The 109,979-nt window shown below is 34.5% G+C and overlaps 7 protein-coding genes, 1 long non-coding RNA gene and 1 pseudogene across 10 annotated transcripts; 4 read left to right on the top strand and 5 right to left on the bottom strand.

Annotated features, from left to right (window-relative positions):
- Nucleotides 1-3,859: 3,859 nt before the first annotated feature.
- On the bottom strand, nt 3,860-6,087 carry LOC120178150 (ABSCISIC ACID-INSENSITIVE 5-like protein 7). 3 transcript variants are annotated; one of them, XM_039184090.1, is made up of 5 exons: nt 5,970-6,087; nt 4,632-5,427; nt 4,482-4,553; nt 4,362-4,391; nt 3,860-4,152 (listed from the first exon to the last, which is right to left on the bottom strand). In XM_039184090.1, exons 2-5 carry the CDS (start codon nt 5,406-5,408, stop codon nt 4,078-4,080), a joined length of 954 nt encoding a protein of 317 aa, XP_039040021.1. In that variant the 5' UTR covers nt 5,409-5,427; nt 5,970-6,087; the 3' UTR covers nt 3,860-4,077. The 3 variants fall into 3 exon arrangements, with proteins under 3 accessions (XP_039040021.1, XP_039040022.1, XP_039040023.1); XM_039184091.1 differs by lacking the exon at nt 5,970-6,087 and adding an exon at nt 5,538-5,713; XM_039184092.1 differs by lacking the exon at nt 5,970-6,087 and having other exon boundaries at nt 4,632-5,525.
- A 6,543-nt stretch (nt 6,088-12,630) lies between these two features.
- Nucleotides 12,631-15,297, top strand: LOC120178208 (annotated as a pseudogene).
- Nucleotides 15,298-16,182: 885 nt separating this feature from the next.
- On the top strand, nt 16,183-16,818 carry LOC120178207. Its single transcript, XM_039184139.1, has 2 exons — nt 16,183-16,628; nt 16,724-16,818. Exons 1-2 carry the CDS (start codon nt 16,265-16,267, stop codon nt 16,816-16,818), a joined length of 459 nt encoding a protein of 152 aa, XP_039040070.1. The 5' UTR covers nt 16,183-16,264.
- A 15,606-nt stretch (nt 16,819-32,424) lies between these two features.
- LOC120178099 (ethylene-responsive transcription factor ERF109-like) lies at nt 32,425-33,234 on the top strand. Its single transcript, XM_039184046.1, has one exon. It carries the CDS (start codon nt 32,463-32,465, stop codon nt 33,210-33,212), a length of 750 nt encoding a protein of 249 aa, XP_039039977.1. The 5' UTR covers nt 32,425-32,462; the 3' UTR covers nt 33,213-33,234.
- Nucleotides 33,235-40,635: 7,401 nt separating this feature from the next.
- On the bottom strand, nt 40,636-57,611 carry LOC120178098 (autophagy-related protein 2-like). Its single transcript, XM_039184045.1, is given in 18 exon segments — nt 40,636-41,208; nt 41,313-41,411; nt 41,974-42,170; nt 42,304-42,506; nt 42,591-42,723; nt 42,816-42,923; nt 43,714-43,827; nt 44,171-44,369; nt 45,052-45,164; nt 45,259-46,639; nt 46,641-47,799; nt 47,802-48,420; nt 48,533-48,696; nt 49,055-49,203; nt 49,682-50,180; nt 50,183-50,774; nt 51,453-51,729; nt 57,607-57,611. Coding segments are annotated over 16 exon segments (5,913 nt in total). The 5' UTR covers nt 51,663-51,729; nt 57,607-57,611; the 3' UTR covers nt 40,636-41,208; nt 41,313-41,338.
- Nucleotides 57,612-62,068: 4,457 nt separating this feature from the next.
- Nucleotides 62,069-63,264, bottom strand: LOC120178149 (probable carboxylesterase 12). The gene has a single exon (XM_039184089.1). The coding sequence runs from the start codon at nt 63,180-63,182 to the stop codon at nt 62,232-62,234; it is 951 nt and encodes a 316-aa protein (XP_039040020.1). The 5' UTR covers nt 63,183-63,264; the 3' UTR covers nt 62,069-62,231.
- Nucleotides 63,265-69,769: 6,505 nt separating this feature from the next.
- Nucleotides 69,770-74,015, bottom strand: LOC120178128 (probable carboxylesterase 12). The gene is made up of 2 exons (XM_039184074.1): nt 73,703-74,015; nt 69,770-70,802 (listed from the first exon to the last, which is right to left on the bottom strand). The coding sequence occupies exons 1-2, from the start codon at nt 73,996-73,998 to the stop codon at nt 69,899-69,901; spliced, it is 1,200 nt and encodes a 399-aa protein (XP_039040005.1). The 5' UTR covers nt 73,999-74,015; the 3' UTR covers nt 69,770-69,898.
- Nucleotides 74,016-76,914: 2,899 nt separating this feature from the next.
- On the top strand, nt 76,915-77,451 carry LOC120178130. The gene is made up of 3 exons (XR_005521497.1): nt 76,915-77,087; nt 77,179-77,332; nt 77,366-77,451. It is a non-coding gene; the product is annotated as an uncharacterized LOC120178130 (long non-coding RNA).
- A 3,652-nt stretch (nt 77,452-81,103) lies between these two features.
- LOC120178129 (probable carboxylesterase 12) lies at nt 81,104-82,169 on the bottom strand. Its single transcript, XM_039184076.1, has one exon. It carries the CDS (start codon nt 82,167-82,169, stop codon nt 81,243-81,245), a length of 927 nt encoding a protein of 308 aa, XP_039040007.1. The 3' UTR covers nt 81,104-81,242.
- Nucleotides 82,170-109,979: the final 27,810 nt, after the last annotated feature.

Raw genomic sequence — 109,979 nt, 5'->3', positions numbered from 1 at the left:
ACTTCGAGGTCGTGGGATCGAGTCACATGGAGGGCATTTCATAATTTGGAGGTCTTCTACGGAAGTTGCTCTCAACCTAGTGTTGGGGCAGCCTACTATCTTACATCCCCCTTACCCCATTACATATGGGAACAAGGGACATCCATTTTTTAATCTTATGTACTAAAACGATCAAATGATTTATTTAAACAAAAAGTGTGAAAAGTTAGACTAGATATGTATTTAGTTCAAATTTTTAAAATTTATCGAGTGTTTTTAGTGCGTTATTAATGATTAAAAAAGATTTTGAATAGATATTATTTTATAATTATCTCGTACTATTCGGGGGGGAATCACTTACTAATATAAAATTTTAAAACTTTTTTTTTATCATTATGGGTTTATTATAAGGGATAATACATGTTCGAAAGGCTATGGATCCATTAGGGTGTAATTTTGATGGTTAAAGTCTGAATTCAGATCACTCCACCTCACTTAACATGGAGTTCCTTTTCTCTTAATCTTATAGGTTGGTTAAAATCTAATCTCAATAATTCTGTAGGTATGGTGGAGACCGTATATTACTGGAGGAACTTGTTTGGAATTCTGATTTGGGGACTTTAGAAGCAACGGCGCAATTTTGTTTTCAAGGGCGAGGTCTGGTCCACCACTACCATCATCTAGTCCATTGGCCCAATCCGTTTGGGCTATAACCTCCTCCGTCACCTCCAAAGATAATCGCATGCCCAAGTAACAAATTTGGAGACCTCCCACACCAGGAGTGGTCAAGCTCAGCACGGATGGAGCCGTCAATCAGTCCATGATGGAAGTGGTGGGAAGCGTTATATTAAGGGACGCCGAAGGCGTTTGGTTATCAGGACACTCCTGCAGCATTGGGCGATGCTCTGTCCTTCACGCAGAACTTTGGGTCCTTCTCGTCGGTTTGAACATTACTTGGAATCGAGGTTACAGATAAATCGTTGCAGAGATGGACAACCAGGAAGCAATCAAGATCCTCTCCTCTCCACCGCCGACCTTTGAACGTGCCATAATCCGCAAAAATCGAGGACTTCTCCAACGTCAGTGGAGCATTAGGATCACTCACATAAACTATGAGGCTAACCGTGTGGTTGATGCACTCGCCCGTCTTAGCCAGACAGCACCTGATGTGCTTTTTGAGATGTCATACCGGCCTAATGGAATTCATCGGCTTCTCCAGTTGGACATGGACATTTGGAGAAGAAGTATCACTTGCTGCTTAAGCAGCTCTCTGTTATCTTTAATTCAGAAGTTCGTTCGATCTTTCGTTGTAAGGTAATTATAATATTTTTTATAATTATATATGATTATTTTTTAAAAAATATTATACTAATTGTTTTCAATTAATTTTTTTGGTTGTAAAATTGGAAAGCGGGAGTATACATCGAAATATTTTTGCCGATACGGTAATAATATAAAATTATATTATTTAAATTATTTATGTTTATGCGTAAAAATTTTATTACGTTATATTTTAATTCATATATTATTTATTTAATTAGGCTTGTTTCAGGTTTTTTTTGCAAATATAAGATTGTCTTACTTTCAAACTTTAAGAATAATGCGAATTTTAGCTATTGTTTATTATGATAAAGAAATTCGGGAAGATGAAACCGGCGTTGTTTTCGTATCAAATCATTATGTTAAAATATCCTTCAAGAGAAACATCACTCTTGATGAGCTGATAACGAAAATTTCAATGAAGGTTCATGTTGGAAGTACTAGAAGAATGTCGTCGCTTCAGTACAGATTTCCAACATCATTGTTTTTGTTAACTTATACAGTATTCGAACTATCGAACAATGATGATGTTAAAATGATAGTTGATTCTCAAAATCATTATTCATACGTCGATACGAAGATGTATGCAAAGTTTGTTGAAGTGTGTGTTTTTCGGAGTCTGTCATTAAACTCTCACTATGGGCTGGCTGAACATGTTGATCAAGTTGACAGCCCGACTACAGTAATGTGTAATGATTTTAATGCCATAATGGGAAATCTGCATCATGGTGCCGTCCCATCAACTTCAATGGGGAGACATTCATGAGCAACTCCTTACAATCTGTACCGAGGTGGGTCTACGAACAATCCGTATGTCAACATCGCGTCCAGTTCAAGGGGAAGACATTCATCTGCGAATGTTGATATGCCTTTTAGTTCAATGGGAAGTCATGCAAATAGTAGTTATTCGACCTAAATGTAGAGAGCATGGAGGAACCATCATCTCCACCAGAAGAACCGCTTCGTGAGCCAGGTGCGGATGGTGCTGAGACTGAACTATTCTGGTCACAAACTTAACCTCCGACACACATGTATGAAGCTGACTATGGTGCAATATACGGGTCAGAATTTGCGGATATGCCTAATATCGGTGACTATGGATTTTACTCATCAGTAAATAATGGTGAGTTATCTTTAGGCATGGAGTTTTCAAGCAATGAAGAAGTGATGATGACTATAAAAAAATTACAATATCCGTAATTTTGTTCAATCCAAAGTCGACCGCTCTACTACAGAAAAATATAACTTAAGTTGAGAGGATTTGAGAGAAGTTGAGAGGATTTGGTATGATGAAAATGAGTGAGAATGGAGGTATTTATTGGGTAGGATGGGAGTGTAAACGGTCCGGTGATTGTCGAAATTAAAGCAAAGGCGCGGCTCATGCACCACTACATTCTGATGCGTGTCAGAATGTCAGGAAGGCGCGATCCATGCAGAGCTCCTTACCCTACATGGCAGAAGGAACGACCCATTCCTTACCCAGAGTGGTGCCATGTCAGCATAAGGCGCGGTGCGTGGGTCGCGCCTTATGCCACGTGGCGTCACATCAGGATAAGATGTGGTGCATGGGCCACGCCTTTCTGCAAAAGGTGTGAGATCGGGAAATAAAGTTCAACAGGCGTCTGACAGGGAAATAGAGTTCAACGGGTGTCTGACAGGGAAATAAAGTTTGAAAAGGTGATTTATTGAGAAATTCGCCTTGTTACAGACGATGTACTCGAACTTGATACCTCTAAGAATAAAAAAAGAAGACTAAAATCGCTTGATTCATATAATTTTTTTTAATTATCTTCATTTTCTATTATTAATATGAATTATTAGTTTTCATTAATCTATTTAGAATATAGAGATTAAGAATTCCAAAATTCTGACCATGGAAGAATATTTTTTTTTATCTAATTTCTGAAAATATTTTATAAAAAAAATTAAAAATAAAATTATTCGGTTCACGCTAACTCAGTTTATTCCATTGAAGATCATGTGTACCCTGGCATGAACCGGACATTCTTTTTCTTCTGGGATCTGAAAAAGGCATAATATTCTGATGGAAGAAGACGATGGGAATAAAATAAAAACCGGTTTTTCTCCATTTTTGTATAATCATGTTCGGTTCGATACTTCGATTCGGTTCCACAGGATAAACATGTTAGTCAGAAAAGACTAATAATTTAGAAGCTAACTGCACTATGGGATTACCTGGGTTTCACTTTCACCAAACATCATGTTTCTTTTTCTTTTGCCAGTCATTGTCCTCCAAAGGCCTTTTCGTCCCTTTATGTAAAGAAGCAAAAAGGGCTTAGTAGTTTTATGCTTTTAGGTACCAAATCGAATAAAAATAAGGCCGGGATAAGGATAGATCGAAGGAGCGTTGAAGCGATCATATTTATATTCGTTCTTTTACTAAGGTTGTTTGTGGAGTAGCTCCGACTCGAACTAGCAAAATGTTTGATGCACCTTAGGTTCGAGTCCTGAGCTTATTCTCCGAAATGAGGTTTGGTTCGATTGGACTCAACTCCAAACTTAATCGGACTCAAATAAATGCATGCATCATGCATACATGGAAACAAAAAATTTTGCTTATAGATGAAGGTTGCATACTCTGATAGGCACAAGCCAATTAGAGAAATCCAACATACAGAGTTAAACTATTAGTATGGAGTTTCATAATTTACATCTCAAACACCCTTTGCTTCTTTTATACACACTGATAATCGGTGCACACCATAATCGTCGTATCGTACGACCGAGCAAGGTTATTACCGTCGGCGATTTGAGGTTCTACCAAGGGTTGGTTATTGTTCTTCTCAAGCATTGTCTTTTACTTCCCCAAGGTCGATTCACTTTCTCTCGCATCTGTTTGAATTAGGCCACGGAAGAGTGGAACAATATCAGGGTTACAATACTACCAACCAACTTCAATTAATGTGCAGATGCCGTCATGCTAATGTTTTCGAAAAGTTTGGGGTTTTTTTTCAGGCTTTTCGACAGGAATCGGAGATCGAGTTTGCTGTTTGCCAATGCTAATGTAAATGCAAAGTGGGAATGGAAGAAAGAAGCATTACCCGATTGTTCTGCATTTCCATCATCTCTTCCTGCACCAGCCAAAGTGCAGTTAAGGTATGTCATCGACATCGACCCGACATTTTCGATACAAGGAATGTTATTCGGTCGATAAGACAAACCTGTTTCTCCCGCAATTCTCGGTTCGTTTCTTTTAGTTTAGCAACCTCGGCCTCGAGTTCCAATGTATAGGCCTGTAAGAGATTCGGTATGGTTAACATACAATCTAGTTTTGTACAATTGAATGGTACATGGCACTTGACACAACTCGCCTGCTTTCGAGCTCGTGACCTCGCAGCCGACTCTCGGTTCTTAATCATTCTCCTCTGCCTTCTCTCGACTACTTTCTCCACAGCTGGGCTGCATTTTCTCCCCTGGCCGAATGCGTAAGGAACCGGCGATGGCGGATCGGATTGCAGCATGATGGATTGAACCAGATTACCATTCATACAAGGAGCAATACCAAGTGTTTGTTGCTTGGGGAAAAGCGGTTGTTTCTGTTGTTGCTGCGATGATGACTTGAATCCACTCGTGTTCAATAGTAACCTCGGTCCGTCATCGTTCGAATCCGCCGGTCGAAACGCCAGAGCCGAAGCGGAGTTGTTACAGATGAATCTACCATTATTTGTCGTTCCAATCTGTGCCTTCAACAAGAATTCCTCCAGTGTCATCGCCCCGAGAGTCGGTCCCCTCGCCGGCGAATTCGCTTCTCCATCTTTAGCACTATCGGTTTCTTTCATCAAGTACTTCCATACTTCATCAACCGTCTTTGAACTCAGAGTCCTCGGCAAATTCGAAGGAACCGAAGCCGCCGCAGCGGCGGCGGCCTGATTCTCATCGGCGGTCGAGATATTCCTCAACAGTTCATCCATGTGCATCGATCCAAAGTCCCTCCCGAGTCCACCAAAGTTGCTCTGCAGCTCATCAAAGGTCAATGAGTATATAGATGATTGCCTAGCCAATGGGAAATCGCTGCCTGGCTTCGACCCGTCTCCTTCCATGCTTGGACCACCATCTCCAAAGTTGTTGAAATTCAGGCGAGACCCCATTCTTCTCCACAAATTTGCCCTGCAAATCCATCAACTGAAGCTATCAAACTAGCAAGAGAATCCGACCCATCTATGGGAACCCATAAAGGCTACAACTTTAACAAAATGGTAGAAAATACACAATCATACACAGAAACAAAACGATTTCTCCTGCAAATCCATCCAATTATGCAGCTAATACGCTGGAAGAATACATTTTCGTGTCGTTTTTCTCGAAAAAGAAACACCCAGATCCAAGAAATTCAATCCTGGAGCGGGAAAACCAATCAACACTCAACAAATGTGAAACAGCTATTTCCCATAAAACAACCCAAAATTCCAAAGCTTTAACGGAATCTGTTCATAAAAGCTATCAAGTGACAACAATACAAAAAGAAAAAAAGATATGAAATTTAAATTTCTTTATGAAAAGAAGAAGCTTTCACTACAAAAATATCTCTTTAACCCATTCAAGTAGTTCCCTTCATTAAGCAAAATAAACATAAGAAAACGACGAGAGAGAGACAGCAATGACAATGGGGGGGGGGGGGGAAAGAAAGAGAATGCTGATATTGTTTTTACCTTTTGATTTTATTTTTGCTAAAAAATTTGGGTTTAAAACAAAATAAAGAACTAACGTTGGAAATCGATAGGGAGAGCTTTTATGGGGAGAAACAGCTCTGGGGGGAAATCGTTTAGCTTTGTGGAGAAGACAAGTGTCTACTGCCGCCCCTACGCGGGGTTGATATTTAAGGTGCTTTCCCAGATTTTTGGTGGATTTAGCTGCCGGTCTAATTTCAGTTTCATCCCTTTACTATATGGAAATTAAGAATGTAGTACTTTTATTTTGCTTTGATTCTGGTATCTATCTCGCAAAAGTTGAGAAGTTAGTCCGATTGGATAACACTGTATATTTGGATGAAAAAAATAACTAAAATTGACATATTCTAAGGGTCAGTTTAGTATAGATTTTGAAAAACGACTCTTAAAAATATTGTAGAAACAAACTTTTACAAGTGTTGTACAAAAGTGTAGTTTAAAATTTAATTGTTTGAGAATACTGTTAAAATGTGAGTTTGAAAAGATAAAATATACATTATAGATATTAGGTTATAAATTAAAAATATAACATTTAAATTATATTTACAATTATATACAAATAATATTAATTTAAACTATAATAAATTTAAAACTATATTACTGTAGTTAGATTGCTAACACTAAAATAAATAATTTAGTCATTTACATGTAAGGATTAATTAGTAAAAATCGATAGTTGAAGGACTTACATGCTACAAATTAGCAAAGATGAGATTCCTAGATTTTGCAAGGCACAATATCAGATTCTGATGACGTTTAGTAGATGGATTAATTTACGAGATTTTATAAAATAGAGGGATGAGATTTGAATCATATCTGTAATATAAAATGGACGGATGAGATTGCTTTAGCATTCGGGGTGGCGCAACGTGGACCAATGAAAGTGGGAATCGGATTTTTGACTTGACGTCTACCGAACTCGGAAGAGAAACATGGATACTTTCTAGCCGTCAGATATGCTTTCCTATAAGATGATCGAATGGGTGTGATTGCTTTGAGTGATAGGATTTTTTTTACAAAGACCTAAAAATGAGGAAAATTAAGAAAGACTACCAATGTTACATTACCTCGATTCTTTTATATTATCGGTCACATATTTAAAAATATTTTTTAAGGTAAATTAAAATAATAATAACATAAAATTTTAAATAGAATGAGTATAAATAAAATTTCAGGTAGATATAGTCCGTAAAATAAGTAATTAATCGAAGAAAATTTTGATTTTAACATGGGTACAAAAATTTTAAGGTCGACACTACCAATGAAATAAATAACTAATCGAATAAAATTCATATTTCATGGTAGATAAACGTCTACTCTCACCAAGCCGTAGTTCCACCGCTATTTATTATAGAGTATGTAATTAATAAATTTTTAACATAAAATATTTAAATAAAAAATATTTTTAACAGAGACATATAAGAATAAATTAATCACCGTTACTAAAAAGGTAAATATATATTTTGGCACTCAAAACTCTTTTCTATCCGATTATATAATTGAATTTTTTTATATGACATTGATCGGGTTTTTTTTAAAGACAGTGGTCGGTTTTAGTATTATAAGATGATTATAAAATAATATATGTTTAATTTTTTTAATATATTAACAATGAATATATCTACTTACACATATGATTGTAATTGATAACAACAATCCTTTACCCATTGAGATCAATTGATGAATTCATATAACGTTGATTTTTTTTTATTAAATCTAGAGTTTATACAAGGTAGTATATGTTCAGAAAGTCTAAATCATTTGACAATAAACTCTCGTAATTAGGGGTGTTCAAATCTGGGTAGCCGAGTCCTCAAGTACTTGAGTGGCCCACTCGTGTCCTGACTTAGATGTTGCGGGTAATCGCGTACTCGGTTTTTTTTATAATTTTCAAATTATTAATTTTTTTTAAAAATACATAAGTTTAAATATTCAAATTACTTACTCCAACATCTAAATATATAATTTAAAAGTAGTTTTTTTCCAGTTACAGGTTTTTTATTTTATTAGTTTAATTTAATATATAAATTTATTAATAATTAAACATGTAATATTATTATATATACAAAATAATTGTAAATGAGTATTCAAGTAATCGGGTACCCGAAAAAAAATTAATTTTGTGACTCGGGTCAATCCCAGAAAATGTCAGGCTAGGTATCGACCCGAAAGTTATTTTTTTTATAAAAAGTACCTAGATTTTTTGATCGGGTCGCCAGGTTAAGTCATCCGGATCGTATATTTTTTAGCGCTCTTATTCATACTCTTATATATATATATATTTAATATTCAAACTCGATATCTTAAAAAAATAACAATAATCTTTTAATTATTATTTTTTTTATTCTTATTAATACTGATATTTAAATTAAAATATTTCACTTGAGAGTGCTATACGGTCGCATCATATCATCGCATGACCATGATGCCAATCCTCATATTGGTGTATGATGTCTGTGGAGTAGAGGCAAATATTTGACCCACGATTAAATGTGGTGTTTCAGTCGAACGACGTGGCGCCCACCGCACACCCACACCCTATCATGGTGGGCCCGCACGTTTGTAGTCTTAGTTCACGTCATTGAGTAATTTGTTATCAAACAAACACCCCCCACCCCGACAACAAAACCCCGGTGTCCCATCATTTGTTATCAAAGTTTATTGTTTTCGAAAAATATCTATCAAGATGAATAATTTTTTATAATTATATTTTTATGTTTAGTTTACCAAAAATATTATTATTAAATAATAACTCATTACTAATAATAGTTAGTTTATATTAAAATAATAAGAAAATCAATATCTTTAAATTTTTAGATAATGAATAATTTTCACAATCTTAGACATTAATGTGGGAAATCGGATTATTTCTCACATGAACGTAGTTTTAAAATTGACCTAAAATGTTAATATCAAAACCACCAAAGGTTACACAGCGGATAAACCCGTTAAACTATTGAATATTGAAACACAATGGAAAAATCGAATAAAAAAATAAAGGAGAGAACACACCAAATTTACGAGGTTCAACGAAAATATCGTCTACTCCTCGGGCACCACACCGGATGATAACTTCACTATCAACAAAATATTACAACAAATGAAATTCTTTAGAATTCCCAAAATGAGAGAATGAAGAAAACAAATGGAAGAGAGAACTTGTTTTGGGATGATTTTAATGAAATACTTAGACCTATTTATAGTTGAGTTCTAAGGACTAAACTTATAAATAACCTAATATTTTAAGGACCAAACATGAAAAATAAGTTGGCCACCTACCAAATAATTTTCCAATGAGTTGGCCACCAACCAAGATTAATTTTTCAATAAGTTTGCCACCGACCAAGATGAAGTTTCCAATCTTGCCAAACTTAATTTCAAGTCAAACATAACAATTAATACTTCTGAAATAATAATTTTTTCATATAAATATTTATCAATTCTTATTCTTCGAGTTTTACTCAAAATTATAAACATAATAATAATAATATACAAATGGTTTGATTTAATAAAATATTAATAAATTTGAGCAATTGAAATTATTTTATATTTTTAATATTTAATATATTAATTATTTTATAATTTTATGATGTGAAAATATTATTATTGTAAAAATGTTATTATTTAAAATAATATTTAATTTTAAGTTATTAAAAAATGTATCTTATACATTAAAAATTAATATATTTATCCGCTCCATATCACAATATTATTTTTCATATTATATTATATTTTATATAAATAAATATGATACTTATGAAAATTATTTAAAATTAAAAGTTTGATATATTAATTATATTAAATAAATGTTAAATGTATTTTTTCTTTAAACTTAAATAGTGTAATAATTAACATATTTTTATAAATTTTCATTCAAATATTTATAATCTAATATTAAAGTTTTACTTGTTAAAAAAATATATATCAAAAAAATAATTTGGTAAAATATGCATCCAATTAATCTTATATTCATCAAACAAAATACTGTAATCTTACATTCATGCTAATCAAACCAAACCGGGTAATACAACATTCTCATAGTAATGTTACATTCCGGTAATCTTATTCCCAAATGTAATATTAAATTTCGTAAACCAAACGTACGCTTATAGTAAGAAAATATTGAAAGAGAAAAAATGTTTAGTATATATATATATATATATATATATATATATATATATATATATATATATACAAAGTCGCTAAATTTTAATAAAATCAAAAATATTCATAATTACAATGAAGATTTATAAGTATAGTTGTAAACGTAAAATAAATTATAATTATGGCATTTTTCTATAACAATTGACACAAAAATTAGTCACCTAGATCACTCAATGATCAAAGAAGAAAAAGGTTAAAAAACTAACCAAAATTCTCGAACAAGATAAAGATTCGAATAAATCTTGCTGCATTGGCAAACGAACCACAAAAGAAAATGGAGTTATTGTAAGACCACCGACAAATCACAAATCAGAGTCAAACGACATGAGAAAACTATCCACAAACGCAAAATGTGTATCCAAATTAATCCGAGGATTTAAAGCAGGAAAGACCAACATGATAAAAAAGAAGTGTCTTCTTTATTAGTCGTGGTGATATCAACTCTAACCATGAGAAAAAAAATAAACGAAAATAACGGTCAAACGACCAAAAAATATCAAAATACGTAGATAAAAGTGCACAAAGACAAATGCGTCACAAAAACATACTTATTCTTATTAAAAAATTAAAAAAAGAAAAAATACAGCAAACATCAGACAACCAACATCAAAACGATGTTGTCACAAGTTAAACAAAATCAAAGAAGAAAAATTTGATTTGATCTATAAAAGATGACCCAAATTGTAAAAAAAAGGAGGAGATGAGGGGGAAAGCGACAAAGGTTTAGAGAGTTTTTTTAAATCGTACGATAAAATATTTTAGTAAAAGTTTGTTGAATTTTAAAAGAATAAAGGCTTGAAAATTAAATATATAAATTTTTAAAAAATAATTTTATAAAATCTTGGAAGAGATAAAATTGTTGAATTTTAAAAGAACAAAGGTTTGAAAATTAAATATATAAATTAGTCAAAAATAATAATTTTATATGTATTACGATTATGATAAATGTGTATCTATAAATATATTTAAAATAAAAGAATAAATATTTAGCGTTACGTGAAAATCACTTAGAGAGACGAAACTATGATCAAATATTAAGATTAATGAAGTATCTCATTTTAAAATAATACAAATATATTAGACATTTAATCTAAAATATTACGGGAGACAAAAATCTAAATTTATTTGAGTTTAAATTAATAAGGACCTAAAATGCTATTATACCAAAACATTATGAGAAAGGAATGGGATAAAGCAACAATTAACTCTTGAATTTAGTATTTTTTTAAATTTGGACTCTCTCTCTCTCTCTCTGCACAATCTCACACTGCCGCTTCATCAAAATGACGGAATACGGGAAAGGTGGACTAAAAAGTTCAGGGTTAGTTAAAAAAAGAGAAAATAATTTCATTCACAAAAAATACCTTATAATATACGATTTTAATTAATTTTTTTTGGATTTGCTAAAATGACCAACTAAATCGCAATGCGATTGATAATTCGCAACGCGATCTCCGGTATCGCAAATCAGTTTCCAAATTCGCAACGCGAACTTAGACTATCGCAATGCGAACTTGGACTATCACAATGCGAATATGTAAATCGCAATGCGATAGTCGAAGTTCGCATTGCGATAATCGAAGTTCGCGTTGCGATAGTCAAAGTTCGCATTGCGATAGTCGAAGTTCGTGTTGCGATAGTCGACTATCGTATTGCGATTTACATATTCGCGTTGTGATAGTCGACTATCGCATTACGATTTACATATTCGCATTGCGATAGTCGAAGTTCGCGTTGCGATTTATTCCAAATTCGTTGCGATAGTCTAAAATCGCAACGACTGGTGATATTGCTTTTGTTTCTTAAGAATTTTCTCTAAAAAGATATTATTCGCGCGGACGTGTCGAAGACACGTATTACCATTACCACGACCACGACCACGACCCGACCACGACCACGACCCGAGACGAGAATAAGGACCTAAAATGCTATTATACCAAAACATTATGAGAAAGGAATGGGATAAAACAACAATTAACTCTTGAATTTAGTATTTTTTAAATTTGGACTCTCTCTCTCTCTCTGTGCACAATCTCACACTGCCGCTTCATCAAAATGACCGAATACGGGAAAGGTGGACTAAAAAGTTCAAGGTCTAGTTAAAAAAAGAGAAAATAACCTCATTAATCAAAAATGCCTTATAATATACGATTTTAACCAATTTTTTTTGGATTTGTCAAAATGACCAACTAAATCGTAATGCGATCGATAATTCGCAACGCGATCTCCGGTATCGCAAATCAGTTTCCAGATTCGCAACGCGAACTTAGACTATCGCAATGCGAACTTGGACTATCACAATGCGAATATGTAAATCGCAATGCGATAGTCGAAGTTCGTATTGCGATAGTCGAAGTTCGCGTTGCGATAGTCGAAGTTCGTGTTGCGATAGTCGACTATCGTATTGTGATTTACATATTCGCGTTACGATAGTCGATTATCGTATTGTCGACTATCTCACACTGCACAATCTCACATTATGAGAAAGGAATGGGATAAAACAACAATTAACTCGGATGCATTACGATTTACATCCGACCGCCTATTCAAATCCTGCATCCGAGTGCACGTTGCTAAGCTCTTGCATGCCCTTGTTGTTGTTTCGGGGAAAGCTCAGAGTGTCTTTTTCTCCGGCAAGCTTGTTAATGTTTATGCTTACCTTGGACATGTCTCATTCTCGCGTCGCACTTTCGATCATAGCCCCAACAAGGATGTTTATACATGGAATTCAATGGTTTCAACTTATGTTCGTACCGGTCATTTTTGGGAAGCTGTAGATTGCTTCTATCGGTTTTTCTTGACCTCTGGACTTCGACCTGATTTCTACACTTCTGCTCCTGTGCTAAAAGCTTGTAAGAATCCACTTGATGGAATGAGGATACATTGCTTGGTACTAAAACCTGGATTCGAACGGGATGTGTTTGTCACCGCTTCCTTGGTTCATATGTATACCAGGTTCAGAGCTTTCAGCTATGCTCGTAAATTATTTGATGATATGCCATTGCGAGATATGGGTTGTTGGAATGGAATGATTTCTGGATACTGTCAAAATGGCAATGCTGCCGAGGCATTAGATGTTCTGAATGAGATGAGATTGGAAGGGGTAATAATGGATCCAGTTACTATTGTTAGCATTCTTCCAATTTGTGTACAATCAGATGATATTTTAAATGGAATGTTGATTCATGTATATGCTGTAAAACGTGGGTTGGAGTTCGACTTGTTTGTGTCTAATGCTTTGATTAACATGTACGCCGAGTTCGGTAAGTTGGCAAATGTGCAGAAGGTTCTTGATAACATGGTACTAAGGGATGTGGTCTCTTGGAACTCGATAATTGCTGCCTATGAGCAAAATGATGATCCAGACAGCGCACTAACTATATTCTACAACATGCAGCTTACTGGGATTAGTCCTGATCATCTGACTCTGGTGAGTCTATCGTTGCTCAATTAGGTGATTCTCGGAGTGCTAAGTCCGTCCATGGATTTGTCAAAAGGCGAGGTTGGATTCAGAAAGCTGTCATCTCTGGAAATTCAGTGGTTGACATGTACGGTAAATTGGGTGACATCAACTCTGCACGTGCAGTTTTCGATGCCCGACCTGTTAAGGACGTGGTATCTTGGAACACTTTAATCACCGGTTATGCTCAGAATGGTTTGGCAAGTGAGGCTATCGAAGCATTCAACCTGATGCAAGCGTACAAGGAGGTGGCACCAAATCAAGCAACATGGGTCAGCATCTTACCTGCTTATTCTAGCTTAGGCGCATGTATGGGAAATGTGGAGAACTAGATGACGCTATGTCCTTGTTCTACGAAGTACCCAAAACGAATTCCGTCCCCTGGAATGCCATAATATCTTGTCTCGGAATTCATGGGCTTGCTGAGAAAGCTCTTAGACTATTTAGAGAGATGCGAGAAAAGGGAGTGAAGCCGGACCACATAACTTTTGTATCTCTGCTCTCAGCTTGTAGCCATTCAGGTTTGGTCGAAGGTCAGTGGTTCTTTAACATGATGAAGGAAGAGTGCGGAATTGAGCCTATTTTGAAGCATTATGGTTGCATGGTAGATATGTTTGGTCGAGCTGGGCATCTAGAAATGGCATATAATTTTATAAAAAAAAACATGCTAATAAAGCCCGATGCATCAGTTTGGGGTGCCCTTCTTGGTGCCTGTCGAATTCACGGAAACGTAGATTTGGGTGCCATTGCTTCCGAACGCTTGTTTCAAGTGGATTCTCAGAATGCCGGGTACTATGTTCTGTTGTTCAACATCTATGCAAATATCCAGAAATGGGAAGTAGTGGATAAAGTAAAAACACAAGCCAGAGATATGGGATTGAGGAAGACTCCTGGATGGAGCTCGATCGAGGTGAATAACAAGGTTGATGTCTTTTACACCGGAAATCAAAGCCTTCCAAAATGTGAGGAGATATACAAGGAGTTGAGGAGTTTGAATGCTAAAATGAAAAGTCTAGGCTATGTTCCGGTCTACAGTTTTGTTTTGCAGGATTTCGAAGACGATGAGGAGGAGCATATCCTTAAGAGCCATAGCGAGAGATTGGCGATTGCTTTCGGAATTCTAACACCCCTCCTAAAACTCCAATCCTAATATTCAAGAACCTGAGAGTGTGTGATGATTGCCACAATGCAACCAAATACACATCTAAAATAACTGATCGAGAGATCAACGACCGGGACTCGAACCATTTTCATCATTTCATAGACGAGGTTTGCTCTCGTGGTGACTACTGGTGACGTGAATCAACAATGAATGAGGGATTACACTTTATATGTGTGAGCAGTCGAGCCGGAGCTCGGGTTGATTATCGGTTAACCGTGAATCCGGAACGAGTTGCACTTTCGAATCTGCTAACTGATCTGGCTTAGTCAAAAGTTTCTTTTCCATTTCTGAAGTCCAAGCACTGCTTTGTGCTTTCTTTCTGGGCGATGCCGTTCATATTACATGTCGTGTTCGTGTATAGTTTGCGAAACATTCGTTGTATTCGTGTCGTGTTTGTGCTAGAATTTCAAGTAGAGTCCGGTCGGAGTGATTCGGCCAGGGGGATTGTGCCAGATTGGAAGGAATATCAGGGTGTCCATGTTCTTATCTGGACTATGGTTCAAGCCAACATCGAAACAGAACAAAAGGGGGATCATAAATAGTTGAGTTGATTTTATTAGTCCCAAATCTTCCTAATTTCCAGCTTCGTTCTTTCATCATTATTGTTATCCGTATGAATAATTCAAATAATGGGTTATTGAAAATTAATATTCACGTTGATTTTAAATTCTCTGCATATTTTTTTATTTAAATCTATATTTAAATATGTGAAAATAATTAAAAATAGATTGATATATGTTGTTTAAAATTTAATATCTAAGGGCCTTTTGTTTTGAAGTCTTATCTAAGGGCCATTTAAATACGCTTAAATACATAAATGAAATGAATTTTTTAAATAATTTAATTATTATAACAAAAAACCTCAAATTTATAAATAATTATAAATTAATCATTAATTGACAGCTTTACCCATGTGGCCATAAATGACTAATTGGCCTTTTATAATCTAGAGTGGATCCACATTGGCTTACCAACCCCAACAAATTTGATGATTTTACAAACATAACGCCCCAAAGAAGTAAAATAATATAAAAAGATCCCTCCCCTCCCCTCTAACTCCCAGAACTTTTAGACCATATATGTGATTTAGTCCTTAGCTTATATCATTTTATACTTTGGTACGTAAAATTATTACTCACTTTTGTACTTGGCTATCATTTCATTCCAATTTATTAAAAAATTAATGGCGCCCAAAACGAATGCGCCACATTTCACATTCGTCTTAGATTTTTTTTCTTCTAAAAGAAGGTAAAATAGGGATTAAATTGAGAAAATAGATATAATTCAAAGGCTAACTGGTGTATAAACCCAAAATGTTTATATCAACAATAAACAATATGTGGATATTACCCTATATAGATATGCGTACACTTTGAGACGCCAGGTAACTCTCTAAAAGAAACGTCCCAAAATCTCCTCCCCCTTTGCTCCCACGACACCGAAAAACCTTAGCCGCCGTGAAAACACCGTCCGACGACGGCTCTGAACTCGATGCCGAGACGTTACCGGCCTCCGCAACAATCACGGCCTTTGTACAAGCAACGTTCGTGGTCTCCTGACGTGGAGCGAGACGAAGCGTGGCTGAGGAGGAAGGAAAGCCACGGCAGCAGCCTCCGCCGATCTCAGAGCTTCTCGAACGACGATTTGGAGGAGCTCAAAGGCTGTATCGAGTTAGGTTTCGGTTTCGAAACGGACTCGCCTGAACTGGATCCGAAGCTATCGGATACTCTACCCGCTTTGCTGTTTTACTGTGCCGTTAATCGTCAATATAGCTGTAGATTGCCGCCGACTTCGTCCTCATCTCCGACAGGTTATTGCTGCGAATCTGGCAACACTAGCAACATAATTGATCAATGTAAGTTTTAAGATTAAACTGGTTTTTCTTGTTAAATTCAATTAATTATATCAAAACCGGATTCTTAATTGTTTTATTTGATTTTAAAAAAATAGGCGACGATCCTGAGACGGTTAAGACTAGGTTGCGACAATGGGCGCGGTTGGTGGCTTGTTCGGTACAGCAAATTTCAGGGAGTCCGAACTTATAATTGCGTTTACTTTTTTCCTGTAAAAACCGATAACGGAATTGGACGTAATTAATTTCTGTTTGATTACACTTTTAATTTCTCAACTTCAATTTTGCATTGTTGTAATATAAATTTTGATTGTTGCTTTTTGGTTTCCGATCATTTTTGCCTTGTCATTTCTTTTATATATACACATGCACATAAAAGGATACGAAGTAACTTATCTCGGTGATAAAAAAAATCGTTGTTCTTACTAAAAATTACTGGATTGGATGTTCATTATGAAATGATCGATAATATTTAGAAAATATATCACCTTTGTTTAATAGAAAAAAGATTTAAACAAAGGGTAAATTACAAATTTTCTCACTGAATTTTATTTTTTCTCTTATTTTGCACAATAAACTTTTAAACTTTCAATTTAATCAGTAAACTTTTGGATTGCTCCTTTTTGATCAGTTTTTAAATAGTTAACGACGCTATGACATGACATACAATATAAAAATAATATTCTTCAAAAAATTAATTTTACATCAAAACGATATTAGCTTTTGAACCTATAAATTCATATTTTGTCTTCTTCATTTTTCTTCTTCTCTCTCCATCTCATCTTCTCTCCATCTTTTTTAAAGTTAACCATCATTTGCCGCGTTGGCCACTATTGGTCGTCGTCATTGATACTGACCGATGAGACTAAAAAAATTTCATCAAACTCACATGATGTTTTTAAACAAGAATATGGTGTCCGTTTAACCGAAAAACATCTATATCTTTCTCTATTAAAATGCTGACGTGGTTGTTAATAAAATTGGTATAATTATATGTTTGATATTCATTATTTCTATTTTTATAATTGCTTCAAGGAATTAGAGATTGAATTGCATCTGAAGTGGAGAATTCCGAGAACGATAGTGCGATACGAATGCGATCAGGGATCAAGAGAGGGGACGGGTGCGAGGGATTTTAATCAATCCTTTCAATCAAACTATCATCGTCAAAGGTTCTTACGATTCCAATCTGACTGGTCTAAACTCCAACTCCAACCATACAAGGTCTTTAGGCGATTACTTCATGAGTCCTGGTCTGGACTTATTGTTGCGGCAAATGAGTCGGACAGTTCCGTGTGTTTGGATGATCTCGAGGCTGGTATGGAAGCGAAGGAAATGGCATGTAAACACAAGTTTCACCGCTAGTGTATATTGCCATGGTTCGAGCTTCATAGTTCCTGCCCGGTCTGTAGGCATCAAATGTCTGTCTATGAATCAAAACTCGATTCGGAGAGGCCGAGGGCTAACACCGACCGAACAGAAAACGAAAACAATGTTCACGGTATCAGTGAGGGAGCGAAAGCGATGCTTCATGAGATGCTCTTGCAACCGAATAAAATAAATTAAATAATTAAAATTAATAAAATATCTTCCAATCTGGTAATGACATATGTCACCATTGACTCGAGATTAAATTTATTGAATTAAATTAAAATTATGACTAAATTGAAAGAATGTAGAAATATTAAAGATCAAATGTGTAATTATACCGATTTTATTAGCGTCAAAACTTCATATCTAATGGCAAGTGACTTATTGAATGCATTTAAATAATTGGGTGATTTGATTGATAAAAATTAAAAAATGGTAGTTAAAATAAAAAAATATTATAATTAGAAGGCCAATGATATAGTTTACCCTCATTGTTTTAATTAATAGATAGACCCTAAACTCTGTATTTATTCCTAATCCAATATCCAAATACCCAATGCCCATATAAAATCAAACCCAACCCAACTAAAAGTAAAAATATTAACCCAACCCAGAGATTTAAATATAAACCCAATTGAATTACCCAGAAAATTAATTTAATTTAATATATAATTAATTATCAATCAATTAATCTAATTAAATAATTTCAATACATCAAATTTTAACCTTTAATTTAAAATAAGTTAAGGATCAAATTATAAATTATTATTTTTATTAATGTGACGTGTCACTAATGTAACACGAGTTAACATCTGAGTGATCATTTTATGATAAATCGAGAGCAAGAAAGCTAAAATAGAAGTGACAATTAGTATATAACCTCAATTTATTTATGTTTAGAAAGTTCCAAACTTTTAAGGTTGCGTTTGGTTCACGGAATGTAAGATTACCAGTGGGAATAAAATATTACCAGGGAATAGGATTACTGGGAATGTTGTATTTTGTGTTTGGTTGGTTTAGCAGGAATGTAAGATTACCGTGTTTGGTTAAAAGAATAAAAGATTATTAGAATGTATATTTGACCAAATTGTCCTTATTATATATTTGTATAATATTATAAATTGTAAAATATTTATATATTTTCTTTAAAAAATTAAATTCATAATATTTATATAATTTTTTTACAAACTTAAAAATATAAAAAAGGTTTAATAAAAGGGTAAAAAAAATTAATCTCTGAACTTCATATAAAATTTTAATTATATATATATTTTTAAAATCTAAAATAATTTAAGGATAAATTTGTAATTTAACCTTCATAGAATTTTTATTATTCAATGACAGAAGAATGATATTTTTGAAAAAAAATAAAAATTTAAAGGTATTTTAGTCCAAAAACACCGGTAATGTTACAATACCTAAGGGAAGTGAGGTAATGACATTCCCGGTAATATACCCAAAAAATATACTATTGGTAATAAAATATTACCGAAAATGAGATTCCCGACCAACCAAACATGGAAATGTGGGATTTCCATGAGAATCCAACAAACACCTCTAAGGAGAAAAATAGGTTCCTCCACTATCTGACCTACGTAATAGTCAAAGCTTTAATCAGTGATAACTTTCTGCAACTTATTTTACCTTTTTTTAGTTGGCAGTTGAACTTGAATTTGTCGAAGGGATCAAAGTGAAAATAAAGATGATGTGGGGGGACCTTCTTGCGTAATTAGTCTTGTCGCTTTAGGGTCTTTTGAAGCTCGACTCTTGGAGTTGATCATGTCCAGATTTCTTGCTGTGTCTGTCGAATTTAAATGTTAAAATGGACCAGTTAGCAAAATACCAAAACTCCTATTTTCCGACCAGAAATAATAAAATAATATAAATGTTAATAAATTATTATTTGGTTTATTAATAGTACAATTTGATTGTAATTTTTGAAGATACATTTGAAGGTTAAATTTTTTTTTTTGACAGCTTGAGGGTTTAATTTTAACTCGTGTCGTATAGACCATCAAATTTCATCTGAGATTGAATTAGTATTTTAATTCGCATGTTCAGTAATAAAACGCTGCGTTTTGCGTTTCTTCACCGTCCACCGTTTTACACCGCCCACATACAATAGACTTGTTCTGACTTCTGAGACAGCTGTACCCAGTTTTTAGCTTCCGTTTAACCCATACGCGTAGACCAATGTTTTCCTTTTTTTATATTTTTTATTTTAATTTATTTTGGATGTTTTCGATTCGCGTTATTATATTAAAAACCATGATTAATTATTTTTTTTAGAAATAATCTCCTTGTCAGATTAGTTAGAAAAATAATTCCTAAATTATTCATGTATGATATTTCACGTTCTGCAAAACGTGAGGTCGGACCTCGTTTTTTTATGAAAATCGAGTTTCATGCATTTAATATTGTCTTTATCCAAAATTAAATGATTTTATCTGAAAAATTTGATGAGTCTCACGTCCTATAAAAAACAAAATATATTAAACGCATTTTATAGAACACGACATAATCCTACATAGCCTGTTTGAAGGTTATTTTTTAACTAATCTGACCCGGGTATTTCTCAAAAAAAAATAATTAATAGGATTTTTTAATATAATAACGCCTTTCCAATTTGTAAGGAGCACAAATGCACAAAGTTTGAGCTATGAAATAGTCAAAGCCTTAATCACTAATAGTACTATTACTTTATTTATTTGGAAAAGTTCACAAAACAAGTTCGAATAATTATAATTAAAAAAGCCAAAATATATCTGAATGAAATGTATACATAATAAAATTAAGGGTTAACTACACGATTGATCACATTCGTTTATGTTTTATCAATTTTTCCTCATTGATTTCAAAAAAATATAATCTTTGGCTGTTTTCATTTAACGGATTGATGACATGGCTCGTTAATAAAATGGTTTAATTTTATTTTAACCCCTAAAAATTAGATAAAATACTTATAAGGGATCTTTTTATAAATCTAAAGTAGTTTAGTGATAAATTTTCAATTTACCCTTTTTTAATATGTTTTCTTCCCAAACTTAGCTTCTCCTCCGCATGCTCCGATCAATTCTCCGTCGAAATCTCCAACCATTTCATCCCCTCCACAGTCGAAGTCTCCATTGCCAAAGTCTGCGACTTCTCCTACCTCATCATCGCCGCCTGTCACGCCTCCACCAATTCTATCCCCATCCGCAACTCCCTCAGCTTCTTCGAGTCCAACGGTTCAATCCCCAACGATTGCATCTCTGGTGTTGTCGCCCGTGAGTTCTCTTCTTTTATCGACTACAAGTTCTCTTCCTTCACTGATAGCAAATATGGCAATCGTCAATATACCACATCATCACAACGTTATAGAGATAACGATAGAGTGAGTAAAATGATTCAATTTGTAAAATTCATTGAGCAAATTAAAATAATTAAAAATAAGATAAGTAATATAAAATAGAGTAAAAAATTTAAAAAAATAAATAAAATTAAGTGAATAACTATATAGTTTAGAGAAAATCGCCTCAGTGACCAAAAATGCCTTATAATATACGATTTTAACCAATTTTTTTTGGATTTGCCAAAATGACCAACAAAATCGCAACGCAAAATAAAAATCGCAACGCGATCCCCAGAATCGCAAATCAGTTTCCAAAATCGCAACGCGATTCTTGAAAATCGCAATGCGATAGTACAAATTCGCATTGCGATTTTCCAAAATCGCAACGCGAATATGAAAATCGCAACGCGAACACATAAATCGCAACGCGTATCCGTAAATCGCAACGTGTATCCGTAAATCGCAACGCGTATGGGTAAATCGCAATGCGTATCCGTATATCGCAACGCGTATCCGTAAATCGCAACGATAATACATAAAATCGCAACGCGTATCCGTATATCGCAACGCGATATTTAAAGCGCCATTATAATCGCTACGCGTATTTTATTTTCAAATTACAAAAACGAATATTAAGACAAAATCCCGTAATCGCAACTCATAACCTAAAACCTAAAATCACAACTCAATCCCATCTCCATCTCTCACTCTCTACGGCGAAGAAATCCGTCCCATCTCCGAAGATTTCCGTCCCCATCTCCGGCGAAATCCCTCACAACCATTCACGGTCAGAAATCCCTCACAATATTCAGAAATGGAAAATCAACCTCCGAGGGTTAGTTTTTTTAATTATTTTTATTTTGAAACGTTTGCATTATTGTAGGTTTTTCATATTGAAACTGATGATAAGTTTACTGGTCATTTCAATAATAGATTAACCATTTCACTTAGATTTCATTTCGCGTTACGATTCTGTCGTTGCGATTTTCATTTCGCGTTGCTATTCTCTCGTTGCGATTTTCAAGTTAGTATTTGTCTTGTCTTTGTTCTGTCTTTTGGTTGAAGTAATGCAATCCATTCAAGTTTCAATTTGCAGAAGAGTCGCAACGAGATAAATGAAAATCGCAACAAGAGAATGACTGTCGCAACGCGAAATGACAATCGCAACGAGAGAATCGCAACGCGAAATGAAAATCGCAACGAGAGAATCGCAACGCGAAACCAAAATCGCATTGCGATTTTCATTTCGCGTTGCGATTCTCTCGTTGCGATTTTCATTTCGCGTTGCGATTCTCTCGTTGCGATTGTCATTTCGCGTTGCGACAGTCATTCTCTCGTTGCGATTTTCATTTCAACCAAAAGACAAACAGTGTTGCAAATTTTAGTTTCAAGAATAAACTACTACTTTTTATGTTTATTGTTTTTGGTATATCTTCACAGTGTAGTTTTTGGTATATCTAACTTGGTATGTTATTGTTTTTGTAGAAATTTTTTTCGGCTCAATTGACCTTGAGAAAAAAGTCTGGCCACTACAATTGCTTCAAAGCTTTCACCTGCTCAAAGACAATTGTTTGAGGAAACCTGCTTCGGGCCATGGCTGAGAGTACAGCATCCGGGTGGAGATGCTAATTTGACCCATTTGTGGCTTCAGACCATGACATCAAATCTACCGACAGTATACAACGTGGTGAGGAAGAGATATGGTTTCATTTTCCACCAGCGTATACTTGTTTTGGGCGGAAGGAGTTCTGCTTAATCACTGGTCTACGATTCAGACACGATGATGTAGGCCGGTACACTCGTCATATCGCCCGCCCATCATGGTTATCCCGGGTTTTTCCGGATGAGTCAATGGAGAAGCCGAACCTACATGTCGACGACCTGAAGAAATTGTTTAATAAGAAAGCTGGTTTCACTCGGATGGATGACGTCGATGTTGTCCGAGTATGCCTTCTACTACTTGTGTATGCCGGCTTTTTAGGCAGAGAGGCCAGACAACCTATTCATCGGGAGCTAATAATATTGGTAGAGGACCTGAATGCATGGAATCTGTTTCCGTGGGGTTCGTATATATGGAAAGCTACCTGGACTAAGTTGTCGTCTGCCTTTGATGACCGCAAAAGTTTGCGGGGCGAGGGTCCAAATACACTTTGTCAGGCTTTGTTGGGCCTTTAAGGTAAGAATTTCTATATAATGTTTCTAAAATTATAATTATTATTTAACAATTACTAATTTTGTTATTATATTGTTTGTAGATTTGGATATTCGAGGCTTTCCCCAGCATGCGTACATATGCAATAAAAAACGTCAAATGATATTCCCAGGGCTATTTCCTGGAAGAGGAAAACTCTGTTGGATTGGGAAGACTTAATACCATATGCGACAATAAATAATGTAAGTTAACACAAATACTTTCATATAATATATAAACAAGTTATTAATAGTAGACGTTTAACTTTGTTTGAGTTTTTATATTTTAGGAGGCCAACATTTCATTACAAAGACTGACACCCACGGAGGAAGAGCTTGCCACTGATTGGTGGCAAGCTAGTCAGAGTTTTTTTGATGGCACGGATGATGAGCAGCATCCACTTCCTCCAATTCGAGAGCCATCACCTCACCTAGAGCCATCACCCGATCGACCCGACTATACACCTCTAGAACGAGAGCCATCACCTATCCCGTCACATCATCGAGCCTCTTCTCCACCATCACCTCATGATAGGCGACCGGCAAAGATGCCACGACTCCTATCTCCTGTTCTCCACCTCCACCTCCACGGGATGAGTCAAGGGAGTTACGTGATGAGGTCAATGCCTTGCGTGAGGAGATCGGTACTCTACGCGATAACGATGGTGCATGGCGTGTGGAGGTGTCAACTTTACGTGGTGAGGTTTCCGCTCTACGTGAGATGATAGTATCGTTGCAGAATGAGGTTCATACTCTACGCAACGAGGTAAGTTTAAGATTTTCCATATTTAACTTAATGATAAATTTACTCGTAATTTCACTTAGATTAGCCATTTCACTTAGATTGCTTAGTAAATTATTCGGTTGCTGCCAATTCTGCTAAACTGTGTATTCTTTAACACTGTGAAATAGTATTTGTCTTTGTTTTGTCTTTTGGTTGAAAGTAAATTTGTTCGGTTGCTGCCAATTCTGCTAAACTGTGTATTCTTTAACACTGTGAAATAGTATTTGTCTTTGTTTTGTCTTTTGGTTGAAAGTAAATTTGTTCGGTTGCTGCCAATTCTGCTAAACTGTGTATTCTTTAACACTGTGAAATAGTATTTGTCTTTGTTTTGTCTTTTGGTTGAAGTAATGCAATCCATTCAAGTTTCAATTTGCAGAAGAAGAATAGTTTACTTTCGCAACACGAAACTTAAAATCGCAACGCGAAACCAAAATCGCAACGCGAAATGAAAATCGCAACGACAGAATCGCAACGCGAAACCAAAATCGCAACGACAAGATCGCAACGCGAAACCAAAATCGCATTGCGATTTTCATTTCGCGTTGCGATTCTTTCGTTGCGATTTTCATTTCGCATTGCGATTCTGTCGTTGCGATTTTGGTTTCGCGTTGCGATTTTAAGTTTCGTGTTGCGAAAGTAAACTATTTCTTCTTCTGCAAATTGAAACTTGAATGGATTGCATTACTTCAACCAATAGACAAAACAAAGACAAATACTAACTTCAGGGTATTAGTATGAAACATATTTTCTTTGTTATCTGATGCATTTGTGAACTATGATAGAATAATGACTTGGGTGAATACAATGCAAGTTTGAAACATATTTGTCTTTGTTTTCACTGTTTAAATATCATGTATGTTTATTTACTGATTTTTGTATTAATTATTTAGCGGCCCGATAGAGTGGATGCTTTACGTCGGGTTATGCTTGCACGACGGAGTTCACGCATCAGACAGCGTGCACGTGCTATTAAGTCTCCGTACACCCCAATAGTGCGAAGACACCGCAAGAAGAAGCCCGACTCGCCTGTTATCCCTCAAGAGTCCACTCCTATCGTTGAAGAGGCCCCCCTATCATTCCTCGAGAGTCCCCTCCCACCGTTCAAGAGGCAACTGTCATCATTGAAGAGGTCCCTCCCACCATTCAAGAGCCCGATTCACATGGCGTCATATGTAGGCTTCTTGAGAAACCCTGACGTGCCGGACATGATGGATTCAAGTTGGCTCTCGTATGAGTTACCGGCCAGTACCATACCGGTATCTGAAGAGGAGAGGGAACAACTACCGGACACAATTCTGGATAACACCCTTTGGGCTAAGACCGCTGTTGATTTTTATCTACATGAGCGGAGCCAGGGGTGTTTCACTGACATATGCAAGCTCACCGATGATATCTATTTGTTGCTTGATCGGTCTTGGTGGGGCGTATTATTAGGGGTCGAAGACAATGGCTATTTCGATGGGGGGGTAAGTCTTATATTTTTCTTATATTTCAATTTGATTAATTTTTTTTTAAATTTATGTAAGTCACTAATATATGTCTTTTTTGTAAAACAGCATATCGATGCGTGGGTGACACGTCTTCTAATAATAAGAAAACTTAAGAAAAATAAAAATATACGATATACAATTATGCCGACGTCTTTCACGCCGTTCACTTGAAGAATGCACGAGATGAATCATTGATTTGGGCAATGGACAAGCTAAACTTTATCCTGCATGGGGGGGTCGATAAGGTTAGTATTTATTTTAGATTGAGTTTAAAGGTTTTATGAATAAGTGCGCAAATGAATGAATTATTACTTATGATTGCAGGTGTTTATCCCTGTTTTGGAACGTAAACATTGGATTCTCGTCGAGCTTCAGCTCCCATCCCTTAAGATAATAGTGTATGACAACATGATAAATTACATATCATTGGCTGATTTAAGAGATGTTATTAAGGGATGGAGCTCTCATTTGGCTAAATTCTTGGATGCGATCAATTATTGGACTCGTTCTGGAAACAAGAAGCCAAAGAAGCTCAATATTACAGTTATTAGAGACGAGACCGCGCCACAACAAACGAGCGGAGCCAGAGGAGATTGTGGTCCTCTCGTATGCTTGGCGTTGGAGCGTTTGACGACGGGAAGCATCAAGTATCTACCTCCCACCGATAGAGATAGAGCTGCAGTAGGCTTGTGGTTTCGGCATTATATGGCTAAATCGATATATACGAGACGCTGCCTACCTGCATCGCGTTATAAAAATGTCCATAAACAATTGGTAAGTTTATATACTTTTGGTTTGAAAATGTTTGGTTAAGTACCTAGAATTCAATAATTTGCTGTTTGTAGGTTTTAGATGTGTAGAAAGTTGTTTGAGCAAATGTTGGGTTTCTGCAGGTTAATCTCAGAAGTGAACTGCGTGAAAATGATGTATGGCTGCAAAAGTTGATTCAATAGTTTAATTGATTGTTTTTTGATTGTTTAATTGATTTGTAAAAGTTGATTCAATAGTAGATGATCGGAAATAAGAATTATTGCTTATTTTTTGATTGTTTAATTGATTTGTAAAAGATGATTTGTAAAAGTTGATTTGTGTAATTGATGCGAACATAATTCTTATTTGTGCTTGTTTAATTGATTGAAATGTAATGGTTGATTTTGTTGATTTCAATCTGCATTATGTTGAAGGCAAAAATGACTATCGCAATGCGAAATGAAAATCGCAACGAGAGAATCGCAATGCGAAATGAAAATCGCAATGCGGAAATGAAAATCGCAACGAGAGAATCGCAATGCGTTTATAATTTCGTATTGCGATTCTCTCGTTGCGATTTTCATTTCGCATTGCGATTTTCATTTCGCATTGCGATTCTCTCGTTGCGATTTTCATTTCGCATTGCGATTTTCATTTCGCATTGCGATTCTCTCGTTGCGATTTTCATTTCCGCATTGCGATTTTCATGTTGGGATTTTCATTTCGCATTGCGATTCTCTCGTTGCGATTGTAATTTCCGTGTTGCGATAGTCAAATGCATGCCTAATAGTGATAACAACTGAATAACAAGAGTTGGTTAAGTCAAAATGGTTGGCCTGAGTCATTAATTCATCTGAAAATGTTAAAAGTTCACACATAAAATCCACATAATACAACGTTTGCATTTAAAATCACCTAAGTTAACAGTCCCAAAAGGTGAAGCCAATTGTGATTGGGATTTTAAAGATGATTGCCTTTTGCTTGACACCATATGAGCTTTAGATTTTGATGAGGATCCATATTTTGGTAGAGGAAAAGATGATTTTGATGGCACTGGTGATCCACATGTCAACCTTGTATGACCACTTTCCTTGCACCGACTACATGTCGATCTCTTCTTCTCTTCACCCTTAGACGGTATACGATCGTGACTTTTTGGTCGGCCAGGTAGCCTTCTGTCCATGGCTGGTGGCAAAACTGTTTGTAAGTCATCTGGTATGTCCCACTCAGAAGGATGTGGAATAGGGTAGACAATCTCGGCATAAGTCTGTCGATAAACTTCTGTAGTGTAGCAATCCATAGCGTATGCGCTTGAATCATCTTGGTTTAAATGAAGAGCAACTTTTATAACATGGCCACACGGATAACCAGATGTTTGCCATTTCATACAACTACACGTCTTTGCATTTAGATCGACTAGCCCATTTAAGTTATTATCCAGTACTTGAAACAAAGTGTTTGAACATGGTTCAACTCTCCATGACGTTGACTTCACAACACGTTTCGTTATCTTTTTTTCAGTCCATGGTGTAACACGATGTTCCAATGTTCCTGTAAATTTAAATAAACAATACTTAGTAAAATATATAAATATGATAAGTTACGAATTCAAAGAAATAATACCTGTATGGTTTCTTTTCTTGTAGTACCACTGTTGAATAGAGGCTCGAAAAAACTCCATTAACATAGTAATGGGTAATTTCCGGGAATGACGACTTAGAGCGTTGATTGATTCTGCACTATTAGACGTCATGAAACCATATCTTGCTCCAAGTTGATGTACTCTTGACCATCTTTCAAACCCGACATCTTCTAGTGTTTGAGCACACTGAGGCAAAACACGTCTTAAACAATTTATATGCTTATTGAAATCCACTTCCGATAAGCTTTTACAGCCTTCCAGTATGTCCATTTGTGCTTTTTTATACCAGCAGACCTTGATTTTAGATTTCTATACAAATGAACACCACAAAGTCCATGAAAAGCATCTGGGAAACACCTTCTAACAGTGTTGTCAATTGAGTTTGCCCTATCGGATATGATTGTCAGATTGCTAATAGGACCTATGCAATCCCTAAGATGCCCCATAAACCATGTCCATGAATCAGAGGTTTCAGATTTGCCAACCCCGTAAGCTATTGGCAATATCCCATTGTTAGCATCCATGGCTACTGCTAATAAGTTTACTCCAAGGTATCGACCTTTCAAATGTGCTCCGTCAACTATAATAACTGGGCGCATGCAAGTAATAAACGAACGAATCTACAAAATAATATACACAAGAAATATAATCATTAAATGTGAAATGCATGTAACTAACAAAATGAGTCAACAAAATTATTGATTTACTAACCGTAGCACCAATGGCGATAAACAGCAACTCAAAGCGTCCATCTCTATCTGTTTTGATATGAGTTACCGACCCAGGATTTTTCAGCTTTAAATTGTGACAATAAGCCGGCAGTTGGGCAAACGATGCTTCTGGCGACCCCCTCAACAATTCCAAGGCATAACATTTGGCTCTCCAAGCTTGAGAATATGATATACTAATCTTGAACCGAGCATTCATGTCAGTCATAATTTCATGTCCCCGATATACCCTGCCATTCAAAAACATTAACTCAGCCAGAAAACCACCCAACACCTTTTTTGTTTGCCTGTCTATGGTGAGGAAAAACTTGGGTTCTTGAACATGTATGTTTATCAATAAAAGTCCTAACTTGAAACATTTTGCAATCTTTTATTCTCTTTGCAATCATACGCCACATACAGTTTTTGTCAATCATACACCTTGTTTCGAAACGATCTTTGCTTGATTTGTTAACTTTTAGTTGATAGCCATCTTCCACACATTTCGTATATAAAGCTATCTTCAAGTCTTCCTTTGTATCAAAACAATCATCTTTCTTGATACGAATAACTTTTGTGTAACAATCAACTGCTTTCTTTATCAACTCTTCTTCCGGTATCTGAAGTAATTCTGGCATATTCCAGTTATACGCCGTGGCATTTTCTTTTCTTCGGGGACTTTTTCTTCTTCTTTTTCTTCTTCAGGATTATGAATTACAGAATGGATGTTCAACATGTTCATTCACAGTCGTAACTTCCTCCTCATTATCATCAACAATACATTCTTCGGCAACGGTTGTTTCATCATCAAAATTCGGGTATTGACCAATATCAATATCATTACACGCATGGTCTGTTTCTTCTTCTGAAACATCATCAAAATCCGTGTATTGACCAATATCAAAGTCCGGATATTGACCAAGACCAAATTTCGAATACTGACTAGTACTCACAATTTTTTCTGTTGGCTCATCATCGTCTAACTGGTCAATACGAAAACCGGAATTTGGTGCTGAAAGTTGATTGGGATTTGGATTAGAGAAAGGTTGTGGGTTTTGAGAAAAACTTAGTTGATTACTACCCGCTACTGACCCAACAATACTACTTCTAGGTTCAACAACATACAATGTAACATCATTGTGAAACACTAATGTAAGCAATGAATCGTTCAACATCTTCATTGTCGGTTAACAAATAAACTTTACCATTTCTCTGATAAGATAGCCTAAATCCACTTAGGGGCTCTAAATTCAATTTATTTGAAACACGTAGCATTAGAGTTTCATAAGTTAACTTTTGTAAAGACAATTTTAGTTGAAGATTCATGGGTAAAGGCATATATTGTAAAACACCATGAACATTATCCCATGACCCTCCAAAACACAAATCTATCCAAACATGATCAACATTAGATGATTTCATGGTTGTAAATTAATTTACTAAACAGACGAGCTGCGAAACTAAAACCTGTTGCCGGATTGGGAAGGATGTCGTTGGATATAGGAAGGATGTCGCCGGAGAGAGTGATAGATGGAGATGGAATGAGTTGCGATTTAGGGATTTAGTTTATGATTTCAGTGTTATATACCCAAAATTTCAGTGTTGTGATTTACAGATTCTCGTTGCGATTTACGGATTATCGTTGCGATTTACAGATTCTCGTTGCGATTTACGGATTATCGTTACGATTTACGGATACGCGTTGCGATATACGGATACACATTGCGATTTACCCATACGCGTTGCGATTTACGGATACACGTTGCGATTTACGGATACGCGTTGCGATTTATGTGTTCGCGTTGCGATTTTAATATTCGCGTTGCGATTTTGGAAAATCGCAATGCGAATTTGTACTATCGCATTGCGATTTTCAAGAATCGCGTTGCGATTTTGGAAACTGATTTGCGATTCTGGGGATCGCGTTGCGATTTTTATTTCGCGTTGCGATTTTGTTGGTCATTTTGGCAAATCCAAAAAAAGTTGATTAAAATCGTATATTATAACTTTTTTTTGGTCATTGAGACGATTTTCTCTATAGTTTATCTTAAAATTAAAAAACAAAATATATACGAGCGGATAATTTTGAATTTGTTGAATGGTTGTTGAAAGTAGTCTTGAAAAATTGTGAAAAGGCAGGCAGTGGACCCCACCCCTCTGTTGTAAGCATGTCCGGTCGTTTTCCGGTTTTGACGGTTGGTTTATTTTTGTCTCTAAAGATTCCCCAAAACTTCTAGCTGTGTCCCCGCTGTCAGTATGAATGCTAGCGGACCACTTTGCAAAATTTAAATAATTAAAGGTAAAAGCTGTAATTTCATCTTGCAAGTGAAAGATTTTAATTTTTACTATAAGTAAAAACATTTGAGAAAATAGTTGAGAATAAATAGCTTTTTAGGTTAAGTTGATATTAAAATTATAATTATAATTAATATTATAAGATCAACAGTAAATAATAACATAAATTACAGTATAACAACATAGGGTAAATCACATTGTTCCTCATTGTACTATAATCTCTCTCCAAATTTCCTCATCTAACTTTCAATTTTTCTATTTTGTTCATTGAACTTTACAGATTAAATCATTTTGCTAATTCTGTAGTTAAGTTTTTAATGGTGTTATGACGTGGCACATGGATTAAAACGACGCTGTTTTGAAAAACTCAAATATACTCTAAAACGACGTCGTTTTGGTGAGTAAAATATGAGATAGATTAAATTTTAATGATCCATGGTGTAATTTACCCTTTTTCCTTCTCTTCTCCATTTTCTCTGCCAACCACCACGTCATTTTCATTCCGGGCACCGTCGATCGTCGTAGATGGTGGCTGTTCGGTCCCAAATGGGATTGGTCAGCTCATCTCAACACCCTGATTCCGAATTTAGTGGTTGTTTCACTGAAAAATGTCCAAAACCCCGTGAATTTAGATTAAAACGTTTCGATTTTCTCACTTTCAATCTCAAATTCGAGAACTTCGGAGCAACTTCTGGCAAAATGGAGGTCGGATTTGAACTCACAACATCGAGGCAAAGTGACCCATCCCATTTTGGGACCGAACGAGGGTGAGAAAAATATAAGAGAGAGTATAGTATAGTGAGGAACGGTGTAATTTACCCTAACAACATATTATTAATGTTTTGTGAAAAAATATTTATAACATTAATCTATATATTTATAAAGTTAATTTTGATATTGTAGTATAACCGTCCAGATAAAAAAAAATGGGAACAAATTGTATATTTTCAGGGTCAGTGTCACTATAGCATCATCAGCCACGTAGCAACGTTTTATCTGTAGCTGTAAGATAATTTATCCGCCACGTGCGCTTACTAGAATATCTTATTTTTTTTTAGCAGTAGAAGGTTTTATTTAGATTATCCCGTGTGTTCCCAGCGTCCCAGCTGGCATGCCATGTTGGCATCCGTACAAAAAAAGTCTCCGTTAAATACCTCCTTACATCTTCGTTTTCTTGTCCGAAGCTGAAAACTGCAAAGTCGAGAAATTCCAAAAGCAGCACAAGTTTTATGCTAAAGCAAAGGCGAAGACGAGTCTCCTTCCTAGCCCCGCCTACGATGACGCCGCCGCCTTCGCCTCCCCGTCGTCTTTCTCGCGAACAAGAATTATCCGTCATGGTTTCCGCCCTCACGAACGTCGTCACCGGTTCAGTCCCTTCCTCCACCGCCACCGTTGATTTTTCTTTCGATTTTCTTACCCATGCCGTCGGAGCTTCTTCTTCGACTGACGTTGCAGGTGCGAATATGGTGGTAGAAGCGAGTGAAGTTATGGATAAGTGCCACGTGTGCAAATTCGACGACTGTTTGGGCTGCAACCTTTTCCCGCCAATTCAGCAGGAAGACAAAAAGGGCGGAGCAGCCGGGTCCTCTACGACTATAACTAAACGAGTGAAGAAAAAATACAGGGGAGTTCGACAAAGGCCGTGGGGAAAATGGGCGGCGGAGATCCGAGACCCGCGTCGCGCCGTCCGGGTCTGGCTCGGAACCTTCAACACGGCGGAGGAAGCTGCCCGTGCTTACGATAAAGCCGCCATCGATTTCCGCGGACCCAGAGCTAAACTTAACTTCCCATTCCCCGATCTGACCACACCAGTCGCCGCCGCAACAACCGCAGCTGCAACAAGTGTAGCTTTTTCCGATCTGACAAATGCGAGCACGGAAATGGGATTGGGGACTGAGTTTTGGGATAGAATAGGCGAAGACGAGATTCAACAATGGATAAAGATGACGGATTTCGATGTCGATGTCGATGACAACAACAATTCCTCGGATTCTGCTACCACTACCAGAAACCCTAATAGTTCTTGAACCAGGTTTGAATCTACTGTCATGTAAGAGAAGCCTGCAACTTCAATTTCTTTCGCCTTACTTTCATTAATGCTTCTGCCTTCTAGCAACTTAAATCTACTGTCTCTTTTTTTTGACAGATCCTGCTGTCTTTTTCGGAGTGGATTTTAGTTAGAAATTCCAGCATCCTTCTCTTCTTCGTTATTTTTGGACCAAACCATAGATTTGAGTTTCGACGAAGACGATGATCGATGAAATATCCTTATAGGCTGATAAAATATTAGTGTAAAATCAACGTCGTCTGCATACTACGTACTTCTTCCGTGCATGAATTAATATCGTAGATTCGTCGCTATAAGAGTTGGAGCATTATTGTTTATTTGTGTTGTACCGAAATTATCTTAATATTATCACCCACATTTAAAATCAAATTGACTAATTTACTTTTCTTTTATATTTAATCTGATTAAAATTTTACATGTATCATGAAAAATAAAACAGATTAATTCTTAATATATATTCGAACATTGATATAAATTTGATATGATGCATATAGTGCGTAAACTTTGGACACCACATATATTTATTTCATGCTATTTGACATGTCTGAATGATACTATACCCTAAACACTAATTTCTAAACTTTTAAAATTTTCATTTTGGCATATGTCTTGGTCTCTTACCCATGTCGTTTTAATAACGGTTACAATCGAGTTTTTCAATTAAAAAAAATTATAAATGTTTAATTGATTGATCGATCAATTCATATCGAATACTGTATATATTTATAATTCCAACTTAATTCTATTCGATACATTAAGCTCGAAATATTACTTTTAAAATTTAAAGTACGTAGTTATTGAAAATATTTATACCAACTTGAAAAAAAAATAGGTGACCCTTATTCCCATATGTAATGGAGTAAGGGGAGGTAGGATAGTAGGCTGCCCCCAACGCTAGGTTGATAACAGCTTTCGTAGGAGATCTTCGTATTATGAAATACCCTCCGTAAGATTCGATCCCACGACCCCAAAGATAAGAGACTTGTGCTCTACCAACTTTAAAACTATTTATTAATCATGTGCATGTTTGACCGCGTTCAACGCTGAAAAAGCGCGCAAATAGTAAAACGAGTGGCTGGGTGGGGCCCAAAAAAATTGTTGTGAACGCCTGAACTTTTCGTTTTCCGACGTGGACAGTTTGGTGATGTTAAGGAACTTCAGAATCGAACACTGTTCTGACGTGTACCAGGGGGAATGTTTGTAAGTGGGACCCCTGGACTAAAACACGTGCAATATTAAACCTCCTCCAAATACAAGGAAAATTGCGCACGTGACGTGCTGCACCACATCATTTATTTAGATCGTTTTTATTAAATAAACATTAAAAAAAAGTATAAATTACACATTTTGTACTTAAATTATTATTATTATTTTGTTTTATTATTTAAATTTTATTTTTATAAAACTATTAACGACAATTCTTATATGGAATAACATGTTATTTTTTTTAGTTTTTAATTACCACATTACCTTTTTCTTTATTCGTTGGTATTTTTAATCAATTTTATTCAACTAATTAAATAGTGATACATGTCACAATTGTCTCACCACCTATAGGGATAAAAAGTTAAAAATCATATTTTATCAAATAAAGCTATTCATTTCAATAGATTAGTAAAGATTAAAATATATGCTAAACTCTTTTTTTATATAAAAAAAAGTTTAGGTCAGGGGTGACTCCCCCAATCAAGGGACATGACATACCTACGACCCAATTGGGATTTGCATAGAAATTTACATATTGCCCACCAAGAGTAACGGTGGTAAGATTCAAACTTGACCTTACAAGCTCAAATTATTGAATTTCAACCACTAATATTGCATAGATACATTTAATATTTGTACTAATGAAAATAATCGGGTCAAATCAATTTATTATAAATGTAACATTTATTATCTTGAAAATTGACATTTAATGTTAACGAGGTTAAAGTTTTTATTGCATTTATGGCTTTATAAATGAATTTGCTTATTTGGAATCGAATTGCAAATGAAAAATAAATAATGTTATTCCATAAAGAACAAATATTAATTTGTAAAATTTTAGTATATTAATATGGAGACTAAATTGATCTTTTTTTTAATTAATCAAATTGATCTATTAAACGATAAGACTAATTTGTAAAAGTTTAGTATATCAATTTAGGGTCTAATTTGTATTTTTTTTTAATTTTAAAATTTTTATTATCAAAAATTTATTATGATAAAATTATAAAAAATATTTTAAAAATCTTTGATCAAGTGGTTTTTGTGCAAACATTTCATGAAATTCAATTATTTAAAATAATTATATTTAACTTTTTAATAAACGGTGAATATAAGATAGTACCTGTAAGAAGTTAAAAACTTTAACCGATAAAAAGATCAATAAAAAAATTAGTGGGAGAATATATAAAAATTAACATAACTTTATATTTTTGTTAATTTGTAGGTCAAATGTCAAATTGGGTTTTGAGTTTGACGAAATCATTTGAGCTCAAGTCAAGTAATCTATTAGGTTAAATGATTAATTATAAGATTAATTAATTACTAAAAAATATCATGATTATCATGACTTTTTTAGACTAATCTATTATTGTTAAATAGGTCAAATTTCAAATTTGGTTTTGATTAAATTAATTGAGCTCGAGTTAATTAATGTATTAAACAAACTGAGTCAATCAATTGAATCAAATTAGTTTAACTAATAAAAAAACGTTATTCTCGACTTAAAAATGGGTTCATCGTTACATATTAGGGTTATAAATTAACTTAATTGTCTATGATCCAAAAATGAGAGTAGTTGTTTGCATATTGGCTCAATACCATAATTATGTGCATAGCATAGGGGTTAACACCATAATTTGACTCAAAACCCTAAAACTTAAAGGCTTAATACAAAAGTAAGTGCCTAAACTATGTCTCAAAATATGTTTTAATGCTTAAAGAATTTTTCACTAAAAATAGGTGTCTAACGTTTCCAACGTTACACTTTTAAGTAGCTACCGTTATATTTTCTAATTTTATTTTTTTAATAATAAAAAAATATTTTTTTTAAATAAAAAAAAAAAAAAAAAACACTTCCCCTCGTCGTCCCTCTCCCTCCCGTCGCCCCACCTCTGACAGTGAACGATCACCATTGGTCGGGTTTTGTTCGGAACACGACGAGGAATTAGCGATGGTGGTCTTGTAACGTACGGATGGCTGTGGGCGTTGAAATCGACGGAAAACTTAAACGAAAAACCTAAAAATCCAGCGACCATTTGTTGCGTTTTTCACGATGATCGACACAATTTCACGGTGGATGGGGACTGAGTTTTGGTCACGATTGCGAGACGGTTCTAATGGCACGGACCGACGATGGCCGTCAGGTGCTGAAAAATGTAAATTTTGGGTTTTTTTAAAAATAATAATATTAATTTTTTAAATAAAATAATTTATGAAATTTTATATACGTGAAACGTGTTAGATAATGGTCAAATTTAATGGTCGTTAAGATCCAGACGCCTAAAAGTGTAATATTGAAAACATTAGGCACCTATTTTTAGTGAAAAATTCTTAAGCATTAAAACATAATTTGAGACATAGTTCAGACACTTATTTTTGTATTAAAAATTTAAGTTTTAGGGCTTTGAGTCAAACTATGGTGTTAATCCATATGTTATGCACATAATTATGGTATTGAGCAAGTATGCAAACAACTAATATCATTTTTGGATCATAGATAATTAAGTTAATTTATAACCATAATAAGTAACGATAAACCGACTTTTAAATAAAGAATAACTTTTTTTTTTGTTTAACAATGAACAAGAATATAAGTTAAGCACTAATGATCTCTTTTTCCCCATTTTCCCATTAAGCTAAGGTGATTATAAAATAATACATGTTCTAAATGCTCTCGACCATTTGACAATGAATGGTGCTGCAGCCGTTGGTGCTCGAACCTGTAACCTCTAGAAACAACAACGATTCCTTTAACCACGGTGGTAAGTTGGTTCGTGAACAAGAATACAAGTTAATAACTAATAACTAACGCTTCAACATCTGGTAGGGGTCTCGAAATCCATTCTTCGTCAATAGGCTTACTACGACCCGCAACAACATTTTGCTCTCTTATGATCAACCGGATTCGTAACTCCTAATCTCCTTTAATAAATTTTGTTATCATGTCAATAAGAGTGTCTTTGAGGAGGATTGAACATATTACGAGCCACTTCTGTTACCTCATAATCGTCGGTCTCGATTTCAAGCTTTTAGATGTCCAATCGTCGCGCCTGTTAGAATCAAAGAACTTCCTATGCTCTTGGTAAAATCGAAAATCCATCGTTCTTGTTCATCTCTAATGACTCTTTCCGTCGATGCCTCTTGATTGTCGCCTTTAAGTGTTCTTTGCCACCTTATTCTTTTGCAGGGTTAGCCACTGTTAAATTAAAATACAGAGTTAAAAGAAGAGTGTTTCAATTAAAGGGTAAAGTAAATTAGATGGGGTTGAATAATGCTCAAATAATTTTTTAATTATTAAACTTTCAAAAGATTTAAAATAACCGTTAGATTTATTTAATTATGAAAAAATTGATCAATGTGTATATATAAAGAGTTCAGTAAATTTAATGATCAAGATAATTATTTGAACATAGTTTGGTGACCTCTGATGTATTTAACCCTTTTAATTTTAACTACATAGTATTAAAAATCTTGTTAGACGACAAATCTAAGTAGCACGAGATGTCCCAAATAGCCGAATATAAATGGGAACATGTGCATGTGGATTCTAACAAAAGGAAACAAGTTTTTAGTTTAGCGAATTTATTGGTTTATGAAGAAGATAGTATTTGTGTAGGGAAATTGCCTAAGATGTTCAACAGTGAACAGCAACACCCTGGTGGTGTTTATAAGTTCAACGAACCCTTCATTTACACACCTCAAGTTGAGAAATACAAACTAGTATTCACTCTCAAATCTCTCTTCTTCCTTTGTGCGCCCATCTCTTTGTTTCCTCATTTCCTTTGGGTTTTCCAACGTTCTAAGCATTCTAGCTTAGTGAAGGTTCGGGTCACTTAGCCGATTTTCGACCCTTGAAAACGTCTAAGGCCACACGAGCTTGCTAGCAGCAGTCTAGCCCCGTGACAAGTCCGAGCAGGGGACGGACGTAGGATCTTATCTTAGGGGAGCGAATTTAAATTTTATAAAATTAAAAGAGGGGACTAACTTGAACTTATAAAATTCTAGGAGAATGGAAATAGAATTTCAATAGAAAATACATAGAAAAAATCTAAAATATATGATAATTTTAAATTTTTAGGGAGACGACTGCCTCATCCCGCCTAGGTCCATCCCTTAAATGTACTTAAATCTTTTGTTTTTAATTATTGAAATCTAATCGCTCAAAGTCCAATTGATAATACTGTTAGATGTACTTTCATGAATTTTTAACAAAGTGACAGTCTAATATTCAAAGGTCTAGTAAAAACTAAAGTTCAATTGATAATAATATATAAGGTTAACTACTTCGAATATCACCAACCTTTAAGTATTGACTAGTTCATACAACCACCGTTTCAATTTTGTCAATTTTAGCACTAACATTTACGTTTAAGTGCAATTATGTCACTCCGCCGAAAAATGATTTAACGGGACAATAGCATGATAACAGCATGTTGGGACGTTGCTGATGTGAATGCCACATATAAACGACGTCGTTTTGACATTTATATTTAGTGCCCAAAAGACCCAAAATGATGTCATTTTGCTTGAACCCTAATTTTCTTAGGGACTAAAAATTTTCCATTATTTTGTTCTCTTCCTCCTCATCCTCATCTTCATCTGCATTTCCTTTTCCATGATTTTCTTGCAACCAAACAGATGGTTACCAGAAATTCAAAACATTTGGAGGAAGTACTTGATATACATGTTAGCAGAACTAAAATTAAACATATATGTTATCCCATACTTGAAATCACTTAACTTGGTTTGCTCATCGATATCATAGCATAGGCCTCGCCGCCATTGTAGAACAACGAACCATCTTTGCTAGTGACAAAGTCACCACCAGACTGACATATTGCTATGATTTTCTTTCGTGACATGGCCTGAACAGGAGAAAATCAAATCAACCACAACAAAAACTACATTAACAAAACATGTAATACTAACAAAAGAAGATGATATTTTTTCCAACACAAAAAAAAAACAAAAAATAAAAGAAACCATAAAATTTTATTTCTAAAGCAGTAACCAGAGGAAGCTAAAAAAAATTACTACAATCCAAAATCGAAAGCAAAGAAAAAACCCAGAAAAAGAGAGGAAAACGCATAGTTGAATAGGGCAAAACCCTAAAATCTATGGAATTTAAATTGAGGAAGGGAAAAAAGAAAGTACCTTTAACGGATAAACATAAGAAAGGCGGGTTTTTTAGTTTTGGATTCGTTATTGAGAGGTTGAATCCAATTTGAAGGAAATCCCATAAACCCAAAGTCAATGTCCCAACCCCAAATACACTCAAAAGATGAATGAATGGATTCAACACAATCCGCAGGGTATGGTGAGGTGTGCAAATGCTATGCTCAGTTCCTCTTGCAATCCTTTGATTTGTCCGACCCTTTTATTTTAGTTGTTAAAAATGATAAATTGATGGGTTAACTAATTCAATGTTTTGAATATTTGGTAACCATCTGTTTGGTTACCAAAAAACCACGGAAAACGAGATGAAGAAAGTGAGGAAGAAGAGAAAAAAATAATGAATTTTTTTTTGAGTTTAGCCCCTAGGAAAATTGAAGTTCTAAGCAAAACGTTGTCATTTTGGGTCTTTTGAGTACTAAAACAGAAATATCAAAACGACATCATTTAGATGTGACATCCACATGAGCGACGTCACGACATGCCGTTGTCATGTCATTGTCTCGTTAAATCATTAACAACAAAATGACATAATTACACTTAAACGTAAATATTAGTGCTAAAATTGACAAAATTAAAATATTAATAATATAAACGAGTCGACGCTTAAAGGTTGATAATATTTGAAATAGTTAACAAAATTTAACAAAATCAATTACTCCGTAATTTAACTTTAATTTTTAATTCAGACAAGAGAACCAAATTCTAAGAAATAAAATAATAAGACTAAAATTCAAATTGAATTGAAAAAAATCACCCCATAACGAAATTCTACAATACTCGATCTGAATCGATCATTCATCGTGTCACCGATGGTTATAAGAAAACAAAGGGACAATTTCAAATATTCTAAGAATACGGAAACTGAGCGCATAATTAGACCTCGAATACTAAAAAAAAACCAAACCGAAAGAGCCCCACTTTGTAACCTACTTTATAAATGGTGAAGCTTTTTAAACTTCAAATCTAAAATGTAGTATTATAGGAGCAATGGATTATGTACAACAAGCAGAAGCAATATGCACAGCGCCTGAGGCATGCAAAGATTAACACAACACACCTCGCTGTTTTAGTGGGAAAGACCATGATGAAGCTAAAAAAAAAAAAAACTTGCTCACAAATTACCAATATACATAATTACATTTTTTTACAAAACTTACCGCCAGTCCCGGCGGGAAAGAATCACTGTCATGGCTTTTCTTAACTCTACACCTGGAACAAGCAGATCATCGGAAAAGGAAAAAAAGAATCAGGCTGTGCACAATTCATGAAACTGGCTAGTAAATACTACAAGCGATGTATAAGTTTGATATCGGGTGGGGACAGTAGTGACCGTGGATAACCGATTACAATAGCATGTTCACAACAAAGAATAATTACAGTAATATGCGTGCTCTGGGACAGTGATGTGCTTCTTTAAACGCCGAAGAGAATGCATTACTATTTATTGCGGGATTGGATAAAGAGGCTCGCTAAACTTACATAAAAGCCAAACTCTCTAAAGGTAAAAATCGAGGTATGTCACAATTTCCTGTTCCCGTTGAAGAAATAACACCTTCCGATCTATCACAACGATCCTGAGTATCAATAAAAAAAATATGAGAAAAAAAAGTAGCTGTGAATTTCTTTTGATGCACAATTGATAACCATAGATAAAAAGTTTCAACTGTGGAGAAAATACCAGAACTGACTCTGTTGGTAACAAGATTAATTTGGATCCTGCGGCAGAGTGGGACCGAAATATTTCTGCATTGACTCTTTCTTACGCTCAGGATCAAGGCTGCAATCAATGATACCATAGTTAGTCATTCATTCCCGATTAAAAACGTCACTTGGAAATCATTTTGTTAGAACAACTAAAAACAAAAGAAAAGAACAAATGATAAAGGGGGCATAATAGGTTTTGTATGAAGGGGAGATAAAAAACATAATGGATTTGTATCCAGCTGAATTTCATTCTGAATATTTTATCATGTACCTGAGAATTAAAGATAAGAAATGGCGAAACATATAAGTTCATTTATTCTCTTCTGCATGATTACAGAAGCAAAAACATGTTTAGGTTGCTCCAATATTTAAAAAACCGCGTTGATTTACGAAAATGGAGGACAAATTAAATTAGTCTTTCGGGTATAACATTCATTTGATGCAACTTCAAATACATCTTATAATTAAGGAAGTTCAGATTAGAATAAAGATCTTGAGAGTATTTTGAAATACTAAAGGGAGACGGGATTTGGTATTTTGAAAAGCTTAGTCAACGAGAAGCCGAAGAAAGGGGGTTGCATGAAGAGCCATAGCAAGAGCTATGTTTGACATAATCCCAATCCTTGATAAATTACCTATTTCTGATTCCAAGGAGAGTAGAGTGTATTGCACTCGCACAGCCAGATGCAGGAGCTATAGCAGCAGTAGGAACTGCCTTAACAGCAGTTGCCAATGCAGAACTTGCACTGGCCCCACGTTGGTATTTTTTCAAAGGTGTCTGAACCAAAGCCGACGCAGATCTCCCAAGTCCATTACTAAAGCTCTCATAAGCCTGCCAAATTTTGACCATCAAAACATTGGAAATATAATTTACATACAGCACGTGTTGACTTTCTGCTGCCACGCACATTTCAAGACTAGAACATTTATTTCAACACTGAAGACAAGTGTCTAGTAATGCTCACCTGTTGAATTCCTTGTTGGGCATCTTTAGGCTGATTATGTCTCACATTTGCCTTTGTCTTGCCTTGTGAGGGTCGTGATACAGGAGAAGGGCTATTTGTGAACATATACTCAGTCTGAAGCAGAAAGTCACGAGTCCCGGCTGTCAAATGCACACCAAGTCCAACAGCTTCAAGTGATATACTTCGAAGGAAAGCCATTGTACCTAAAAAGTACATCTTAGCTTGCATACAAGGTCATACCAAATCTAATCACACAAGATCAAAGAAATTTTGCTTATGCAACCTACCTCTTTGCATTCCCTTCAGTACCCTCTGATCTTTCCTATAGCTCTCGAGTGGCAACGAAACTAGCTTTGCAGCAGCACCACCAACAGAAACCAAAGATGGGATGGTAGGAAGGCCACACAATACTTTATGAATCTATGTTATCAAAAAGAAGGGGCATATTTTGAATAAAATTTACAAGATGGAAAGCAAAATTCTCCCAATAAACATTCAGAATGCTGGTAAACCTGATTTTGTGAAATATCTTCCAACCACTGCCCTATAATTGTTTCACAAACGCTGCCCCAACCATAGACACCAACAGCATGTACGTGTTTAAGTTCTAGCTCAATTCCCTGTATCAAAATCTCATTTCAATAAGATAAAGACATGCCAATCACATAAATTTACACAATGGAAAGTCTATGTGCATGTATGATCGGAAAGAGAGAATTCACAACATTTCAGTCACGAGGTTCTGCAGGTGTAAGTTCAAATCATGAGAGAGTCATTATAGGGATATCACCTTTGAAAACACGACAATGCAATAAGCAACAGCAGTAACATCAAATCTACACAGAAAATGCATAACTAGGTAACTTGTTTAAGAACAGAAGAGTAGGGGGCCTAATCAGTTAGCAACAAATTTGAGGACGAAGGTTGGGGAACATTGTTAATCGATTGGGTAGCAGCCGGGCGTAGTATGAGATGTACACATGACAACTAAAAAGACTAATGTAACAAAAAGCCAGGTAGAAAGAAAAACCCATGACAGCCTTTCAAATAACAAGAAATAAACAAATGGAAATAGAAATTTAAAAGCAATTAGCTTCAAATTAATAAATATTATTTATAGGATAAAATAAAAAGCAATGACACTACATGAGTGGAAGGTCTAGTATGTGTTAGGAACAATAATAAACTAGAATAACAGACTTGATAGAAGCAGAACAGAAATCATTACAAAATACATTTGAAATCATACACTTCATTCTCATACTTTATTCATCGTTTAATTAGAAGATGCAAATTATACAAACGATAAAAAAGCCAAAAACAAAAGCTAAAGAAAAATGGAAGTATCAAGTTCAGCATTGGGACTTGCATGATGAATTAGTGGGAAAATGGAAAGAGGAAACAATTCACCTTCCATGGAACAATGTTTACAAGTTCCGCATATTTACCACCTTTCAGTGCTGCTAGATCAACATGGTGGGGACTATAGTCTACTCGAACAAGAATGGGCCAAATATCAAACTTCTGAAACAAAATTTCCTCAATCAGTACAGAAACTTAAGTAGACAAATAAATAATCCAACAAATAAACTCAAGCCATACTTCTCGTATATTATCCAACAATAATATCATATATTGGCCCTTAAGGAGAAAAGATAGGAAAAGAAATAGTCTTGCCTACTATACTACCATAACTAGAATCATATGATAATGTGTTCATACGGTAGGACCAAATGAGCAATTGCCACACCAAGAAGTCAACACTCCAGAAAGAGGAGAAATAAAAAAGGGGGTGGGGGGACATGCAGATCCAATTTAAACGTGAATCAAGAACATGCAATAAAAATACGAATGAATCCACACTTGCCTGAAAATAAGGGAGCAATGCCTCATCTGCAATGGCATGTCCAGCAAGATTATGGCTCCTCCTTACCAAGAAATCAGTATCTGGATGGCAACTTGTAGACTGGTTAAGCGATGAGCTTTTTTCACCCAAAAAACTGACTAGAAAATCAAGTTGGCTTTGATGAAGATGTAACCGCATAGGAAGGAGAGCAACACGCAACCTGCAAGTAAAAAAGAAACAACAAAGTTAGTTCATCAAAAGAAAGAGACAGAAATTTGGAAACAGAAATATGAGCAGCAGAATAGTGACAACAAAGAATAATTTTTACTTCATTCATAGATTGCATCGAACACAAAAGTAATTACAGTGGAATCTATGTGGCAGCCACAACAGTTTGATGATGCAAACTTTTTATTTTTTAATACAAATAGTAAGCTAAGCAAGGCTTCGAAAAAATGCAGCTAAAATCTCAGACACATTCTTTATAGAAGATAAAATGTTTACTACCTAGTACAACATGTCAATATCTCAAAAACACTACTTTATAGAAGCTAAAAAGGCTTCAAGCAAAGCAAAGCATGAGGCAGTTATTTAGGTCCAAATCAGGTCAACATCTAACAATCTGAGCAGCAGATAAGACCTAGACCCACGAGCGAAACCATTCAAAAAACTGGAACCATGAAAATCATAATGACCAATTCCTACTAGAATATCAGTGATCTCCCATCTGGAAACGACCAACTGAAATGAATTAAATGATGTAGGTTATGCATATGGATAGCACTTTTCATGGAAAGGACAACACAATCTCCTTCACTGGTTGTGGAGCCCTCAAAGAGAAAAGAAGATTCAGTGCTAATTTTCATTTAGTTAGAAAAATATATACAAAGCAGAAAGTATACCGGTATTCCTCAAGAGGTGTAGAAGGATCTGGTCTGACAGCTTCTAGGTCCAGTTTGAATGCCTTTGAAGAGGATTCCCTCGGATGATCTTTTGTATCATAGTATCTTAGCACCTACAAGTTAAGGATTGGAGATTCAAAATTTTGTTCATACAGGGCAGGTAAGGAATGAGTAATGCAAGAAGTAAAACAGTAATTCGAACATTACCAGCTTCCAAGGTGCATCGGTGCTCTTGTCATAGAAATGAAAATCATGGACTGAAAGAGAAAGCTTGGACACAGATACTCCACCAGGTGTGAATACGTCATAATGAAATTCCATCCCAGATACTGCAAGCTCTAGACATACAGTTCTATCCCTTCCAAGAATATTACTGGACTTGAGCCAGTCAGACCCAGCATACATTCTCCATCTTATATTAATGTTCTTAAGGAGTACACGTCCTATGATGTTTACCGTATCATTAGGTACACCAGAGTCACAATACAGAAGCCTGCCTTCCACAATTGATTTCAGGGCAGCTTGTCTACTTGGTTCTGAAATGTGATTTTCAACAATTTGTAAAGAAGCATCTTCATACCATCCACTATTCCCTCTTGCAAGATCTCCCTCCCCAACATGTAGGGATCTATATTTCAGGACCTCATGGGAAGGTTTTAGTCCAGCAGGTAATTCTGTAAGGGGGCCTAACTCATGTAAACAGTAACTTTCTATTAGTTCTGGGAAGTAATCTTGTTCCAGAAAGGAAGTTTGACTACTTTCGAGACCTATTCCATTAATAAGTAGCTCGTGAGAAAACATCTCTGCATTTTCAAAGCTTAAGCTACAAGGTTCTTCAGCAGCATTTTCCTCAACAGGTAGGTGAAACTGTACCTCAGAAGAACCAAACTGGAAGGTCTCATTTCCATCCAAGGAAAATGCATCTTCAGATATCTCGTCCATCAAGCCAGCTGCCCCACATTTATTCTCTAACTCTGCAGTCACAGTATGAATTTGAGAAGTTGATGGGGCTCTATTTTTCTCATCATTCCTCTGTTGTGCCATTTGAAAATCATTCCACCGTGTTTGTAAGTGCACAATAGACTCCTCTACATCAGGGGCAAATAACTGTTGGAGTTGAGCAGCCAAGCGAATCAAACCAGATGTTGTGTCATGGCAGGTTTCCACATAAATTTGAGAATTTGAATACTCTACCGTCCAGAGAAGGCCGTTGGCACAGCTAGTTTTTACAATAGCTTCAATTAGTGCCTCCCGAGCAACTTTGACATAACCTCCCCGATTAAGTTGTTCGGCACTATAAGTAACCCCAAGTTTGTCACACTCTGAAACTGCACGAAGAAGAAAACCGAGATCTTGTACTCTTATTCTGTATTCATTTTCTAGGGAATCTGCCACTGCTGAATTTGAAAGACAGAAGGAAGATGCAGCAATCAGACAAGCTACATAAGGTTCAGACGTGTCGTCTTTGGCATCTGAAAGAGAATCTGAATCCAGAACTTCACTATGAACAGCCAAGTTGTTTAACTGGGGTTCATAACTCAATGCAATATCAACCAATTTAAGAACAAAGGAAGCTCTACGAGCGGGTGTCTAAATCTCCATTTGGTAAATTATGCTCAACAAACTGTTCGGGATCCACTGAAGGCAAACTGAAAAAGGAGCAAATCACACCCATCCAATCTAAACGACCACCAACAGCAACAATTGTGCAGCACCTCACAGTTAAAGATGTAAAATCTTCGCAGCTCTTTGGCTCCCAGAAGTATACAAAGTCTGAACCAGCTAACCTAGAAGATAAAGCATTCGAACCTCCTCCATCGCCACGTTTCATCACAGAATCATTACATGAGATTAAAAGAAACTCCTGATCTTGATCACCAGATACTGAACCGGATAACGTACCTTCACCGTGTGTTAACCATAGAAAACTAGAACCCTTAATATCACCAATATCTGAGACAGATAACAAATCAAATTTCTGAATGTTCAGTTTCAGACAACCCCATGAACCTGGAAGTTCACTTCGCATAGGAGCTTTCACATTTTCTTCATCGTCTGGTCTTATAGAAATTTCTACAGAATCGCATTCCAGCAGAACTGATGTTTGAGAAATTGAATCCTCTTCTTCGGTACCAGTTACATCACACGAGAAACACAATAGTCCAGTAATAATCTGTTTTAAAAGGTTATGCAAGCCACTATACTGTGAACTGTCTAGATCAACAATAACAGATGACAGATGAATGTGTGCAAAGCATGTGGTGCTAAAAATTATCTCCTGGCGGGTTTGAGCACTTATATCATCAAGATCTTTCACAGTAGTAACAGTGGCAAACTCGTAACCTTTTCCCACGGATTTATTTCCACTCCTTTCTTCTAGAGTTGCTAAGAACTTGGCTTTCTCTGCTATCCAAGGGCCAGTCACATGACCTTCCTGCCAAAAGACACTAATGAAAGAAAGACGCCCAGTCCTGTTGGTGACTGAAAAAATCTTTTGTGAAGAAAATTTATGCTTCTGAATACTACCATAATCAATTTCACTACCATCTTTCTGTGCAGTTATGACTGAGTACAAGGAAAGATTAACAAAATTTAGGTGCAAAGAACGAGTGCCAGACGAGGGGAATTGTTTCTGCAAACTTCCATCAAGATGTGGACTACTGTCTTGCATTTCACCCTTTGATGGTAAAGGTGAAGAAAGATCAAGAACAATGAATTGATCCCATGAAGGGTATCCATCATCATTTCATCACTCTTAAAAGGGAAACACAGAATTACTCTTGCATTGGAGATTGATATGTCACCTCGCAATGTTGTTGCTGAAGAAAATTTTGTAGTGCAAGAGCTAGAACTTCTTTTCACATGAGAATAAGATGATTCAAACTTCTCGTAGGAAGCATCATATGGAACTTTTGGGTTATTATTACCCATTTCAGTAGATTTTCCAACTTCCTTCAAGAGATCTGATAACATCTTTAGCAAGGAGAAGCTAAACCAAAAGGTAAGAGGTGGCAGTTTAAGAGAAAAAGATGTCTGCCCCAAAAAACTACCACCAGATGAACTAGACCTCACGGTACATTGGCAGTGAGTGACCCCAGAGGTTGTAAACAACATAATTTTGACCATATCACCCTTGTCTCTGAGTGAAAAATCTGTAGAAACTAACTCACAGAATACACCTGATGATCGATCTCCAGTAGATGGGGAAAACAGAGGAAGAGCATGTTGAACTTCATCTTGCATATTTCTGATAGAAAAGGTTTTACTGTCAATGTTATTGCCACAATCCTCTTCGTCCATACGGCAGAAATAATCAGCAGCTTCAATATGCACCATTGTTCCTTCAAACCTCATTTCTTGAGGACATGCCTGTTGAACGTATGCATATTTCAAATTAGTGTAGATATGTCATGAAGAACAAACATAAAAATATGTTTAGAAAAAAGGAGGGAGGAAAGGAATTCTCCAAGCAAAATATTACCTGCACAAGAACAGAGATATCCCTGCATTCTATGCCCAAATAATGAATGCTGGAACTGGCATGTGTTAGATCACACAAATGATCCAGGTTTTCATCATGAAAGGACAACACAATAGAAATTCCAGCAAAGGATGCTTTAAGATTAGTTTGAGCGTGCTGCTGTTCTGTTTAGAAACAAGGGGAATTACACGTCAAACAAAATTACTAGTGTCAAAGATGGAAATGATTGTTTATGAGGAACAACAAAACAACAATATGTATCAAATTATGCTCTTAAGCACTATTTATGACCATTTTTGGGCACCAAGATTAAATCTCCAATCACGCTCAAAGTGCATCAATATCTTCTAGAAGTTAACCAAAGGTCTTACTTTCAAACACCAACTAACATTTTTGATTGAATCACTAACTTATTAGGCTCTTTATTCTCCTACAAAGAACTATAAATTAAATCACTTCAACCTGTTGCAAAAGAATTGAATTTCAGTAAGGCATAATCAAAGATGAAAACAGAGAAAATACCAGAAGGAATTTGCAAAGATCCAGATGCAAGGCTGGATGCAGCAGTTATTGCACTGAAAACTGAGCATGTCCAGTTCCACATTCCACTACTTCCCAAAGCTGACTGTGAATTTCTCATTCCATCAAAACACTCAAAAAATTGGTCCACACTATCAAGATACAGGAAATTCAACAGGTTAGAAGAATTACATTGGAAAAGAATATAATGCATGATCTTAGAAGGTTAGTTTCAGTATTAATTCTCCTTCACTCATATTTCATAAGCAGTAATAACAGAAGCAGAACCATTGAGGCAAGGTTAAAAGAATGTTCCACTTCAAGCTCATTTATAAATTTTAAGAAATGATTTGTCAAGAAATTAGGTTTAAATGCTAATTTAAAATTCTTAAGACTTCGATTTTTTTTATGAAGTAATAGATAAACAGAGAACATGTAGAACAATGACTGTAAATACAATAAGCAAGCTAGTGGGTGTTTTTTCCTTTGGCATTCTCTAAATTTGCTTTCTTGTAGATATGATATATAGGTTGCTAAATAAAATCTTAGAAGCTTATGATATAAGTTCCTAACATGCCCTTTTCAGAAAAACTACGCATAAAATTCAAGTATGCAGAAACTGAGACCAACCTTGCACCAAAGTCAGCTTCTTCTCCAACATCCTGCTTGTTTTTGCCAACAGAAATTGGTACCCAATTAGGAATAAAATGTGAACCGGGTAGCCCAGTTTCATCAACAGATTCCCGCACATTCAAGGAAGTATAGCCTGCAGAAAATCTTCCCTGATTTTTTGTCACTTTATCAATGACAATCATAGCAGATGCTGATGATTGGAATTGAGAATTAGAATTCAAGCATACAGAGTCTGTTGTCTCACGGTGCATACTATTCTTCCCAACCTTGTCAAAGTTCTTGAAAGTTTCCCATGAAAGCAATAACCATTTAATTATGCTAGGTTGAAATCTTAAATCTACTGGATCAATAGAAACATCTGCATCCACCTTGCGAATATCCAAGGATCCGTTCTTCCAGGGAATGCTAAGCTTCAAATTCCCTGAAAATCCACCACCTTTCCCTGACATGATTGGAATAGCAGCATTAGGTGGAGAACAATATGAATACAGTTCCAAAAAGGCATTCCCGAAGTGTGTGAAGTACAAGCCTGATCATCAACATCCTCCATCTGAAGAAGCTCAAGTGCAGCTCCATGGAATTTAACAAAGTTTGTAAGTTGGCTAATTCCAAGAAAACTGTGAGCTCTAGCTTCATCAACTAAACCAGCATCTTCGGAAACACAAGTTCCGTATTCTGTTTCTGATATCCGAAGCACCAAAGTCCTACGGAAGCCCAGTTTTTCAACATTCTCTAGAGATGGATCAAATGCAACTATTAACCTTTTAATCTTCACATTAAAGCTTGTAAGAAACCATTTTACCATCTTTGCAATAGTCTTTACACCTTCATGTACATTATCAGGATTCCTAGGACTTCCTTCCATTTCGTTAGAAAATTTTCCCAAGTCGCTGAAATTATAATAGTTACCATCATCATTGGAACTACAAGGTTCATCTGCTCTAGATAAATGATCATTCTCCAAGCAAGGGGCAAGTAATAGCTCAAGTTCATCAACCTCAACTTGACATCCTTTACCCTTCCAAGGCATTTTAACTAATAAAGATCCAATAGACCCCTCTTTTAGAACCAAAGATGCTGCAGGACCAATCTGGAAATTGAAAGCAGGACCAATCTGGAAATTGAAAGCAGAAAAAACAATATAACCATAACAAAGCAATTGTATACTAAAAAAATAAAAAGATATATATAAAAATATTCCCCTAAGCTAAACTATATTTCATTAATATCCTTACCAAGAACCCTAATTATAAAGTTGCAATCAAAACCAGAGCCCCATGTATCTATGACATACAACTGGCAACGTAATACCAAAAAAATTAAAAGATATATATGAGAATATTGCCCTTAGTTCTACTATATTCAATTAATAACCTTACCAAGAAACCCCTGTTACAAAGGCATACTCAAAACCTAGAGCCTTCTTGCCTATGACATATAACTTGCACTCCACACTTACAATATTGCTACTTCTATCTAAAAGAGATACTGTATGAGTACTTCGCTACACTGATCTTCATTTTCGATTATTTATGCACCAGTATAGATAATCAACCGTAGCAGCCAATGTAAAATTTAAGAGCACTACTTATAAATTTTAAAGAGCTGAAATATTCAGCCGTGGCAATGTTACCAATAAAAATAACACATAATTTAAAGTATAAATTATAATCAAGCATTTTTACTCTTCGTATTCATTAGAATTTTGAAGTCAAACTTGAACTGAACCGAATTTTAAAAAGAAATAAATAAAGAATACAAGTCGTGCCTTCTGGTTAAGATAATCGACGTTGAGGGCGAGGTCAGAGAGCTGGATGGTCCCCTCTGCGAGCTGAACATCAAGTTGGTCCAAATCAATATCCCCCAAGATAAATTTCCCAAGTTTCTTCTTCAATAGAAACTTAAACACCCTCTTCACCGCCCAGCGGGAAACCACCGCCTCAGCCGATTTCGCAATATTATTCCACGCGCCAAACATCTTGTCCTTCCTCAATTCGCCGCCGTTTTCAATCCGAATTTTCAGCGAATTGGAGAAAGCGATGGAGCTCTAGGGTAAAATTAGGGTTTGGAAACTGTAAATTCTACGGCGGCGATGGAAGATTGTGACTTCCATCTAAGGCGCGAAAGCGACGAGGACGAGAGGGAATTGGGGATTTTTGCGACCGTACGAAAAGAAAAACGCAAAGGAACTTCAATTCAAAGATATTTGATTGAATTTTGATGAAATCGAACGACTTTTCGTTATGGTTTGGAAGCTGTTTGAGAATCGAAGACGTACCCGTCGCTTTTAGTCGTTGCAATTTGTGAAATCCAGCTGTTCCATATATATACTCGGGTAATTCTTTAAGGGTTAATATCCATAATAAGTCCCTGTACTGTGTATACTTTTATAAATTTAATACCCTCCATTATAATTTGATCAATTTTCGAAATGTAATTTCCATTTTGGGTTAACTCTTTGGTTTATTTTCTCGATTAATTTTGAGTATTTTATTAAAAATATATGATGATATGATATATACTTTGATGTTTTTATAATTAAAAAATGGCATGTTAAATTATTCTAAAAATGAATAAGAATTTTGATCTTACAATTAAAAGCACACATTTTAAATAGTACAATACTGAAATCATTAAATTTATTGTAAAAGGATTAAATCTAAAAAAAGTGAATGTATATAGCCTTTTATAAAATTTTACCTTATTTAAGGGGGGGCGTCTACTTAAATTGGGAACCGTGATTGAAGTTGCGGGTAAAATTTGGGATATTAGATATCCTAAAAATAAAATGGGTAAATTACGTGTTTAGTATAAACTATCATTTTTGGTAGTTTTAGTAATTAAACTTTCATTTTTTTCAAAATTATACCTAAAGTTTTATTTTTGTTTCATTTTAGTATACCGTTCAAAATTTAACGTTAATTTTAAAAAAAATTAAAGTTTAGGTACTAAAACCTAACAAAACAGTTTAGGTACTAAAAGCGTTAGGTTTTTAATGTCGGGTACTAAATGTTAGGTATAATTTTAAAAAAAATTGAAAGCTTAGACGTTAAAATGAATCAAAATTAATAGTTTAGATACTAATATGTGATGACTCGGAGGAAACATGGATCACCTTTTCCGCATGTGTCCGACAGCTTTGGAGGTGTGGAAACGGCTGATCCAGCCCACGAAATTGAATGAATTCCTGTCAATGGAATTCCATGAATGGTTGTTAACTAATCTGTCAAATCCGGATCAGTTTGCAAGGGGCTTTAAGGAGTGGACATTGATGTTTGGGGGGATTGTTTGGCATATATGGAAGCATCGTAACCTGTGCGTATTTGACAGAGACAAGCTGGGGTACACGTCGGTTGTTGATCAAAGCTTTCGTTTGTATGAAGAGAGTTCGAGAATGGAGTCTGCTGCTACTCTTAATCGGGTGGTTTCGATCACCACTGTTAGAGACACATGGACTCCTCCTCCGAGAAATTGGTTGAAGCTAAATGTTGACGGGGCAAGGGATAGTCACGGAAACGCTTCGTGTGGAGGTGTTTTACGTGATAATAAGGGTGAATGGCCCGATGATTAGACATGCACAGAAGTCGGATTTTAATTTAATTTGGATCGTTTTTTATTCGATTCGATTTTTTTCATAGATAAAAAACCGGTTTATAAAATAATCGTTCGGATTCTAACCGGTTTGGAGGGCCGGATATCCTAACCGGTGTAATCGGTTTTTGTTTGAAAAAAAACTGGTTATAAAAAAACCGATTATAATATTATTAAAATTACATCGTCATCAATTGCAACAAAGTTTACGATAATTGAAATACTTAAATACTTCCAAGTTCGATAAATTCAAATACTTAAAAACTTCCAAGTTCGATAAATTGAAATACTTAAAAACTTCCAAGTTCGATAAATTCAAATACTTAAAAACTTCCAAGTTCGATAATTGAAATAAAGTTTAAGATAATTGAAATAAAGTTTAAAAATAAACTACATTGTTATCTCTTCTTCATCATCTTCACCTTCTTTGTTTGGAGGAGATATTCCAAGTTCGACTTCTTCAATGTGTAAGTTTGCTTTCAAATCGGCATCAATTGCATCTTCTAGGGTGGTGATATGTTGCTTCCGAGCCGCTCCATCCAAATAATCCTTCAAACAAATGTATATTTCTACCGACTCGGGACTTAGTCTTGATCTCTGTTGCGATATAACCCTGTCACTAACAAAAAAAGCGGATTCCGAAGCTACCGTAGAAGCTTGGACGGTTAGTAAATCACGGGCCATGGCGACTAGAATCAGAAATTGTGCTTCATTTTCTTTTCACCAAGCCAAAATATCCAAACTTTCAAACTCTTCAAATGTCATTTTTGATAGAAAATCGCATGACATGTAATTTCTCAACTCGCTACTTGGGGTGGTAGTACGTGATCATTTGGATTGGAATTTACAAGAGTGTTAAAAAGATTCAAATTTATGTTACTTGGACGTCTACTAGATGATTCCGCATTCGTTCTCATTTGATCGTGTATTACACTACTTGATCCGTATTTAGTTAAATAAATTACAAACATGTCTCGAAAACATTTGTTAAAATAATTTATTTGGTTTTGGACAAAGTTGGGTTCATCATCGGTTAGATTAAAAACAGACGCAATTTGTTCAATTAGTGTTTAAATCCCGCCAACATTTAACGTTGGGTTTAAAGCGGCGGCACAAGTAAAAATAGGGGAATCTCCTTAAAATATTTTAAAAGTTTTTCCTTCATTACAAAGCCAATTTCTTGAAAAACTTCGGTTTCAAATTCAAAGTCATTTAGTCGTAGCCAACAAAAATATTTGATTAAGAATCAACGGGCTAGTAGGGTAATAAACACCGGATAAAAAAGTTGTTGCATTTTTAAAAACCCCAAGCAAATCGATTATTTTGGCTATAGTTTCCCAACTCGAATCCAGATTTGGGACATGGCCCCTCTCAAAAAGCCGGTCGTGAAATATTTGCAATATTTCTCTTTGCCTTAAGGCAGTATGCATCATCATCCAAGTTGAGTTCCAACGAGTTGGACAATCCAAATTAGGACCCAAAGCTTTTTTATTAACTGACTTACAAAATCGTTTATAATCATTTAATCTTTTGTTGTTGTTACAAAAACCGATAAATTAATTATGTGTGCAACGCAACGGGTATGAAAAACCGCACCGTCTAAAATCGATGAAAGTAATATTTTCAATCTTGGAACCGCATTTGTATTATTCGATGCATTATCAAAGGATATAGAAAAAACTTTATTTTCTAATTTATAAAGACAAATTACCCTTTTAAAAGTGTAAATAAATTAGCACCGGTATGCGACTCACCGAATAATTCAAACGCGATTGTTCTTTTCATCATTTGCCAATTATCTTGATCTAATCAATGTGTCGTAACGGCTAAAAAAGAATTTCTAGTATTATGAGGGGAACTCCAAACGTCACATGTAACGACACACCATAACGGTGTTCTTGGAATCCTAAAATCATTTTTTCCCTCGCTGTACGCCACATTTTTATAACATCTCTTCTAAGGGTAGTACGACTTACTTGAGTATAACGTGGTTGCATTAGTTGTTGAATTGTTGCCGTGAAATCTTCATCATCAAAGTGGTCGAACGACAATGCTCTTTGTAAACGCTTATCGTAATTTTTCGTTGTCGTAAACAAAAACACCACCTTGCGGTGTAAGATTCGATTGACTTGGATCCGATCTTAAGCGAAGTGCCTTGCATGATTTTATCAAATGGTTCTTCAACGTTGTGTTTCCTTCCAGTGCAAGCAACTTTAGACAAAGTTTACAACGCGCCATCCTCGAGCCATTTGATATCTCACATAAATCGTAGTGATCCCAAATATCTTTGTTTCGAGTGTGTTTGATCACTCTCACGACTTCAAGGTTTCTCCCGACGGAAGATTCAGCCGTGTTACTCATTATGAACAAAAAATTACAAAAATAAGATTTGAGAGATGTTTAGGTGTTGTGTAATAAGATTTGAGAAAGTTGTAATCAACCAAATACATTCCCAACCTATTTATACATGTTTAGGGTGGTAAAATGGTAATTTTTTTAAGAACAAAACGGTCACAAAACCCCCAACGGCTAGTTTTTTAAACCCCGTCCGATTTTTTTTCCGGATAAAAACCGGTTTTTTATCCGGTAAAAAATCGGTCTAGGTTTTTTTTCTCAAACCGGTTAAAAAAAATTCGATCCGATTAAAAAAACCCAATTTTTCTCAAATCTGATTTCGAATATTTTTTACACAAAATTAAATATTCGTATTTTTTGTGCACCTCTACCGATGATATATGGAGTGTGGTTGCACAGGTCTATACTAATATCACGGATCAACCCGTTCACATGGAGCATATCAGAAGCAACCTCGAATCAAAAGGGAGCTACTTTAAAGAAAAGTATAAGCTTGGGTACCACGTGAAAGTCGAAATCAATCCGTATGACGACACGCCGACCGCGACGGCATCCGTCGACCCTTCGACTACACATGTCGAATGAAACCAAGCATATATGCGCGAGCATCTCAGATAGATGATGGTAGGAACATGCTGTGGTGCTCTTGATTGTCTATGTTCTGTGTTGTTTGTTGTATCCTCAAATCAAACCCTTCCAAACAATATATGTCGTGTTGTTCGATTCGACTTATGATTCAAGTTTTTCTGAACATCCTAAACTACTCGTATCTCGTCTCGACAGCATCTGCAACGTTAACGAGATCGGTGCCTAAATTTCACCTCTAGATCTACGAATCTCAAGCTATCCTTCACGATCGGCGAAAGCACATTCATGAACTATAATCAGGAAACTAATTACTATATATATCTAATAATTATAACTAATAATTATTAGAAAAACGATCGGCAAAAGCTCATACAAAACGGTTCTTTTTCTTAGTTTCCTTTATATGCGTGTTTTTTTTTTCTCAGCTACCAAACGGGAGAACAAAAAAAATTCAAAAGAAAAACAAAACGGCCGAAATTCCAACTTCACCTTTAGATCTACGAATCTCAAGCTATCCTTCACGATACCACATGACTCATTGCCAGAACAACGAGGGAAATAAGACACGCCGGAGCAGGGTCGGAAACACCAGTCACCGCCGAGCATTACACCGGAACTCGAGGAAGAAGAAGCAACGGTGATAGCCTCGTTCAGCGAATCCTGCAATTCTCGCGTACTCTTTCTTCTCTTCGTTAACAAGAACCTTGCGTTCGAAACTTCCATCTCCGCTCTTTCTGCACTTCGTTTATAGCTCCCCATACAGTCCACTATTTTTGTTCGCTTCTATGTGTGATTTTTATTTTTCTTTCTGAAATTTTGCTCTATTTTTCCCCTATTTTCTTCTTCTTTTAACTTTGCATTTTGTAGGGTTTTAACGGAAGGGATAATGTTAAAAAAAAAAAGGAGATCGAGTGATGGATGATTTATCTGCAGCCGTTGATATCTTGGACGGTGGAGATTTGGTTTTTTTATGTATTATTGTTTGAAAATGTACACGTGGTTTTAACTCGGTTATTCTTAACACCGTGACGTGACCGACCATCAGGGACATGAATGACGCATAAAATAAAGAATATAAATAGGGGTTATTTCTTTTATTTCGTCCCCGGACCCATAAAATAAAGAATATAAATAGGAGTTATTTCTTTTATTTCATCCCGGGTCAAAAAAATACCCAAAGCCGGCCGTGGTTAGGAATATAAGAGTTTAATGTCAAAAGATTTAGAATTATATTTGAACATACATTGTTTTATACTTCTTGTACTTACTTCAGATTAATAAAAAAAACTACTCATTTTCAAACTCGATAAAATTTAAACGTCCACAATCTAATTTAATGTTAAAATAGTAATTTTGGATGTAATTGAAAATGTGATAAAAATCATAACATTTTAAATTTAATACAACTTAAAATGTTATCTTCCTAACATTTTCGATTGACAACCGAAAATATTACATTTTTCGTAGCATTTGAGATTCAACCGAAAACAATAGAAATATTATAACATCTTAGGTTGCACTCAACCTAAAATATTATGATCTTTATCATATTTCCGATTACGCTCCAATGTCCCCGTTTTTAACTTTATATTAGGTTATCGCACATTAGAATCACCCACAAACTCGACAATTATACATTTAAACATATTTAGATGAATATTTTAAATTTAAATATAATTATTAATACCGAATTAATAAAACTCAGTATCGAATAGATCTATTTATGATTCCGAGTTAAATTAGCTTGGAATGTAATCAAATTCAAAACAAATTTTATATTTAAAGTTTTAAACTCAGTATTTAATCTAACCAACGAAATATTTAATAAAACTCGTTTAATCCGATGTTGTTTCAATGCATTTTTTAATCTATAAGATATTGATGTTGTAGATGATATCGAGTCTGTGTGTGAAGATCTCAATCACTTTGATGTTGCTGAAAATTTAATTTATAAAAGAATTAATATTTTGTTTTTATTACTCCTTCAGTCCTAATGTTTCATCTCGGTTATCACGGACTAATCCGACACATCTGATTTTGATGTGCGAGTCTTCTAATAGGGATTTTCTGTATATACAAAAACTCGAAAACTTGTTTAAACGATATCATGTTACTGACCATTTGAATCAATCCATTGATAAAAGAATTAATATTTTGAATATGTTTGTTGAGATGAAAGTCTCAATTGATAAGTGGCCAAAAGTTTTTGTTGCAAATCAATCTCTCAATGAAATTCTCAGAATTCGGTGTAGATGGAAACGGTTAAATATTGAAGACGAAAATCCCAATGAAAATTGTGTCAATGTAGATATTATTAGAGATTGATATAAAATATAGCTTATAATATTTGAAATTTTATTGTAATTGTTTTGACCAGGAGCAAATTTGATGATTAAATTCAGGGTAAACTATACAAATGATACCTCCAATTATAAGATATTAAGTTCATCGACTATTAAAAGTTATAAAATAGTCCTTTTACTATAGAGTGTTATTTTGTTGATTCCTTCGACTATTACAACTTACAAAATGATCACATGATTATCATATTACAGTCATCAGGTTAACGTTCATGGCGTACTCGTTTTCATCCAGTTAGGGTTAAGGAGGTTTCTTAATGATGCTCATGATTGTATCTTGTTTTGTATGTATATCATGGAATACAATAAAAAATACCCATTAAAAAAATGGGGGATTAACGTGCAACTCATAATTTTTAACGGAAAATGACGAGTATGAAATATATGAATAGTTTGATGACTATTTTGTAATTGGCTTAATACAAAAATAAGTTCCTAAAGAATGTATCAAAAAATATTTTAGTGCCTGAAGAATTTTTCGTTAAAAATAAGTGTCTAAAGTTTTCTCCATTATATTTTTAGGTGTATACCGTTAAAAAAATCGTTAAGTGACACATGCCACGTTTATATATTTTTTTAAAATCTGGACATGACACGTGTCACTTAGGTGATTTTTTTAACGGTATGCACCTAAAAGTGTAACGAAGAAAACTTTAGGCACCTATTTTTAGCAAAAAATTCTTTAGGCACCAAAAATTAATTTTGAGTATAGTTTAAGCACTTATTTTATATTAAGCTTTGTAATTTTTAATAGTTGAGGGACTCAACAAAGCAATGTAATATACTCGGGATCATTTTGTAACTTTTAATAATTGAGAAACTCAAAAAAATACCTATAATCAAGAGACCATTTGTATATGCTACCCTTAAATTTATCTAATTTATTAATATGGAAAATTTTAGTTAATTAGATTTTGGTGATTAAGTAATACCTTATAAATAAATAGAGTTAACCTTTAGAATGAAGAGGATGAGAAGAGTTGTAGTCGATTTTTTGTGCGAAGATTTGTAATTTTTTAGAGGATTAATACAAAAATAAATGTCTAAAGAATGTTTCGAAAAACGTTTTGGTTTCTAAAGAATTTTTCGCTAAAAATATATACCTAAAGTTTTTTCTGTTATACTTTTATATATGGACGTGACATATGTTATTTAACGATTTTTTTTAACAGTATACACCTATAAATGTAACGAAAAAAATTTTATTCATCTATTTTTTAATGAAAAAATCTTTAGGCAAAAAAATTAATTTTTAGTATAATTTAGGGAGTTATTTTTATATTTAGCCTTTTTTAGACTAAAGATCATAATAAATCTAGATGTAGAATTAATTGTATAGGAGATCCTCAAACTATAAGCCTTATTATAAATTTATATATTAATTTTATAATATTTTATATTAGTCTCTAAATAATGACCATCATTCTATATTAATCTCTAAATTTTAAAAAATTCTATATCAGTCATAAAATTATCAATGTCATTCTATTTTGATCTTTACGTTAATCTGTCATTAATTCTACAAAATTTTGAAGACCTTGGAAATTGAGGATATGACTTTATAAAAATTGATTTTTTATAAATGTCACGTGTTTAATTCTCAAGATCTTAAAAAATAGATTAAACTTTTTGATCAAGAGAGTTAATAACACGTTAACGAATAGATAAAAATGGAATAATACTAACAATTTTCGAATTCATATGGTATGTTTTAAAGTTCATGGACCAATTTAGAATGTGACTATAATTTGACTTGTATAATTTAAGTATGCCTAATTAGAGATGAACTCTTACAGGCTAGTGGGGATGGTCATCCCCTTCAAATTTTAAATTCTCAATGTAATTTAGATAATTTTTTTATATTTTATATTGATAATATGTTTTTGTTCCTTAAAATTTTATAGGGTCATCCTCTAGCATAAATTCCTTCTCTACCCTATATCAAGTTTAAAATGACCTAATTGATATGATTTTGATACTTTAGAGTCAAGTACTAACAACCAGTTAGTCTAGTGGGATGTGACACTAGATCCCTTAAGCAATGTCAAGGGTTTGAATCATGACATTTCCGAATGGAGCAAAATTGGATTGGAAGGATCGCCCTCACCTCTGCAGTACCAGATCCGAATTAGTCGATTAATAAATCGGATACCGGGTTATAAAAAAATACTTTAGAGTCAAGTGTTTGTACTTGGTATAGCGGTGACAAAGGTAGATAAAAACATTGATGCATGCACTGAAACGCCCCAAACATATGCACCTGCAACTCGCCACAACAGGATCAGAGACATGGTTCACAGTCGACAAATGGGTAGGTTTTAGTTAAAATGAAAGAATCACAGTATATGTATATATGTGTGTATGTATGTATGCATGTTTGCATGTATGAAATAAACTCTTTTTGGATTGGGCAATCGGCTTGTACAGTAATGGTCCCAATGCGTCCATATATCAACTTACAGCATTCAACTGTGAGTGCACCGGTGAAAATCAGGTAATGTTTTCGATTCGGATCTTTGAAGGCGTCCACATGCACATTTATGAACTAACTGCATCCACCAGCTAACAAGGAACTCGTTTTTAATAACCACATTTACTTGTATTTCACCAAACAACTTGTATAGGTGGTTAAAGGTAGGGGTGTAAACGAGCCGAGTCGAGTTCGAATATTTCTGAGCTCGACTCGACTCGAAAACTAACGAGCTTAAAATTTTTAAGCTCGACTTGAACTCGAAATCCTGAACTGAAGCTCGTGAGCAATTCGAAAAGGCTCGAAATGAAAGAAAAAATTCTTAAACTTAACTAGATTGAAGCCTCAAACTCAAACTCGAACATGAACCTTAAATACATGAAAATCTTACTGTATTTTTTTAAAAAAAATCAATACATAAATATTATTAATAATTTATTTTTAAAAAAATAAAATATTAATATATTATATTTTCGAGCTGCTCACGAGCTTTTCGAGTCGAATATCGAGTAGCTCGTTTCGGCTCGTTAAGAACTCGAGTCGAGTCCATTCGATCCAATATTTATCGAGCCTTGATCAAGTCGATCTCGAATAACTCGCAATCTGTCTCGTCTCATTTACATATTTGTTAAAAAAAAATCGTGGCATTTGACAATTTTGCTTATTATTCCAACTCATCGTAAGGATCTACATGCAATTCATGTTAAAATACAAGCACCACTGCAGTACTTTTACCCATATTATCACCCCACCCATAACTCCAATAAACAAAGCATGCAAATCGTGCTGCGACCTAACCATATTTAGGGATGGGAACGGATTGGATTGATTCGAATTTTTTGTCAATATGACCCGATCTAAAAATAAATATCTTCTATTTAAATTCAATTCGATCTAAAATTATATACCTCTATCTGACTCAAAAAATACATATCCTACTCGACTCTGATTAAACCAAATTTTTAGAATATAAATATGACTTAATATAAAATAAGGACCCAAATCTGAATTTTTTTAATCTAGATAAGCAAGTAGCAGCATATTTCACTGAAAATAAAAAAAAGTAACACCGACACTAATCTGTTCACCTCCATAGTCGGAGATGGCATATGCTTTTTGAATTGAAATACTGGTTCATATGATATAATTCAAAGAAATACTGATCACTACTACTTTTAAGGCTTTAAGCCTTACCATTGTTGATGAAATCTGCAACTTTCTTCAGCTTAGCCGCAGCATTTTCGCCACCGGGGTTGTGCAAATGGAAGACATGATTTTCTCCTTTAGCCTCCATCAGCTCCACTTCACCTCCCCATCCACTTTGCTTCAGCTTCTCGCAGTAATACACGCCTCTCTGTTTCAGAATATCCTTTTCAGCAACGCAAACGAGCACCCGGTTGCACCCCAAGCCCCCGAAGTTCGGGTCGTCAATTGGGTTGATCCATTGGTCATCGGACCCACTGGTGTTCGGATAGGACAATCGCCAAAGTGTATCTATTTTGTCCCTTGTGACCAGATCCTTGGTCTCGTCGGCGATTGGTTCTTTTCCCCAGAAATAAGGATGAGCTAAAATGATGCCCTCGAGATGGACACCGTCGATCTTTTCTTTTGTCATTTTAACAGCCATGTGGTGGGCAATATTTGCACCGGCGCTATCACCCGAGAAATAAACGTTGTTTAAATCGGCGTGGCGGTTCAGCCATTCTTCAGGGCCGTTTCCGTCGCGATGGGACGCGACCCATTTAACGGCGTCCCACGAATCGTCGTAGGCGGCGGAGAGGGGGTGCTCCGGTGCTAGTCGGTAATCGACGGAGACGGCCACGATATTAGCTTCGGCGACCAAGGCGTTTAAGTAACCGTGATACGTGGGGGAGTAGGCGGTCTCTATGCAAAAGCCTCCGCCGTGGAAATACACGAGGAGAGGAAGTTTTCCGGCGGCGTTTAAGGGGGTGTAAATCCTCACGGACTGGGAGGTTTCTTGGGAGTACAAGACGTCTTTGGATTCGACGTTGGTTTTGGGGTCGAGGCCCGGTGGTACGATTTGAGTGCCTAAAAACCTCTCGATGCGACCGTCCTTGTAGGCCCGGAGCATCGGAGGGAAATCGATGGCTATTTCTGATGCGGCGGATTCCATTGCAGCGAAAAAAGATAAAGAGAAACAAACACTCAAATTGGAGGGATCTTGGTGATTGCTTTGAGGATATACCCACAGTGACTGTACTGATCACAAAGATCTTATAATACCCGAATTTTGATTGGAAAAGGCAAGGTGGAAATGGCAAGTTTTTGTCTTTTTCCTTCTCCTTTGAAGATAATGTGCACAAAAATGGTTTATAAATAATTACTTTTTAAGCGGAGGATAAAAAAATTGATAAATTTTTTAAACAAATAGGTATAAATAAAATTTTAAGATGAGTATCGTACGAAAAATATATAATTAATCAAAAAAAATTTAGATTTTAAGATGATGCACGAAAATTTTAAGATAGCTGCCATTAGTCTATTAGTAAAATAAGTCACTAATTTAAGAAATTTGAATGTCAGGCTAGACACGTGCTCACCCTCATCAAACTATGACTCCACCACTTTTTTAGGGTAATTTGCACAAATAATCCTTCATTTGTAAAGTATCGTTTTATTAAGTTATTCGACTATTAAAAGTTATAACATGATTTTCTAATTATATAACATTGCTTTGTTGAATCATCGACTATTAAAGTTTACAAAAATGTTCACTTGACTATTCATATATTCCAAATTCGTCATTTTTTATTTAAAAATTAATGATCGAGTTGAACGTTAACCTACTCACTGGGACATGATAAAATCGGTGTTTATTGACATTGTAGTTACTTTTCAACGGCATAATATTTTTAAGTAATGACTTGACTTCATAATTTAGAGGTCTCTTACGGAAGCTGCTCTCAACCTGGTGTTGGGGGTAGCCTACTATCTTACCTCCCCCTTACCTCATATATATGGGAAAAAAGGGACATCCATTTTTTGACAACATAATGTAAGTAGAAATTCGATCCATAAAATACAACTAAAGTAGTACTAAGATTATATTTTACCATATCTAAGTGAGCATGTGGATGTCTAATTGGAACAACCACTAATTTTTTTAACAGAAAAAAAGAGTTTGGAACATATGAATAGTCAAGTGATTAATTTGTAACTTATAATAGTTAGAAGATTCAACAATACAATGTTATACAGTAAGTGGATCATTTAATAACTTTAAATAGTCAATGTACTCAATAAAGCATAACTTTATAGTTGAGGGATCGTTTGTGTAATTTACCATAGTTTTTAATTTATTATTTAACATAATAGTTAATAGTGTTATAAACATTAATTTGGCTTAATGAATAATTCGATTCATAAAATACACTTTTATTTTTCTTAATTTGGTAACAAATTTTTTATTATTTCATTTTAATACCCAACTTCATTATAGATTTAACCTAAAAATTTAACGATATTAAAAAAAAAATCAACCAACAAAAAATAACATGCTACATCTAACATTGGAGATGGACACAAAATGGAGTGGTTCATCTTTTGAAGTAAAATATATATATATGATTCAACAAATATATATATATATATATATATATATATATATATATATATATATATATATATATATATATATAATTTTTTTCGATAAAATATGAATCTAATTGAAAATATATATAAAAAGAGATTTATTATAATAATCGTATTTAAATATATATAAGGAATAAATACACTATTATCTCAGATCAAATCGAATATATTTATTATAAATCTGAATTTAATCTGACTCGAATGTTACCCCTAAAAAATCTACCTATCAATTTTATGTCCATCCCTATCCATCGTGGTCTCTCTATCTTTTCGTTTATCTCATGACATTTCTCTATTCATAAATCTTCATCAACTTCCATTAAGGATGGACTCCAACCTCGAATCAATAACATCGATTTTATGGACGAATTATCTGTTGCAATCCCATTTACCCGTTCATCGAGTTGATGAATTAGGAACAAAGAAATGTCATAGGAGAGATTACAGGTAAGCGTTCGATCGAGTCAAATTGAGTTAAAAGATTTTTGAATTATTCGAGTTGACGATTTCTATTTTACAACTCGAAGTTGACTTGAAATTCTTTTAAATCGTGTCGAATCAAATTTTCGAGTTTCTGTTTAAATTTAATTATGAATATTTATAATATTATGATATTATTTGATTACAATTTAAATGATTTTTTATAACATATAAAATACATATATTTATTCAAAATTTTCATATGTGATATACACATATCATACAGAGTCGAAGGACTTGACTCAAACTTGAAATTCAATCCACTAATTCCTAAAAAAAATTAGTTATTTGAGTTATTATTCTTGTATTTTACAGCTAGATTTGAACTTAAATTTTTTTAGTCGAATCGAGTTTATGAAATTATAACTCAAATTAATTTGAGTATAATTTTATCTAGTCAATTTGAGTTTTGCTCACCCTTAATAAAGAGACAGGGAGATGAAGAGATGAAAATGATAAAAGACCTAACAACACATCTTTTGGTTGATTGAATTTTCCTAACTTTAGATTTTTAGAATAAAATCTATAACATGATCCTACTTTAGATATCAAAATGAGACAAAAAAAAAATTAAGTACCAATCCAAAAGAAATATATACTTTAAGGTAAAATTATGAATCAAGTAGGGATGAACCTGGGTCAGGTCGGGTCGAATTTTTGGTCCACCAGACTAGACCTAAAATTATAAATCTTTCACTGGACCCGAACCTGACCTGAAAATATACATCTTCCACCCGACCCGAGCCCGACCCATTTTTTTGATATAAAATCTGAACTCGATCCGACCAAAAACGAAATAATTTATTTATTAAAAAATTTTATTTTTAATAAGAATATGGATTTATTTTAAAGAAAACATTATATAAAGGAGAATTATTGGAATTATCCCTAAATATATAAGGTAAAATTATAATTTTTTTGGGTCAGGTGGTCTGGTTGGATATTTTCATCCTAAACCCGAACCCAACCTGACCAGTACATAACAGTAAAAAATTCTGACTTGAACCTGATTCTTTTTAAAATTCGACCTGATCAAGTCAGATCAAGTCGAAACCTGTCGGTTCGGATCCCATACCCATCCTTAGTATTAAGTCTAAATAATTGACATTTACACTTATACTATTATAATATTGCAATTTTATATTAGGGTTAACTACTTCAAATACTATCAACATTTAAGCGCCAACTCGTTTATACCACCAGCCGTTTAAATTTTGTCAATTTTAATACTAACATTTATTTTTAAGTGCAATTATATCACTCCACTGTTAATGATTTAACGACACGATAACATGGTAGCTCCACGCCGTGATGTTGTTGACGTGGATGCCTCACCAAAACTACGTCGTTTCGACATAACTAAATTGATGCTCAATAAAGACAAATCGACTTCGTTTTGCTTGAAAAAAAATATTAAAATATTATGGTTATGGGATTTGAACTCATGTCGCATGAATATTATTTCTTAATGCATAACCGCTGGGATATCTTACATTTGTTATCAAATTTCTAACAAATATTTAAACATCTTTGTTCCCAGAAGAAATGTTTGTTCCACATAAGACAACTCATCTTCTTCGTCGTTCATAGCAGAACAGGAAATCATGGTTTCTTGATTACTCAATGTTGAGAATGAACTCAAGTTCTTACGGGGATTTGAACTCTAAACCAACTAAACTTAGGGTGCATTTGGTTTACAGAATGTAAGATTACCAGTGGGAATAAAAGATTATCAGGTAATATGATTACTGATAATGTTGTATTTTGTGTTTGGTTGGTTTAGCAGGAATGTAAGATTACCGTGTTTGGTTAAAGGAATAAAGGATTATTGAAATGTATATTTGATCAAATTATCCTTATTATATATTTGTTTTTATAACAAGTTGAAAAATATTTATATATTTTCTTTAAAAAATTTAAATTCATAAAATTTATATAATTTTTTTATAAAAATTGGAAATATAAAAAAATTTAATGAAATGGTAAAATTTTATTTTAATCCTTGAATTTCATATAAAATTTTAATTATAGACTTTTTTTTTTTTGTAAATCTAAAATAGTTTAAGGATAAATTTGTAATTTAACATTCGTAGAATTTTTATTATTCAATGAAGAATAAGGATATTTTTTAAGAAAAAAAAATTAAGGGCATTTTAGTCCAAAATACCGGTAATCTAACAATACCTAAGGAAATAAAGATAATGACGTTCCTGGTAATATACCCCAAAAAATCTACTATTGGTAATGTAAGATTACCGGGAATAACATTCCCGGCCAACCAAACGGGGGAATGTGGATTTCATTCCCATGAGAATCTCACATTCTCCCAACGAAACACACCCTTAAGTCTTGAGTTTTCATTATTATTATTTTTAATTTCTAAAATTTTAAACGACATAAAGACTAAACCCATTCAGACAGTGGACCAAAGAAATAGTTGAAAGCTAAACCAAGCTCCTCCAATGAACTCATATTCTGGAATATTTCAATGGGGATTTTACCAGTGAAATTGTTACCAGACACATCGAATGATTCCAAAGAACTGCAAGAACCAAAGGTATTAGGATTTAGGAATCTAGCCAGAGAGATTATTATAAGAGAGGTCGAGCTTAACAAGATTCGAACAAGCTTAAGAGAGATTATTATAACAAGATCATTATAAGGAAGTAACCACGTCATCAATGTCACGGCACGTTGTTGTTATGTCATCGTTTCGTTAATTCATTAACCGTTAAGTGACATAATTACATTTAAAGTAAATATTAATAATAAAATTCATAAAATTAAAACGTTGATGGTATAATTGTGCTCCTACTCGCTACTCATTTTAGCAAACGACCAGAATTGATTTTGTCGTTATACCCAATGATTTGGACCATGTGACCATGAGTTAAATGATTGTAATATTTATTTTTTAAATTAATTTTTAAATAATATATTAAAAAACATTCTACCTTATGTAATTAGAAAAAAAATCAATTTATATATTTACATATTATTAATTAAATTTTAATTGAAATATATAAAAACTAATGTATAAAATATTATTTTTATAGTCATCTATATCTGATTTATTAATTGACTAACATGAATTGGATACTACAGAGACGATGACGATATTTTCAACCTAATTTTCTCTATTAACAAATACCATAATTCAAACATTCTGATTTTACTTAAAATATCCAATTTCCCACTCCACTAGACCAACGGAATACTGATAAATATTAAATTTATGATATCAAATTTAAAATTTCATATCAAGGTATTAGAATTTTGATGTCAAATTTGATTTTAGGTAATGGTCAATTTAACCTATCAAAAGTGATTGCATCATTATTGAAATACAAGACCCTCTTCTGGGATCAATGGCAATCACTTCCATTATTTTCAACATGGCTTTTTTCCTTCGTACAATGAATTACATGGGAAAAAAAATAAAGTATATTAAAGTTTTTTAATTATGTTAAAATAATCATTTTGATTAATAAATTTTTAAAAAATATAAATTAAATATTACATTTATGATACAATTATAAAATAATAATTGGATTTTATCAGTTCGTTACATAATAATCATTAAATTTGATCAAATTGTTATATGATTATTAAATTTATTAACTTTTACACTTGTTATAATGTCGTAGTGATATTGTTATAACAAATTGATAAATTTATTGAACATATACTAACATTTTTTAAGCAAATAAAAGTAGTTAATTTTATTAAAAAAATAAAAATTCAAAATTAAATAACAGTTTATAATGATACCATATAATTAGGATATTTTATATAATCTTAGACACGAAACTAGTAACTAAAGATCGTATAAGGACCCATATAAAGAAAAAGTCAAAACCTCATCAAAAAAATCGAACAAAATAAAGATGTGAATAAATCTAACTATATCAACAAATGGATCACAACATAATATCAAGCTTCTGAAAAGACCGTCGACAATAGCAAATCAGAGTCGAGCATCGTGAGAAAACGCCATATTGATTAGCCGAGGTGATGTCATATTCAACCCTAGAAAATTAAAAAATAAGATCAACCCAACAACCAATAAAAAAGATTGAACATACCAAACGATAGACGAAAGCGTACCAAAAACAGAAGAAAATATGCCAAAAAGCATGTTTATTAATAAAAAAAACTAACAGTCGATAATAACACTAAGATCGATGTCGTCACCGACCAATCAATTTTTTAATAAAAATAAAAAGGCAAGCGGCGCAAGTCTAAAGAAAAGCTAGGGCAAAACTTTCAAAGTGTATATAACAACTTTTAAAAATTTAATTATCAAAACGATAATTTAATCATAATTGATAAAATTTCATATACTTAAGCATAAAAAGAACTTGTACGTTTCACTTCACAATATTTTTGCGTTTGAATTGTATACTCATTTTATAAAATCTAATAATTATTTTACAATAACTTTTTAAATAGTATGAGTGATTAAGATAGTATATATTTAAAAAAAATTAAATCATTGACAACGCATACATAATCTATAGACATATCTATTTGAATTCAGAACTTGTAAGGAGAATAATACTCTACGATACCCTTGAAATCACTTGATAAATTATTATTTTTTAAAAATTTAATAATCACCCAACTGTAATCACTGGTGTTCGTACATGTGATCTCTAAAAACAATAACGATTACTTTAATCACTGAGGTAAATTAGTTTATACAATTCGATAATATTAATATTTATAAAAGGATAGAGTCTGATCAACAGCCTTATATTAAGTGTTGAGAAATGAAGAAACTAGATTCAAGAGATCCACAGTTTTCTCAGAAGCCGGTTTAAGCAAATAAAAAACATGTTCCTCCCCTTGAATCTCCACCATCTCTATATCTCCATTCCACCCACTCTTCTTCACTGTTTCATAGTAAGCCACTCCAGTTTCTCTCAAGAAATCTTTCTCCGCAACACAAACCAGAACCCTTTTGCAGACCAGACCGGCAGCTAGCTCGTCAATGGCGCAACCCGGGTTCAACCTCGGGTCGTTCGGACCACTGCTCGTCGGAAAAATGAACTCCATGAACTCGTCAAGCTCTTGGTTCATGAAAAACGGGGTCGTCAAAAGCAAACCATCGAATTTGAGTCCCAGCAGCTCATCTCCAGCAGCTCTCATTATCATGTTATGTGCAATGTTGGCACCGGAGCTATCGCCAGCCAAGAAGACTCGATCGAAGTCGGCTCTTTCGTTGAGCCATGGCTCGGGGCCATCCCTTTTAGCATGTGAAGCAACCCACTTGATGGCGGTCCATGCGTCGTCGTATGCAATGGGGAGAAGGTGTTCTGGGGCTTTTCTGTACTCGACTGAAACTGCTATTACGTTCGCTCTGTTGACTAGGGAAGTGAGGTAGTTATGGTAAGCAGGAGAGAAAGGTGACTCCAAGCAAAACCCGCCGCCGTGGATGTAGATGAGGAGCGGGATTTTGGCGGAGGGGTCGGTGGTTCGAGGGATAAATATACGAGCGGATGTTAGGGTTGACACTGGGGAGTCCTTGGATCGAACGCCGGTTCGAGGGTCATCACATGGCGGCACCGTTTCCGTTTGTCGGAGTCTCTCGATGCGTCCGTCTTTATAAACTCGGAAAATGGGGAAGGAAGGGAAGAATTCATGGGCTATTTCTGGTGTACTGATTGAAGCCATGTCAAAGAAGATGATAAGATGAGCTACATAACTCGAAAATCAGACTGGTATATATAGCGTAAATTATGTTTTTAGTCATTCACTTATTTTTACAGTTTCATTATGATCAACTATCTATTTTATCTAAATTATAGGTAAGGTTATGTTTTTGTCATCCGTTGTTAAAAAATTAACAGAATTGTAGTAACAATTCATTTTTATCTTTTCCAACGATGATGTAATTATCTTAGTAACATGTTAATATTATTGTTAACTTTTAACAAGTGACTAAAATAGAATCAAAATATAACGTTGAGTATGATTTAAAGAAAATAATAATTAGGTCATCAAAACTTAAAACCTAGACTAAAATAAGTGAAATAAGTCAGATATATGAAATAAGTAGATGACTAGATATATAATTTACCCTATATTATATTCAACGTTATAAATTATAATGTTAAATGAAAAATAAAACAAGATTTATAATCGGTTCAACTGATATTGATTTTCAATTTGATACTGGTACGTAATCAGCTTTTTCTGGCTTAATACCTAAAATGACTATGATAAATTATACTAGTGACCACCCAACTATAGCTTATTTTCATTTCGACCACCATTTTTAAATTATTATCAATTAAACCAGTTAACTATTTAAATGCATTCAATCAGGCAGAAGTGACGACGTTAATAAAAATTGGTACAATTTATATTTTTTTTATAGGAATTGAAGGTCTAGTTAAAAAACTCTTTCTTGATTAAAGGAGTCTTAAAGACAAACTCCTTAATCATCTGAACGAGGAAAAGAGTGTCTTAGGTACAATTTATATTTAATCCTTATTACTTACACAATCTATCAAATTGGTTGTAATTTTAAATTAATTCAATACATTTTAATCATTCAATTATATGATGACACATATCACGTAAGGAAAATAAATTAAACAACATTGTACAGTGGTGGGATTGGGGAATTGAACCTAATCTCCCTAAGTAATAAGGAAGAGCCTCAATCACTACACCAAAATAGTTTTTGATATAATTCTTATAACAATTAATATTTATCTTATAATATAATGAAGATAATAACAATAAAAATAAAAACAACACTAAAACGACTAGATTCAATCCGTTATAAATTATTAGTTTATTCTTTTATATCTATATTCCAATCGGGTCAGGTTTAAGGAAAAATATATTATTTTTACTATTTAAATTATAATAAATAATTATAAATGTATTATTTTAAAGTATTAATATATTTGAATCTGGGTAGAGTCGGATTTAAGGTAAGAAATCACTGATCCAACCTAAACCGGTATAAATTACTAGTTAACTATTTAAAATATATTTGAACTGGATCAGGTTAAAAGTATACTTACAACAATTAATATTTATCTTATAATATAATGAAGACCAGAATAATGAAAATAGAAGCAACACTAAAATGACTTGATTAGAATAAATTAATATTTTAAAAATATATATTTGTCTTATAATATACTTATAATTATTTATTATATTTTAAATGGTTAAAATAATATATTTTTAGCTTAAACCCGATCTGGTTCGAATATAAAAAAAGGTAAACTAGTAATTTATACCGGTGTGAGATGGGTCAGTGATTTATTACCTTAAACCTGGCCCTACCCCGATTCGAATATATTAATATTTTAAAATATTTAAAATAATATATTTATAATTATTTATTATAATTTAAATAGTAAAAATAATATATTTTTCCTTAAACCTAACCGATTCGAATATAGATATAAAAAAATAAATTAATAATTTATATCAGGTTGAATCTAATCGTTTTAGTGTTGCTTTTATTTTCATTATTCTGACCTTCATTATATTATAAGAAAAATATTAATTATTGTAAGAATTATACTAAAAATTATCTTGGTGCAGTGGTTGAGGCTCTTCTTTCTTAGCTACGAAACCTAGGTTTGATTCCCCCGTCCTATTCTTTTACAATGGTGTTAATTTATTTTCCTTCCATCAGATGGTGCACGTATTACCATTTGATTAGAAGAAAAATATTTAAATTAAATATAAATTAAATTAATAAAATCCCTCCAATGATATCATACACATGTCATCATATAAATCATATAATTAGATGATTAAATATATTGAATTAATTTAAAATTATAATCAATTTGATAAATTGAGTAAGTAATAAGGACTAAGTGTAAATTGTATCAACTTTAATTTAGCACTTTTATTTTTTTTTCCCATTACTCTAACCCTTTCATTTCTTCTACTATAATGACCCTTAACATTTTATGTTAAAAATAATGTGATGTAATCAAATTTCATCATGTGCAAAATGAGATTTAACAAAAAGATCTAGAAGAATTTATAATATTTTTTAGGCCTTTAAATATAAAATATGTGCCCAAAATATTGTTTCTCATGAATAGGTATCTAAAGTGTGTTGATTCTTTCCCGATGTCTAATGTTACAAATATAACTATTTTAGGTGTCTGGGTCGTCGATGACATTAGCTTCCTACGTTAAATGACACATGACATAATCTTAGAATTTTAAAAATTTATTTTTCTTAAAAGACAAAAACATTATTTAAAAAAAAAAATTCCCCTACCAGCGTCCCAGCCCCTAATATGAAAAAGATAAAAGGTTATTTTATTCTTTCTTAGTTCAAAAGAGGTAATAGATTGATGACTAAAGATGTAGTTTACCCTAATTTTTTTATCCATAAAATTTGCACCGACACACAGTTTGGAACAAATCCAAGCAACAATCATTTATGAATGGATTCTTCTCCCTATTGAACATGCATTATTGCAATGATTAAAAAAACCCCCAGCTTCTAACCTAATTCTACAACGCAAAATATAGAAGCGCTAAATAGAGAAAGAGTGCTTAGCTTCAAACCTGCCATTGTTGCTTGCAGCTTGGAGTCGGCGAAGCAGCTTGGCCGTCTTGCCGCAAAACATGTGTCCGGCGACGACCTGGATCTCATCGCCCGGTGAAGAATACTGGGCCGTCCTATTAAGCGATTTTCGACTCGGAATCGACAGAATTGGGGGAGTCTGTGAAGGGTTTATGTGGAGAAATTTAGGGTTTGGAAGATTGAGGTTTTTGGAGGGTAAAGAGAAGAAAGCACAAGGTTTTGATTTGGGGAAATGGAGAGAGAAAGGAGAAAGGGAAGGGGCAGTTGGGGCTTTCATGCTTGAAACAGTGACTAAAAACGAGATAGAGATGGAGATGCTCAATTTAAGATTGAAATTTGTAGAACGAACTAAATCTATATTGGATAAAATACAACAAGATCACTACATTACTAGTAATATTATAAGTCAGTCATTAAATTTTAAACATTTCAAGGCTTAATACCAAAATAAGAGCTCAAACTATACCTAAATTCTCGAATAAGTGTTTAAACTATTTTTTGATTCATTCAGGGTTTAACGTTACAAAAATTATTTATTTAGGTGTTCGGACCGTCAACAATATTAATTTCTCCTGTTAAGTAACACGTGTTGCAATATGGAGATTTTGAAATATTTTTTTAAAATATATTATTATATTTATAAAAAAACATATATTTCTCTTAAATTATAAAAAGTCTCAAAATACCTAAAATTCCTAAATCATATCCTTAATCCGTCGTCGCCCCTCTTTCCGGCCATGTTCATCGCAGCCGACGTAGTCCCTACCATCCTCCTAGTTATACGCCGTCGAGATCACATAGGATCGTGATTTTCATCCTAGGATTCGCGGGGTATAAAATGTCGATTCGTCGTTGATCGATCATGATTTTATGGGATTTTGGACGTTGGGGAGATGAGGTTTTGTGGAGCTTCATCAATGGTTATCGTGGTTTCAGGGATTGAAATAAAGTTTTTCGGGTTATTTCAAATGTTTATGTTTTCTTTAAAAATATATATAATTTAAAATTTTAATTTTAAATAAAAAAATTTTGAAATACCAAATTGTGACATGTGTTACTTAACGGGGAAATTAATGCCATTGACGACTCGATCACTTAAATAAGTAACGTTTGTAACGTTACACACCTGAATGGGTCAAAAAATAGTTTAGGCACCTATTCGAGAATTTAGGTATAATTAGACACTTATTTTGATATTAAGCCAAATTTAAATGAATAACTCAATTAATTAATTGCCACAAACATGGAATTATGTTGTTAAAAATGGATTGTACGTTAATTTTTTGTTACAATCGTGCTACTATGTCTATCAATTATAACAACCAAGTCATTTAATTTATCAATTGTAGCAATCAAGTCACTTATTTAGCTAAAATGTTAACACTAGTTATACGCTTAGTGAAATAGTGATCCGTTTGTAATAATAGAATAATTGAGTGATTCATTTGTAACATTTTTAAATTTAGTAACTCGTTTGTAATCTTTCTAATAATTAATGGCATGCAGTATAATTGGGCACCCTAACATTTTACTAAATAATTATTTTTAGCATTTATTTTAGTCTAAAAAGTCTTCTAATGTTTAAGTAAATAGTCACTTTGACCTATACTTTTTTGGGACATTTTGACCTCAATATTTTATTTTTAGAGCAAAAAGATCCCTATTTTTTTTAGTGTTAACCGTTTATTGACTATCGAATTCAATCTACGGAAGAGTCTTTTTACCACTAAAATAAAATATTGGAGTCAGAATATTTCCAAAAAATAAGAATTAAAGTGATTATTTAATCAAATATTAAGATTATTTTCAATTAATACTAAAACCCCTATACCCCTCATTCTTAAAAAAAATAATCATAAATAAACCAATTAATACTGATTTTCACTAAACTTTACTCTTTCTCCTATTTTACTCACCATACTTTCAATTTTTCTATTTTGCTCATTGAACTTTATAGATTGAATCATTTTGCTCACTCTGTCGTTAAATTGTTAACGGTGTTATGACATGGCACAAGCATCAAAATGAAGTCATTTTGAAAAAAAAATCAAATATACACCAAAACGATGTCGTTTCGAATCCTCTTTTTCCCCCATTGTCGTCGCTGACTATTTTCATTTCGACCACCGTCGTTGAGGTGATCATTCAGTCCTTAAATTCATGGGTCGTTTCACCTCGACCCCCTGAGTCCAAATTTGGTGGTTGTTTCACAAAAAAAAATCCCAAAATCTGTGAATTTAGACTGAAACGTTTCGATTTCCTCACTTTCAATCTCCGATTCGTGGATTTCATAGTAAGTTTCAAAAAAATGGAGGTCATATTAAAAATCAATGTGTCAAGGTGAAGCGACCCATGAAATTTAGGACCGAACGGCCTCCTTCTACGACAGTCGATGGTGGTCGGCGGTGGCATCCGACCACCTTTTTTTTTATAGTTGGGTAAGCAAAATAAGATATAGAGTAAAGTTCATCGATGAACGAAATAATTTACCCTTTATATTTTTAATTTTTTATATTAAATAAAAAAAATGATACATCACCACACTGTTAGTGATCCACAGAGCTTAGAGCTTAGAGCTTAGAGACATCTTGGCAGAGAACGCAGAAGAAGTCACAAGAAAACCCTACAAATCTCCAGGATTCTTAGCGATCGATACCATGTTGAAATATCCACAAAGGATACAAAAGAAATATGAAAACAAGATTTACTTCATACTGCTTTCAAAGAACCTCTTACATTGCTTATATAGCTTCTGCACCAAGCTTAACTAAAGACGTTGAAGTGAGTTACACAGTTAATAAGAATTAACCCTAGCCAACAACCCTAACAACCAAACTGACTTTAGCAGTTTTTCTGAAACACGTGGCACACACCCTCACATCCTTCAATAGCACACAAGTCTTTCTAGCTTCTCACATCTCTTTCTCTGTCTGACAACTCCATTGCCAAAAGCTTCATTCTTCTTATCTCAAGTTTTTAACACATATGGGTCGCTTGGCATCAGACGAGGAGTGAATCAATAATTTCTTATCTCAGGTTTTTAACATATATGGGTCACTTGGCAATGCTGCTTTGCTTCACAGATACGGATTTGCAGAGCCTAATAATCCTTTTGATATAGTGAACATTGATTTGGAGTTGGTTCTCAAGTGGGATTGTTCGCTGCTCTCTAATCGGCACTGCAGATCAAGGTTGCCCCTTTGGAGAAGATTAGATCTGTCTGGAAGTGAAAGTGAGGACTCTGAATATTTTGATATCTCATTTGGGGGCGAACCTGAAATGGAACTACTGTCATTATTATACATAATGTTATTGCCGGATGATACATGCCATAAGTTGGATATGACCATTTGCACTAAAGATAAGGTTAATGAAAATATTGGCATGATCTTGTCAGAAAAACATGATATTACATTGGACAAGAGCTCAGAAATCAGTAAGGAATTGTTATTGACAGAAAAAGTTTGTAGTGTCCTCTTAGCACTTGCCGACATTCGCGAGAGTTGTTATGGTTTGAAGTCGATAGATGAGGATATGGAAGCTCTAAAGAGATGTTGCATGAAAGAAAGGAAATTGTATCATTCTTTGGTATTAAGAATAAGTGAGAGGATGTCTAAAAAAAATAAAAGAATAAGTGAAAGGAGGATCCTTGAGAAGCTTAGGACTCACGCTACAGCAGGAGCTCGTCGAAGTCGAACATTTCAGAATGCAAATAAAACCTCTGCAAGAAAGAAGAAGAAGAAGAAGAAGAAGAAGAAGAAGAAGAAGAGAAGAAGAAGAAAGAAGAAGAAGAAGAAGAAGAAGAAGAAGAGAAGAAGAAGAGAAGAAGAAGAAAAGAAGAAGAAGAAGAAAAGAAGAAGAAGAAGAAGAAGAAGAAGAAGAAGAAGAAAAGAAGAAAGAAGAATAAGAAGAAGAAGAAGAAGAGAAGAGAAGAGAAGAAAAGAAGAAGAAGAAGAATAAGAAAGAAGAAGAAGAAGAAGAAGAAGAAGAGAAAGAAGAAGAAAGAAAGAAGAAGAAGAAGAGAAGAAAAGAAGAAGAATAAGAAGAGAAGAAGAAGAAGAAGAAAAGAAGAAGAGAAGAAAAGAAGAAGAGAAGAAGAAGAGAGTGAAAGGAGGATCCTTGAGAAGCTTAGGACTCACGCTACAGAGCTCGTCGAAGTCGAACATTTCAGAATGCAAATAAAACCTCTGCAAGAAAGAAGAAGAAGAAAAGAAGAAGAAGAAGAAGAAGAGAAGAGAGAAGAAGAAGAAAAGAAGAAGAAGAAGAAGAAGAAGAAGAAGAAGAAGAAGAAAGAAGAAGAAGAAGAAGAAGAAGAAGAAGAAGAAGAAGAAAAGAAAAGAAGAAGAAGAAGAAGAAGAAGAGAAGAGAAGAAGGAATAAGAGGAGAAGAGAAGAAGAAGAGAAGAAGAGGAGAAGAGAGAAGAAAGAAGAGGAAAGAAAAGAAGAAGAAGAGAAGAAGAAAAGAGAAGAGAAGAAGAGGAAGAAGAGAAGAAGAAGAAGAAGAGGAAGAGAAGAAGAAAGAGAGAAGAGAAGAGAAGAAGAAGAAGAAGAGGAAGAAGAAGAAGAAGAAGAAGAAGAAGAAGAAGAATTTTTGATGTAAATTATATTAGATATCGTTGAGTTATATACAAATGATCATTTTCGTCAATAAAGTTTGAAAAATTATAAAATACTTATTAAATTTATTAAAAGATTATAAAATTATTAATAAATTTATCTAAATACTATAAAATAATTATTATATTATCGAACTTTTATAATTTATTACAACATTATAGTGATTATTTTATAATAATTCATTAAATTTAATGACATTTTATAATTTTTAAAAATTAATAGCAAAAATGGTTATTTGAGTATAGTTTAAAAAATCAGTTTATTTTAGCAGTCTGCAGACGTTAAAAAACAAACAATCTTCTTCTTGCAGACTGTAGACTTTTGGTCCACTTCTTCTGCTGCAGATGCCTGCAGATGTGGTCCGCAGACTGCAGACCTTTTACCTATGCAAAAACAAACACCACCTTAGTTTGTGTTTCATTTCAATATCCTACCACTAAAAACTTAAAGCGTTTAGTACCTAAACTATCCGTTTTGGTCCGTTTTAGACCTAAACTTTCATTTTTTTTAAACATAACGTTAAATTTTGAACATGATACTAAAATGAAATAAAAACTAAATTTTAGGTATGATTTTTAAAAAAATGAAAATTTAAATACTAAAATGATTTAAAACTGATAGTTTATATACTAAATATGTAATTTACCCATAATTTTATTATATGTTAGGTTCTCTATTAAGCAAGAATTATCTTATTTCTAATCGAGAGAGTCGAGACACGCTTACTCTAATAATAAACAATTATTCACTACCAACATAATTATTACATAATATTGAAAGACAAACATCTCCTCTACATAATTATTACATAATTGTTACAAATTTCTTAATCAATTATAGTGCATAAACAATATCTCTAATAAATTCACATGACATATTAGAACAAAAATCTAAAGTTTGATTATAATGTCTATTTAGTTCGTTAACATACACATAACTAGAATTATTTTATGTCTTTCACCGTAACGGAGGAGCCAACATGCAACGAAGGGTGTCAAATGACACCTATTTTTTTTTAAAAAAAAGTTTTTTTATAAATTCAATATAAAAATAATTTTTTAAAATAAAATTGATGTAATTTTAAGATAATATTAGCATTCTTAAACATAAATTGACAACCATTAATCATTTTCATCCACTTTAACAAAAATTCTTCATACAATTTATAAATTGAAATGATCATCCAGCTCAGTTGGTAGAGCACAAGATTTTTAATCTTGGGGTTGTGGGATCGAATCCCACGAAGGGTATTTCATAATTCGGAAGTCTCCTACGGAAGCTGCTCTCAACCTGGCGTTGGGGGCAGCCTACTATACTGATCCCCCTTATCCCATTACATATGAGAATAAGGATCAGCTAATTTACACTCTAAAATAATTTTTCTAACTCTACGTTGTCCCCAATTAGGATCACTATAAATAGTGACAGAACATAAGCGTTGAGATGCTCCTACCCCTTTATTGGCGTAAAGAAGTTCTGTTTATTTTCTTGACCCCTTCAAAATATGTTGAATTGTCTCCTATCTGGTCAAGAGTGTCGAGACGCACCTACTCCAATAATAAAAAATTGTACACTACCAACATTACGAATACATAGCGTTGAAAGGCAGGCATCTCCTCCATAGGTCTGCCTAAGGTTATTTATCCTTTGCATGAGTCCAAGTGTTTAGATATACTTTCTACCATATATATCTCATATCAATGTCTTTGTGAGACTCCCTCCGATAAGGAGAGAATTATTACACCTTCGGAAATAACTCCTGAAAACTAAAATTTCTCTACCAACCAAGAATTTTGGTTGAGAGAAATTACAGCACAGCAGTCTTAATATACAGTTAAGAAAAGAGGCAAAATCAACGAGATAATGCGTTGAATTTTTTTTTTCACGAAATAGTGCCCTCGCCAGATTAATTGCTCATATAGGGTGATCTCTACAGTCCCACGTCCCTGGGGGTAGGTCGCCATGCACGCCCCATCACGCTGGGCATCCGAGGCCATCCGACCGAGGCCATCCGACCGAAGCCATCCGAACGAGCTATGAGAGGGCATGCGAGGGCAACCGAGCGAGCTATGCGAGGGAATCCGAGGGCAACCGAGCGAGGGTAGGTCGCCCGGAGTACATGGCGACCTACCCTCGCTCGGTTGCTCGGATTCCCTCGCATAGCTCGCTCGGTTGCCCTCGGATGCCATCGCATAGCTCGTTCGGATGGCCTCGGATGCCCAACGTGTTGGGACATGCATGGCGACCTTTGGGGGCTGCATGGATTGCATGGCGACCTACCTAGGTCGCTGGACGTGCATGGCGACCTATATGGGGACTGTAGAGATCACCCGATCTGAGCAATTAATCTGGCGAGGGCACTATCTCGTGAAAAAAAAAATTTAACGCATTATCTTGTTGATTTTGCCATGAAAAGATGATATTAATTTTATTATTATTTTTTAACATTTCAGATAAAAATTACCTAAAATATTATTATTTCTACCTAAAACATTAATATTTTTAATATTTCCGATAAAATACTTAATATTAACAAAACCGATAAAAAATAATATGTTAGATAACGTTTTACTAGATATGTTAACAAAACCGATAAAACACATAATAATAACAAATAGATACAAATAATAATATTTTAAGTAATTTTTTACCATAAATGTTAAAAAAATAATATCATAATAAAATTTAAAATTTATCTATTATATTTATTTAACCTATTAATTTACGAACAATCATAATTATCTTTTATCTTCGTCCATCATTGTAAATAAAACTCAACCCTATATCAAACTTATTTTCTTTCAACAAGGACATGAAACAGAGATGGACGTTTTATTCTAAAACAGAGAAGCCGACATAAACCACAACTGATCCGTGGAGTATGATGGGTTGGGGTTTCAAGAGTTCAACGGTTCAGAAATGAAGAAACTCGGTTCATCAAATCCACGGCTTTCTCGCAATCCGGTTTAAACAAGAAAAAAACATGTCCCTCTCCTTGAGTCTCCACCATCTCGATAACTCCATTCCACCCACTTTTCTTCACTGCTTCATGGTAAGCCACCGCCCTTTCTCTCAAGGAATCTTTCTCCGCAACACAAACCAGAACCCTTTCGCAGACCAGACCGGCGGCTAGCTTGTCGAGGTCGCAACCCGGGTTCAACATCGGGTCATTCGAACCGCCGCTCATCGGAAAAATGAACTCCATCAGCTCATCGCGCTCTTGGTTCATGAAAAAGGGGTTCAACAAAAGCAAACCAACGAATCTGAGTCCCACCAGGCCATCAAGTGCTGCACCAGAAGCTTTCATTATCATGTTGTGTGCAATGTTGGCACCGGCGCTATCTCCGGCCAAGAAGACTCGATCAAAGTCGGCTCTTTCGTTGAGCCATGGCTCGGGACCGTCCCCTTCAGCGTGCAAAGCCACCCACTTGATCGCAGTCCATGCGTCGTCGTATGCAACGGGGAGACTGTGCTCCGGGGCTTTTCTGTAGTCTACCGAAATTGCTATTACTTTGGCTACATTGACCAGGGAGGTGAGGTAGTTATGGTAAGAAGGAGAGAAAGGAGACCCTACGCAAAACGCGCCGCCGTGGAAGTAGATGAGAAGCGGGATTTTGGCGGTGGGGTCGGCGGTTTCCGGGAGAAAAATACGAGCCGAGGATAGGGTAGACACCGGTGTGTCCTTGGATCGAACGGCCAGTTGAGGTTCGTCGCATGATGGCACTGTTTCGGTTTTATACAGTCTCTCGACTCGACCATCTTCATAAACTCGGAACATAGGAAATGAAGGTAGGAACACACGAGCTATTTCTGTGGAATAATTTGAGGCCATTTTGGAGAAGAAGACGATGGACTCTAGATCTCAGGAAAGAGGTTCATAAAGCATATTCATTGATGTAAGAGTCAGACTTGTAGTAGAATATATTCGTTTAATAATAGAAAGGTAACATTATAAGACGTTTTTACCCCAAAAAAAACACTCTAACAATAAAATATTGACTATAAGACAAATTTTCTTTAAATATTATCAAATTTGTACCTTTTGACAAAACGGAGATAATGAATATTGCATTGGATGAGTATAAAATTCGAATTTGGTAGGTTTTGATTTAATCTAATTTAATCAGATTTTTAAAAAATTGGGTTTGGATCGGGTCGTGTTCAGTTTTTTAAATGTAATGTTGGATCGGGTTTAGGATGAAAAATATATCGACCTGACTTAAAAAATATACAGTTTTACCTTATATATTTAGGTATAATTACAATAATATTCCTCTATATATTTTTTTTCAATTAAGTCATTATAAAAATAAAAATAATATTTTATTATTATTTTGGGTCGATTTTTTAAGTTATATATCGGGTAGGGTGAAATCTTATTTTTGGTCAAGTCGATTGGATCTCGGGTCAGGTCTGGTGGACCAAAAATCCGATCCAACCCATGCTCATCCTTAAGCATTCACGAAGAAATTTGACACGTACAGGAATGCAAGTATCATGAGTCGCGCCTTCCATTACCTTAAAAGGGTAATTATATTATATTATATATTATATTATATTATTTATTTATATTTATTTATATTTAATTATTTGACTAAATTTTAGTGTACTTATTATTTTTTATTATTTTTTGCGGTTGTAAAATGGAATGCATGATCATATCTCGAGATAATTTGTCGATAAGATAATAATATTAAATTGTATTATTTAAATTTGTGATTTTTATTTTTTTATTTTTTAGCACTAGTTTATATTTTAATTCGTATATTATTTATCTAATTAGGTGTATTTCAACAATTGTTTTTGCAGATATATGACTTTAATCTTTCAAACTCTCAAATTCTCAAGATGATGAGTATTTCAATTATTGTTTACTATGATGGAGAAATTCAGGAAGATGAAACTGGCATTGTCTTCGCATTATATCATTCTGTTAGAATATCTTTCAAGAGAAATATCACTCTTGAGGAGCTGACCACTAAAATTTCAATGAATGTTCATCTTGAAATTATTAGAAAATTGTCCTCACTTCAGATTTCCAATTGCACTATTTTTTTAACTTATAAAACGTTCGAACTCTCTAAGGATGACGATGTTGCTATGATGGTTGATACTCATAATCAAAATTCAGACGTTGATACACAAATGTATGCCTCATTTATTGAAGTGTTTGTGGTTTGTGATACAAAATGTATGTCACATTTATTGAAGTGTTTGCGGTTCGTGGTATCTCTAACTTAACGTAATGAATAAATGGATCTAATATACGATCATCCACCTAATTAAATAAATAGTATACAAATTAAAACATAAACTAATACTAAAAAGATAAAATAACCTCAGTGACCAAAAATGCCTTATAATATACGATTTTAACCAACTTTTTTTGGATTTGCCAAAATGACCAACTAAATCGCAATGCGATCGATAATTCGCAACGCGATCTCCGGTATCGCAAATCAGTTTCCAGATTCGTAACGCGAACTTCGACTATCGCAATGCGATTTACATATTCGCATTGCGATAGTCCAAGTTCGTGTTGCGATAGTCGAAGTTCGCGTTGTAATTTTCCAAATTCGTTGCGATAGTCGAAGTTCGCGTTGCGATTTATTCCAAATTCGTTGCGATAGTCCAAGTTCGCGTTGCGGTTTATTCCAAATTTGTTGCGATAGTCCAAAATCGCAACGACTGGTGGTATTGCATTTGTTTCTTAAGAATTTTCTCTAAAAAGATATTCGCGGACGTGTCGAAGACACGTATTACCACGACCCGACCCGACCCGAGATGACGACGGACGGCGGCGCGCGAGAGTCCCCCTTGTTCTTTATCACTCAACAAGGAAGTGGGAAAGCCAAGCCTTAAATACCATTCCCAATAGTGTTTCCAATACTATGTGGGATTGAGCATTACCAACACTTGTTTCCAATACAATGTGATTATTCAGGAAACAATTAACAATCATGCACCTTAAAATAACTGAATCAGCAACCAATTGCATTAGTATTATACGATTAAATATGTCATAATTAAATGTCAATCTATAATCAATCGCGATTATTACAATTTTAAGCAAAACATTCAAAAATAATATCACTATTTAAGGCTCAATCCCACATAGTATTGGGAACAAGTGTTGGTAATGCTCAATCTCACATAGTATTGGAAACACTATTGGGAATGATAATTAAGGCTTGGCTTTCCCACTTCCTTGTTGAGTGATAGAGAACAAGGGGGACTCTCGCGCGCCGCCGCCGCCGCCGTCTCGTCTCGGGTCGTGGTCGTGGTAATACGTGTCTTCGACACGTCCGCGCGAATACTATATTTTTAGAGAAAATTCTTAAAAAACAAATGCAATACCACCAGTCGTTGCGATTTTGGACTATCGCAATGAATTTGAAATAAATCGCAACGCGAACTTCGACTATCGCAACGAACTTGGAATAAATCGCAACGCGAACTTCGACTATCGCAACGAATTTGGAATAAATCGCAACGCGAACTTCGACTATCGCAACGAACTTGGAAAAAATCGCAACGCGAACTTGAATTATCGCAACGAATTTGGAAAATCGCAACGCGAACTTCGACTATCGCAACGCGAACTTGGACTATCGCAATGCGAATATGTAAATCGCAATGCGATAGTCCAAGTTCGCGTTGCGAATCTGGAAACTGATTTGCGATACCGGAGATCGCGTTGCGAATTATCGATCGCATTGCGATTTAGTTGGTCATTTTGGCAAATCCAAAAAAAGTTGGTTAAAATCGTATATTATAAGGCATTTTTGGTCACTGGTGTTATTTTCTCTACTAAAAAACTAAATAAAACATTCATAATAAATATAATAAAAAATTTAAAATTAGTATTGTATAGATAAAATGACTCAAGATATGATTCTCATATAAACGCAACAACTCACCTGTCATTTTATAACTGCAAAAAGTAACAAAAAATTAATACAATAAAATATAATAAAATAATAAACTTTTAAATGATTATAATATAATAAAAAATTAATTTCTAAAAATGATAACTATACCTTTTTAAAACTTGATAGATTGATAGATAAAATAAAAAAATAATATTTTTGTTTGTGTGTGAGTGTTGAAAGTAAGGGTGTATTTATAAGAAGGGGGAGTGGACGAATGGTTAGATGATATTTATGGCAGACAGTTGGATTTAAATGAAATGTGTGGATCATGGTTTGCGTCTTTTGCCAGTTCAGACGGAATCCCGCGAAAGCGCGCTTCATGATTCGCGCCTTCCAACGTGGCGCCAGTTAGGACAGAACTCCGCAAATGCGTGCTTCATAATTCGTGCTTTGTCAGAAAATGTACTACATCGATAATATTTATAGAAAGAGTATCTGACATGTAATATTTTGTTGTTTTTGTGATTTTTGGGTAAAACAACTAAATTATAAGCCTAAAATTTTAGGTTAGAATTATTGTGTATGCAAAAAAAAATCTCGAGAAGATTCCCTTAAAAATAAAATAGGTTTGTAGACACTAATTTTTGGATGCCCAATCAAAGCCTCATTTTTCTGGCGTTCAACGAACAACAGCAACTAACCTCCGATTCTCACGGCACCAACATCACCACCAACGAACGTGATTTTCATGGACTCCAAACAACCAATAAACAGGCATTTCAGTCCGATTAAAACTCTACAACCAAGTCTAAAAAGGATGTTTATTACTATAAATAAGAGAAGGAATTTCATACGAGGGGGAAGCCAACCACTGAACAAAAAAACTGAAGGGGAATCACGGGCAACAGAGATTCGAAGCAAGTTACACAAAAAATCATTCAAAAAACAGAGGGAAAAAACCCGAAATCCATTTGAAACAAGAGACCAAAAGAAAACAAAAGGGAGGAAAACCATACCTTGATCGGAGGGCCATCGGGGAGTTCAAAAGATCGCCGGAATCTCTTCGTCTTTCGAAGATCGGACGGTCAGGTTATCGACGGCGGAACCTTGATTCTTTGGCGAGGAAGCAACAGAGTGCTCTCTCCCCCTCTATCTCGTGTTATGCTCTGGTAAAAAAGATGAACCCATTTTTAATTTATTTTGGGTTTTTACCATATATCATGTATATTAATATATTAGATATATTATGCATGTAACTATTCTAATTTTGAATGAAGCTTAGTTTGGCCCCTTTCTCTTGAATTAAAGTATTTGGGTCCCTTATTTATATCTCCTGTATATACGTGCATATATGTATATATACTATGTTCTAGACATATACCAACACTTTAATTTATTTTCTTTTAAATATGTTTTTTTATTATTTTATTATCTTTTTATTTAACATTGTTTTTTCCCATTTGATTTATTATTATGATTTATTATTTTATTTGTTTATTTTTTATGGTTGTTTCCTTGATTTATTTAATAGTTGTTTGTTATTTATTATCTAACATTTTCGATTTTTTAGAGAAATTACAACCGATCAAAGGTATGTATTCGAATCGAATGTTTCAAATTTAAATTTCTTAGTTTTCGCAATTAAGACGACCGAAAAATTAATTGGTACCGAAAGGGCGGTTCAAGGGTGTTAATCTTTCCTTGACTGTAACCGACTCCCGAACCCGACACGTTTCTGGTACAACGCAGATCAGGTAAGATGGTGTCCGACCCACCTAAATTCGTTTTAAAATGGTCGGTGGCGACTCCCAACCCAATTATTTCAAGCCGAAGCCCAATTCGGGGCCTAATCGAAAGACGGTCTCGACAGCTTGGTGACTCTACTGGGGACAGGTAAGTGAGTCAGACCAGAATTAATTTTCGTTTGTCTTTTTATGCGAAAATGTAAATTTAAATTTATTTATTCGATTCCAGTTATTTACCTTTGATCATTTGCCAAATAAATAGTTGTACTGGCCGTTTTCTCAATGATTTCAGCCCTTAAAGATTTTTCATCTAAGGCTCTATACCCGAGCTTCGAACCCTATTTAAGTGGGGGTGAAAGCGACACCTTCGTGTGAATTTATTCACCGTACGAGCCTAGCAAGTAGCCTTCGGGATTCATATACCTTGTGCCTTCGTGTGAATTTATTCTCCGTATGGGCATAAGGGAATGTTTCCTCCCGAGTTTAACTTAGTTCACATAAGCTTGTAATGGGCTTAGGACTAAGGATCTGGCAAGCCCAAGGGGGCACCGACAAGGAGAACTCGGATACCGTTTTTTAGAACCAAACCGGGAGACCATGGAGAATTAGAGTCCACCCTAAAACCTCATTTCCAAATCCTAGGCTTGTTTGATATTATTTCCCTCTTTATTTCATGTTCAAAGCATGTGAACTAGAAATTTATGCGGTTAGGACTTATTCAAAATCAATTTGCGGGATAGAGATCATGTCCGGGTAGGAATCATAAGCGTGTGGGGTAAGACTTTTCATTTTCATCATTTTTTTATTATCCTTATCTCACTAACTTTTTTCTTTCCTTTTCATTTATGTTCTTTTTCATTTTGCATCATTTACATCATTTGAAAGAGGTGTTGATCCACCAAAAACGTGTTTTTTAAACGTAAATAATTTGCATTAATGGACAAAGGGGTTGTAATACAAGAGATGAAAATGTAAGGGCAGTCTATAAGGCGACTATGTATCATATTAAATCCAGAAGACGTGGTGCCCACAATTAGTGTATCACTCTGCTGCATTATAAAGGACCGAGAATGAACCGGGTCTACATCAAGCACAATGAAAGTCTATCTTTGAAGAACTGACTGCAGAGGTTGCAGGGGCAAGATGAAGGTTATTGATCTTGGGAGTCCCTTCAAAGACAACAATGGCAAAACGATAGCTGAAATTGGAGACCATTGTTGACGAATTCAAGAAACAGGTGAATGAACTTCACATAGTTTCTATCAATTGAGGGCTCCAATGACATATATATTGGGAAAAGGTTCAACAGAAGATAAATGTCAGAGATTCAGTCATTCGAGATTTCTTGTTCTAGAACATAAAGTAACTCAACATTTGCACGGTTCATCCAGAAAAGCCATAGTGATTCGACAGGTTATTCAACCGGTGACAAACAAAGGCAGAAGACTAGCCAACATGTCAAAAGCTGTCACAATATTTTTGTCTCTTAAAAGATAAAACACTTTTGTCCCCAATAAAGATTATTCATAATAACAGACACATTTCTTGGATTAATGCCTCGAACATTTCATGCATCATGCATTCTTGCATATTCCGCATTATTTTCATTTTCTTTTCCGTTTTTTTTCATTTCATCAACATTAACTAACAGAAGAATGCTTCAATAAAAGGAATAAACACTGGACATTCCACCTCAAGCGTTGGACACACCCCATCCACATAACACCTGCTTGAAGAAGAAGGAAAATGGAAGCCAGGATTGCTCAGATCGATGAGAACATGGAAAAATTGCAGAAGGAGCTTGAAGATAAGATAAATCAGAGTAGTCTGAGTACTCTGAATACAATCATGAAGAACCAAGAATCTTTGGTGGATCAGATCGTTGCCAAGTTAGTTGGCCTACAACAGACCAGTGCGCCTGGGGCAAGTTCACCGGAAGGGGTAACTATACCACCTACCCCACAAGTGGTTGTCTCACTTGAAAACTTACCGGAACTTCGAGGGGACTCATCTACTGCAAAAGCGAAGCCCTCGTCCTCTATAGTTAACCCTGAGAACAATTCGGGTTATTACCATATACCAGATTCGGACGAAGAGGACAAATCAAAGAAGATGGAGGAGAAAATCAAGCAGTTGGAGGAGCAAATGAAGGTAGTCAAAGGAGACCATGACTACCCTGGAGTCGATGCTGCGAAGCTCAGTCTAGTCCCAGACTTGGTTATTCCTCCAAAATTCAAGTCCCCAGAATTCGAGAAGTTTGACGGGAATAGCGACCCATCCGCACATATCACTATGTTCTGTCGAAAGATGACGAGATATGGGGGAAATGACCAACTCCTAATCCACTGCTTCCATGAGAGTCTGTCCGATTCAGCTATTCGGTAGTACAACCAGCTCATTCGAACTCATATTAAGAAATGGAAAGAATTAGCCAAGTATTTCTTGGAGCAATACAAACATATTAACGATATGAGACCAGACCGGGTTATGCTACAAAGCCTGAAGAAAAAACACAATGAAAGTTTCCGACAGTACGCACAACGATGGAGGGATCTGTCTGTACAAGTTCATCCACCTTTAGATGAAAAGGAAACTAGAAAGATATTTGTACAAACCCTGAAGACACCTTACTTCGGGCACCTGGTGGCAATCACATCGGGATGTTTCTCATATCTAGTAAAACAAGGAAAAATCGAAGAAATTGACTCTAGTGAGAAGCCTCTCATGAAGAACAAAGAGCGAGAGATCAACAATATCAACACCTACAACGCTAACAAAGGTGTTATGATCTCAACCACTGCAGTTGTATCATCCGGTATTTCTAAACGAACTCATAGAGAACCAAGGAATAAAAGGGAATCTTACCTGACTAATCTGGGGATGAGACCTCATAATGTCTTCCATAAAAAGACTCGCATTAGTCCAATCCCAATGACATATGAGGAGTTGCTCCCAACGCTAGTTAAGAAGAATCTTGTAACTCTGGTTCAGTCCAAACCTAGAGAGGCCCCATATCCTGAATGACATGATATTAACGCCATATGCAGTTATCATAACGGGAGCTCAGGGCACACCACTGAGAACTGTGGGGCATTGAAACGTAAGGCCCAAGACCTGATCAATTCAGGGGTATTGACTTTCAATGAGTACTGAGGTATTCTGATCGAGTTGATTGGGGCATCCATCAGGAGTTTTGTTATATTCTCATCTTGTTTGAAATTGTTTTTGTTTTGTGCTTCTTATGTTCAAAAGTCACTTGACGTTTTAAACATTTTAAATAAAATGCTTTCTTCGGAGGAAATGAAAAAATTTAAATCTTGAATTCCTTGAATATCGCCTTAATTAAAATCTGTTTAATAATTGAGGTTGTGAATCTTTGACAAATAACAAGATTGAACCCTGCAAAACAAAGACCCTTTGGTCCTAATTTAAAAGATACATCAGACTACATGTTTTTCTCTTACAGGGACCGAACTAGTTTTCTCTTCTCATGAAGAGTCCATCAAAGGTTTGGTATTCAGGTATGTGTTAGGAACGAACATAATGGAGCAATTAGCACATGAGATTGCAAAACTAATTGGTTTATACTTTTGTTTAAGACTTTCAGTGATCTTCACATATGGAATAGTTGAGTAAGCAAATCTAGTTTAGGTTAGTTGTTTGGAAATTGAACTCTAAAGATGAGATCCCTTGACTTTCAAAAAACACCTAGACTATAACATGTTTTTCTTGACAATCTTAAGAAATTAAATATGTAAAGCTGAGCTATTCCACTAAGGCAATTGGTTATAGAGGAAACTCGAAAGCCCTGGCTTTATGAATAGATTACATTCAAACCATGACATTGCTCAGACACTTGGCAATTCGGTGTTTGCTCCACTGCTTTTGTCAGGCCAAAGACTTTATGATGAGATGAACCCTTCAGTTAAACCTGATAAAAGTGATTATAATAATAAGCTGACCCTCTAAAGCAATTGGTTGAACGCCCCGACTTTATGGATTCGGCTAGCCAGACAATGGCAAAGTAAATCAAATTTATCTAAGAAATTTTCGGTAATAATAGACTAAGGGAGTTGAGAAACACCTGTTATAGTCAAATACACACGAGCACTCAAGAATCTCATTTTTCGACCGGTATTTCTACACTACCTTTGTTAGAAAAACTTACAAAACTTGAACAAATGGAAGATTTCAGAGAACTGAAACAGAAGTTTTCTGAAAGGTCTAGCCATTAATTATGCTAGTTGTGTCATTTTGTTCGCCTCCGATCAAAATGTCAAATCAAGAAAAAAGGTATGTCATGATCTTCACGATGACCGGATCGATTGAACAAACCTTAATAATTCATCTCTAACCAACTTTTTGATCTTGGTATTTGTCAAAGGTTTGCAGCTATCAAAGATTAAAAGAGCATTTGATTATTTTGATATCCAATGAACTCCGGTTTTATGATTTGCTTCAATGGTTAAACATAGAAGGAGGCAATATTTTTCAAAACTCCTTTTCATATTTTCAAAATTTTGAAAAGTCAAAGGAAGAAAAGCATTTTTAAACAAGATAAGTTCTCTGGAAGCATGTCTTGGAATTCAGCAAATATCCCTTTGAAGCTCAAGATTGAAGCTGGGGCAAAAGAAGCTATTTTTGGGGCAAAATTTGATAATTGTCTTAAGTTGAGGTTTGCAAGAGTACACCATGGTGGAAATGAAGACAAACTGAGAGAATGAAGATTGTTCACGCAATTATCCCCTTCACAGATCAACATTTGTTTTAAGCATATTTAAGATTCCAGCATCAAGAGTCATCAAGACTGACAACCAGGGATTGAAATTTCTCTTTAAACCCTAACATATTTCGCATATACATCAGCACATGCATACATTACACATGAAATTTGCATCTTTGCATTCATCATCATGTGCAAGAAAGACCTTATTTTTTTTTGAGGAAAAATTCAATAAAACGACAAATAAATTTCATCTTGGCATACATCAAACATCCATCATCAGGATAGTTACATCCAGATACATTTTACAGATCTTTCAGGAGAAGATGAGATCAAAAGACAACAAGACATCCTCATCAAGAAGGAACAATCATCTTCAGATTCAACATTTTCAATCTAAATTTTGTCTCGCTTGAGACAGTCTCATTTAATACAGATGATTTATCTCGCTTGAGATTGTTTTTCTTAAAACTGACTTTGTCTCACTTGAGACTGTTTTACTCGAAAGAAGATTTATTTCACTCAATATTATTTTTCTTAAAACAAATTTTGTCTCCCTTGAGACAGTTTCTCTTGAAACATGAACATTGAAAACATTTCCCTTGAAATGAATTTTGTCTCTCTTGAGATAGTTTCTCTTGAAACAAAATTTTGTCTCCCTTGAGACAGTTTCTCTTGAAACATAAACATTGAAAACATTTCCTGTGAAATGAATTTTTGAGATAGTTTCCCTTGAAACAAAATTTTGTCTCCCTTGAGACAGTTTCTCTTGAAACATAAACTTTGAAAATGTTTCCCTTGGAACACAAAATATTTGAATCAGTTCCACTTGAAACAACCTTTGAGACAGTTTCTCTTAAAACAAATTTTGTCTCTCTTGAGATATTTTCTCTTAAAACAAATTTTTCTCTCTTGAAACAAAATCTTTGAATATGTTTTCCTTAAAACAAATTTCGTCTCCCTTGAGACAGTTTCTCTTAAAACAAATTTTGTCTCTCTTGAGATGGTTTCCCTTGAAACAAAGTTTTGTCTCTCTTGAGACAATTTCTCTTGAAACACCAATCTTTGAATATGTTTCTCTTGAAACAAAATTTTTGCCTCCCTTGGGACAATTTTTCTTGAAATACAAAAAAAAAAACCTTTGAAATTGTTTCTCTTGAACAAAAAAAAAAACCCTTTGAAATTGTTTCTCTTGAAACCCAAGACCTTCGAGTTCGATTACACTCAGCTTCGAGGGTACATCATTTGTAGCATAGCTCAAGGCAAGAAGGGCTATATGTCAACAAAATTGTCGAGTTCGATTCCATTCAGCTCGATGACACATCAATCACACTACTGCCCGGTTACAGTCGAGGTTTTCAAGTCGAGAAGAAGACTTGGGTTATCCGTGCCTTAGTGACAAGAAACCGTTTTTGGCAGCATGACTTAAGTCGAGAAAAGCTATCTGTCAATGAAGACCTTTTGAGTTCAATTTCGTTTAGCAAGGGCCTAGCAGTCACATGGTGGAGTCAAAAAAACTATTTTCCAGATGATTTTTTAAACCAAGGTCTTTAAATCGAGAAGAATACTGAGGTTGACTACAATTTGGTAACGAGAAGCCATGTTCCGATTCAAATTCTGAATTGCGGCTTCAATTCTATATTATTTCAAGATGGACTCGACTTCACGACAGAGGAGCCATCTGCAACGCAATTCGACAGGGAGTTATTCTTCAACTCCACCGAACGAAAATTTGTGTCTTTTTGTTTTTTTCATATTTTTCGTTCCACAAAAAGGACAAAGAGGGGCAGTTGTAGACACTAATTTTTGGCTGTCCAGTCAAAGCACCATTTTTCTGGCTTTCAACGAACAACATCAACTAACCTCCGATTCTCACGGCGCCAACATCACCACCAACGAACGTGATTTTCATGGACTCCAAACAACCAATAAACAGACATTTTAGTCTAATTAAGACTCTACAACCAAGTCTAAAAATAAGATGTTTACTACTATAAATAAGAGAATGAATTTCATACGAGGGGGGATTCATTCGACAGAATCGGAGAGGAAAGCACGGGGGAAGCCAAACACAGAACAAAAAAACTGACGGGGAATCACGGGCAACAGAGATTCAAAGCAAGTTACACAAAATATTATTAAAAAAAAACAGAGGGAAAAAACCCGAAATCCATTTGAAACAAGAGACCTAAAGAAAACAAAATGGAGGAAAACAATACCTTGATCGGAGGGCCATCGGGGAGTTCAAAAGGTCACCGGAATCTCTTCGTCTTTCGAAGATCGGACGGTCAGGTTATCGACGGCGGAACCTTGATTCTTCGACGAGGAAGCGACAGAGTGCTCTCCCCCCCTCTCTCTCTCGTGTTATGCTATGGTAAAAAAGATGAACCCATTTTTAATTTGTTTTGGGTTTTGACCATGTATCATGTTTATTAATATATTAGATATATTATGCATGTAACCATTCTAATTTTGAATGAAGCTTAGTTTGGCCCCTTTCTATTGAATTAAAGTATTTGGGTCCCTTATTTATATCTCCTGTATATATGGGTGTTCATTCGGTTAAAACGGTGGCCGACCGAATCGAATTAACCATAACCGAATTAACCAAACTTTTTTTTTCTTTAACCGTTAACCGAACCGAATTTTTTTCCGAACATATTAACCGAACCGAATAAATTTCGGTTAATTTCGAATTAACCGATTTTTTTTTTAAATTTTCTAATTTATATAAAATTAAATATTTTTTAATTCAAAAAAAGTTTATAATTAATTTAAATAATAAATAATTATAAAATAAAAAATTTAGATAAATTTTTTAATTAATTAATATTGATTTAAGTTTAAAAGTTATTGGATCTTAATTATTAATTGGGTTTTAAATGGTTTGGGCTTAGCCCATATGTTATATATATATTAATATTTTTTAATTAAAAACATTTACAATTAATTTAAATAATATATAATTATAAAATAAAAAATTTATAATTTTTTAATTAATTAATATTAATTTAAGTTTAAAAGTTATTAGATCTTAAATTATTAATTGGGTTTTTAATGATTTGGGTTGAGCTCATATGTTATATATAATATATTTAATATTTAAAAGTTAACTTCGGTTAATTAACCGAATTTGAACCGAATTAACCGTTAACCGAATTCTAAAAATTTTCTTAACCGTTAACCGACCGAACTAATTCGGTAATCGAACCGAATTAACCGAACTAATTTGGTTCGATCGGTTAACCGAATTAATTCGGTTATTTAAACACCCCTACCTGTATATATGTGCACATATGTATATATACTATGATCTAGACATATACCAACACTTTAATTTATTTTCTTTTAAATATGTTTTATTTTATTTTATTATTTTTTATCTTTTTATTTAACATTGTTTTTCCCCATTTGATTTATTATTATGATTTATTTTTTTATTTTATTTTTTATGGTTGTTTCCTTGATTTATTTAATAGTTGTTTGTTATTTCTTATCTAACATTTTTGACTTTTTAGAGAAATTACAACCGATCAAAGGTAAGTATTTGAATCGAATGTTTCAAATTTTAATTTTAATTTCTTAGTTTTCGCAATTAAGACGACCGAAAAATTAATTGGTACCGAAAGGGCGGTTCAAGGGTGTTAATCCTACCTTGACCGTAACCGACTCTCGAACCCGACACATTTCTGGTACAACGTAGATCAGGTAAGATGGTGTCCGACCCACCTAAATTCATTTTAAAATGGTCGGTGGCGACTCCCAACCCAATTATTTCAAGTCGAAACCCAATTCGGAGTCCATCCGAAAGACGGTCGCGACAAGGTTAATCCAAAAAAATAAAATAAAAAATTAGATTATATAAACAACCATTAAAATAGGTTAAAACAAATTTTTAATCATTTATAATTATAAAAATTATAAGATAATTAATTAAACTATTATAAAATAATAATTGAATAGTATAAAATAATAAAAAATTTAATAAGTCAAAGATAGTGTTATATCAATTTAATAAGTTAAATCAACATCTTAAAATAATTTGATAAAGTTCGGTGATTCTTTTGTAATAGTTTGAAAAGTTTGATTATTATGTTATAAATTTTAAAATTTTAGTAATTAAAGGTATTATTTTAATATAATTTAATGATTATTTGTGTATTTTATCTAAAATAAAAAACCATTTTAATATTGATTAAAAATGATTAAAAATTATAAACAAATATTAATTTATGATCATACGTACACATAAAAAATAAAAATATTCAAATATATTTATAAATGAAATGAATGAAACCTTGATTACTTGTTGGTAGGTTTAGGTGACTTTCCATGTTGTAATAAAGATGTGGTACCCCGTCGGATGTACATAACGTGGCCAATTAATTGCCACACAGATTAGAGAAAATCTGGAATTCTTTCTACACGTGTCATCATGTAAATTGATCTTCTATATTATATTTAGGTTGGCATTCAATGTCTAATTTGATAGTGAATTGTTATTTAATATTTAAAAAAATTATAGTATATGTTCTGAATATTTTTAATCAATTAATAATGAATATTTAATATTTTTACAATTATTGGTGTTCAAATTCTAAATTTTTAAAAATAATAATGATTATTTTAACTACTGAAATAAGGTGGTTCGTACAAAAATAATTATTATGTTGATTGATACAAGTTTATTTAAACATGATTTACAATATCAAATATATTTTAAAGTATATTTTTATTGAGTTTTTCTTACAAAAATATAATATTCTGCTTTCTAATATTTATAAATATTTTTTACTTTTTTTTTATTTTTTAATATAGTTTGAAAATAAAATTAGCTAATTAGAATGTTTCATGTAACACTTTTGTCGAAAGAAACGTTACCGAATTAAAAAAATGTTAAATTACATTTTTTTATTTTTAAATAGAGAGAAAAAAATTATCTTTAATTTAATAGTTTTATTAAAAATATAAAATATTCAAAATTATAATGAAGAGTTATAAATATAAGAGAAAATAACCTCAGTGACCGAAAATTCCTTATAATATACGATTTTGACCAACTTTTTTTCGATTTGCCAAAATGACCAACAAAATCGCAATGCGATCTCTAAATCGCAACGCGATCTCCAGTATCGCAAATCAGTTTCCAGATTCGCAACGCGATTTTGACTATCTCAATGCGATTTTGAGTATCGTAACGCGATTCTGACTATCGCAACGCGATTCTGACTGTCGCAACACTGAATTCCAAATTTGCAACATGTTTTAGTTTCGCAACACAAATATTTTGGGTATATAACTACGCAGCAACAACAACTCATAACCTAAATCCCTAAATCGCAACTCATTTCATCTCCATCTATCACTCTCTCCGGCGACATCCGTTCCTATATCCAACGAAATCCTTCCCCATCCGTTAACATGTTTTAGTTTCGCAACCCGTTTGTTTAGTAAATTAATTTACAATAATGAAATCATCTAATGTTGATCATGTTTGGATAGATTTGTGTTTTGGAGGGTCATGGGAGAATGTTAATGGTGTTTTACAATATATGCCTTTACCCATGAATCTTCAACTAAAACTGTCATTAAAAAAGTTAACTTATGAAACTCTAATGTTACGTGTTGCAAATAAATTGAATTTAGAGTTCTTAAGTGGATTTAGGTTATCTTATCAGAGAAAAGGTAAAGTTTATTTGTTAACCGATAATGAAGATATTGAACGATTCATTGCTTACATTAGTGTTTCGCAAGATGATGTTACATTGTATGTTGTTGAACATAAAAGTAGTGAAGTTGGGTCAGTAGCGGGTAATAATCAACTAAGTTTTTCAATCCCAGTTTATGGTGCTCAAAATTTAATGGTTTCACCACAATTTCATCACCAAGCAAATTTTGTTTCACCACATTTCCAATACCAAACATAATCTCAAAACCCACAACCTTTCCCTAATCCAAATCCCAATCAACTTTCAGCACCAAATTTCGGTTTTCGTATTGACCAGTTAGACGATGATGAGCTAACAGAAAAAATTGTGAGTACTAGTCAGTATTCGAAATTTGATCTTGGTCAATACCCGGACTTTGATCTTGGTCAATACTCGAATTTTGATGATGTTTCAGAAGAAGAAACAGACCTTGCGTGTAATGATTTTGATATTGGTCAATACCCAAATTTTGATGATGAAACAACCACTGCCGAGGAAAATATTGTTGATGATAATGAGGAGGAAGTTATGACTGTGAATGAACATGTTGAACATCCATTCTGTAATTCATATAACCCTGAAGAAGAAAAAGAATAAGAAGAAATCCCCGAAGAAAAGTCCCCGAAGAAAATGCCACGGGATTATAACTAGAAGATAGCTTTGTATACGAAATGTGTGAAAGATGGCTATCAACTAAAGGTTAACAAATCAAGTAAAGATCGTTTCGAAACAAGGTGTATGATTGAAAAAAACTGTACGTGGCTTATGATTGCAAAGAGGATAAAAGATTGTGACATGTTTCAAGTTAGGACTTTTATTGATAAACATACATGTTCAAGAACCCAAGTTTTTCCTCACCATAGACAGGCAAACAAAAAGGTGTTGGGTGGTTTTCTGGATGAGTTAATGTTTTTGAATGGCAGGGTATATCGGGGACATGAAATTATGATTGACATGAATGCTCGGTTCAAGATTAGTATCTCATATTCTCAAGCTTGGAGAGCCAAATGTTATGCCTTGGAATTGTTGAGGGGGTCGCCAGAAGCATTGTTTGCCCAACTGTCGGCTTATTGTCACAATTTAAAGCTGAAAAATCCTAGGTCGGTAACTCATATCAAAACAGATAGAGATGGACGCTTTGAGTTGTTGTTTATCGCCATTGGTGCTGCGGTTAGTAAATCAATATAATTTTGTTGACTCATTTTTGTTAGTTACATGCATTTCACATTTAAATGATTATATTTCTTGTGTATATGATTTTGTAGATTCGTTCGTTTATTACTTGCATGCGCCCAGTTATTATAGTTGACAGAGCACATTTAAAAGGTCGATACCTTGGAGTAAACTTATTAGCAGTAGTCATGGATGCTAACAATGGGATACTGCACACAGCTTACGGGGTTGGCAAATCTGAAACCTCTGATTCATGGACATGGTTTATGGGGCATCTTAGGGATTGCATAGGTCCTATTAGCAATCTGACAATCATATCCGATAGGGCAAAATCAACTGACAACGCTGTTAGAAGGTGTTTCCCAGATGTTTTTCGTGGACTTTGTGGTGTTCATTTGTATAGAAATCTAAAATCAAGGTCTGCTGGTATAAAAAATCACAAATGAACATACTGGAATACTGTAAAAGCTTATCGGGAAGTAGATTTTAATAAGCATATAAATTATTTAAGACGTGTTTTGCCTCAGTGTGCTCAAACACTAGAAGATGTCGGGTTTGAAAGATGGTCAAGAGTACATCAACTTAGAGCAAGATATGGTTTCATGATGTCTAATAGTGCAAAATCAATCAACGCTCTAAGTCATCATTCCCGAAAATTACCCATTACTATGTTAATGGAGTTTTTTCGAGCCTCTATTTAACAGTGGTACTACAAGAAAAGAAACCTCGTTACGATTTTCACGTTGCAATTTTTATTTCGCATTGCGATTATCCCGTTGCGATAGTCAAATTCGTGTTGCGATAGTCATTTCCGCGTTGCGATAGTCATTTTCGCGTTGCGATTTTTAAGTTTCGTGTTGCAACTATTCTTCTTCTGCAAATTGAAACTTGAATGGATTGCATTACTTCAACCAAAAGACAAAACAAAGACAAATACTAACTTCAGAGGGTTATTTTAGAACTGTTTAGCAGTATTGGCAGCAACCGAATGAATTTACTAAGCAATCTAAGTGAAATGGTTAATCTAAGTGAAATTACGAGTAAATCAAGTTAAATATATATGAAAAATCTTAAACTTACCTCGTTGCGTAGAGTATGAATCTCATTCTGCAATGATGCTACCATCTCACGTAGAGCCGCTACCTCACCACGTAAAGTATATACCTCGTCACGCCATGCACCATTATCATCGCGTAAAGTACCGACCTCCTCACGCAAGGCATTGACCTCATCACGTAGCTCCCCTAACTCATCCTGTGGAGGTGGAGAACAGGGAGATAAATGTCGTTGCATCTTTGTCGGTCGCCTATCATGAGGTGATGGTGAAGAAGAGGCTCGATGATGTGATGGAATAGGTGATGGCTCTCGTTGTAGAGGTATATAGTGTGGTCGATCAGGTGATATGGCTCTCGTTGTAGAGGTATATAGTGTGGTCGATCAGGTGATGGCTCTGGGTGAGGTGATGGCTCTCGAAGTGGAGGTTGCTCATCATCCGTGCCATCAAAAAAACGCTTACTAGCTTGCCACCAATCAGTGGCAAGCTCAGCCTCCGTAGGTGTCAGCATCTGTAATGGAGTGTTGGTCTCCTAACAATATAAAAGCTCAAACAAAGTTACACGTGTACTAGTAATAACTTGTTTATATATGGTAGTATTTGTGTTAACTTACATCATTTATTGTCGTATACCGTAGTAACTCTTCCCAAATCAACAACTGTCGTTTCCTCTTGCAGGAAATAGCTCTAGGAATATCATTTGAAGTTTTTAATGCATATGTCTGCATGTCGGGAAAAGCCTCAAATATCAAAATCTACAAAAATAATATAATACACAAACATTAGTAATTGTTAAATAATTAATTATAATTTTGGAAACATTATATAGAAATTCTTACCTTAAAGGCCCAAATAAAGCCTGACAAAGTGTATTATCGCAACGCGATAGTCAGAATCGCGTTGCAATAGTCAGAATCGCGTTGCGATAGTCAGAATCGTGTTGCGATTATGTATTATCGCGTTGCGAATTTGGAAAATCGCAATGCGAATATGTAAATCGCAACGCGAATCTGGAAACTGATTTGCGATACTAGAGATCGCGTTGCGATTTAGAGATCGCATTGCGATTTAGAGATCGCATTGCGATTTTGTTGGTCATTTTGGCAAATCGAAAAAAAGTTGGTCAAAATCGTATATTATAAGGAATTTTCAGTCACTGAGGTTATTTTCTCTAAATATAATTCAAACGTAAATAAAATTGTAATTAGTATTTTTCTATAAACATTAACACAAAAAATAATCACCTACATCACACAAGAACAAGGAAAATATTAAAAAACCTAACAAAAAAGCTCGAACAAAATAAAAATACAAACAAATCCGAATGCATCGGCAAACGAATCACAAAAGGGAATGAAGCTACTGAAGGCCACCAACAAATCGCAAATCAGAGTCAAGTTACGTGAAAAAACTATCCACGAACGCATAACGTATTTCCAAATTAATCTGAGGGTCTAAAGCATGGAAGATCATCATGATAAATAAACATCATCTTGATCAGTCACGACGATGCTAAATCTAACCCTGAGAAAAAATATAAACGAAAATAATGGTAAAAAATCGTAACCTACCAAAAGACAGAAAAACGTGCTTTAACGACAGAGAATATGTCATAAAGACATAATTATTTTTATTAAAAAACCAAAAAAAAAAATATATATATATAACCGGCGGTAATAATCAGCATCAAAACCGATATTACAGCCAGTTAAACAAAATTAAAATAAAAAAAATAGATTGATCAATAAAATTAATATAAATTATAAATAAAAAAGAAAAAAAGGGAAGAGGAGGAAGAAAGCAGTTAGATAGTTATATAAGTTAAATAATAATTTAATAAAAAATAAATTATTGTCCAAACTTGATAATTAATCATTTGATTTTTTAAAACATATCATAGGTTTAGATCTTAAATCCAACAAAAAAAATTATTTATTTTGTGATAGTAATCTAATAATATCGATGATGAAAAGAATATTATTTATAAAAATTTTAAAATCAAATAATTATATTTGTGTGTTGTTATAATTAAGAAAAAATTTAAACAATACTTATTTTTATTTTTCTTAACAGTTAATACTAAAGAAGTAGTTGAGCTAGAAAATAAACTTCTTATGAAAACATCACATCCTTTAAGGGACTGTTTGGTTCGGGGAATATGTGATTCCTATTGGAATGAAATCCATATTTTCTCGTTTGGTTGGTCGGGAATCTCATTCTCGGTAATATTTTATTATTAATAGTGGATTTTTTGGGTATATTACCGGGAATGTCATTACCCATTCCCTTAGGTATTGTTGTATTACCAGCGTTTTGGACTAAAATACCCTTAATTATTTTTCAAAAATATCCTTCTTCTGTAATTGAATAATAAAAATTATACGAAGGTTAAATTACAAATTTATCCTTAAACTATTTTAGATTTACAAAAAATGTCTATAATTAAAATTTTATATGAAGCTCAGGGGTTAAAATAAAATTTTACACTTTCATTAAACCTTTTTATATTTTCAATTTTGTAAAAAAAATTATATAAATTTATAATGAAAATATATAAATATTTTCTAACTTTTCAAAAAAATATATAAATATTTTCTAACTTGTTAAAAAACAAATATATATAAGGACAATTTGGTTAAATATACATTCTAATAATTTTTATTCCTTTAACCAAACACGGTAATCTTACATTCCTGCTAAACCAACCAAATACAAAATACAATATTCCTGTAATCCCATTTCCTGGTAATCTTTTATTCCCACTGGTAATTACATTCCGTGAACCAAACGCACCATAAATGAGTAGTTTAGCTAGTAAATAAACTTCTTACGAAAACATCACATCCTTAAATTTACACTTTCAAAACCCAAAGCTTAAAAGGTAAATTACACAAATAGTCCCTAAACCCAATTCTACTGCTAATTTCATCAACTCTACTCATATCTCAATATCTGAAGCACCATTTTTTCCCCAGCTCTTTAAGACCCCATTTATTTGTATACTTCAATTAGCTGTAAGCAAAATTTTAATATCGACAATTATTTTTTTAGTTTTTTAATACTTTTTATTAATTATCAAAATTTTATTTAATTTTTTTGAACAATGGCAATTGGATTTGTATTATTAGAATCAAAATTACAACGCATCAAAATATAAAGATAAATTTGGAGATAATAGTCACCACAATACTTGTACAAAAGTAAAATATTAAATCTAAAGATACAAAAAAAAACATTTTATTGAGAATGACAACCAACATCAAAACCTAATAACCTTAACAAAAACTCATTATCTCTGTCGAATGAGACATTTTACGAAGTGATAAAGGAGTGAATAGCAAACCAAATAATCTGCAAGGCTGCTTCACTACACAATTTTTATTATATCGGCAAATAATCTTTTACCAAAAGAGGGGATATGTGTAGATACTCGATTTGTCCGGGGTCTTATTCGAAGTTAACTCGAATTTATTATTATTAATATTGTTATAAGTAATTATTACTATATATATATGTGTGTATTAAGTAATTAAATAAATAAATAATTAAAATGCACTAATATTATCATTAATGGTACAGGCCTACATCAACTTAAAACAAGCTGGACCAGACATGCCCAATTGCAAAACTAAACCCATTAGGGTTTCTACTGAAGAAGCTCACAACGGTTCCCAGTCCTCCTTGAGCCTCAAACCAGCCTGCACAGGAACCCAAGACAGTGCGCGAACCAACCTGACCCGAGCTCCACCACGTGGAGCGCCCAACAGTAGCTTGTGAACCACGTCCTGCCAGCACTACAACCGAGCAGACAAGGCTCAGCTCCCAGCTGTGACCGAGCAACATCCCACGTGAAGCCTGCTTGCATAGACATCACCCTGTCAGCACTCTGACCGAGCAGCTCGGTTCCCCATCACCCGTGCCCTGCTGCTCCTACTCCACTGCCCAGTCCATCTCATGCCATACCATGCACAAATGAAGAAAGACAACAAAAATAATTAGCAGAAGAGATCACGGGGAACAATTAACAACAAAAGGGCTTTAATCAACGAGGGGGAGATATCCATCGACCATTCAACCATCAAGAACAGAACCAAAAAATTCACCAACAAAGGAGGGGAGAGACCAGAGAGGAAGGGGATTCGGAACAGGGGTAACCATTTCGAGCAGAAGGGGTCAGTGATCAATTGGAGAACAAGCAAAGAACATGAGAGCATGGAAAGAAGGATACCAATAGAGAGCTCACGAACAGCAGAGCACGGAACCAAAAAAACCAACAGAGGAGGGGATTTTTCGGTAACAACAAGGGGGTTCTTGAACGGAAAGCAGTGTAACTGGAGAAGGATTCCCCCGTATTCGAAAGCAATGTGAACAGGGGATCCTTCCATGATTTTACAGAGGAATGAAAGGCTAGAAATCATTTTTACAGTTTATTTTCCCGATTTCTTCATAAGTCTTTTTTTTGTTTTTTTACAATCATTATAAAAAATGAAGAGCTCTAAAAACTAGTGAAATGCCATCCAAACGAAGATCAGAAAGCAACTCTCAGCAAAAATAGAAATAGTTTCGAACAAAAATTAGCAACTAGAAGACCCAAAAGTCAGAGAACCCTTACCTTTCCGGAACCGAGAGTATCATCGCCATTCATCGGAGTCAAATCATCCTCAGATAGAAGGTAACTCCTTAGTTCCTTAGCCTTTAGCTTCCGTTTTCAGGGTAAGGTTGGCCGTTGGGGGTTTGGGTATAGGTTTAACTCCTCATCAGAGTTTGTTGGCTATGGTGGTTAGCAGTGGGTTTCGTGGTTGAGGTATTTAGGTCTTGGGTTTTCTAAGAGTGAAGAGTTAAGGCTTGGGAGTTCCTCGTCGGAGCCATTAGGCGGCGGAGGCTGCTACGGCGAGGAGCGGTGGCCTTTGTCTCGTTTAGAAGAGGGAGAGTTTGAGAGAAGCGACGAGGGGCTGTCTGGGTTAGGCTGAGATAAAATGAAATTAGGGTAAAAAGCTTACCCTGATATCCCATATATTATCACGCCAAAACGGCGTAGTTTCACGGAGGCGTGAAACGGCAGCGTCTTGAGGCTGGTAGAGGTGAACCGGGTTTTAGGAAAATGGGCTAACAGCAGTTTAGGTCTTCCTTTTTCTTTTCATTCCAGTGTGGTCCTTAAGTCGAGCTTTATGGGAATTTTAGTTTTGTCTCCTAATTTTCGGATGTTGCATCTTGGTCCATAAATCATTGTTTGCATGTTTATAATTTTGTCTCTTTATTTTACCCGCATTTAACTTTAGTCCTAAGTAGTGTTGTAGTTGAATCTTTACTGTTTTAAACATTTGACCCTCGTGTTCTGCATGTTGCATTTAGTCCTGAGTGGTAATATACTTAGTTTCTGTTTTCTTAGACTTTTGACTTTGAATGTTTTGCATGTTTCTTTTTAGTCCTATGTATGTTTAGGGTTATTATAATTTTAGTCCATTATGGTGATGATTTGTTTTATTCTGGTTTCATTGTTTACTATGTGTACTACTCGTATGTTCATTTCAATGATTATTTTGTTTATATTTTGGATATTAAAATTCGGTTTAATGTGATTTGGTTTTTAGTGTAACATGTATAGTTTGGTATGTTATGTTTTTATTTTTCGTATTTAAGTCCCATTAGTATGTTACATATTAATACGTTAAGTAATGTTAGTGCATGTTAGTTTTTCATATATTATTTATTAATTAGATAATTTTTAATATCGTGTGTTAACCTCGTGTGCATAACTCGATGTATTTACATAATTTAATTAAGGGTAATATCTTTTTAATTTAAAATTGTTTTAAGTGGTTGTCTTAACTGATTAGATATCCGCTTGACGGTTTTAAATTAAAAGTATATCCCGTCAGTAACGCCTAATTAAATTCGGATATATCACTTTAAAATTTGGGAGTGAAAGAAAAAGAAATGTTCGGTTTTTTAAATCTGTTGAGAAAAGGTCGTTAGAACTGACCTAAAGATATGGTCTCGATATTTTTAAATAATCGAATATTCTTTATCTTTCTAATGACTTGGTAATTTTAAATTAAATCTATTTTGTTGCTTTGAATGTTGCAAATTTGCATGTTTGTCGTTTAAAGGGATCATTAATCAAATTAAATTTGAACTTGTGAAATTCGTCGCAAAGAAATTAATTAATCGACTAGGTACCGATTTAGGGCGTTGTGGGGGTGCTAATCCTTCCCCACACGTAACCGACTCCCGAACTTGGATTTTGGTAACATAGACCGTAAATTTGTCGTTTAATTAAAATTAATTTTTATTTAAAATGACAAACGTTTTTGGGTGCCAATCACACCCTAATCAAAGATTGGTGGCGACTCCTCGAACCTACATTTTATTTATTAAAAGGAATCCCAAATTTTTGAAACGAGAGGTTTTCTAAAATTGCATTGTTTTTAATTAAAATTCAATCGTAAAGAGAACAATTAAAGATGACGCGGTTTTCGAAATCTCGCCCCCGCTCCCGGTTAAAAAATCATTTCGACAGCTTGGCGACTCCGGGGGACTTTTAGAGAGTCAGGCCTATGTCGATTAATTAATTGTCTTTGCAAACGAGAGTTATAAGTTCGATTTGATTTGGTTTTGATCCCTTATTTGTTTGAATTGTTTTGTGTGCATCTTAATTTGTAATTTGGGTTAATGAGTATAAATGTACTAATGTGTGATCTACATATTTTTCAGTTTTTGACTTTCACTTTAGTCTATTGTTTCTCTTGGATCGAGGCAAAGGATTATGAGTTTCCCCACTGTTGCTGTAAACCTTTAATATTTAGAGCATTCTAACTGTGCTGTCCCGTTAGGTAGGGGTGAAAGCTACGCTTACGTGAGAAAAATTACTTTTATCCGCATGGGCTTTAGCTAGTAACCTTGGGGTACATGCCTTATGTTTACGAGTGAAACATTGAGTTTCCTCGCATGGGACATAGGGAAATGTATCCTCTCGAAATTGAACTTGATTCGTTTTAAGCCTATAATGGGTGAGAATCGAGGGTCTGGCAAGCCCAAGGGGGCACCAGCAAAGGACAATTCGAGGACCCTTTTTAGTGATACCGAAACTCTGCCCGTTTTATACTGAATCTCTGTCCGTGGTTCTTCAAAAGTCACAGAGGGGAAACTCATTCTATCATTTTTCCTCAAATTTATTTATTTTTGCAAGAAGTATGAGAACTAGAAAAGCATGCGGTTAGGTTTTTTATTTCGCACAAAACATGTGAATTAGATACCATGCGGTTAGGATCTTTTATGAATGACAAAACATGTGGGTAGATATCATGTCGGGTAGGATCTACTAAAGCATGATTGGGTAGCCAGCATGTGAGGGTAGGTTTTATGTGGTGTTTACGGTATCCACTATGTTGTTGTTTATCTTATGTGTACTAACCCGTTTTTGTTCTATGTCTATTTTATTGTGATTTATTGCATTTGCATCTTCATGTCATCAAGGGGTGTTAATTCACAAGTGATTGACAAAGAAGAAGGCTGAACATATTGAGGTAAGAAATTTTCCACTATGTAGTCAAAACCGGGAGATCCAGAGATGTTCAAACGATCCATGAAGGAGGACATCCAATGAACGAAGAGATTTGAAGCTGATTGAAGAATTCCTTTAAAGCTGCAAAGGCCAAGATGTTGACTCAAGGGATAGATACAGTCATACCAAGGACGAGAAGACCCTTCATAACGACATGAAGACCACTTCACATTGGAGGTGAGAATGGAGATTTCAAGATTTAATTTAAAGACATTCGACGTCATCAAAGGTGATGAAATACGCCAAACAACTTTGGAGGTGCGATACCAGATCCCATGAAGAGTACGACTCAAGGAAATGAAGAGATGAAAAATCGCAGTTGTATTTTGACTACATGGTGTACTTACGAAATTCTTGTTGTCTAAGTGAACGGTTGTTCTTAAGTGGTCACTTTTGGGATTAACACCTCGTGCATTTGCATTTGCATTTGCATTTTCGCATTGCATGTATTAATTTAAGCATTTTTACATGCATCAATCATGAAATATGAGAGTAACTCGTGAATGATGATGGCAGAAGCTCTGAAAACAAATTGAAGTTACCCCGAGACGTGTTTCTGGAAAGATAGAGAGCAATGAATGAGATATTAGCACGAGTTAGTGGATCGAGAGAATTCAAGAACGGTCGTAAAGACCCAACAAGAAATGATTGATGAAGTAAAGAAGTTCCAAGTTGAATCTAGGGAACAAATGTCCAAGTTGATGAGCATGATGATTACAGTGATATATGGGGAGAAATCATCAATGATCCTGTTACACAAGAAAAGATGAAGACTTCGGTGAGAATCTGAAGGTTAGCGCTGCAGCCAATGTGATGATAGCAAATGATCAAGAACCTGTTAGGGGATGTGGTAATTCAAGTCAACTCCAAAAATCAAGTAAGATTCCAGAAGATGCTACAGAGATCATACTGGGAAAAGCAGAAGTTAAGGGTGAAACTTCTAATGCGAAAGTGGAGTCGGACTCAAGAAGAGAGGCATAGAGGATGTTCAAATGCCAGTGAAGAAGGCCAAAAAGAATAGAAAGAAGAAGAAGGGGATGTCTCTGATTTCGATTCGATCTCATATTCAGACTTGTTACCCTTTCTTTTTGAAAGTGGGCTCCTAAAGCCTTTCCTCCGAGGTATAATACTTATTTGCGTCCAGACTGGCAAGGTGTCAAAAGATCATGCGGTTATCATTCTCAAGAGTTTAGTCACTCTACAGAAGATTGTACGATCCTGAGATATAAAGTTCAAAAACTTCATCACGGAAGGGTTGTTATGCTTTGAAAATGGAAAACCTAAGCTCCCCGGAAGCTCAAAACTTGTCGATGAAGATATATGCAAATCAATGTCTCTCCCAAGATGTTGGTCAAACGTTAAACCTTCAAAGTGAACGTTCCAGTGGGTCAGTCACAGGGTCTTCAATATGATCATAATAACGGCAAGGGAAAGTAGGGTCAAAAGAGCTTCATATAGCCGGATAATCCCAAGTTGCTCCAAGCCCCAGCTGATTGCTCCACGTCTGGCCAAGCCTTTGTTGCCCCCTTATCCGAGTTGGTATAATGAGAAAGTTTCCTGTGAATATCATGCGGGAGCCCGAGGACACTCCATCGATAATTATAGCAACTTCAAACGACAAGTCCGAGATCTTTTGGCTCAAGGAGTTAGAGGTGGATGCTAAACAGCTGAAAGTCAATCCCCAGAATGAGTTGACGGGGTCAAGACAATGAAGTACATACGGAAGAGAGTGTTGAAAAAGAGAAGAGCAAAGTCAAGGAAATCGAGGTATGTGAAGCAGAGATAAATTACCCAACTTGAGACCTCTCTGACACTAAAAAAGAAGATAAAAGTGGGAAGTGACAAGATAAAAGTCAAAGGAGAGGTAGTCCGAGACTGGCCGCAGAAGATGTCTTGGGAAAATACGACCCTCAAGGTTTTTCAAGTGCCCATTTCTGACTTGCTATCCCCTTTAATCAAGAATCAATACCTCACTCCAAGGCCATTAAGAATGAAGACTAGCCCATCCGCTTATGGCTATGACCCGAATAGTGCTTGCGATTTCATTAGGGGCATTGGGCCATCACACTGATAAGTGTATACCATTGATGGAGAGATAGAAAGGCTCGTTGAAAAAGGAGTCCTGACAAGAGAAGTGATCGAGAAATGGGGAGTAAGTGAGGGTAAAAACCCTAATCCAACGGGGCACCCGCTATTCTAGGGAAAGTAGGGCCTTTTGGTTGAACAAGTGAAGGTTGTGCTCCACCACAATCGCATTTTTCATTTGCGGCATCTTGTTTGAACATGTTTTTTGTACTTTCTCATCTTTCTGTTTGTAAGGATATTTTAAATGAATTCATGTTACTTTAAGGATGGTGAGCATTGAATCGAATTTTCAACTTGAAATTCTTTGAATCAATTGAATTAAAAGCTCTTTAATGATTAGAGTTATAAATCTTTGACAAAATGACAAGATTGAAACTCGATAAAACAAGGACCTTGACCTTACCCCCAGAAGATACAATCGGACACCATACCCTTTTCTTGCAGGAACCGATATAGCCTTCTCCTATCATAAGGAATGAACCATAGGCTTGGTATTCAGGTATGCATAGGAGCGGACAACATGGGGCATCTTTTGCGTATGACATTACAAAATTGACTAGACCATTTTTGTTGACGACGTTCGATGATGATTATGATCTTTACGGATGAAATAGTCGAGTAGGTGAATCTAGTTTAGGTCAGTTGCTTGGAAATTGAACTCTAACGATGAGATTTTCTGACATTCAACAACACCTAGACTATGACAGGTTCTTCTTGA

This window comes from Hibiscus syriacus, unplaced genomic scaffold (assembly GCF_006381635.1).
Source record: "Hibiscus syriacus cultivar Baekdansim isolate YM2019G1 unplaced genomic scaffold, ASM638163v2 tig00112344_pilon, whole genome shotgun sequence".
NCBI classification, from domain to species: Eukaryota; Viridiplantae; Streptophyta; class Magnoliopsida; order Malvales; family Malvaceae; genus Hibiscus; species Hibiscus syriacus.
The sequence above is the reverse complement of the archived record's forward strand: the minus strand, read 5'-3'. Positions and strand labels throughout refer to the sequence as shown.

What these genes read in the sequence shown, in the direction of transcription:
- LOC120178150 (XM_039184090.1), bottom strand. Translation starts at nt 5,408, where the DNA reads ATGGGGTCTCGCCTGAATTTCAACAACTTTGGAGATGGTGGTCCAAGC. An exon ending in GGTCACGAGCTCGAAAGCAG is followed by an intron (nt 4,554 to 4,631) that starts GCGAGTTGTGTC and finishes AATCTCTTACAG; the next exon opens with GCCTATACATTGGAACTCGA. An exon ending in TGGAAATGCAGAACAATCGG is followed by an intron (nt 4,153 to 4,361) that starts GTAATGCTTCTT and finishes TAATTCAAACAG; the next exon opens with ATGCGAGAGAAAGTGAATCG.
- LOC120178207 (XM_039184139.1), top strand. Translation starts at nt 16,265, where the DNA reads ATGCCGAGACGTTACCGGCCTCCGCAACAATCACGGCCTTTGTACAAG. An exon ending in TAGCAACATAATTGATCAAT is followed by an intron (nt 16,629 to 16,723) that starts GTAAGTTTTAAG and finishes TTAAAAAAATAG; the next exon opens with GCGACGATCCTGAGACGGTT.
- LOC120178099 (XM_039184046.1), top strand. Translation starts at nt 32,463, where the DNA reads ATGACGCCGCCGCCTTCGCCTCCCCGTCGTCTTTCTCGCGAACAAGAA.
- LOC120178149 (XM_039184089.1), bottom strand. Translation starts at nt 63,182, where the DNA reads ATGGAATCCGCCGCATCAGAAATAGCCATCGATTTCCCTCCGATGCTC.
- LOC120178128 (XM_039184074.1), bottom strand. Translation starts at nt 73,998, where the DNA reads ATGAAAGCCCCAACTGCCCCTTCCCTTTCTCCTTTCTCTCTCCATTTC. An exon ending in GCTGCAAGCAACAATGGCAG is followed by an intron (nt 70,803 to 73,702) that starts GTTTGAAGCTAA and finishes GGCTTCAATCAG; the next exon opens with TACACCAGAAATAGCCCATG.
- LOC120178129 (XM_039184076.1), bottom strand. Translation starts at nt 82,169, where the DNA reads ATGGCCTCAAATTATTCCACAGAAATAGCTCGTGTGTTCCTACCTTCA.